Source organism: Chrysemys picta, chromosome 5 (genome assembly GCF_011386835.1).
Source record: "Chrysemys picta bellii isolate R12L10 chromosome 5, ASM1138683v2, whole genome shotgun sequence".
Classification (NCBI taxonomy): domain Eukaryota; kingdom Metazoa; phylum Chordata; order Testudines; family Emydidae; genus Chrysemys; species Chrysemys picta.
The window spans coordinates 45,448,823-45,593,001 of record NC_088795.1 but is presented as its reverse complement, the minus strand read 5'-3'; the positions used below and the strand labels follow the sequence as shown (position 1 = coordinate 45,593,001).

Below are 144,179 nucleotides of genomic sequence, written 5' to 3'. Positions count from 1 at the left end.
CTGAGATAGATAGATAGCTGCATGGGAATTTTCAGAGAAGATATGGGTGTGTAGTAGGGAATTTGAATGCTCAGTTCTGCATGCTCTGGATATCACAGGAACTTTCAAATATGATGGTAAGCAGAGCTGACATTTTGAGAATTCAGGCCCTGCTGTGGGTATGCAAGCTAGCCGCCTGGCAATTCTGGCTCTACCAGCTATCACATGATGATATGGTACCCAGCCACTGCAGTACCAATTCTTATCAACTGCCACATTATCCCTCCCCTGCTCTGGGCTCCAAATATTCAACAGGAAGCCATGCTGTGGAGGCTGCTGAGTAATGGAAGAACTCATGCAGACCCAGGAAACATGCATCACATCAGAAATGCAAAAAGATGAAATGGGAATAGTTCTCATAAGTAATCAATGGCAAGAGAGGGAGAATGACTGGGAAGCAAAAGAGCCCTATCATTGACTGCATGCAAATCAATCAAATGTTATATGCTGTGTGTTCACGTTCTTTCACCTACCCATGTTTTCCAGTCTGGTTTAGGTCAGTGTGGTAAGGGATTTTAGATGTAGTGGGTGGATAGAACCGATGAATGGCTGGTACTTGTGTGACTTAACACAACCAAATCAGAAGCACCTGGCTGAATATGTGGGAGCTTATAAACCCTTTTGAATGTGCCAACTGAGGGCTCAGCATCTTAACTGTGCTCTGGCGCTATCCTCTTTGCAGCACTCAGCACCCAGAGCTCTCATGAGATTTGGACTTAGATGCAAACTGGTGCTAGGAATCACTGGACATCCAAATATGCACTTAGTCCCAGCACAATAGGCAACTTGAACAAGGTTTTGTAAATTCCAGAATAAGCAACTACTGCAAGGCCACATAGTGACTCCAAGATCCTCTGTGTAATAGCAATGAAAGGGTGCTGTTTGCTGAAGTGCAATTGTGCATAGATGTCAGAATGAATTTGCTTGTAAATCAGGCTGCATATCAACCTCGTCATTCTGCAGGAAAGATCCTTACACTGTGTTACTTGGCCAAAATGTGGAAACACAAACAGTCTTCTAACCTCTTGAAAACCAGTGAAACACTGCCAGTTAAAAATCCTGAGAGGCAACATCCCATCCAGTCCGTGATCAGAATGCAGTCACACAGGCTCACGGTTAAGCAGAGACAGCTGTGTGGGCTACATGATTTCAACGACTGGTTTGTTCACCATTCCAAAGGACCAATTGTTAAGTGCCAGTAATGGACCATGGTTATAGAGGTGATTGCTGTAAAAACTGCCAACAAGACAGTTTTGAAAGGCTTTTTTTTTTTTCGGTATGTGTAGTATTTAAGAGGTGTGAGTGCAGCTGGAATTGAAGCACATCTGAGTCAGAATTCTATTTTCCCCTTGGCAGCTGAATGCAGATCATCCAACCTGTGCAGTCATTGGAACGCTGACCCCCATGTTTTACTAGAGCAGATCATTGTATCTCAGGGATTGCAGTACTGCAAAATGGCTCAGTAGTAGTCTCAATGAGTCAGATACCACATTCTGTGGTACTGGAATATATATATACCACATTCTGTGGTACTGGAATATACAATAAGCTAGCATAGTTTGGTGAATGAGTGCTGCAAGAAATCTGGGCATCTCTCCATCTCAAATCTATTTGGCTCAGAGCCTCTGGATGGAAGATTTAAAAAAAAAAAAAAAAAAGTCAACAGTTTCTTTGTGGGAGACTAAATTGCACAATTTAGTTACCTCCCTGAATTCAAGGTGGCTCTTGATATGAGCCCTTGGGTATAAAACAAAAGGGAAAGCTATAAAATATGATAAATGTTTCATTTTTCTCTATCTTTAAAAATATTCATAATATGTAAACAATGTGGAGACTGTGTTGAATGGTGGCTGCAGCTCCGGTCTTGATCTTTTTGAAGACATATCTTCATCCCAGCCTAAAATACTAACAGGTTAGAGTAGACTCCTTTTTTAGTCTTTAGCACATAACAGTCTACAGCACAGAATTGCTGGGGGTGGGGGAAGATATTTTGTAATGGTAGACAGTTTTCTCTGTGGAAGGATCCAGTAATAAGAAAGTTCTAGTTTTATTTAAAAAAAACTTTTTATTGCTGGTACAGGATTGACCATTTTCCATCCTGGATGCCAAACCCTATAATTCTACCACATGTGGGTTAACACTCAGAGGACCCCAATCATCTCCCTATGCAACAAAGAACATGTGGCCAGAATGTGGATCATCTGGCATTTAGAGCAGAATTCCACTACTGCTGGTTGGGCATTCAGTGTTGCTATGCAAAAGGGAGTTTATGACCATATTCCCCTCGTGGCAAGACTTCTTTTCAGTTTGCTGTTGTAACTACTATATTAAAAAAACTCTTTAAATTTGTCATTTTGATTATGCTATATTTTCCTAAAAGGGGGAATGACACCTTAGATAGCCTTGCCTCTTGCTGTTAATTCCCACGACTTAACCTGTTATGAGAAATGCCTGTGTCTAAGCCCACATTCCTGACCTTTACTGAAAAGCGTGTGTGCTGGGAAGCATAAGAGGTGGGAGGCAGAATAAGCACCTTGTATCAGTTACACTCCTTGCAGCAGCTCATTTCCAGTAATCAGTGACACTATTAACTCTTTGTATTCAGATAGCACAGATTTTCCATGCCCCGACTTTTGGGAGCAGGCCTGTCAATTTAAATGGCACTATGTACATGAGGAAAGATTATTGATGTAAGGTTGCATCTGAAGAAGTGTGTGTTTTTTACCTACGAAAGCTTATGCATGAATAAATCTGTTTAGTCTTTAAGGTGCCACCGGACTCCTTGTTGTTTTTGTGGATACAGACTAACAATGCTACCCCTCTGATACTTGATGGGTTTTGTTCTTGTATGTTTTTTTTAACAAGCTGTAAACCGTTGAAGTTGCCCAGCACAGACTCCATTTCTTTAGAGATAAGGGATGGGACCAGATCTTGGAATCCATTATTGGCCTGAATAATCCAAGAACTAGCCAGGTGCATATTGATTAATAAGATCAGTGTTATTTTGGTAAATAGAATGGAGATCAGACCTATCTTAAAAGAAATATCAGAAGGGAAAAATTGCTCTTCGTTTTTGAGGCCTTTCTATTAAAATTAAAGTTCCAATAGATGTAAATCAAATATCTTGTCCCTTTTGGACCTGATGCTTAGCTGCACCTAGGAGAAACAGTTTATGAGCTTCAATCTCTGGGTAGGGGCCAAGGTGGTTATAAACCATGTATGCACCTTTGGGATTCGGGAACTGATGTGGGCAGTACCAGCTCCCAGCATTGGCTAGAACAACCCCAGGAGCTGCTCTACATTATGCTCAAACTGCAGTGGTCTTCAAGAGACCAGTAATCCAAAATAACCACAGTGCAGAATGCTCTGGTCATACCCCATTACCGCCCCTCTACATATCTCCCTCCTTTCCCTGGGCCTACTCTGAAAAGACTCCTCTATCAGGAACTGTGAGAAAAGGCAGCATGCAGTCATTACATAAGATTTGTGCAACCTAGGACCCCCACCCTCAATGGGAGGATTACTCACTGCGGAAATCCAGCTGCTTTCTAAAGAGTGAGAGCTTGAATGCAGCTCACGATTGGGTCCAATGTATCTGTTTAAGCATAAATGTTTGTATACAGATGAAAAGGCAAAGCTCATCCCTCCTGAAATGTGGGTGAAGTCTATATGGAAATACCCAGGGAAAGAATGCACTGAAATTGAAAATAAAAATCCTGTGTGTTTCCTTTTGAAGCTTGTTTCCTTTACAATCTTTCAAGATTTCTCAGATCACCTTATATGTGTGGGTTAATCGGAAGTGACTGTGCTTACCATTATGCCACACCCAAAGCAACTGCTCATTTAACCACTTTGTCTGGCGAATGGGTTACTCCAGTGATGAAACATCATACATTTTCCAGATGGGAAACACAGTATGTCACATTGGTAAATGATTCCACACAGTGTGATGCAACATGAAGCATATGAGAATAACAATACTGTAGTTTAAGAAATTGTGTGTGTATATATGCATCCTCACCACGGCTAGTGGTGAAGAGCATGAAAATGTGTCAGTAATGTGTGTCAGTTGCATCTAATTCCCAGGAAGCAGGCAGGGAGATTTGGGAATTATTGCTTATTAGAAAATCTGGCCACATCATAGCCTTAATTTTACTATTCTCCTGTTGAGGAAATGGCTTTACCATAGAATTGCAGCATATACATTCATTTTCTTTTGTCTGCCTTTGGTTCTATTTACCTTCTTACCTGCTTTTGTTCTTCTCAAGTCACTGCAGTATCTTACCTACAGCCAAGAGAGTAACTGGGAAACAAATCTTTGTGGAGGGTTCTTTGAACATACCTTCTGTATTATGCTATTGGGAAGGTTAAATGACAGCTTCAGCTCTCCATGTGTGAATATTATTTGCAGGAGTTGATGGGTCTCACTTGGCAGTCAATGAGACAGCAAGTGAGATCAGCACAGTAGAAGAAACCAGGGCCCAGATTTGCTTCATGCAGGAAAAACATGCATAGGGGACAGGAAATTGTGTGAGAATCACCACATGAAGTTTCCTTTGGATTGTTCCATTAGAAGAACATGTTTGATCTGCTTCTCTCCCCCAGCCCAATCCGGTGGAACTGACCAGGGTTTTGGCATGCAAAATTTGTGGATCTTAGAAGATCTGTTGGAGGCCAAAACTATTTGTTCAGAGGTCCCTGTGCAGTGCTCCTCAGAGTGCTAGGTCACATCTAACTGCATTGCCCTAGTTTAGTGCATAATGCACACTATTGATCTGTTACGTAATACTGCCCTATAAATGAGATGTTGATAGAAAACACAATACACCCTCTGCCATGTACATTGGCCAAACCAGACAGTCTCTACGCAAAAGAAGAAATGGACACAAATCAGACATCAAGAATAATAACATTCAAAAACCAGTAGGAGAACACTTCAATCTCCCTGGACACTCAATAACAACTTCAAAGTGGCAATTCTTCAACAAAAAAATCTTCAAAAACAGACTCCAATGAGAAACTGCAGAACTGGAATATAATTTCCCTCTGTTGATACTCGCACCTTCTTGTCAACTGTTTGAAATGGGCCACCTTGATTACATTGGCCTCATTAGCACTACAAAAGTGATTTTTTTTTCTCTCCCTTGGTATTCACCCTTTCTTGTCATCTGTTGAGAATAGACCACTTCCACCTTAATTGAATTGGCTTGTTAGTACTGACCTTCCCCTCCTCCCCCACTTGGTAAGGCAACTCCCATCTTTTCATGTGCTGTGTATTTATACCTGCCTACTGTATTTTCCATTCCATGCATCTGATGAAGTGGGTTTTAGCCCATGAAAGCTTATGCCCAAATAAATTCGTTAACCTCTAAGGTGCCACAAGGACTCCTCATTGTTTTTACAATACAGACAGAATCTTGTTCCACTTATAGGTGTCTGAACCATTGATTTTAGGTAGTTCAAAACACTTTAGAAGGATGAATGATTTATCTTTGATCTAATTTGGCTAAGCATTCTAATGGCTTATTGTTTGGAAAATATGTACTAAGGATTAATAGCTTATACTGTATATGGTTTCCTCAAAGTGTTTAGATATTTTAGCTAAACGCAGAATACTTTGACAAAGATACTATGACGAAGATTTTTGAAGAATGCTGGAAATGAAGTAATCCATTTGACCCTTAGTGAGGGGAATTTTTTTGGGAATAATTCTCAATAAAAATACAACCCCAAACACACTGGAACTCAATAACTTTGAAATTAGTTTAACTGGGTTGAACACGTATGTAGACCTCAGTATGAATTAGGAAACACAATATATGTAACTTTTCAAAAATCATATCTAATACTGAGAATTAAATTCTGTTCTTTGGTACTGTGTATGAAACTGGGAGTGCAGAATTTGAGCCTGTGTGTGGTGTACTTTTTCTGAAATGTGAGAAGTAGGGCTGTTAAGCGATTAAAAAAATTAATTGCGATTAATGGCAGTGTTAATAATAGAATACCATTTATTTAAATATTTTTTGATGTTTTCTACTTTTTCTAATATTGTTTTCAATTACAACACAGAATACAGTGTATAGTGCTCATTTTATATTTAGTTTTGTTTACAAGTGTTTGCACTGTAAAAAAAACCAAAAGAAATAGTATTTTTCAATTCATCTAATACAAGTCCGGTAGTGCAATCTCTTTATCATGAAAGTTGAACTTACAAATGTAAAATTCTGTACAAAAAACTGCATTCAAAACATAACCATGTAAAATTTTAGAGCCTTGCGATGCTGGCTACAAAAGTGCCATGCAAATGGCTGTTCTCACTTTCTGGTGACGTTGTAAATAAGAAGAGAGCAGCATTATCTCCTGTAAATGTGAACAAACTTGTTTGTCTTGGCAACTGGCTGAATAAGAAGTAGGACTGAGTAGACTTGTAGGCTTTGAAGTTTTACATTGTTTTATTTTTGAGTGCAGTTATGTAACAAAAAAACCTACATTTGTAAGTTGCACTTTCACCACAGAGATTGCATTAATACACTTGTGTGAGGTGAATTGAAAAATACTATTTCTTTTGTTTGTCATTTTTTACAGTGCAAATATTTATAATAAAAAATATACACTTTGATTTCAGTTACAACACAGAATACAATACCTTTGAAAATGTAGAAAAACATCCAAAATATTTAATAAAATTCAATTGGTATTCTATTGTTTAACAGTGTGATTAAAACTGTGATTAATTGCATTTAATTTTTTTAATCACGATTACATTTTTTGAGTTAATCGTGTGAGTTAACTGTGATAAATCAACAGCCCTAGTGAGAAGTAAATGAATAACTGGCATTTCCATACATTTTGGCTTTAGGCTTCTCTGTAAACAAGGTATCTCATAATCTGTGTGTGATATTCTTTTGTGTTTTAAAAGTAATAATGCTAAAATATTAAAAAGAGGCCACTACTTTTGGGTGCCTCTGCTTTTGGGTGCCTATCTTGAGACGCCTCAGGCTTGTTTCTCAGAGGTGCTGAGCTGCCATTGACTTCAGTTGGAATTGTGAGTGTTCAGCACTTCTAAAATAAGGCCCGCATTCTCTGCTGGGCACATATAAATCAAGTCACCAAAAAATCAGTGGCTACTTTGGAACATTTGGGACTCAAGTGTAATGCTTGTTGTCGTCAGGGCAGTACCCTATGTTCCCACAGGCCCCATTGGCCCAGAGCGGCGAACCGCGGCCAGTGGGAGCCGCGATCGGCCGAACCTGCCGACGTGGCAGGTAAACAAACTGGCCCAGTCCACCAGGGTGCTTACCCTGGTGAGCCACGTGCCAGAGGTTGCCGACCCCTGTGTTAACCCTTTACAGGTAAAGCAACTAGTGAACAGCTACTAACTGGGATTTGATAGATGACTGGCTGGGTGTCCATAAAAGGGAGCTACACCCCCCCTTCATTTATCACAGACCTGAACAGCAAAATTTGCATCTTGACTTCAGGCCCCCAAAAGTTCAGAGTTGGAGATTTGGCTCAATCCATTATAGAAAGAGGCAAGTGTCATCTTTGAATCTTTTGTAATTTCAAACCCTCAATCACTCTCCTGCTCAAAAAATAAAATAAAAATAAAAAATTGGGGAGATTGGTTCCAGGATTTCAGTTGGGTGCATCTCTAATCTCCTGTAATTGTTTTAATACAAATGAATAATAAAAGCTTTTCAGAATCTTTTGTTATGGACATACTCATACTGAATGGAAAATAGAGCCAAATTCCTCTCAACCCTCATCACTTCTCACATAATCTCTTCATGTAATTAGTACATTTAAGAGAAATATCAGGAGGTGGAAAGATTTACACAGCTTGTGTATAACCCCCACCTCTCCTCAGTCTAATAGTTTGTGTAGACAAGTCCTAAATCGGCGCAGCTGCAGTGACTTCAGTGGAGGCTTTTAAACAGTTTAAAGCATTTTAAACCAGCTGAGGATGTGGTCTGAAATGTCTAATTAGTCTGGACAAAAATGAGCACTGAGATTTTCTAGAAAAGATGGAATGGTGAAATACGTATTTTAATAAAAGGGTTTGTGATTGGTACGAGAACGCATCTTGATGGAAGCAAAAAATGTTTAACATCAGGAAGTTATGTTTACATAACTGGTGTGATGAGTGTCCTTCACAGGAGGATGCTATATTCTGGGACTTTTGAACAATAGTAGCTCACTGACTGTAGTTTAATTTGTATGACACACTCCTCCTCTTGGCATGCAGCTAAGGTTTGAAGCACGGTGATGGTGGGGGGGCTATCTACTTTATGATTACATCTCTTGAGACTGTTGCTCAGTTCTGTGCTTTTAAGATTCATTTAGGATATACATATGAGGAATGTGTTTGGAAGCTCTGAAGAAGCCTTTATAATCCTGCTCATCTAATGAGGTAAATAAAGAAAAAATGTGCACTTTTTTGAATGAAGTGGTTAAACAATACTTGTGAGTCATGATATGAAAGGAATTAATTCTAATTAGGTGTGATCTGCATGGCAGTATAATGGAAAGAAAGTTTCGTCATTTCATCAGCTAATAATCAAAACAATTTGACAATGCAGTCAAAGGGAGCCAAAAATATGGAAGCAATTATTTAGGAAAAAAATACATCAAAACTGAATGTTTTCTTGCATTTTGGATTTTAAGGTAAATTGAATTCTTCAGAGTTCCCAGTATGAGGTTCAATGCAAATATATTGACCCTGAAAAAGAGAAAGGTAAGGAATAGTTTTAGAGGAAAATTAGTCTGTGATACAAACAAGTGGGAGTTTTAATATCTTATTTTCTATCTTATCACATATCGAGTTTCAATGTTAGTTCCAGTGCTGACAGCTGTGTTGTGCAATTTAAGTGGTGAAGAAATACGTTTATTTGTCACTTACATGAAACAAAGCTGTTTTTAATGTAAAAATGAACATGATTGATGTGATGTAATATTTGGCAGCCATTTTGAGCTTAATGATTTTTATTGAAACAAGGTGATGTCACTGGTAACATTATGCAAATAAGAGATTGGGCATCTTTTTGAATATAAACTAACTTTATTCAAAATTGCATCAATTGCCAAGCTTCAGGTTTTAAACCAGAACATAATCACTTTTTTTTTAGTTATCTGAGCTAAAAAAAAAAGCTGCTTAAACTATTTTATATTTTGTGTTCTGGTAATTTAAAAGATGTCTGAATTATATTTTGTCATACTTGGCAAAGAAACCTCTCAGACTGAGACCAAACATGGAAAATTTCTGCCTTAAAGAATAGTTTTTGCCAAAATTATGACAGATTGGAAAAAGTTTATATATCTTTAAAAAAGCCTTATTAACCTTAACTATTAGTCTTTCTAGTGTGACAGTAAAGCATTAGCAGTAACATAGACTTCTGACTTGGTTGTTCGTGACTTGTTTGCAGAACTGTTTACTGAATGAATGCTGAGAAACCTTTAGAAATAAGCAAAAATGGCTGATATGTAACTGCTAATTTAATATGACAAACTGCAGATGTAAAGTAACATCAGCACTAAGATATTTTTCGTATGCTCCCAGAGAATCAAACACAGTCTTCAAAGTCATGTTGTCCTGTATTTTATTGTTAGTCCAGATTATATTCCCGGTGGTTGCTGAGACTACAGTTTTCACTATCTAGTTTAAGGATGATGAGAATTTTTTGTGTATATTTAAAATAACTATACCATATTACAATGCCATAAGTGCAGCACATTGTTCTTGTGGTGATACAGTAAGCCAAGAGAGTAAAGAATATGTTAGAGAATCAAAATTAAAGGGTCTCTTCTCTCTCTCTAAGAATATTACTTCCATTATAATGTGAACTGTTCTGGATCAAAGCATGGGAGACCGATGACCTTTGTTTATGCATTGTTGTTATAGTTGTGTCTGTCCCAGGATATTAGAGAGACAAGGTGTGTGAGGTAGCATCTCTTGGTGAGAAAGTTGGTCCAATAAAATATATTCCCTCACCTACCTTGTCTCTCTAACCTTTGTTTGCTGTAGGCCAGAAAGGACTACTGAGATCATCTTGTTGGACCTCCTGTATAATAAAGGCCATTGAACTTTCCCAAACTAATTCTTAAAGCATATATTATAGAAAAACATCCAATCTTGATTTCAGAATTGCCAGGGATGGAGAATCCACCATGACCCTTGGTAAAATGTTCCAGTGGTTAATTAACCCTCACTGTCAAAAATGTACACCTTAATTCCAGGTTGAATTTGTGAATTCAGTTTCCAGCCATTGGATCGTTCTGTTAGTTTCTCTGATGAGCCTCTTACTAAATATTTGTTCCCCATGTAGATACTTAAACTGTAATCAAGTCACCCCTTGCATTCTTTTTATTAAATAGATTGAGGTCCTTGAGTCCATCAATATAAGGCATGTTTTCTAATCCTTTAATCATTCTGGTGGTTCCTTTCTGAACCCTCTCCAATTTATCAACATCCTTCTTGAATTGTGGACACCAGAACTGGACACCGTATTCAAGCAGCAGTCGCACCACTGTCAGTGACACAGAACAGGTGGTGCACAGGTAGCAAAAGTACAAGTTTCCCTACACTGCTGTGCCTCAGCCATTTTCAGTAGGGACCATCTCTAGGTGAGAGGTTTGTTCAATCTCCATCATGTTGCTGATTTGACTGACTAGAAAAATGCCAATTGATGCCAAACGTGGTTGCGGTTTTGTACTCGATACTTCTCCCATTGGCACTTGTGAAGGAGTGTACTGCCCTTTAAGGACAGTCCTGTGCCTACAACCAAGACAGCTTGCATTTAATCAAGGAGGCCCTCTGTCCTGCCCAGAGGCTGGAGTATTTAAACAGGCTTCCCCCTTGTTTTGGATCCCTTAAAGTGCTGGACTAAGACTACCAGTGCATTTCACATACACAATGGCCATCATCTGTAATGACTTTCAAACACCCATTGACCTGGATTGGATTCTAAGTGATGTTGAAGAGGAGAGGTGAAAGGCTTTGTATCTATGACTAATCTTCTAAAAAAACTATGCAGTCTCCTAACATCTGATAGGAGTTTTGCAAATGTACTGTACGGAGAACCCCTCCCCCCCAAAAAAATGTTTTAAAAATTAAGTACATACAATACTTACACTGTAATGATCAATGCTACTTTATATATTTGGCAAGGTGATGCTTTGGGTATCAGTAAATGCTGTTGAATGTAATGTCTTTGACGCACAGTGCTATGAACTGAAATGTTCTGCCAAAGACTGATATAGGAAAGGTCTAGAGCTGCAATGAGGGGCATCGAACTTTGATGCCATTTGATGCACCTTAGAGTGCCTTCCACAATAGATGGCATGTTTGGAAATGGAGCTGTCTAGAATCAATCTTATCTTCCTTGTTAAAAAGATTCTGTTCTTTGTGCATTTTCAGTAAGTTTGAAATCTTGCACCCTCTCATCATAGTTCAGATTTCTTTTTATTTCTTAAACAGTCCTCTGATCCCCCTGAACCATAATACACCTCTAATAATAATAGTGACTGAATAACAAATAATACATTAATCCTTTGTGTAATACTAATGATTTCAGTGCAGTCACACCAGGAATTAATCACTGTGTCTAAGTAGCCATCCTCCGTATATGTCTTAGCATGGGTGGAGCTAAGAATCAGTTCCAATTTGTCTTTCTACTGACAGGATACAACTGGAGACCAAAATGCCAAGTTTTTTCTGTGATAATTGTATATCTTAATTTTCTCTCTAAAATATTACTAGAGCTAAAATCTATTAGTCACAAGATTTCTTAAAGATGGGCTTTCACTCTCTGACAAACTCAAAGTGCAGGGGAGAAAGCCATTCTGCAGAACTCCATTTTCGTAGTCAATTATTTTTAACCTAATCACATCTTTGTTATAGTCCTTTGCTTCTAATAGTTTTATTACATACTGACTATAGTAACATTACCAACATTAAATTGTATTTGGACAAGAGCTTGCTTGCTCACTGCCAGGGTGACTGGAAATCTTGAAGTTCGATAAATTCTGTATAATGTTTTCCTACATTCTGGAGAAACCTTTGGAAAATCTGCAGGATTTTGAAACAAAGTTTGTCCAAAACTCAGGAGAACATTACATTGTTTAGTAAACTATTTGTAGCTTTACCTGAAGTGATTTCAATAATAATAATAATAATTAATAATAAAACCCTTTTAATTCCATTCTGTTTTTTGTTTCAAACAGTCAAAAATCCTTTCCTCCTTCTCCCCAAGAACTCTAAGTGGACTCCTTCCAATTCTCCTATGTTAGTGATTCTTACACTGTTTGCTATTGGTCTGAAAAGAGATGAGCCCAAAAGGTGTTGCTGGCTCCTCCACCTTACTTTCAGCTGGACGTGGATGTCAGTAAAAGCCAAAAGGAGGTGCATAGTAGCAGTTACTAGGAGCTATTATAAGGAGCTGTTGCAACGGGGACCAGGAATTCGAACCAGCTACCAGAGGACCTTACAGCTACCTCCAAGAACTACAGCAGGCATGAAGCCAGGAACTGCCAGCCACCACCAACAGCACCAAAGCCTTCCATGAAAGACGTAATTCAGGAGGAGTGTGCCAAGCCCCACACCATGTCTCCACTTCAAGCATGTCCTGGAACTCTTCTTCCTCCAGCCAGCTCTACTCCCTACTGACTGGTTTTCTCTTTCCTCACTCATCCTTTCCCTGCTCTCAATCCCAGCCAGCTTCTCCATGTGCTCTTGCTCCCTGATACTGACCACTAGTCTCATCCCCCCGCCCTGTGATTGGGAGTTAAGGGTTTGTTGTTGGGGAGAGGAGGGAAGAACACTGGCCTGATGCTTGGAGCTCAAGCTGAGCTCTGGAACTGGTACCAACATGAGATGATGGAACTAGACAGGAGGATAGGGATGAATGAAGCCGTGGCTTGCAACAGGGGAGCATGAAGAGAGAGGCAGCTGGTGATTAAGCTGAGACAGAAAGTTGGGGGAAGCTTGAGAATGGGGCCTGGCAGTTTGGGCTGAGCTGGGGCTGGGGAATTCACTAAGCCAGCCCAGTTTAAAGCCTTAGCTCTCTTATTTCCTCAGTGCTACTTATTGTCACAACCGTCTTCTCACTGCCTTGGGAATAACTCAGCTACACTCTAAAGTGCTGAGCCTGATGGGAGTCAGCCACACCTGCTTATCTCTCAGATGGGAGCTGACCCTGAACCCCTGCAGAAAAATAACCCACCAAATTCTAGACCACTGTCTGGCTTGGCAGAACCTCCTCTTAGGAGCATCGTTGTGAACGGGGCACGGCTCACAATATATATTTACACCAAAACTACATATAACCAGCCACATTGCGGAAATAGCCAAAGGAAATAATTATCCATACAATTTAGTTGAAATGATTACTAGATAGTCTGTGGATTTGTTTGAAAATAACACTGACAGCTGGCTTTTGCTCTACAGTGGGGAGTGAACAGTGGGAAAACAATATGTAGAGTAAAATAAAAGCAACAACAATTACAGTAATTCACTTTCCCCTTTGTTTATAGAAAACAGAATCAGAAACCCTCTTGCTTAACAGTATATTTTTCCTGATATGTCAAGGATGTCATGTGCTCACAAATGCAGCCAATAAAGACATTTTTAAAGGAATTCCTGATTACCTAATTATACCCTGATAGCTTGTTATCTTGTGCAAATTACAAGAAGATGCAATTCTTAATAGCCTAAACTTTGTCCTTTTTGTCTTCTTTGAACCTGTGATCAACTTTACAGTTCAGCTGTGTATTTAATATTTGTTTCTTTTTATCAATATCAAAAACGTTCAGTTCAGTATTCAGTTCAGCTTAACTCCTTCAATAGAAATATAGAATCAGCATCAGAACAGCAAATGTAACAAAAGGAAGTTTCTCTGTGATATGTGTTTAGGTTTCATTGTCCTTTCTTAACTTGCATTATAGTGAAACATGCTTTTGATTTCTGAGACAATTACTAATAATGCATAGTAGTTATGATGCATATTAAATATTCAATGTGCTTTAAAAAGTAGAGAGAGATTAGAAAGCCTGAAGAATAGGATAGACAATAATATTGAAAAATAGTATGATGGCATTATGTAAATCAAGTGTATTCCAAGGAGAGGGAGTACTATAACCAGTTCTGGTCACCCTGTCTCATTTATATGAATGGGAACATCCACTGCTACAGTGGATATGATAAAATATATGTTTAACCCATAGAGCTCATTGCCATGAACTATCGAGTCCAAGAACTTAACAGACTTCTGAAAAAGAGGAGTCATATGGATAATCGGAACACGAACAGATACATTGAGTAGGATAAAATATAAGTAGAACATAAACCTTCATGCTTCAGAAGGCAATCACTAATTGGTAGGGTTTGGCAGAAACTTCCCCTATAAATGCATTATTTCATAATTGTCCATTATGGGGTTTGTTGCAACTTTCTCTGAAGCAGCTGGTACAGGATACTGTCAGAAACAGGATTCTGGATTAGAATGACCACTGCTTTGATTTGGTATGTCAATTTCTATAATAAGTCCCTGACATGGATTAGTTAGGGGAGTACAGAGACTGTCAATATGCCCACCCGCTGCCCAGTAGTGCAATGTTGGTAGAGGTCTTCTTGAGGTGAAGAAAGGCGTTTTGCACACTCAGACCCCAGTAGTAATGTGTAAGGAGTTGTACATTGGTCCCTTATTGTGTTGTGTTATGTAGGGTGACTGGATAGCCAGTGTGAAAATTTGAGCCCTTTTGGGGGTGGAGGGTGGGGAGTATAGTTGCCTATAGAAAATAAAGCCTCTAATATTGGGATGTCTGGTCACCCTAGTGTTACCAGAAGTCTGCCCTTTGTTTTCCTTGTCTGCCTCTGTTCGCTTTTAAAATGTTTATTTTCCAAAGTGGAATAAAATATACAAATATGGAATAATTCCAATAAATGTCTTAAAGACTGAACATAAATAACACACACACACACACACACACACACACACACACACACACACACACACATCCTTATTATACTTTGATGTAAAAATAATTACAAAATGTATTTATTGTAAAATAACAGAAGATTGGACCAGATTGCCTTAACTTTCTACCGTTTATCTTTTAAATAAAACGTTGCCATCAGAAGGAAAGCCGGATCTGCCAGACCAACATACCAGTTGCGAAATTTAGCAGTGTGAGTCCTATTTCTTATTTCCAGTTTCCATGCTAATATTTTATCAACCAACCTTTTTGCAATGAAACTTCTCCTTCAAAGCCATTTTCTGAACTGGATTTTCAGTGAAAACCTTCTGACATCTTCTGATTTTTGAGAATTAACTTCCTAACCTTAGAGCCAGATTTGCATAGCTACCAAGGCCTTTTTGTCCTGCTTTAGATCAGTCAGATTCCCAACAAAGAATTCCTCCTTTTGCAGGGCGCTTCTATGCTGGTGTAGGCCTGGTGGAGCTGGAATAGTGGAGTTGAAAGCCAGACCCAGTATTGGGAGCATGGGGAAAACGGGGGATTATAATGCAACTCCCAATCTAACTTTATCCATGGCCCCTATTCAGCAAATCATTAAGCATGTGCTTAATTTTAAACATGCCCTTAAGTCTCATTGATTTCAGTGGGAATACAGCATGTGCCTGAATGCTTTGTTAAAAGCTGGTCTGTAGCAGTGGCTACTTGCTGCCTGCTATAGTTAGTATGCATGCAGAGTTGTCATAGCTGCTTGGTCCCAGGATATTAGAGAGACAAGATAGAAGAGGTAATATCTGTTGTTGGGCCAATTTCTTCTTCTTGTTCCAATAACAGATATTACAATAAGAAGTTGGGCCAATAAAAGATATTACCTCGTCCACCTTGTGTCTCTGCTATAATCAGTGACCTTTATAAATTTTCCTGTGTGATGCAACATACTAATACTTAATAATAAAATTAAAATGTTTAATATGGCTAGATGTGTGCACATTCATTATCCAGTGTGTCTGGCTTTTCTTGAACAGGTTAGTTATTTTGTGGCGTGAGGCTGATCCTGTTTTCCCTTTTTTTCTAAGCTGTTTATTTTCTCCTCCCAGGGTTGTTGAACTGTGGGGAACTCTGTCCGGAAGGGTGTTATTTGGTAGCTTTCTAATTCCTATAGATTGTGGTTTTGTTTTTCTGTCACTGTTTTGTATTTTTTAGGGCAGTGACTCATGGTGGTAGTGGTATCGTGACATTTGTTTTGCACAGAGAGTTTCTTGTCATGCATGTCAAAAATGTTTATTTTGGACCTTTTTCTTCTTCTTTTTGCTTTTTCTGTGTTTATAAGCCCAGAATAAATAACTTTCCTAGCTGGGAACTGGCTGTTCTTTTTATAATACCTAATATGGGTTGGCTTATGTTTGATCACTCAGTCTGTTCCTACCTCTATTGAAATCAGAGACAAAACTCTCATTGACTTAAGCGGGAGCTGGTTTGAACCGTAAATGTGGGCAGCAAGGGTCTGAGTCAAGTCTACTGAAAGATTTCCATTGACTTCAGTGAACTTTGGACCAGGCCCCAGGTGAGGAGAGAGAATTGGGTTTTGTGCTACAATACTAATAATTATTAATACTAATAAAAATATCATGGAACTAACATGACATTTGCAAACCACCACTCTGTTCACATTTGAGCAGATCCTAGCTGCCATAAATTGTCATAGTAGCTCTATCAACTTAAATGAAGGTGAGGCAATTTACACCAGCTGAAGAGTCACTCTTTGTTTATCCCTCTCCCTTGCCATTTGTCTGTCTTGTCCATTTAAATTGTAAGCTCTTAGAGGCAGAGACTGCCTGTAACTCTGTTTGTACAGTGTCTTGCATAATGAGTCTAAAATCTGTTTGGTCATGGAAGCTCCTGTAATATAGATAGTTAATAATAATCTATAAAGAGCTATACAAACATGAAATAACTAATCGTCGGCCCAGCGAGGCAAGTAAATATTAACACCAGTTTATCGTTGGGGATACTTAGGCAGAAAGGAAATCCAGACTGTGGTTTTACTGGAACATCCAAATACAGAATAGATTTCAGATATTTGCTTGTTGTTTCTTACAGCATTCTCCCACTGACCATTCCAAAAACTTTTCATTTATCCCATAAATCTTAATGACTATAAGCCTAGTGCAGATGAGGATGTCCTGGGTAGGTGTCATTGGAGACTGATTTCTACAAAGCTGTAGAATCACTCTCTTATTTGTGGGATCTTATTTCCAGTGACTCAATGGGATTTGTGTGTGTGTGTGTGAAGAAATTCAGTAATTTTAAAATAAGACACATGCGTAACCAGAGAGAACCCATTTAACTTACAGAAAAATTACCACAAGTTTTATTGGCCCACCATGAGCCTGAATCCTACCTCAGCAGTACATGGGTAGTTTGATGGCTTCTCCCATTGTGCTGGTTAAAGGCATCGTTTAAAATGATTCATTCTCTCTTGATTTAGAAGTTGACTGTGGCTTCAAAATTAGTCCCATATGTTCTGAAATTTGAATCTGGAGGCTGGTTGAAAGCACACGTATGTTTTGTACTGTGTTGTTCACCTTTGGCATGGGGAGGCCACAGAGTACAGTAAATAGTGCTGAAATGTAGCTTTCTGCCGACACTAGTCACTGTGGCATAATTCTAAGTTACAAGAGTTGGTGAAAGGCAATGTTACCTTTACTGAATGTGCCTGCTTGCATATTTTGGGGATGTAATTGATTTTCACGCTTACATCACCATTATCCAATCTTAGTGTAAAGAAAATGAGGGAAAAACATGAGACATTATATATACATTGGTGCCACTGTACCAGTATTTGCATGAAAGTCTGTTAACAGGAAATATCATATGTCAGTCTAAATAATTTAGGTGTATAAAAGCAATGGAAATTCCAGTCACTGTTGGTGCATTTTTCCATTATCTAGTGTTACTGTATATGATCTATTTGGACAGATCTATATTTGCAAATTTCAGAAAAAGCTTATGTTCAACCATTACGTAGTTCTCATGTCTTTAAAACTTGGTTGTATTAGTTCTCATTCACTGTGTAGAAAAATCAATTGAAAATCTCATATTTTTTTCTTGTTTCTTTATTAATAAATAGCTATTATATACATTTTAGTTTAATGAACCTTTTATCTTTTTAGGCCCTCAGATACTTCAGTTTAGACCACAGACCAAAGTAAAGCAAAATAACTATCTTCATATGACTTTTTATGTTAATTACACAATCAGTTGTAAAAAGTTTAGCATGCATTATCTGGGAAATATGGGCTGGCTACTTGAAAACTGCATACTTAAAAAAATTGAATGACCCAATTTATTGTATAAAGTCTAGGCGACAGCAAAAATGAAACAAATTTTGAAAATACTGAAGACATTCTGTTGAGCTCTAGCTTTGTGCGAGTCATGAAGACTTGTCCTGTGATGCCTGGCCCAAGACGATAAAACACAAATTCAAATCTGAATACAAGTGAAGTACTAAAAATACAAGAACTTCTTCAGTGGAAGTCACATCACTGAAGGTTTGCAGTGTCTGTTCCTGGTTTGAGAGTCCATTTCCTGTTCTTGATTTTTCTCAGAAGATTTCATATCACACATGCAGGCATATAAGAAATGTGCACTTTTTCTTTTACACATTTTAGTACTTTTGACCATCTTTATTTCCAGACAAAATCAATAATGTCTGATGTCACAAGAAAGAAAAAGATTACAATATACCTTAGGCTTTTGAGAACTTGGTAGATGAATAGAGACTTTGCTATATGCTAAATTTGGCACAGCAATAACACATTTGGTACACAGTATTTTAAATACAGTTTCAAAGATGGAATTCTTTTCTCAAGTGCAGCAAGAGGAAAGATGCTGCTTGAATCACATTAGCGTTATTGCAAGGCTTTTTCTGTTTGAAATCAAATTCCATTTTTGTCATTTATTTAATGGGGCTTTGTTTTTTAGTTTGGAAAAAGTGGTTTAATCTGGAAGAGTGAAAATACCAATTCTGATTAAAAATGAATTCTGGAGTTGGTTATTAATGTTCTGTTCATAAATCCACATTTAAATTTTGTAGGAGAAGAATTTAACAGTGAGGAGTTTACTGCAGAAACTAAATGCCTTTTAGAGACAACTCAAGCCGTGCTTGGAAAAAAATTGTAAAGTGTAAAAATATATTGCAATTTCTAAGTCATTATCAAAAATAGTCCATGGCATACTGAAAGGAAATTAGCACAACAGTAAATGAATTACTGTTACACTGTTGTGCTAAATATGTCATTTTTCATCTAGAGATCTCCAAGGCCACAAACACTGAGCCATGAAATGATTTGCAATGCTGCTTCCTCTGCAGTGGAACACAGCTGCCATTTTGCACAAACACACTTATTATGAATGAATATAGATCTCAGGAGCCAGTAGAGCAGAGAGAGCTTTTAGTAATAAAACTTTGCATGTACATGGCACCTTCCATCTGAGAATCTCAAAGAACTTTACAAACATGAACAAATTAAGCCTCTCCAAAACCCTCAGATAGGCATTTATTTATTTTACAGAAGAAGAAAGTGAGGAGCAAAGAGGTTGCAACTTACTGTAGATCACACAGGATGTCTGAGCTAGAGGTGGGAAGAGAACTTTTCTGACTCCCAGCCCTGTTCCTTAACTCTAAGAGTATTTTGAATTGTGACACTGTGGCCAAGAAGGCATATGTGATCCTTGGTTGTATAAATGGGTATAGTGGGTAGGAGTAGGGAGGTTATATTACTTCTGTATTGGCATTGGTGTGATTGCTACTGGAATACTTTGTCCACAGTTTCAGAAAGATGCTGAGAAATTGGAGAGGGTTCAGAGAATGATTAAAGGATTGGAAAACATGCCTTACAGTGAAAGACTCCAAAAGTTCAATTTACTTAACTTATCAAAGAGAAAATTAAGGGGTGAATTAATCACACTCTGTAAGTACCTACATCGGGAATAAAAGCATGATTAATAGAGGGCTTTGCAGAATATCAGACAAAGGTACACCAAGATCCAATGGCTGGAAGTTGAAGCTAGACCAATTCAGATTCAAAATAAGGCGCAATTTTTTAACAGTGAGGGAAATTAAATACTGGAACAAGGGCTGTGGTGGGAATTTTAAAATTAAGATTGGATGTTTTTCTAAAATATCGATTTCAAACAGAAATTACTTCAGGGAAGTCCTACGACTTCTGTTAGATAGGAGGTCAGACTAGATGATCACAGTGGGCCCATCTGGTCTTGGAATGCATGAATTCCAGTGTTACCACATATATTCTGTCTGCCAACTGCTAGAATTCCCTCACAACTTCTCAATTCCTGTAACTCAAAAATAGGCAGCACATAATGCCTTTTCTATATGCTTATTGGAAAAAAAATCAACTGCTCAAACTACAGAACTACACAGCAAGGTTCAGTGGTTGAGCCGTGCTCAAGCTGTGGAAAGAATGCATAAACCTAACCTTTGGGTTTAAATTGAGTAACCAGGCTGAAGAAGGCACAGAACAATGAACTTAACTGTACTGTGTAGCCACTTACTTTCACTGAGTTATCTAGCCAAAAATCTCTGATTTCTCCACACTTAATTTTCAAGGACCCCAGAGTTCCATGTTTAATTTAGTAGGCTTACAGATTTTGAATAATATCTCATATCAAGTATCTCCGGGGGGGCTTGGCCATGAGTTACAGAAGTATGTTTAAAAACAGAAGTTTTTATTTGTACTTAACAAATAACACAGGATAATCTGTTTCATTAACCTAGTAGCGAAAATGGGAATCACTAGGACTTTTTTTTTTATTGATTTGATCTAATGAGTGAATTCGCACCCCAAACAACTGCAATAAGTAGATATGGAAAAGCAAATCAGGGACCTTATCCAAAGCACATTAAATTTAATAGAAACTCCTACTGAGTTCAGTAGGCTTTGGATCAAGTCCAAATGTAACACCTCTTAAACCATTGCTGCTTTGTATTGATTTATAAATTTTACATCAAATGTTTACGTAATTTTGTGCACCAAGCACGCCATTGCCTCATGTGTTTTGTTTAAATTGTTTTTTTGTGGCCTCTACATGTCAGAGGCTATACAGAATGACCTGATTCTGATCCTGTTCAAGTCACTGTGAGTTTTGCCATTGATTCAGTGGGAGTAGGTTGGGCCCAATCTTTATACTGACTCAGGTCTTCAGTGTTAAATCATTACTAAGCACTGAGGACACAATTCAGATAGGGATCTGCCTGGTTTATATCTCTGGTTCCAGTCAAAACCAGGAGAGGTATCTTATTTTGTCTGAACCTTTCACCCATCCCTGCTTTATGTATGTAACTTCAATGCAAAAAAAATCATAAAATGTGCTTCATTATTGTGTCTAAAATACTGTATTTGAGCCCAGCTTATTTAAAACCACCTGGAAACAACTCTAGGAATGATTGCACACCAACTTTGCCAATAATAAAGTTAAGTACTCCCATTACAAAAACACAGGGTCAATATCATCCCAGTTTTAACTTCATGACCCACACTAGAGTTACATCAGGGATGAATTTACCTTGCTATTTTTGAAATGATTCCAGAGTTAATTTATATTTTTAAAATGCACTAAATCAGTATACATTTATTAAAATGATCTTTTTTTTAGCTCTAACACTTAATTGGCTAAATGAGACTCTGCTGTCACTCTTTCAAAAGTGCAATGAAGTTACAGCAGTGATGAATTTGGGCTATTGCTATACTTTATTTTCTCCTTTTTCATGCTGGATGTATTTTTGATAATATTTATTTTGAAAGAATTGGTGGGACTTAATATACATGACTGTTTGTTCAACAGAAATTGGTCCAATAAAAGATGTAATCTCACCCACCTTGTTTCTCTGTTAAATTGTTTAACTATTTTATTGATTGTCAGAAGAATAAAGTAAAGTATGTGAAGAACAAAGAAAGTCTGGAAAAATAAACCAAGTGGAATATGCTACGTACAAATAATGAGAATGTATATGTAAAATATAAATAGACTTTGATTATTAAATATAGGGAACCAGAAAAGCAGACCATATATCATGAGTCATCCGTTATCAATTAGTTTCAATGCCAGTCTATCCATTAGAGCAAAATCATTCACACAGGTATGCCTATCACTGACTCATGGAGTAAAGCGGGGTTTCAACTTTTGCATTAATGTTTTTGGCCATAAGGGAGGCATGAAGCAACCATTCCTGTTAATATTTATTAATCCCATAAACAACTGGCAAACCTTCTTAAACTAAAAATGGAAGGATGTCTGGCGATATCTATCAATGAGGTAATTTCTCAAGCACTGGAATTGCAAACAGCCCTGGAGCATGGGGAATGAGTTTACTCTAATGAGGCAGCATATCCAGCACCATGTTTAGAAAGTCCATCCAGTATATATACACACGTGTCATAGTCCAGTAGTTGCTATTGTGTGCTGTAACATCTGGATTTAAGAACAAATGAAGATCTTGTTATAGTAGGTATTGCAAATAGTGCTCCAGTTGATTATGAATTTTTGGCCCATTTATCTGTAGTCCCAGTCCATCTGACAGTATTTGGGGCAAGTACCTGCACCAAATGGGTTATCAAATAATCAGAGGTGGTAATAGAGCTAAACTACCTGAGAGTCTAACTACAGCCACACATTTTTTAATGTAAGGGTTAGGTACCCCTTTTATTTGTGAAGCACATCTTGTCTGATGAGATGGCCTAACTCCAGTTTGTCAGATATGAACTGTGTATGTGAAATTTGTCCCTTTAGGATTCTCAAGATAGTTGACTGTGTTTGAATTGGAGCTAGGCAAAATCCAATGATATATTTTTTTCTTTCTTCAAAGTGATTAATCAATATCTTCAACAAATTGGTGAGTAGGCAAAACTGAACATTCAAGACAAAAGTCTCCTGTCAGAGAAATCCATTGCTCGTGGATCGCTACAAGTAATTAGGGCACGTCCTCTCAGGTTGAATTCCCACTCTGCTTGTTCCTTGCACATACATGTTGCAGATCTTACTGTGATAACTCTGAACTTTTTTGCTGACGTGTGAGAATTTGTGACGTCTTACTTTCTCTGGTTTTCCCATCTGTATGTCCTGGGCTCTTTAGCTAAGGCAATTGGCCAGTTTCAAGTATGACCAATTGAGGTCCCTGGAGGGATATTTAGAGGGGGAGATTTTCAAAGGTGATGTCTATCATAGCTGTGCAACAATCCATTCATTTGGCATAAGTTAGACGAGCCTAAAGGCTGCTCTGACTTGGGCTAGCTGCTAACAGCTCCAAGGCGATAATATGGGGCTAATAAGTGGGAATCAGTGGAGGGGAGAGAAGTCCTAGCTATTTTCCCTTTCCTCTGGCCTTTTTTGCAAAGGCAGCAGGGAGAATGGGCGGTATAGGAGTTACCATGCTGCTCTAAGCTACTATAGTTGCTAGATGACCCACGTATACTAGGATGATCCCAGAACCACTTCATGCCAGCAGGCAGGCAGGCTGATGTGAGGGCTGCAGAACCACTTCTTGCCAGCAGTACAGTGCAAATTAGTAACAATGCAGCCCCAAATCTGAATGATAGCCTTTATTTTCCTCTCAGATTGTTGCGGTTTCAAGATTACAGTCACAGGTTCAACTTCTGTGCTGACTTGCAGTACATCTGTTTGACTGTGCTGAAGTCAATAGGGTTATATAAGGCTTCAATTGGTTCAGAATTTGGTGTCCATAGTGTTTGGGAAAGAGATAAATATTTGCATATAAACTGCTGTCCCTCTGTTCCATGATTACATAAACTAAAATGTATTGAAATATTTTTTTCCTATAAGTATTTTTATAATGTATATTGGAAATTTTTGATAGCTTAGTGTTTGGCCATTTTGTGCTGGAGAGGACTGTGATTGACAGTGGAAAAGGCCACACTTAGTCAACTATCATGAGGTTTTTCAAAAATAGATGATGCATCTGCTTTGGACCAGTACATGATTAAAAGTTGTTTGGGGAAACTTGCTGTTGTTTTTAAAGTTGCCAGTTCTGTGGGTTTCCTGTGGAATTGGACTAGTTTTCAGCAACAGCTGTGGTTGATTTTCAGGGGCCATGGATAGTCATTTGGGGAGCTTTTTTTAATGCTACATGAGGTTTTTGGCTGTCTGGTTGGTGCAATGGTTTCAATTGTAAATTTTAATGGCTTCTCTGAGAGTTGATTGGAGGTTTTGGGCCAGGACTATACATCAGCCGTGTATGGCTTGACTCCTTTTCATTGTCTCTATAGGTATGTCTACACTGCAGTTAGGCACCCATAGCTGGCCTGTGCCAGCTGACTTGGGCTCATGGGTGTCGGGCTAAGGGGCTGTTTAATTGCTGTGTAGACGTTCAGGCTCGGACTGGAGCCTGAGCTCATGGATCCTCCCACCTCGTATGGTCCTAGAGCTTGGGCTCCAGCCTGAGCCCAAATGTCGATACCACAATTAAACAGCCCCTTACCCCGAGCCCGGCGGCATGGGCCAGCCATGGGTTTTTAATTGCCGTGTCGACATACCCTAATGGTAAGTCTACACAGCAGCTGGTAATGTGCTTGCCATCTTGGGTGGACAGATGTATGCCAGCTGTGCTCGAGCTAGCATGCTGAAAGTAGCTGTTGGCTGCAGCAGCACTGGCACTGTATTGGGCTAGCCACCCATGTGTGTGGTCAGTTTGTACTTGGGTGCCTAGCCAGAGTTGCCAACTGTGCTGCTGCAGCCATACTGTTATTTTCAGTGTGCTGGCTGGAACAGAGCTAGTGCATGTCTGTCTACCTGCGCTGGGAAGCATGCTCACCGCTGCTATGGAGACATATCCTAAGTATCTCTGGGGAGTCTGAGGTAGGAGACAGTGAGGTCTTGCAATGAAAAGATCAGTGAAAAGGGTAGGTACACTGATGTTAGAAGCACAAGCCATACGGAAATTCAGTGAGACATTTGTTCCTAACTCAGGTATAGCACTGTGCCACTGAATGGTTTGTTGGAAGTGGGGGTTGAATTTGGGCCCTTTGATTCTAAAAGCATGAGACTCTACTGCTTGGGCTAGAAGACCCAGCCACCACTACAGAGGGACAGAGTACTCTACTAAGTAGGTATGGTGCATTAAGCACTTAAGAAAATCCTATCCAATCGAGTTGAGAATTTCCTGTCACTTTCAGCTCTTGGTGTGACTATCAGAATTTCCATGATACAACTATTCACTTACTGGATGAGGATTTTTTTCTGACAAGTTTTTCATGATGGTCTACATGCTGATCTGTGGTGGTCTTATTCCACATTGAATATAGAAAAGCAATGTTCAGATAAAACCAAACTGTACCCTACCTTGTGCAATATTCCATTCACTGACTAGGAGAAAGAATGTCAAAAATCTGTCTGTGGGCAGGTGAGAAATGGGGGTCAGTCCACACTGCACGAATTGCAGAGGAATCCAGTTATGACAATATGTCAGGGTTTAGATACTAATTCCCACATAAAAGGAGGGGAAGTAGAGTATAACGAGAGAAAGCTTGGGAGTAACTTGTTCTTATTGAACTGATACACTGGTCTACAATTTTTGAGAAGTCGTCTGCTTCAGAGATAAAATGTGCTATTTATTATGTATTTTGATGTGCTGAATTCAAATATGACAATTAAAACAATGGATTGGCTACTGTTTCTAAGATATTTAAGTTTTTACATTTTATGTCTATGTATATTGTGTAGATAGTAGAGTTTTAATCATAAATTGTAAACCTAGATCTTTTCATGTGTTTCTGGTTGCTTTACATGATAATATTTCACCTTTCCTGTTTATGTAACACTTTAAAAATCAGCAAAAGGGTTATATAAATAAACTTTATTATGAAACAAAAGGCAAAAAACTATTATGTACATAGTTTAGTCCTATTCAGTGTCTACTCGGTGCTTCTTGGCTTGTCTCTTCTATTCATTAAATGGAGCATCTCTTGTCACTGTCCAGCAATAGTCTGCAAGCATTGATGGGCTCCATTTGCCCTGATAGCATTTCTCCATTGTTGCAATGTCCTTGTGAAATCGCTCGCCGTGCTCGTCGCTCACTGCTCCGCAGTTCGGTGGAAAGAAATCTAGATGAGAGTGCAAAAAATGTATCTTTAGTGACATGTTGCAACCAAGGCTTTTGTATGCCTTGAGGAGGTTTTCCACCAACAACCTGTAGTTGTCTGCCTTGTTGTTTCCGAGAAAATTTATTGCCACCAACTGGAAGGCTTTCCATGCCGTCTTTTCCTTGCCACGCAGTGCATGGTCAAATGCATCATCTCGAAGAAGTTCACGAATCTGAGGACCAACAAAGACACCTTCCTTTATCTTAGCTTCACTTAACCTTGGAAATTTTCCACGGAGGTACTTGAAAGCTGCTTGTGTTTTGTCAATGGCCTTGACAAAGTTCTTCATCAGGCCCAGCTTGATGTGTAAGGGTGGTAACAAAATCTTCCTTGATTCAACAAGTGGTGGATGCTGAAGACTTTTCCTCCCAGGCTCCAATGACTGTCGGAGTGGCCAATCTTTCTTGATGTAGTGGGACTCTCTTGCACGACTATCCCATTCGCAGAGAAAACAGCAGTACTTTGTGTATCCAGTCTGCAGACCAAGCAAGAGAGCAACAACCTTCAAATTGCCACAAAGCTGCCACTGATGTTGGTCATAGTTTATGCACCTCAAAAGTTGTTTCATGTTGTCATAGGTTTCCTTCATATGGACTGCATGACCAACTGGAATTGATGGCAAAACATTGCCATTATGCAGTAAAACAGCTTTAAGACTCGTCTTCGATGAATCAATGAACAGTCTCCACTCATCTGGATTGTGAACGATGTTGAGGGCTGCCATCACACCATCGATGTTGTTGCAGGCTACAAGATCACCTTCCGTGAAGAAGAATGGGACAAGATCCTTTTGACGGTCATGGAACATGCAAACCCTAACATCACCTGCCAGGAGATTCCACTGCTGTAGTCTGGAGCCCAACAGCTCTGCCTTACTCTTGGGTAGTTCCAAATCCCTGACAAGGTCATTCAGTTCATCTTGTGTTATGTGGCTCAAATAAGAGAGCACGACACTGTATGATTTCTAGAGCTGATATAGGGCAATTTGTTCAGCAGAGTCATATAAGCTTCGTTATGATTGCATGATCCATGACTTCTAGGAATAACATGATGCAATTCATATCATGTATGATGCAATACCAGCTTCAGATTGCATCATTCATTGTTTTGCCTAAAAAGCAAGTACTGTTCAAACCCAGTCATAGATTTATTCATAGATCCAGTCAAAGATGTATTTTAGTCATTTCTGGTTTAAATTGAGATCCCTTTCCCTTTATAACTCACGTATCCACCGCCATTCCCAAGTCAAGGGTCATATATACTGACCCAATAGCATATCTTGAAAACTAGAGCCAATCAACAATTTTAAGCATCATTTTCGTTCTCAGTGACCCAGAATTAGTAAAGTTTGACTACATTTATTTCAGAAGCATTTTGGCTGTAGAGCAGTGATACAGGACTCTTCCCTAGGAGTTGGAAAAAAGATTTGGTAAGATTGGCTGGAAAAAGCGATTCTTTTCTACAGAGCCACAATTTGGAGGAAAAATATCATGTTTCCTAAACTTGCAAGAGGGATAGGGAAGGTGTAGTGACACTGAGTGTTTTGTAAATGTTGCTGCCATGTACTTCTTATATATGGTAGGCTGCAGGGCTCCTACTAGCAGGTGAGGCTCCTGTACCAAATATGGACTGGCTACAGAGCTTCCTTCTCGGAGAGAGATACAACAGACATGTTCACTAAAGATCCTTTAGTGCTCTGAGAAGTATGGTTGAAGTTAGCTTAAAGAAGGTATTTTACACACACTGCCTCCTAATGGCTGAAGTGTATAATAAAGCTTAGCATTCCATTGCAGTTGCTGTCAGTAGCAGCAGCAAGAGTTGCCACCCCATTATGAGTCTGTTGGGTAGGGCACCCCAGCTGGACAAGTCAAAGGGTAGAGACTAGACAACAAGCATGGTTGAGGTGGTCCAAGAAAGATACCGCCTGAAAGCCAATGTGGCTTCTGTCCTTGGTCCAGCACTTCAGACATGATCTTTGCACTCTGGCAAGTTCAGGAGAAATGTCGTGAGCAGAATCAAGACATGTATGAAGTTTCTGTTGATCTTACTAAGGCCCTTGAGTCTGTAAATTGAGATGGCCTGTGAATAGTTCGCCACAAGTTCAGTTGCCTTTTTAAGTTTGTCAACGTTTAAGTCTTTTCATGTCTTTGACCAAGACTACTACTCCGCTCCCTTTGTTGTCACCAATGGAGGCTGTGTTCTTGCTCCCACATTATTTAGAATCATGTTTGCAGCTGTTCTAATAGAGGCATTCAGAGACATTGTGGTATTTGTATGCAGTACTGTATGCATAGAGTATGGTGACCAGACAGCAAGTGTGAAAAATCAGGACAGAGGTGGGGGGGGGTAATAGGAGCCTATATAAGAAAAAGACCCAAAAATCGGGACTGTCCCTATAAAATCGGGACATCTGATCACTCTAGCATAGAGGTATCTTGTATCTGCATCACCTGCTTGCAAAGACAAAAGTTATGAAGACATTAAGTCACGAATTACTGCTTGCTGATTGTGTTTTAGTGGCCCATAAGCTCAGGAACATTCAGTTGCTCACTGACTGCTTTGTGCATGATGTTCTGACTTAATCAGCTTAAAGAAGACAGAAGTCATAGTCCAGCCTCGACTGGGAAGTACTCCAGTTGTGTCCATCAATGATGTACCACTCAAGGTCGCTGACAAATTTTGGTACCTAGGCAGTTTTGTTTCTCGAGATGCAATGATTGATGATGACATTCTAAGCTTATTGGTACAGCCAGTGATGCCTTCAGCAGACTGAGATATGTAGACTACTTATAAGTGCCACATAAAACACTTGGACCAATTCCACCTATGATGTCTACCATGGATAATGGGAATTACATGGCAAGATTTGGTTCCAAACAGTGAGGTCTTTGAGTGCTGCAACATCAAAGGCATTGAAGCTTTTATAGTGAGAGCACAGCTGAGATTGTTTGGTCATGTTGTCCATATGTCTGACAATAGAATATTGAAGGCCATCTTTTATGCAGAATTATGAACTAGAACTTATTTTAGCAGCAGACCAAGAAAATGTTACAAAGACACTATTAAGGTCAAACTCCAATCTTGCATTATTGGCCTCACCACCTGGGAGCTCTTAGCCCATGATGAAATCCAATGGCAGCAGCTTTGCCACCTTGCACTGAAAGATTTTGAGAGCTCACAGATTGCTGCAATTAAGGAAAGACGAGTGAGGTATAAAACTAAAAGCAATGCACATTCATCTACAACTGTCTTCACCTGTGGCACTTGCAGTTGGGTTTGCAGGTATGAAATTGGTTTTTAGTCTCACGTCAGGACCCACAATAAGTGACTGTAGCTCCCCCATCAAACTTGATGGGAGACTCCATTATAATGTGTTTGTCTCCAGCGCTACCTCATCAGGTGGCTGTATTTGAGGGGAGGACAGGCAGCCGTGAGACAGGGGCAGCATTAGTTGTAGTATCTCTGGTGGTTTGTGTGGATAGGCTATCCCCTCTCCACCATGGGTGGGTAGAACAGAAAGAGAAGAAGGAGCAGCATAAATAGCTGCATGAATACTGGAGAAGACACTGCTGTGAGCATTCGCGTGAATCGAAAAATGAATTATTTTTATCTTCAGCTGTTCTCCTGCTCCTGTTGTATTAGCTCCCCAGGAACATTCAAGGTATTGTTAGCTACTTGTATAAGTGCTTGTAAAAAGGTAATATTAACATTGCACAGGCAAGCACTCACAGGCAGAGAATATTAAAGTCCAATTTGTGCTGGAAATATTTTATATGGGGTAATACATGTCAATGACTGTGGTGATGACAGAAAACTACAGACCAGTAAATGCTGTTATACTTTGTGGGATGAGATGCTGCTTGATGCAGCAGGGAGCCAGGGTTCCAAAATCCCCTTGATGATCCCACTCTTCCACCAGACCCAATTATTATTCCTATGTGCTCTAATGAGGTAAAAAGAAACTTTATTAAAAATGGATGGAAATACAAAAATGGATCCAGTACAAACTGACCTCTTAATGTACAATAAAAACAAATGTAAATGAAATTGTGATAAACTGGGCAATTTTTTTGACTATTTTCAGATACGTTTGGCTATTTAATTTAATTTCTTTTGGCAACTCTGGTACCTTCAGTAAAAACTGCTAAAAAGAAGTTCCTGTCTCAGTGTATGTTGGCATCCTAGGACTCTTGAATACTCTTTGGCTGCCTCTGACAATATTTCAGACCTGCTTTTTGTGAATTCCAGTGTTGCATAAATCTCTGGATCACACATTTTGTTTATTCATAACAAAGGTTGTGAAGAGTCCCAAGAAAACTGCAGTCAGTGAACATTTGCTGTCATCTCTTTCTGTGACATCTCTGGCCTAATAATCAGCAAAAAAGACGCTCCCATCTGACTTTTTGCCGTATTTCAAAAATAGGTTTATTCACACATGCTAGGAAATAAAAGGAAAACGTTTTGATATATTTTCATAGTCTATCTGCTGCTTTTCAAGACATGGCCTAGGAACTAAATTATCATTATATATATTCTTGGTCTTAGGGATTTACATAGTACCTATCACCCTAGTACTTAAGGGCTGGAGAAAATTAAGGACCATGAAAGGCCACAGAAAAATTTGTTGTTCTCTCTTTGTGTGCACAAGGTTTATATTAAGAGTGTTGATTCTGGGGGAATACTTTCTCAGAAAGGAGTGTTATTTATTGAACTCACAGGTTGCTCCAATCTGATCTCTTCTGGAAAGCTCCACTGCTGTAAATATACTGTTGAGAATGTCGAGATAACTGGAACCCGGGTCTAGCCAGGGATAGATCATAGTTATCTTGGTGGGGTTGTCCCATGGGGCATGGTACAATTCTGTCATTTGTAAGTGAACTTCAAAGTACAATCAATCTGGGTTTCTAATTGTCTATTAATTTAAGGAGATATTATAATTTATTAGCAAATGACATCTTTTTAATCCAGATGCATAAAGGCAAGGTGTGGTTTCCACGATCAGCTGAGTTACTCTCTCTATGGAACAGGATGTCAGTGTTTTTAAGGTTTCAGAGTAGCAGCCGTGTTAGTCTGTATCCGCAAAAAGAACAGGAGTACTTGTGGCACCTTAGAGACTAACAAATTTATTAGAGCATAAGCTTTCGTGGACTACAACCCACTTCTTCTGTATGCATCCGAAGAAGTGGGCTGTAGTCCACGAAAGCTTATGCTCTAAGAAATTTGTTAGTCTCTAAGGTGCCACAAGTACTCCTGTTCTTTTAGTGTTTTTAAGATGGCCCTCAAGGTCAGTGATGGCCAGCTGGCAGGCTCTGGGTTTCAAGTGGCCTGCAGGCAAGTTTGGATGGCCTGGCATGTCTTCCTTACATTGAAAGATTAAGATTAATTTGGATCCCAGCTGAATCTGTGCTGGGGTCTGAGATTACACTTTATTTAGTTGTGTGCATTTGCAAGCAATCCTAGAGTGTAGCCAATTGTATGAGACATAGATTTCGTGAGCTCTGAATGACACTGGACAACATTTCAGTGGGGATGGAACAAAATGGGGCCCAGAACAGTTGCATTTGAGCCTCAAACTAAGGAGCACCTACTGCTTCTCCAACCCTCTTCTCCCAGTGTGGAGAGGAGCAGAGTGGCTGTGGAGCTCTGTGGAGGTGAAAATGGCTAAGGAGGATGCTGTTGCATCACAAGACCACTTTCCTCCCTTTGACAAATATCAAGTAGGCTGGGGAGGAAGTGGGGAGGTGAAAGGAAGAAGCCACACGAAGCTGCATGCTTCACCTGTGTAAATCTTCAGCCAATCCATAGATAAGGGCAACAGAGAATGAATTCTACCCGAGGCAGGATTAACTCCTGCTCAACGGTCCTGTGAAGTTCCACTGTGAAGCTAGTGCAGTAAGCCAATGCTGTCAGTGCTGCGGGGAGGTGGGCTGCAGAGTAATGAGGAGGATACTCCCTCCATGCAGATAGGTGTGTGCCATGGGGTTGGAGCCATGGCTCTGCAGTACCTATCCTGACCCCTATCCTGTCCCATAACCCTCCTCAGTGTTGCAGACGGGGGGCCGGAGAGCAGGGGTGAGTGTGCTGATTTAGTAGCTTCAGTTGAGCTACTGATTTTTTCCATTTATTTGTTGCTTTTGCACAGAAGGGGAATATATGGACCTAAATGTTCAGGGAAGAGTGGTAGATCTCAGGGGTCGGGATAGATGGAGATATATTATTCAGAGGGAGGCTGCCAAATCTCTCCCACACATCACCAAGTCACCAAGCACCTCATCCCTCTTCTGACTGCCAATTACCCTCCCTCATCCACCCTTTCTCCCCCACACCCGTATTTTGTTTCTGTCTGCTGACATAATTAGCAAAGAGTCATTTAGTCCCTATACTGGTCTACGTTGGTCGTAGTCCACATTAAATATATAAAAGTAACATTCAGTTAAACCTAAGCAATACCGTGCCTTGTGAAAATGAATTAAATGAGTCATCCTCTGAAAGAACTGAAGACATAGTCAGGAATCCTTTTACATAATTATTTAAACATATGTGCAAAAGGGAGGAAAAAATAACATTACGCTTGAATCCCATTCAAGGAATTTCTATTAAATCAGTAAAATGTTGACATTTAAATATCTTGCAAAAATAGCCAAATTTACTAAAGGCTTTAAAAGTGCAAATGAATAGAGCTGTTAATTAGACAGTGTGGTTGAGGGGGAAAAATGGATTTTTCTAAGGTGGGATTTCTTCCATTTTACAGCATTGTTTTACAGCTGTTAGTTTGTAGGTAGGTTACGTCTATTCTCTTTACAGCCTGTTTTGCTCATTTTAAAAAAAAGATTATGCAAGATGCAACATCTTCATGGTTATGGCTTTTTTCTCCTCTAAATTGATGATTTGTTGATTTTGCTGCCTTGCGTAATGTGATAACAGGACCCAGAGATTACTGTTCATTTATAGGGTTGACAGTTTTGGTTGAACATATTCCTGGAGGTTTCCTCACATGACATAATCTTTAATTAAAGGTTCATCTTTAATCCTGGAGTCTCCAGGCCAATCCTGGAGTGTTGGCAACCCTATGTTCATAACCAATATTAATGTTACTGTGTAAACTATTTTTAGTGAAATTCAAAACTACTCAATATTCAAAGTTTTTTTTTTTAAGTTGTTGCACATATGAAAATGTTCCCATTTTTGTTCAAAGTTGTGCAGCTGAATTGATCTAGCAAACGGGGACATTTCTGAACCAAAATGTACTCATCTTTTCCATAAATATTGTGGTCATGTCAAAAACATGAACATTCATATTTTTATGCCAAAATTAGCTACTTTGTCAAAACTTTAAATAAATATAAATTATGGGTGTATGAAAGTTAATGAAACTAAATATCAAATATTTTTATGATTCCATGAAACAAAATTTATGAATTTCACATAGATCTAATGGTATATTCTCATTTTACAAATGGGAAATCAAGATAGAGAAGTTAGGGCCAAAATTATCGAACGTGTCTTAAAGTTAGGTTCCTTAATCCAAATTTAAGTGCAGAAATCTGATTTTTCAAAGATGTATCAACAAATCCTATTGAAATAATTGAAGTTCCATAGTTTCTCTGGATTGTTTTATTTTATTTTATCCAATTGTGGTTCCAGTTCTTGTTTTTAATTATATCAACCCAGATTTCCACAGAGACTCTGACATTGCTTTCATCAGCCTGTAATATGTCAGCTTATTTTTGTTTCTTTTTGTGCATCTGTAAACACCCTCATTGAATAAAGCGCATGCGTGCAGTGTAGATTTCAATGTATTGCAGTAGGTGGACACAAATGTACAGATATAATGTATTGTTCTGTGCCCATTCAAAGTGAATGCACAGTAAGTGGAAAGGGCTCCACCAAGCATCTCTGGGAAGCTGGGGAATCAATATTAACCAAGCTTGAGACAGATCATGGTTGTGGAAGAATTTTTCAGCTTCTACCATGTACTTTAGGACGATGGCAGCTGCGATTTCTTCCTCAACATCGTTTAAATAGTGTGTTTAACACCCATATTACAGATGTATAGGGTTATTGTACCTGAAAAGTTCCCTCATCTTTTTCATTTTATTTGGGGTGTTTGAACAAATGACAAAGGCCTCCTTCTCAGACTTCTTGTCATTCCTCTCTTCGATCTTGGTTGGCTTCCTTAGCAATTTGGACAAAACGCTGTAGTTCTATTTTCAGATATAGGATCAATAGTATTAAGTAGGAATAGATTTTTTTGTCTACACATTTGTTGACATTATCAGTTAATTTCTCTTGTCTGAGCAATTATCTTGCTCAGCTATATTTGGTGAAGAGAATGGAATCAAAAATGTTTGACATGCAGAAATATAAAATGAATTTCTGTTCTGCTCTTCCACTTTATTAGACAAAAAAAAAAATTCAATAACAAAATTGATTTTGAAGAGTTTGAAGAAACTGACTTTCTACACTTTTTAAAGATGAGCCTGAATTAACCTGCTACTTAACTCTTAATGATGTTTACATTTTATTTTGGAAGAATTCTTCCTTTTCACTATCTTGAATTGCTTGTTTCCTACTACTTCTTTCAACTGTAGTATTTCATACACTTCTGTTTGGTAATTCATAGAAAGCAATGACTCATTTGTAACATTGATCAGCAGCTTTCAAATTTGCTGCAGTTAGAATGAGAAAATAGCTAATGAATTCAATAGTGTGATGACATGCTCATTTTCCAGTTGTTTCTAGATTTCAGCATAAACTGCCATGCACTACCTTTTACATGCAATGCCAGATGATTTCACCACTTGCCACGCTTCTCTCTCCAATCACAAGGGTCTCCGTCTATTTTTCTCCCTTTTTAGATTTTTAAATATTTCTATAACTTGTTTATTGTTTCCTAATAGACATAGGAAAAACCTTCATGTTTTCATTACTTTCCCCACCAGATAATAGTATAATGGATAACTCATTTAGAGATGAGGCCAAATCAAACTCCTGATCCAAACACCCTCCCCCAAAGCTTTTGGGAAAGTTTGGCTCTGAATCTGAACTTTGCAACTCAGGTCTGTCTTTTCACCTCATAGGTCTCTCCATCTCTGGCTGGAAAAGGAGGAGTGTTGACATCAGAAAAGGAAAATGGTTTCCCAGATGTCACTCTCAGTGACATTGATGGGGATACATGGAGCATGCAGCTTTGTACAGTAATAACTGTGCAGCTATGTATCATTGTAAGTCAATAACACTGTGCAGAGACAATGGGAGCAAAGACGGAGAGGGTGTAAATTTGGTGGGATAAAGCTAGGAGGGGAATATTGAGGGACTCCCTTGACAAGGAATGGGAAAACAGCATTGCCAATGGTACATATTCTGCTGTGCCAAAAAAGGGGGACTGAGATCATAGAATCATAGAATCATAGAATATCAGAGTTGGAAGGGACCTCAAGAGGTCGTCTAGTCCAACCCCCTGCTCAAAGCAGGACCAATTCCCAGCTAAATCATCCCAGCCAGGGCTTTGTCAAGCCGGGCCTTAAAAACCTCCAAGGAAGGAGACTCCACCACCTCCCTAGGTAATGCATTCCAGTGTTTCACCACCCTCCTAGTGAAATAGTTTTTCCTGATATCCAACCTGGACCTCCCCCACTGCAACTTGAGACCATTGCTCCTTGTTCTGTCGTCTGCCACCACTGAGAACAGCCGAGCTCCATCCTCTTTGGAACCCCCCTTCAGGTAGTTGAAGGCTGCTATCAAATCCCCCCTCATTCTTCTCTTCTGGAGACTAAACAATCCCAGTTCCCTCAGCCTCTCCTCATAAGTCATGTGCTCCAGACCCCTAATCATTTTTGTTGCCCTCCGCTGGACTCTTTCCAATTTTTCCACATCCTTCTTGTAGTGTGGGGCCCAAAACTGGACACAGTATTCCAGATGAGGCCTCACCAATGTCGAATAAAGGGGAACGATCACGTTCCTCGATCTGCTGGCAATGCCCCTACTTATACAGCCCAAAATGCCGTTAGCCTTCTTGGCAACAAGAGCACACTGTTGACTCATATCCAGCTTCTCGTCCACTGTGACCCCTAGGTCCTTTTCTGCAGAACTGCTACCTAGCCATTCGGTCCCTAATCTGTAGCAGTGCATGGAATTCTTCCGTCCTAAGTGCAGGACTCTGCACTTGTCCTTGTTGAACCTCATCAGGTTTTTTTCGGCCCAATCCTCTAATTTGTCTAGGTCCCTCTGTATCCGATCCCTGCCCTCTAGTGTATCTACCACGCCTCCTAGTTTAGTGTCATCTGCAAACTTGCTGAGAGTGCAGTCCACACCATCCTCCAGATCATTAATAAAGATATTAAACAAAACCGGCCCCAGGACCGACCCTTGGGGCACTCCGCTTGAAACCGGCTGCCAACTAGACATGGAGCCATTGATCACTACCCGTTGAGCCCGACGATCTAGCCAGCTTTCTATCCACCTTACAGTCCATTCATCCAGCCCATACTTCTTTAACTTGGCGGCAAGAATACTGTGGGAGACCGTATCAAAAGCTTTGCTAAAGTCAAGGAATAACACATCCACTGCTTTCCCCTCATCCACAGAGCCAGTTATCTCATCATAGAAGGCAATTAGGTTAGTCAGGCACGACTTCCCCTTCGTGAATCCATGCTGACTGTTCCTGATCACTTTCCTCTCCTCTAAATGTTTCATAATTGATTCCTTGAGGACCTGCTCCATGATTTTTCCAGGGACTGAGGTGAGGCTGACTGGCCTGTAGTTCCCCGGATCCTCCTCCTTCCCTTTTTTAAAGATGGGCACTACATTAGCCTTTTTCCAGTCATCTGGGACCTCCCCCGATCGCCATGAGTTTTCAAAAATAATGGCTAATGGCTCTGCAATCTCACCTGCCAACTCCTTTAGCACCCTCGGATGCAGCGCATCCGGCCCCATGGACTTGTGCACGTCCAGTTTTTCTAAATAGTCCCGAACCACTTCTTTCTCCACAGAGGGTTGGTCACCTTCTCCCCATGCTGTACTGCCCACTGCAGCAATCTGGGAGCTGACCTTGTGCGTGAAGACAGAGGCAAAAAAATCATTGAGTACATTAGCTTTTTCCACATCCTCGGTCACTAGGTTGCCTCCCTTATTCAGTAAGGGGCCCACACTTTCCTTGATTTTCTTCTTGTTGCCAACATACCTGAAGAAACCCTTCTTGTTACTCTTAACATCTCTTGCTAACTGCAACTCCAAGTGTGATTTGGCCTTCCTGATTTCCCTCCTGCAAGCCTGAGCAATATTTTTATACTCCTCCCAGTATACAGAATACAGTACAGAATACAGTAGGAGATCTTGGACAAGGCTACTTTTAAGAGTTAAATTCACCAGCAGTATTCTTTTTAATGACAGATAATATAGTAGCTGACATGCACTCCCACAATTTCGATCTCACTGCAGTGGCATCAGCCACCTCTTGAGCAGGAGCTGTATTGAATAAAACCTAAGAAACAGGAAAATAGAGACTAATATAATAAAAAAAAGGAATAATTTGTTGAAAATTGACTTAGGGTAGTATTATGTATGAAATCTTTATTATATTTATGCCAGGATGTGTTTTATTAGCTAATAAAGCAGTCCCATGAACAGATTCAAGCACTTAAACTGACTAGGCTCAGTTTATTTGTTAGCATTGTAATAGCGCAAAACTCATTTCCATCACAGGTGTTCCAAAGACCCACAGAGGTTACGTGACTGAAACATTAACATATTATTATAAAACATGATGCTGCTCCCTCTGACCCAGGAGCTTTTAACTTTAATAATTTCCAGGTTATTCAATAGCCAAAATGTGTGTTCCCTTCATATTTTCACACTGGTGCACTTTCTTTAATATAAAGTACTGATATAATGAATAAATTATATCCAGATGAAAGCCTGTCATCTGATACCTCATCCCAGAACCCTGATGGCAAATGCTAAAGCAAACATTTCCCACAATGCGCTGTCTATATGAGGGACAGAGACCTAGAAGGAGGTCTGAAAGGACATTTGATATAAGCAGGAATGAAAGGGACTTATTTGACTGGGGAATAAATTGATTCTGACAGGGGAGTCAGAGATCAATACTTGATATTTTGGGTGGGTAGTGGAGAGGGATTACCTACAGATTCTTTTTTTCGATAAGTTGTTTAAAAAAATAGAAAGTATAGATTAACTTTGTGTATTCAGATGAGTCAACCTTACCCAATAATTAAAAGCTTTGATTTAGCTGATGAGTACTTTGTATGTGAAACGTATACAGTGCCTATCCATGTTAGATGTGAACAGCAGGAATGCTTATTGTTTTGGTTGATTTATATCTTATGATTGTACCCACAACTTCCACCTCCCCAACCTTGGTCAGGAATATGTAACTAGCGCAGTGTGAGTTCTTGAAGTGATATATCCAGACTGTCCAATATATTTGATTCAGATATGTCGGAAACACTTATTGAAACTGGTGAATGATTATCCCCAGTGTCAAGCTAATTCAGGCAGGGTCATGAGGCCTAACAAAGGAGGTGTGAGTTGGGAAGTCTTACCAGTGCTGGAAATTCTGCAAAGTTCTAATGGCTGTGGAAGACTGGAGTGTCTCAGGTTTCAGAGTGGTAGCCGTGTTAGTCTGTATCAGCAAAAACAACGAGGAGTCCTTGTGGCACCTTATGGACTAACAAATTTATTTGGGCATAAGCTTTCGTGGGCTAAAACCCACGTCATCAGATGCGTGGAAAATACAGTAGGAAGAAATAAAGAGCAGTACATGAAAAGATGAGAGTTGCCTTACCAAGTGGGGGGTTGAGACAATTCAATTAAAGTGGGCTATTATCAACAGGATGAAAAATCACTTTTGTAGTGGTAATCAGAGCGGCTCATTTCAAACAGTTCACAAGAAGGTGTGAGTAACAGTAGGGGCAAATTAGCATAGGGAAATTATTTTTTATTTTTAGTTCTTGTAGTGACCCATCTGACTGTTAACATCTTTTCATGTACTGCTCTATATTTCTTCCTACTGTATTTTTCACTCCATTCATCTGATGAATTGGGTTTTAGCCCACGAAAGCTTATGCCCATATAAATTTGTTAGTCTATAAGGTGCCACAAGGATTCCTCGTTGTTTTTGGAGTGTCTCACTCCTTTCACAGGTGATGGCAGATATTTGGTTTTGAATTTGCCAGTTAGCCAGCTAGCAGTCAGATTTTTTTTGGAGGACCACCCATAGTTGCTGTAAGGAGAGAAGTGTGCTTATTATTAACAGAGTTTTGTCAGCATTACACTTTCCATATATTTTCTAAGGCCTCCCTGGCTGTTTCTTTTTGGTATTATATAATGCATTCATAGACTATTTGGGTGCTACCAAGTATTGTGAACAGCAACTGACTGATACTTTCTATTGGTCAAAGAGAATGCTGAATGCACTATATAATTCTGTAACAGGGTGCTGCTGCAGAAGCACCTAATTAGCCCCTGCCTGGTCAGCTCCAATCAAGGGAAGCAGATTGGGGCTGATGGAAAAGGCCTGATGCCGGCCTGAGGATTGGCAACACCTGCTGGCCTGACAAGCCAAGGGCTATAAAGGCTGGGAGGGAGCCAGAAGGAGGGGGGGGGGTGCGTGCGCGCGCAAGGGAGAAATTAGTCAGGAAGGGAGCTAGAGGCTTCCTAGCTGAAGTTCTGACCCTGCCTGTAAGGGACATAACCAAACCTGTAAAGCTTGTATATAGGTGGATACTGGTGGTGAGACAATAAGTAAATAAAGACATGGGTGTTGCATAACCCTGAAGCCTTTCTGAGCCTTATTGGGGAGGGCAAGAGGGCCCCAGGAAGAAAGGCAGGTCATGGAATCCTGTTACATGTGGGGGCTTGTCCAGGATCTTTTGCCAGAGACACAGTTTGGTGACCCGGAGATGGAGGGCACTCTGCAGTGGCTCACGGAGCAGCATGGGGAGATGCAGAAGACACTGCAGGCCTTTCAGCAGTCCTACCAGCTGGAGAGGCAAGCTTTACTGGCTTGGCAGGCCAAGCAACAAAAGACTTTGCAGGATTTTATTAAAGAACAGACAGCGTTGCAACAGCAGCTCCTGCAGAAACTGGTGAGTCCTGTAGGGGGAGATGGCACCCACCCCCTGGGCCTCAGCTGCTGTAAGAAGGCCACAGTGGACAACCCCAACGCCTTTTTGGGCACCTTTGAGCAGCTGGCCCTGGGCGCGGGATGGGACAGGACAATGTGGGCCCTGTGGCTAGCCCCATATTTTGATGGGGAGGCACATATATGGCCCTGACAGATGCCCAGGCTAGGGAATATGACACCGTGAAGGCAGCCATCTTGGACCGCCTGGAGCTTTCATAGGAAAAATACCGGCAAAAGTGTCGGGCAGCCCGGTGGGCAGGGGGTGTTTGGCCCTGGGCCTTTGCCCAGAAATTGATGGACTGGATGACGTGGTGGTTGAGGCCCGACGCCCAAACCGTGGGCAGATCATGGATCAGATGATCTCTGAAGAGTTTGTGCAGTGCCTCCCCAATAGCATACAGGTCTGGGTGCGGCAACATCAGCCTGCCACTGTAGAAGCCGCGGTCAAAAGGACGGAGGAATATGCAGGGGCAGATCTCCCCCAGAGTTAGAATTGGACCTTGTGAGACCCAGAGGGAGGCAAGAAACCCCATGAGCACCCTGCTGGGAAGCCAGTAGACAAGCGACAGGAGGAGCACAAGGGAACCCCTAGCTGTCCAGGACAGCTTGTATGCTGGTGCTGTGGACAGCTGGGGCATAAGAGCTGTGACTGCCCAGTGATAGACTGTGAGGCCGCTGAATTCTGTGGTTGGACCAAGGTTGGAGGGCGGAAGAAGAGGCGTGGGATAGTCACCATCCCCGTGTGGGTAGAAAGAAAGCCTCAGAGGGGTCTAGTGGATATGGCCTCAGCCCGCTCCCTCATACAGCGGCACTTGGTAAAGCCGCATTGGCTTATCCCTGGAGAAAGGATGCTGGTGGAATGCATTCATGGGGATGGGGAGTATTGTCTCGTGGCCCAGAGCTTCTAGATAGAGCCTCTTTTATTTATTTACAATCTTCAATGAAAATAATACTTTAAACACTAATAAGACTCCTAAAACTTGAGTCACAGTTTGACTAGAAAGAAGCACAGAAAAAAATACTACAAAAAGGAAACCCACACTATAAGTACATTTTCTTCCTAGAAATCAGATCTGTGCCTTTCAGTATAGCATGGTGTTTTCTACAAATCACCTGCAGCAGTGGAAATCTCACAGGTCCAGTAGTGTTGATGCCTAGAATGCCCTTGGTTCTGTATTGGTCTGTTAGAAATGTTCCACTTATTTTTGATGACATGAATCCTTAATCATGAGTCATAATTTAAACAGTGTTTCCTCTGAAGTACTAGATTGAACTAAATAAACTTTTTTTTACTGCCAATGACAAATTTTATACAACTGAAGAGTGTTTTTGCATTCACAGGATTTATTTCCAATACTTCCTTTTGGGACAGGGATACTCTCTAATTACCTAAAAAGTTCTTTCAGTTGGTTTTCAGGTTAAAAAACCCAAATAGTTATGATCAGAAAGGGGAATACTTTTTTGCAGTGAATAAGAGAAAAACATAATCTTCTCCTGTTTTCATCTAAAAAGAGAACCATTCAATCAGAAGACTATGAACGAACTATGGTTCCATGATTCTGATTTGTTAGATGGCTGTGGAAAGAGGTGGGGAGAAGGGGAGGTTCTGATCCACTGTGAAAGCAAAAGGTGCCTGGGTGCCCAGTCTAATATAAACTGTGATGGGAAAGGGATTTTTCTCAATATGTGGGAAAGGCAAGTGCTGACTACTGGAATGTGTGTCTCATTACATCTAAAAGACTGGGGGTTCTTGCATCATCATACGGATCTCTAATGGATGTTGGGTGAAACTGAAAATTTTTAGAGAAAACCTTACAATTCAAGGTTGTTTCCTAGTTTATGTTCCAGAATCTTGAATAACAAAGTACCCGGTTAGTAGTAGTTTAGAATTCCAATTGAGAGCCTCTACCGCTAGATCTTCACTGCCTGTGCAAGGGAATAAAGGGGCTTAAGGACTCCACCTTACTCCCTCTCCTAGGCTACCTAATACCTACCATAGGTTGCAGTTGCAAGAGGAGAAACAGGTTCTACCTCCCCACACCCAACATGCAGAGTTGGTAAAGAAAAGGCAGGGTGGGGACTGGTCATAAAGGAACACTACCAGATCACAGCTTGCTCAGGAATTGGATTTTGTAAAAACAAGATTTTGTAAAACCTATGAGAAACAGAATGTTTCCATGACCTTTTAACAATTGTAGCAGATTTTTTTAAATGAACATGCCCATTCAGTATTGTCAGCTCAAATACTACAGTGTTGTGCCAGTCCATGAAAACATGAAAGTAAAATTGTCTGGAATCTGAGTAAATGCAAGCCAGATTGACTATTGTCTTTATCCAAGTTGAGTGAAATGCAAAATAATAATAGGGATTTAACCTGGGGAAAACATAATTTCTCACAACTCTCCAATAAGTATGTTGTTGTTCTTCTTCTTCTTCTCATTTTATTAATGGGGAAACGGAGGCACAGAAAGGCTATGCAACTTACGCAAAGTCACTCAGTGAGTTATTGGTAGAGCCAGGACTAGAAGAAATAAATTCCTTACTCTGTCACTTGTACTCCACTAAAGCATGCTTAGCTAATTAGTAAGCAAACAGTAGTAATGTTGAACGGTAAATCAGATTTTCAAAATTATTTTAGTTTTAATAAGCAAATATTTGTTAATATCATAGGTAGGGACTTTTTCTTAAAAAAAAAAAAAAACAGATTCACCAGTACAATACCTGCTTTGCACTGCTGTGGTGATTAAAAAAAATTAACCACACACCCAGTTAAACTGGCCATTTAGGTTGTTTTTTGTTGGTAGAGTGTCACAAAGCAGCCAGAGTGAACCTGGTCCACAGTTTTTATCCTGGCAATGTCCTTTAAAACGTGTCTGAAATTCAATAGCAATGGCAATAGAAGTGTCTGGGTTTGTGCTTAATTAATTGCAAAAGAAGTATACTGCATTAAATTGGATGAGAAATGCTGCACCTTCAATGAGATTATGGATCAAAGACATAATGGGCTGTACACCCACTTAAGAAGCTATATATCAAAAGGTAAATAATGTGATAAAATCCAAAGGGAAATTTATTTCATTAATTGGATCTGATGAACGTGTGCATTATGATTAGGAATTATTAATGTAAATATAATTGTATATGATCTGATGTAATATTAATACCTAGCTCTTATCTAGGGCTATTCATCAGTAGAGCTGAGAGTGCTTTACAAAGGTCAGCATTGTTATTCTCTTTTTACAGAGGCACAAAGACTTTTGGCTAAAGTCACTCTTCAGGCCAGTGGTAAAGCTGGGAATAGAACCCAGGTCTCCTGGTCCCATACCCTATCCACTGGGCAATGCTGCCTCCCTTTCTATGTGTATGTAAATAGCAGAGTATCCTTTCTTTATGGTTAAAAACATAAATGGTGATGGGTAGGATTGCCTGAAAACTACTTCCCACCCCCCTTAAATTTAAAAAATAAATTTGGTTTGAATCTATATAGTAAAATTATTACCTCTGGTTCATCCCTGGTATTTTTCTGCCACTGAACTGATCTGTGAGTGCTATACAGAAATTGAAAGCTTATGATGGGTAGATGTCAAATATTTCTCAAATTGGTTAAGTGGCAATTGACCAAAGGCAACTGACCATCTGGCAAGACTGACAGGTGATGTGGATTTGTTACCAGGAAGGCAGTTTGTTTACTTTGATCATTGTGTCTGAACACGGGTTTTGTTGGCAGAGTCTTCTGTGGTGTGCGTAAGTGGTTTTTAGCAAGTGAATTTTTCTGTTGATTCCATTCTTCCATTTCCTTTTTTTGGCAGAAACAGATGGATTTGATTTTCTCACACTTTCTATTTGCCGAGAATAACAACTCTTAAATCAGTGCTGAGGAGGTGAAAAGACAAGGACAAAAATATGCAAACATCTGTAACCACCTGGACAATGAAATGCAGAACTATGACCTGACATGCAGAATAACTAAAACTAACAGATAATTTATTGACTAAAACTCCTCCTAAGACGGACCCTTAGCTATCATACTGTATGGGCAGCATAGTACGTATCTGATGAATTTTCTGCTACCGAGTGAAGCAAGTATGTGTGGTCAGGCTTTTTGTTTCATGACTGCCTTGGCTGGACATGGCTGACCATAAGTGCTGACTTCCAATTTTTTTAGTTAGGGCTGAAGAAGAGGAATGGATCCATCACAGAATCTTCCAGAAACTGGATTTCAAGGGAGGTTCATCTGAAAGGCTCACACCCCATTTCTGGGTGGGGAGGTTGCCAACAGTCTCTGCTAAGTGGTGCTGGCTAAAGAAATAGGATACCACCAGCCTAGCTCCAAGCGAGCTTTTACAATAAAGGGGTTAAAACATTTATTTCTTCATTGGCATTTTGCATGGGAAAAGAAATACCCACAGACTAGAACAATAAGCAAGTAGATAAATCAAAATATTTGCTTTTCACAAATGCCTGATCTGTTAAGTGGAAGAGCTGAGAGAATGTAAGCCTCCACTTCCCATTTGTCCTGCTTTAGGCAGTAGGGAAACATACTTTATGTCCATATGCTTTATGGGCCAGATTCTGGCATCTGATAGCCTAACTAGGTTTGCATGTGTCTATGTGGGTATAACTGATTAGCTGAATTTGGCCCATAATGTGTAACTTTGTATTTTAGCTGTCAACGCCTGGCCTGAGGCTTTTAGCAGATCTTTCGTGTGTAATTTTATTATTTAATGCAGTGTGTCCTACACATGCTTATGCTGCACATATGCAAAATTAATTTGCCCCCGCCCCGACAACTTTATTGTGGAGTGATTTTCATTTGGTGAAAGTAGAGGTGTTTTTATTCTCAGATACAGTATCTTCCAGTTTCACACCCACACACTTTTTTTTCTTTCAGTTTCCTTCCTTCCTTCCCTCTTCACCCCGACCCCATTTGTTGTAGGGGCCTCTCTCTTTCTCTGCCTCGAGAGCCCATCAACACTACATGGAATGTTGTCTGGAGAAGGTGCTTCTGTGATGTGAGGCCTCCCTCCCTTGTCTTCCAGGTCCTGTGTGTGCTGCTTCCACATATTCCTAGCTCCTGCTCGCTCCACTTGAATACCTTTCAATCTGCTAGCACTAGGTCAATTGGTTGAGTGATTACCTATGAGCCTCGCCTCTTAGATCAGCAAGCAATTATTCCTTTCTGAGGTATGCCCTAGCATGTGGGACTTGCTTACTTTGACATTTATCCTTATCTAACTGTCCCCATTTTTACATGTCACTAACAATTTCCCCCCAAAGATGACTTTAGCATGCCCACTGTTGATCCCATATGTACTTTTTCCACTTTTTCTATTTAGACATCTATGCCAGGATATTCAAAAAATAGAATTAGGTTTCTAAGTATTTATTTGGCCACTTAAATAATGGCTTGATTTTCAAAAGTGCTGAGTAATTAGCTTCCATGAAAGTTCTGATGCTATGATGAGGGGCATGGTATATAAGATACCAGATAGATAGAGAGCATGATGGGAATTCTGGGCTACTTAAAATGCTCTCTGCTTCAATAAATGACCCTATTTCTAGAGGCACCAGGATCTGTCAGTAAATGACTACTATTCAACTTCCCAAAGCAGTAAAGGAGTCTACCTCATGCCACTTCTGTTCCTATCAGCTACTCACCTTTAGCTTGTTACTCTGGCTGTAAAATATTAGCTCCCAGCCCATTCAGTATGTAAGCAACATGAGTGCCCAGTGAGCTGTGGCATAAGATAGTGATAACAACCATCACATTCCTGTACTTAGCGGATCCATCTTATTCAGTTTATCGGTGATATGTAATAAAACATGTCTACCAAGTTATAGTAATGCGATTTGGTCATTGGCCTTTTCCATGTTGTCTTAGTTTTTTTAAATTTTTGCAAGAAGACCTGCAAACTCTCAAAGACTTTGAAAGGGGACAAACTGAATTAGAAAATGTAAACTGAGTATACCTAGGGGAAACTCTGAGGAAACCTAATACTAAACAAATCCTACTTTCTTCACCCAGTGTGTTTGTGGGGATACTCTTTGGGTCCCATTATAATTCAAGTTTACATTCTTTCAGCTGAGGACTGATATTCTAGCAAAACAAGAGCTCCCATTTTGTTGAAGGTTCTGTATACTGATGTCTATAGAAAACACTTGACTTTGCTGTGGAGAGAACATTCTTTGGGGGTGGATAAACCTTTAAACCTATCCTTCTTTTCTGGGACTTTCACTGGAAAGATTTGATCTATATTGCAACACAAAACAGAGCCCTCATTCATTATGCTTGGGACCATCTTTTTCTGTGACCGAAGTGGCACCATGAAAATCTCAGGTGTGGTTGCAAGACGTGGCTCCATTGTGGCAGCCAGATGATGCCCCAGAGACTGGAGGGTAGGAGGAACAGGATGGCATATTTTACAGTGGAGATGGATGTAAAATCTTTAAATAGCTTTTTGGTTTTGTTTTTTTTTCTTGCAGTTTTTAATAGCCTCATTCGTTAAATTCTGATCTTGCTGGGAACTTTTTCCAAACTGGAGTTTTTGTGTCACATGGATCGGAGAAATATATTTAAAGGTTGTTTCCAGGAGCAAAAGAAACAAATGTGTCCTGAACTGATTTGTTTAATTACACATAGAAAGGTACATTAAAAGAACATTATTAAGGTTGCGAAGTCAAGCGCTCAAAAATTCGGAAATGTAAGACTGAAGGTTGCCTCTGCAATGTAAATTTGGCCCCCTTGTGTGTATGTATTCTGAATGCAGTCTTTTATTATATAATCATGTACTATTTTAGCTGGTGAACTCTAAGAAGGCTTTACTGAGCATGTGCAAATTGATTTTTTTCCCAAAGGCTTTTGGCAAATTTGGGCAGATTTTCATGGGGGTCGCAAAAGGCACATCCCTGACACAAAGGCTATACAAGTGCCAGCTCCTAAGCATGAGGGTGCTAGAGCATTTCAAAGACCTGTGGGCAAAACAACATATTGTACCTGGAAGTGGCTGAGCCATTTGGTTTGAGGAGGGGAAAAAAAGCCACCCTGAATCAGGCATGTAAAATTTCAGCCCAAATAGTTAAATTTCACAAAGTTATAAACAACTGAAAACAGGGTCTAATATTGGGAAATGACAGGAAGCACTAATAGACTAATATATTAACAATTAAAAAGCAAAATGGCTCAAGAGAAGAATAAAGCATATCCAAGATGTATGGCAGGGATCAATTTCTTTTTCCAGTAGACTGATGGATACAGCCCCCTTTTATTGTTAAATAATCCACGACAATTGTAAAATAGGGTATGCTTTATCAAAGGATGTTTAATTCTATTTACCCTTTTATCTCCGCACTACGAGGGTGCAGGAACTAAAAGCAAAAATATAGGCCATGTCATAAATCCATGAGCCTGGAACACTGAAAGCCATGAACATAAATGTTTTGATAGAGACTAAGTACTATCAAATATTGCTGTGAAATTCCATGGTGTAACATTCGTTGTCAGCTTTCCTGCAGAGAAAGGCAACATGTCAGTGGTGTAAAAGAAGAAAAGTCTCCTTGTGAACACCAGTTAAGAGGTGATGAACTCGTTTTGGTGAGTGATGGGGAATGTTGTTGTTTAATTCTTTATGGGAAAGACGGTTTCAAGTAAATCCAAATGAAAAGAGAACGACAAATGCTGGAAAGGCCTACAGGGACATCGAGCTTTCTCTTTCTTTTCCCTTTCTCCCTCCCTAAAGGTACATACACAGTGTGTATATATAAGCCTTCATGACATCAAAGAGTCTAGATCTGTTGCTTGGGTAATCTATAAGATTATATTGACCATAACATAGCAAGCGCATGCCAGACACTTGACCCCTGAAAGGGAGTCAGTCATAGGCCATGCCATATTTAAACATAGCTAGTAGTGTAGTTAGCAGGCAGCATGTAGTTGAACAAATGTGCATTGTTGTTACAATTGAAACCACATGCTGAGTAATATAACATAGGTGCAACTTGCTTGAGAATGTGTGGACAGTTGGAAACATGAATGTATTTTTTTATTTATGTTATGTCTGTGTGTCTCAGGACTCCCTTACTGTTTTCTTAGTGAAACTCAGACTGAGCAGGCACACAGGATTGATGAAGTAGGGCATTGACTGACCAGACCAGTTCCAGCTTCAGGAACTGTGGAAGAATTGGATCTGAACCCTCTTACTGGTTCACCAAGCATAAGATTTCAGCTACCGCAACAAGTCGTCAAGGAGTATTTTATATTAACCCACGTCAAACTTGAGCTTACCTGTGGGGCTAAACCACAGCTTGTGTGTCTGAATACAAACCCATTTCAGTGACTGTTTATTACTTTATGGAAAATTCAGCCATATAAGATTCACCACCAAACTAAACTTTTCATGCTTCATTTAGTTTGAAATAACACATGTTCTTTCTTCCAAGTTCAAGATTTTCTGACCCAGTGCATCAATTCCTTGTTTACTGGCAAATGAAATGAATGAATTTTAAATGTATATTGAATTTTCATCATAGAATAAGCAAAACAAGACTTAGCAAGCAAGGATCTAATGATTTATTTGAGTATTCTTTTATTCTGTAAACATTAAGGGTGCAGAAGCTCTCTCACAAATATCCTTTACAGAGCAAACACAAGCCCTTTTACTACAGACCAGTCAGGGGTTCTCTTTGGTGCCTCTGTAGACTATCAAGTCTGTGGGGCAGGGATTGTGTCTTTATAAATACCTGTGAAACAATTTGCACACTGCAGTGCAATGCAAATAAATAACAATCATAATAATTAAACAGGGCTGTCACTGATTTCAGAAGATTTTGAGCCCAGGAGCTCAACGTGTGTGTGTGTGTGTGTGGTGTTAGGGGAAATGTTTATGGATTGGACTGACAGACCGAGTGAGAATTTCCCCTCCTCTAAAAACTGTTGATGTATTTTATAAGTAGAATTCTAGCCAGGCAGACAAGACAGCAAGAGGGCAGCACCGCTTATACTAGTCCATTTGACATTTATTACACCTGCTGGAACTGTATAAAACATGGCTAAACACCAAACTGAGATACTAGCTCCTGAGATGAAGAGTTCTCTCATTGTGGGGACCACACACACTGTAGGGGTTCTGTCAACTTTACTGTTTTTTTGGCTTCACAAAATGTTTTCTTAGTTATATGTCTAAGAACAAGCTAGCACAGTCCAGTGATTGAATACTGGTCATTGATTCAGAGAGTGAGCATGCAATCTGCCTTTATACCAAATAATGCTTTGTTTAAAAAACCAAACGAATACATTAACAATACCCCTTTCTGTTCCTTTTCACAGCTGGGCTATCCCTTTCCTTCTACATCTGTCTGGCCTGCCACCTTTGCACTCACACAGTCACAAATCTAGGGGGAAGGTAACTGGAGCTTTGCTTTCTCAGAGTCCTACCCCTATTAAGGTGAGTTTGATGTGTTGATGTATCAGAATCCCAAAGTCTTGGCATGTTAAGAGTGCTACTTGAACAATAAAGGAGGCCACTTATCCCTCTTTGGGTAGAGGTTTCTGAACTTCTAGCAAAATATGGTAGTGATTATTATTAGTCATGGGCAGTGGCATTGGGAAGCCAGAATGACCTGATTTAATGGGTGAGGAGGAAAAGTTTACCAAATGAAATTGAGTGGGAAAGGAGAGGCTTTGCTTCCAAATTTTGGCTTTTGGATGCCACTGTTCCCTGAAATTGGACTGAAATGTTACAATATGAGTGTTCTTTCAGGGTCTAATAGACAACTGGGCTATTTAGCTTCCCTGTGCCCAAACCAAAACCTGACATCCCTTGAAGATTAACCATCTTGCAAGTTGGGAAGAAACTTCAGTATACACTGTTCCAAAACCAGGGAGATAAAGTAGTACTAGAGAATTACAGAACTTCTATCCTGTATGAGGATTGTTGGAGGACTAATATGTAAGTATCACACACTATATTTTCAGAAGTAATATCTACAGTAAGTGAATCTTTGGGAAGGAATTGAAGAATAGAGAATAGAACTTTGAGGACTGGGATAGTGTGGTTGTTCCGTGCACAGGGCCAGCATGAAAGGAGGCATGAAGACAGGAGTCTCAGAGAGAAACAAAGCGGTACAGAGGCAGACATCACTGGAAAGAAGGGGACAAGGTGGGAATGGCGTAGGAGACAATATGTGTGATATAGGACTTGAAGAGGAGGATGAGATGTTTAAACTAGATTTGGTGGGCAAGAAGAAGCCAGTTGAACAATTCAGAGAATGGAATGACATGATGTAATTTATGGCCAAGGAAGAGAATTTTGGTTGCAGCATTTTGAATTGATGAGAGGGCAATGATGTGACTTCGGAGAGCCCAGAGAGAAGGAGATTACAGTGGTCAGGGGTGGAGATGACAAGGCATGGATGAGTGGTTTAGCTGTTGAGATGGAGAAAAAGAGTTATATTTTTGAAAGAAGTGACAAAATATACGGACTACCTAAATGAGAGAGGAGAAAGAGAGGGAATAGTCAAAGAAGATACCAAGATTATGAGTTCTAGATAGCAGGAGAAGGGTAGTATTGTCAACAGCCATAGAGAAAATGAGGAAAAGGGGAGAGTTTAGGAGAAAAAATAACTAGCTTACTTTTAGGTAGGTTGATGTCGAGCTGTGGGTGGGTGATCCAAGATGGTATGTCACACAATTAGGGAAGGACAGGCAGGTGTGGAGAGGTATAAATGTGAATTTTCAACACAGAGATGACACGAGAAACTAAGATGGGATGAGGTGTAAAGGAAGAAGAAAAGGGGGTCCAAGGACAGAAAACTCTGTACATCTCCCACAGGCAGACAGACAAGTGGCTGACAAAAGAGACCCTGAAAAAGCGTTGGGTTGGGTTTCAGTAGTAGTCATTTCAGCTGCTGCTGTCCCATGAGAAATTATTCAGTTAAAATATAATCTAGTTAAAAAATTAGTTCTTGCTCAAAATTGACATCTGTCTTTTTTTCATTTGTTCTTTCTCTCTCCTTCCATTAGTTCAGACCAAGTGCAACAGAAATGTACGTTATGACAGGCCCAGACCAGTGGGGTACAAGAGTCTGGTAGAGGGCAAATATACTGGTCACTGGATGAGTAGTTTTCTGTTCCCTGAGTGACCAGAGCAGGGACTGCACTATAGTAATCAGGAACCTACTAGAACCAGTTCAGGCAGGCAGGCTAATTAGGACACCTGGAGCCAATTAAGAAGAAGCTGCTAGAATCAATTAAGGCAGGCTAATCAGGGCACCTGGGTTTTAAAAGGAGCTTATTTCAGTTTGTGGTGTGAGTGTGAGGAGCTGGGAGCAAGAGATGCAAGGAGCTGAGAGGGTATGCTACTGGAGGACTGAAGAGCACAAGCGTTATCAGACACCAGGAGGAAGGTCCTGTGGGGAGAATAAAGAAGGTGTTTGGAGGAGGCCATGGGGAAGTAGCCCAGTGAGTTGTAGCTGTCATGCATCTGTTACAGGAGTTATAGACAGCTGTAGTCCACAGGGCCTTAGACTGGAACCCAGAGTAGAGGGCGGGCCCGGGTTCCCCCCAAAGCTCCCAATTGACCTGGACTGTGCGTTCTTCCAGAGGGGAAGGTCTCTGGGCTGTTCCCCAACCCACATGGTGAATCTCTGAGGCAAGAAAATCCGCCAATAAGCGCAGGACCCACCAAGATAGAGGAGGGACTTTGTCACAACGTATATTTAGTAAGGCTGTCAAATGATTAAAAAAAAAATCACAATCAATCGTGAGATTTAAAAAAAAAAGTTCTCATTAACTGCAGTTTTAATCGCACTGTTAAAAATAGAATACCAATTTAAATTTATTATAAATATTTTGGGATATTTTTCTATTATCTCAGATATATTGTTTTCAATTACACAGTGAAAGTAAGCCGGTATGCCCCGGTATGGCCAGCCAGTATGCCGTACTGGGGCGGCCCGGCTTCCCCAGGCAGCAATTTAAAGGGCCTGGAGCTCCCAGCAGCGGCTGGAGCCCCAGACCCTTTAAATTGCCGCCAGAGCCCTGCTGCTGGAGCCCTGGAGTAGCGGCGGGGTTCCGGGGGTTATTTAAAGGGCCAGGGATGCCTCTACTGCCCTGGGCCCTTTAAATAGCTGCCAGAGCCCTGCCTCTGCTACCCCAGGGCTCTGGGGATTATTTCAAGGGTCGGGGCAGTAGAAGCAGGAGAGTCCTGGGCCCTTTAAATAGCCCCCAGAGCTCTGGAGTAGTGACAGGGCTCCGGGGGCTATTTAAAGGGCCCGGGGCTACCGCTGCCTCTACGGCCCCGGCCCCTTAAATAGCTGCTGAAGCCCTGCTGCTGGAGCCCTAGGGTAACAGCAGCAGCCGGGGGCTCCGGCAGTGGTTTAAAGGGCCCGGGGCGGTAGCAGCGGCCGAGCCCTGGGCCCTTTAAACCGCTGCTGGAGCCCCTGGCTGCCACTGCTACCCCGGCGGGGGAGGGGGAGGGCACTTACTGGTACAGGGCAGGTCGGGGCTGGCTCTGACCCCCCCCTTCTGCCCGAGGCCCCGCCCCTTCTGGGGACCAGAGCTGGCCCCAACCCAGCCCTGTACTGGTAAGTCCCTATTTCTACTTTCACATCTGAAATTACAACACAGAATACAAGTGTACAGAGCTCACTTTATATAATTTTTTATTACAAATATTTGCACTGTAAAAAATATAAACAAAAGAAATAGTATTTTTCAATTGACCTTACACGAGTACTGTAGTACAATTTCTTTATCGTTAAAGTGCAACTTACAAATGTAGAATTATTTTTTTTAACATAACTGCACTTAAAAACAATGTAAAACTTTAGAGCCTATAAGTCGAAGCATGAATGGGTATAAATGAATGTTTATGTATGAATGAATGTATGAATGTGTAGCATATCTAGCATGTAATTACCTTGCAATGCTGGCTATAACATTGCCATGCAAATTCCTGTTCTCACTTTCAGGTGACATGGTAAATAAGCAGGGCTGGCTCCAGGCACCAGCCTACCAAGCATGTGCTTGGGGTGGTACCTGGAGGGGGGCGGCGCTCACCCAGGGAGAACGGGGCCCCAGCCGGGCTCGCTGCCCTCCCCCCAGCGCTCCGGCCGGTCGGGGAGAGTGAGGCCCCGGCCGGGCTTGCCGCCCTCCCCTGCTGCGCTCCCTGTAAATAAGAAACAGGCAGCATTATCTCCTGTAAATGCTAACAAACTTGTTTGTCTTATTGACTGGCTGAACAAGAAGTAGGACTGAGTGGACTTGTTATCTCTACAGTTTTACATTGTTTTGTTTTTGAGTGCAGTTATGTTAAAAAAATAATTCTACGTATGTAAGTTGCACTTTCATGATAAAGAGGTTGCATTGCAGTACTTGTCTGAGGTCAATTGAAAAATGTAGAAAAATATCCAAAAATATTTATAATAAATTTAAATTGGTATTCTATTATTATTTGACAGAGCAATTAAAACAGCAACTAATCACAATTATTTTATTTGATCTAGTTAATTTGCTTTGCATTAATCACTTGATTTAAACGTAATTAATTGACAGCCCCAGTATTTAAGGCCTGATTTATAGCCTGGCCTTAAGAAGGCCTTTGTTTCTTAAATTGTGTGGGTGTGGTTATTTATGTGTACATTTTAGGTAATTTAGATGTCTAAGGACTGCACCTGATCTGGAGGTGCAGTCAGGCATTTGGGGATATAGCTACACTACATACCAATCGCCATCCTCCATCACCTATGGCAGTGAGTTTCAGAGCCCAACAGGGCGAGTTTCAGAGCCCTGGGCTGTGAGGCTCGTGCTAGGCTGTTAAAAATAGCTGTGTAGATGTTCCATCTCAGGCTGGAGCTTGGACTCTGAAGCCTAACCCTCTCCCCAAGCTTTAGACAGCTAAGGGACTAAAGTGCACTTATAATTAGTCAAGGATACAAAATGTTGTCCACAATGATTGCACTCCCAAACTATGGTAACAAAAAATGGAAGCCATTGCTTTTAAAATTGACCAATATATAATGTGCCAGTTGCAGGTAAAGCTTGGATAGGCACTTTTGAAAGCCTATTTTAATATCTATGTAGTTACATATATAAAACAAATGCATATAAAAAAAGAGAGCATGGTGTTCCCTTGTTTTGTGTTTAGCTTTGGATTTCAGAATTCCTAACTATTCTTTAATCATGTGAGATTAAGGGTTAGGTTCCGTTAAGGGCATGAAAACTGCTCTAAATGGCCTCAGTGGAACTGTGCTGTAGGTACAATATGTAGTTAATTGCTCTGTAAAGCACTTTGAGATATAGAGCACCAAAAAGGACTTGATGAATGCCAATAGCGTACAATAAATCCCTGAATTCTTGCTGCACCACAGCGAGGTCGCTCAGTTACAAACTCGACCACCCCCTGAATGCTAAGTATTGGGCAGTGGGGGCATTTGGATTTAGAACTCAACTGTTGGCTTAGTCCTAGGTATGAATCTCTTTGAATGTAAAAGCCTGATTTTGTTTATGTAACTGCAGAACATAAGAGGAGCTGTCTTGCCTCCAACTTTTTTTCAGAATACATGAAAGGGGGACAGAAGTGGCTGTGATTGTAGAAAGAAAATAGACAGAAAAGAGCTAATGTTTACTGTGGTGAAGCTGCCTCTGTGCCAGCTGTATCTCTCAGCTGTCCCTTTTTACAAGGGCTGTCACACTTGATCCAAATTTAACTCTATTTTACACAAAATGGTCACAAATACAGGTCCTACGGTGATGCAGTATAAATCCATATGCTGTGAGAGCCAATTCCAGTTTGTATTATAGCTTTTGGCAAATTATTAATAAATATTTTAGGACATATGCTCAAGGTGGCAACCATGTAGGCTGAGTATTTACTATTGAAATTCCTTAATTTCTGATTTCTTAACCAGAACATTACAGAGGATTTTCAAAAGCACTCAGCAATGGCCTAACTCCCATTGATCCCATTGAACTCAATAGGAGCAGAGTTAGGTCAAAACTCAGTGATTTTTCAAAATCCCAGCCTCGATTAATGCAGTCTCTCCTTCTCCCTACATTGGGGTTCTGCAGAGCTCCAAAGGAGGGGATGGAGGAGTAGTTGCTAGAGCACTGTTGGACTTCACAGCAGAATGGGCTGGAGCTCTGTCCGCTCCACAGTAGGTATACCTAGTGGAGACCTGATCTAAGCTCCCATTCCACACTGCCTCTTTGACCCTCACCTAGCTCTGGTACATTTAAAGAACACACATGTTTTCACATTCAGTTACCTGCCCCCCCCCTTTTTTTTTACTTTCATCTGCTTTTCAGTGAAGGATCTTTCAGCTCATTTTATTACCAGCTTCTAATATTTAAGTTTAACCATTGCAGTATCTGTAAGCCACCTTCAGGCTTTTTATATTACTCTTTGGTGCAGACTCAATAGAGTCTGAGGGAGTGTAGGCAAATAATATAAAATGTCCAGCTTTGAAGCAGGAGTGAGAGAGCAAAAAATCAGTGAGGGAGAGTCACATACTAATAGCTTTATTACTATTAAAATTCAAAAGTGCTTTCAAAAATGTTATAAAAGATAAAAAAGTTAAAATCAGGAAGGGCATTATTCCTCCTCTTTATATTTAATGTTGTTTGCAGTTAATTCTCTCAGTGCTCACAGCAGAAGGAAGGCATTATGAATGACAGAGCAGAATCTCTGGATTAAGATTAAAGCCCTTGTTTGTGTCTCACAAGATCTGGGTTCTATTTCTGACTCTGCCAGAAGACTTCCTATGGGACCTTGAGTAAGTCACTTGAGCTCTCTGTGCCTCAGTTCCTCATCTGTAAAATGGGGGCAGCAAATTTCCTTTCTCCTACCATTTGTTGGTCTTGTCTAGATTGTAAAATCTTCAGGGCAGGGACTCTCTTACTTTGTACACCTTTAGCACTAGCATCTTGGGGCCTCAATCTCAGTTGGGCTCTCTAGATGTTATTTTAATATAATACATAATAATAAAATAAGCTGCCATTTGCTCTTGGAAATCCAATTGTACAAGTAGCAAACCATTTCCTACAGAGAGAGTGTGTTTTGTAGGCTACAGTTGCTGAGTCTCATTCTCTTCTCATAGCAACATAAAATCAGGAGTAACTCTATTGTTGTTGTCAATTGGGTTACATCAGTATAAAAACTTGTGTGAGAATTGAATCAGACCGTCTATCTTCCATTAAAGCAGGAGTGATTGTGAGAGAAACTAAAAGATTTAGGAAACTGAAAAGAAATTTAGATCTTTGCACTGTTTTCCATCAAGATGGATTTGATCCAATCAAATATCCTCTGACGGCCCATTGGTTACCTATGGTAAAATTAGTTTGGTTTTCTCAGTCCAGTTGCTGGAGGACACATGTCCACATCTCAAAAAATGCCGCCACACTTGGCACTAACTGGTAATATTGGATACATCTACTTTGCAACAAAACACCGGTAAATGGCCGTGACAGCTGACTTGGGCTGTGGGGCTACAAAATTGCAGTTTAGAAGTTTAGGTTTGGGCTGGAGCCTGGGCTCTGGAACCCCACCCCTAAACAGGGTCCAGCCCGAGCCCTAATGTCTACGGTGCAATTTTATAGACCCCAAGCCTGAGTCAGCTGACAGGGCCATTTGCAGGTGTTTTGTTGCAATGTAGACATATCCATTGCTGGAAGACTCCACAGGGAGGCCAAGAATTGAACAGGGATTAATTCAGTCTCAAGGTCCCAGTTAAGACACATTGGTGGGGCAGAATGAAGAAGCTTGCTCTCTCTTCTTGTACAGAGAGGACTTCACTTTCTAGGGCTGCCCATCCAGCACCTTGCAGAACTAATGATTAGTTAAGCAGAGAGACACATGCTAATGATAATAATATTTTATGCTGATTCCCACTCTTCCAATATGTTGCAGTCTTGTGAATTAGAGATTTCAAAAGAGAATACTGAATTGAGAAAAAAAGAATAGCTAATCTGGCATTTTGTATAGTTTATTTTAAGACTGAAAGATGACATGAATGAAATCAGAAAAACTGTTTTTATTTGGTTTGTTTTTTAAAAGGGGAGAAGTATTTTCTGAGGGTACCCAAGAAGGGTACTATTGTTTTGATCCTTTTATTATTTGATTTTTTTTATAATATCTGAGAGAAAAAAGAAAAGGAAAAAATGAAAGGATTTTGATAATTTTTAACTCAGTTGAATGGTTTTTTTTGAATGCTCCTTGCTCTTGCCCCAAAAGGTACAGATAGTGTGTGTGTGTGTGTGAATCTACTGAGATTAATCAAGAAAAGTGTAATTCTTGTGTGAATTAAAACCATGATAAACAAAACCAAAAGTAAATAGCATGTCCAAGTTAACTTTATGCTTTATAATATGTGAAAGCAGCTGAATGAATGCTCTTTAGAGTCTGATTCCAGGCGGTGTTCAGTGTAGTTAATAGAATTAAAACAAAAACCCTTCTTACTGTCTTTACACAGTCATTGTTTCTGGTTCTTTGACAGAAAAATGAGACAATTCAGCCCCCTCTGTTATTTAGTCAGACACATCTGGGGATTCAATTTTCTAAGGAGGAAGAAAAAGAAAGTGCCCAGAATAAAATGCACATGACAGAGTTTTGGGCAGCTACACTTTTAATTTGTTTTTCACAAAGTAGCAAGTAGTAGGAAGGAATGTAACCTTTATAGCTTTTCGTAGTTTCCCGATATGAAGACTAAAGTAGTAAAAAAGTCCAAATAGGTCTATAGCTTTTTGAGCTCACATGATATGCCCCCTCCATATGGAACCTAGCATGTATTTTTTTTCTGGGGGTTCAAAAATAGGAGGGGATTTATAGGCTGCTAGCTTGTAATGCAATAATATTTGTGTTGGGTTACCAGCTTTGCCCTTAATTGTTACTTAAAAGTTCCCTCTGGAGCTGCACCCAAGGTCAACCAAGGACAGCTCCAGTCACACACTTCGGCAGTAATTTAGCATCTTAGTCTTTGAGAATACTCCCATCTGTATAGTTCAGCACTACATTTTAGCACAGGAATAAGTCAGGTTTACAAAGGGTCAAAGAACTCCAATGAACTCCCCTGTTGTACATTTACTTTTAATCTACTTTTTTTTTTAAATGTGAACTTTAAACTAGGTTCCCTGGAGTGGCAGAGGTGAATGGGCTACATTCCACTAGTTCTGTAACCCTAAGGAAACAGCAGGGTGGGATGGGATTGGTTGAAGCCCTTGGCTGTCTGAAAGCATATGGCATATAATTTAGGGGCAGGTGGTTTGGGTGTGTTTATGTAAGGCTATTCTGCTTGTTAAATCTGCTATAGCATTTGATTTAATGTTCAAAGAATCAGTACCCATTGTCAGTAAGATAAAATATTTAGTGCCATTACAGTTTGGAAACGACTAATTTTGATAAATTGATCTGCTCTATTTGCCAAGAAAGTTATTAGGATCTGGTCAATGAGCCAAGATCAAATCAATTCCTTTCCTGGCACAATGTCAAATGTGTTGAATATTCCTACTAGCGTACTAATGGGTGTGTCATGTCGTCTATTACAGGAAATGATGTTTTCAGCATCAGGTTTTTAAATGATGACTCCATTTCTTAACTAAGAAAATGATCTCTGATAAAGAACATATGACAGTTTTTTTTAAAGAATAATCACAAGTAAGAGTCTGAACAGTAACAGCTGAAACTTAAAATAATACAAGCAAAATTATAATTGTTTAAAGGAAAAGTTTGTACAAGATACATGTAGTAAATCAAATATTTTGTTAAAGAAATAAAAAAGCCACAGTCACAGCTTCAGCGTCATACAGATTTCTATACATTAGTTACATAAAAGGAGCTGGTGGATGTGTGTGCATGCGCTAATTATTGCAATACAGAGATCAAAGTTTCTGTTTAAAAACCACACCTTTTGTGCTGGTATATATATATATTTTTTTTAAATTTTGAGAATTTAAACATTTTAGGCCCTATGCCACAACACGTACACATGTAATTTGTGCATAGTTCCATTGACTTTACCAGGACTCCTAACGTGCTCAAGGGAAAGCATGTGTATAAGTGTTTGCAGGATCAGGGCCTTAGTCTCAGTATTGTTATAAAGTTTCAGAAGATACACAAGGCCTAATTATGATCTCACTTGTGCTGATTTTACACTTATGTAACCTCATCGACTTCAGTGGAATACCTTCTGATTCACAATGATGTGAGAACACAGTCAGGCCCATGATGTGTGGCCCTAAATGCAGTTGCAGTGAGTTTATTGTAGTAATTTTATACAGCATTAACATTGTGGTATGAAAAATAATATGATTGTTTTTTTTTATTAAGCATTTACTCTGTTCATTGTTGTACAAACAGGGGGCCAACTTTAGTGATGACGAAAATTGTGGTGAAAGTTACACATTGACTCCAAAGCAGTGTAAAATCAGCAAAGGTTTCCTCCTCTCCCATGCTTTTTCTTCAGAAACATTCCAAGTCTCTCCATCCCTCCCCTTATAAAAACCAGCCAAATAGCCTCCTCCCCATGACTCCCAAGAAACTGCTTTTCATGGGCATGTCTATACTTGCCATTTAAAGCAAAAAAGTCCCTTTTTGTGCAAAAACCATGGGAGCATCTACACTTGCCAATGACTTTTTGCAGTGAAACTCAGATGTTTCACCACAAAAAGAAAACCACCTCCATGAGAGGCGTACAGCTCTTGCTGGTGATGCTTTTGAAGTTATGTGCAAGTGAAGTTATGTTACGTTTTTCCTGTTTACACAGCTTTTAGCCTCCTGACGATATCCCACAGTGCCTAGGTAACTAGCCAGCAGCTCTGCTGCTCTGTTGCCAGGTAAACAGACATCCATCCCTCCCACTGTAAAGCCCCGGGAACTTTGAAACTCCCCTTCCTGTTTTATTTGCAAGTGCTCCCTTATCTGGCCAGGTGACAATGCCTGCTCCACAGAGCAAACAATCCCCTGCTTGGAGCAATGCTGAGCTACTGGAGCTGATCAGTGTTTGGGGAGAGGAGGTTGTGCAGGGACCCAGAATGCCCTTCGACCACTCCCCTTCCCACAAGACCCATCCCCATCGTCAAACTGGAGAGAGGAGCACTGTGGGATAGCTGCCCTAGAGTGCTGCTTTCATCAGGGATGGAAGTGCTGCTAATGTAAACACTCTCTGACGCCTGAGGAATTAAGTGAGTACACAAACCAGCGCTTTTCTTTCACCAGTTCCCTATCACCGGTGAAACTGACAGCGCAAAAACTCTGCACGTGTAGACATGCCCTTTGTTTCTTAGATGTTTACAGCGGTCATCCTGGGTGGGGATTCCATGAAGAACAATCCCAGATTATCTCATTCCCCTGCCTTAAATAGGTTTTACATATGGCGGGAATCCTTTGTCTTCCAGTATGATTTCCCCCCCCCCCGCATCCCGTCAGTGAAAAAAAATACTAGCATTATTATGGTGTCCAGTATCCGGTGACTTGATCACATGACCCTGCAGCCATAACTCAAAGGCTTCTCTGTGGGTGATAAATATCTTCTGAAACCTAGTGGTCTCTCTAACGGCTCTTCCTTGCAGTGAGCCATCTTGACTGATTGCATTCTGTCCAGTGGGCGTTCTCCAGGCATGTAAACACTTGTAATTGATACATATTCTATATTCCTAACTTCAGATACAGAAATGATACATGCATATAAGTAGGATAACCATATTCAATAAATCATAACCTTTCCAATGATATCTCACATACCTTATCTTGCACAAAGTACATCATCATTATGCCATACTCACTTCATAATAATAGCTCTATGAAGAATATGGGGGCATAGTGTCACAGTTGTAACTTAAGAAAATTACCAGTAAAGCCAATACTGTCCCGATTTATTTCCCATGCATGCCAAACAGACTTGATTGGGGAGGAAATAAGAGCAGAGTCTGACACATAAGAATTTTAAACAATAACCCTATTTCTTGTGCTAAGTCTTAGATTGTCCTGGCTCTCACGCTACTGAGCTGCATCTTCTTGTGTCTGGAAGTTACTCTGGCTGCTCAGCAGAAAATGTGGCTTAGCACACGCACAGCATTTGGTATAACTGGCATCCTGACTGGTAGTTTCAAGAATTAACTAGACAAAGATATTGAATCACCTTTGCACTGCTAGCGGTGATCTTTTCAAGGTCCATGTTTTTGCACAATGGTGGGTAGTGTGGGGAAGCATCTGCTACTGCCTGTGATGTGGATTAATAATACAAGTTGAATCTTTCCAGTGGCTTCTCCCTTTCATTGCATCAGGTTCAAATTTGTCCTCATTAATAGCTGATCTTGCTCTTGTCTCTCTTCACATTGGTCAGTGACTGACTCTAGCCTTGACTGTCTATATTTCCACTTTTACCACATATATGTCTTGTTTCTTCTCTTCTGCTTCCCATGCATGGCATGCCCTCCCCAAAGGGATGCACAAAGCTATTACTCTATTTACTTTCATATTCCTCCTCAAGACCTAACTCTTCTATACACCTTTCAGAAAGGTTAGGAGGAAGAGCAATCAGGAATAAATTTATTTTAAAATGACATATAATCAAAATGTGTGTAATCATTACATATCCCACTACCCAACCCTTCACATGATGCTTGTCTTCTGGTATTGTAAACTCTTCCGAGAATGAATCTTGTCTTCCCTTGTATTTGTCCAGTGCCCAATCCTGATTTAGGCTTCAGCCACAACCAAAATTAACAATTATTAATAAAACAGGATTTCAGTCCCCAAGATTGCATATTTGGCACTGTTCACAAGCAGAAGAGGAAAAAGCCTTCCGTACAGTAGATGGGAAAGTAGGAAGTAGAAACTGAGGAAAAAATGCTAATGTGGATTTATTAAAATTGGGGTGTATGGTAGTATGGGTACTACTATAGGAAAAGTCCAGTGGAAATGTTCCAGGATAAGGCAAAGGACTTTAAGTTCTTGTTGATCAGCTATATGAATTCCCCATGATCTGAATGCTACATAACATCCATGAAAGAATAAATGAATCTGCCATTAGGAAACATAGGACACTGACTGGGTTGTCCATGAGTAATGATTATGATTGAAATATAGAGAGTTCTATTACAATGTCTACATTTGCCAATAGGCAAATATCTCTTATCAGGAAAAAAAAAGTGCTGTCTAAGATAACACTACATAGTAGTTGAACATGTATGTGGCCATTCAAACTCGGTCTCTGTGCTTTATATAGTTTTGTAGATTTTACACTGTATTCTGAATGTAAACCACACAGATTGTGCAGCTATCTGGCTGAGCAGATCCATTGATTGAAAATTAAATAGAATAAGGTTGAGATTAGCTGGTGCAAATGGTAGCTAGTTTTCCATTCTGGAGTATGCCTGGTTTAGAGCATGAATTAAATAACTGGGGGTGATTTTAATTTAGAGTCTAGTGCATAATTTACATGCCATAAATACACTCATTTAAGTATCATAAAGATTATATGTGTTTCCTGTATGAGGTTGGTAGGAGAGGTAGGTAAATTTTGTACTATGAGTGTGTGGGAGAAATATGCCTACGGAAAGAAGACATAAAATATATAATGCAAGCATGCCTCACATTATGAAATCAGTAACCCTGGATAGATTGTAAATTCAAGAAACCTTTTGTCCATCAGGCAGTCCCAAATCAAGCCCAGCATCCAGTAGGCTGTGACCAACAAAGTTTGATTTAATTTTCCTTGTAACAAAAAAACAAAACAAACCTTTTTTCTTCTTATAAACAGATCTGGTCTTCATTATACATAGTGTGTAAATAAGTTCAGTATTAGAACTTATTTCCCAGGCCCAATGCATAAAGATATTCATTCATCCCTCTGAAATGGGAAACATTTGTATGCCGTATGTTTCTAATAGGAGAAGTAAGAGCTAGTGGCTGGTAGTCCCTCCGCCATTTTTTGGCCTATCAGTTTATTTCATTAAAGAGAAACTTTGTGTAGCATGCAAACAGCTGAAAGTTTTCTCAGTTAGGCATCAGCTTCTGATTGGGAATACCTTTCATCTCTGTGACATGCTTCAGATTTGCATCTCTAGAGAAAAGTCATACCTCTCCGTATGGTGTCCCTGAATTTTTCCACTGAACCCCTCTCAGCCAAAGGATAAATGAGGAATATTAAAAATATAAATCCCTAAAGTAAATGGACCTGATTTACACTTGCTCACACTAGTCTTACAACAGTGCCTTCACTGTAATTACTCCTCATTTACACCAGTATAAGTGAGAGTTAAATTAAGCCCAAGATATCAGAAACTGTGTTATGTACTTCTTATCATACAGCTGTATGGCTGCTTCTGCATGGTGTGGAGGAGTGTTAAGCAGTCCTATTGGGTTCCAGGGGAGGAGTGTGAAACAGTGCCTGGCAGGCATTCTCTCGCCACACAAATAATGCAGCAGGACATTAGTTCCACCCTTTCAGCAGTGCTTGTCTCTGAGTCAAGCTGAGGGGAAAATCCTTGGTTTGCCTGTTTGTAAATTGGCTCCTATGCCAAGGAATGGACATGTTAAAGAGACAGTGTTTTATTTTTGCTTTTGTGGTGTTTTCCCTTGACTTTCTGGTGCCAATGTTACAGCTGTCAGTCTCCTTTATATAGACCCCATGAATCGATCAGCCAAAATCATGCTCAACATATTATATTCTTCTTGGAGTGGAACAAAAATGCCCAGAATAGTTATTTAAAAAACTAATATGAAGTTTCAAAGGTCATGGCAAAAAGACCTAATGTATAATAAGATTTCAGATTTTGCCACTTTAAGGCAGTGCAGAGAGGATACTGCATCAGTCACCATATTAAGCGGGTGTTGGTTTTCTGTGGAAAACCTCCAGGCTGACCCCACATTTGCTCTAATATAGTCTGCCATCTTTGTCCTCACTGAGCTCTTGCTTTCTTGGCATACTATGTCTCATTCCTGCTTCTTCCACTGCAAGCATTTGTTATCTGCACTTGTGTGCCATCTACTCCCCAAACTACCCTATATCCATAATCTGCAACTTTAGCAGCTGGCTTTTAAACTGCGTTTATTTCCCCTTATGTCTACAAGGCAATGATGAAAGGGCTGCTTCCCTGAGCTATTGGGGTTTCTGGTGATGCTTGTTTCTAGAGGTCCCTCCACTTTTGGTTAATTTTCTCCACCTTTTCGGGATGGGAGTCCTTGCCATTGAACCTGGCTCAGACGTTATCCTGGATCCAGGATCCACCTTTGTGTGAGCAGAGGATGGTCTGTCGTGGGGAAGGTGTTCAGTAGTTTCATGAAGCAGAAAGACTGTGGTCAGCATCTGAATATGTTTGCTCTGGAACCAGGTCAGCTTCCTAATCTTAGCTTTATTGTAGGAAGAGATGCTGATAGATAGTATGTGAGCCAGGCTCACTGTTCATGCAAGCCCTTCAGCCCTATTTACAGTGGACATCAGATTATTCACAGCAGGCCTGAAGTGAACAGTGCAGGACAGCACAGGAGTTTGTGCGTGTTTATGACGATGTAGAAAATATTTTCAGATTGCAGCTTTTGCTTGTGCACAAACCTTCAGCTACCTACTGCAAGTGCACATTTTGGCTGAATTTTCATATGAAATATCAGTGGACTTTGAACCTCTGAAAACACCACCCTAACATGGAAATGCAAATAGATGCTTAGTAGCTAGAGGAATGCACACGCTAATTAGGCTTTGAAAATCTGGACCTCATTCCGTTTTGTTAAGCTGTATGAATTTTAAAAGCAGCCCTGCTTGAAGACCTGGGCGTCATACTTGGGCCCAATATCTGAGTGGGCAGTGAAAAGTCTCAGAATTCTAAGACATAGTCCAGGTTTTGTATTAGAGGGAAATAAGCTAGCTTCTGTTTAATTAATAGACTTGACAATTGCTTTTAACTGTTCTCTCCTGGAATGCTCCTTATGCTCATGCTTTTCAGCATTATACTAGTATGTACCAGATGCACAGCGTTTAGTGACATCACTAGTAAGCAATGTGAGCTATTAATCATGTGTTTAAGAACTCTATAACAATTATGCTAATGAGCATAGCATTTCTAATGTAAATGCAATATGTTTTTACTATATTTTTTGAAAGCTAACAAAGCTAAAATACTTCCTAGGGGGTTAAGTTTCATGCGCTTCAACTATCTTTGGAACTTTGAATGTTTGTTTTTTTTCCCCGGTGGAAAATACAGTGCCTAATCCATGAAAAGTCCACCCAGCATGAAGGCATTAAAGACTTGATCCTGCAAGATTCTGAGCACATTGGCTTGATCCATCAAAGCACTTAAGCACAGGTACAACTTTAAGCATCCAAGTAGTTCCCCCGATTTCAGCGTAGCTGCTCGCAAATGTGAAAATAGGCAGATGCGTACATCTTTGCAACCAGGGCCGGCTCTGGACTTTTTGCCTTGCCGGAGTGCTGGGGGGAGGGCGGCGAGCCCGCTGCGGCTCCGCTGGCGGCCAGAGCCCCGGGAGGAGGGCGGCGAGCCCAGCCGGGGCTCCGCTCTCCCCGGCGGCCGGAGCCGGAGCACCGCACCGCCCCCTTCCAGGTGCCGCCCCAAGCACAAGCTTGGTGGGCTGGTGCCTGGAGCCGGCCCTGTTTGCAACAGATAGGTGGCTCTTCGAACTTGTGGCAGTTATCTTTTCCTTTCTAAATGTTAGGTGCCAATGTGTGAAGCTCGCCCTGCCACAAGAATGAACTATCAACACCAGTGTGGGCCAGATTGTATTTTTGTTTGCCACTTTGCAACTGCCTGGATCTCAGTGGAATTGCATTAGTGTGCAGATTTTGCCTGTTAGGTTTTTGAATAGTATTTACTGTACTACAGATTTTTGGTCATGGAGTCTGGGCCTTTGAAGATTTAATCGGAAAATGTCGACTCTGCCTATTGCCAATTCTGTCCATCCTGCCAGTTGAGAAAAATTGCACATTTTCAGCCCAACAGTTTTAGGTAGAAATTAGTGAGTTCCAAAATGGATAGTTTTTCCTTTTGATGCACATTTGCATTTCTTAAGTCTAGCTGGGACCACAGGTGAAAGATCAAAATACCATGGAAGGCTGTTTTATAAACTTTGTACTTTATATAATATAGGTGTTTTGTGTCTAATTATTGAAACTTTAATGAAAATATATTTTATAAAATAACCAATTGGAAATAGGAAAGGGTGTTCCAGTTAGAGTATTCTTATTACACATAAGGGCCCATCATCTAAAGGGCCTATCATCATAGTCTCTAGCTAGGATTCTCGTGGATATAGAGCAAAAGGACTGACTCAAAGGGAGCACAGGATTTCCACCTCTTCTGTTCCTTTTTAGCCCTTTACTATAAATGTCATATTTCTAGTGGAGTTGGGGCCATTCACATCTGTTAGAAAAATGCCTCTGTGAAGAGACATCTTGTAATGTGCTCTGACAAATACAGCCTAATCCTAGGTGAAAGCAGTTACAACTGAGAAAGCTCTTCCCCTGCTCCTGGGATGTGTGCGCATGTCACCAAAATACCGAGGCTGAGTGTAAATGTTGCCCAGAACAAAGGGCAGTCAGTAAAGGCATGATCCATCTTTGGTTGACGTCAATGACTTTCTTTGACTGTAGTAGGAGTTGAAATGATCCGAGTCCATTTTGTCGTCTCGTTCTCATCCCAAGGCATCTTTACAGTCAGTGAGCTGTGCAGCATCACCATTCATTCCTGTCGATGGCATCTTCCTCCATTAAGCCCAGATTGGTGTTATCCCTGCCATCTAGTCATGGTTGCCCTCTAGGTCTGACTGACTTTGGTTGTATTTGCATTATTTTCTTTGGCATCCTGTCCTTGTTTGTTTTCTACAGTGTCTTCCATCGTAATCTTTTTGATTGCAGCCAGTCCTATACCCTGACTTCACATCCTACTTTCCTTCTACCTTCTTTATTTATCTTAAAATCATTCTACTTTACTTCTATCATCCAAAGAACTCTCACTTTTACTGCCTCCAGCCTTTTGAATGTTTCATTTAATGCAGCTGCTTCATGACCATGGAGTGATATTGTTAGCACACTAGTTTGATACCTTTTCACTTTGGTGCTAAAGGTAACGTTTTATCAGACCATAATTTAATCAAGTTTTGTGCAGCACTTGTAGCTAAAGCACATCTCCTTTTAACCTCATCCTTGATGGAACCATTGGCACTGATCAAGTTTCCTAGGTAAACATATGATTTTACTTGTTCTATAACTTGCTGCTGTATTTTAACATTTCATTTATTCTCCCTTTTCCAAGTTGCAACCACTTTCTTTTTGACATTTATGTAAGTCAATTTAAGGAGTGCTAAAGGGTTACCCACTCTCCCCCCCCACCCCCAAATCCCTTCATCCCTAACTCTAACAAAACTCTTTTGAGATACAGATACATTAATATAACACTTTCATATGGTTTTTCATTTTCTCTGCCCTTCCTTGAGTTTCCACTTCAAATACTGGACAAAGCCTGCCATTACTGAAATAACATGAGAGGCAATTCTATCCGAAGCTGGAAGTACCACAAATCTCCTTTGAGTGCTTGTTCTCATGGATTGCCAGCCCAGTTTTGCAGGGTAATGCAGTCAAGTAGTTCAGATAAGAATTCAGACATTTGCAGCCAGTGTTTTGAGTCTCATTTCTATAACCTCTGCAAGTTCTTTTGTTCCATCAACCAACCCTGACTTCCACGTTCATCCTCCTACCACTTTTGCTGCGATCTTTACTTCTCTATCCTGTGTTACTACTTGCTGACCAAAAAAAAGGCCATAACCTGGAGAATAGTATCCTATCACCATTGCCGGAACAACTTAAGAGACCAAGAAGGGCTGTTGTAGAAATAAGTGCTAAAACTCTACATCAGGTGTTAGACTTGTGTGATTTCTAATTGGACTTTTCCCCCTTTCTCTAAATCCTGACAAAAGAACTGAGGTATGCAGCGCATTCACATTCCCCGCTCTGTTACCAGGAGAAATATCAATTTAGATTCATTCTCTCAAACTGACCTTGATACCCTTGGTTTAGTTCATAGCTTTACAAATGACACGCAAGACTCTTTGCTAAGTTTTTTGCCTACTTTGCTTTTCATGTGAGGGCTGTCTTATTGGTTTGGAGCTACTGTGAAGTGAAGAGTCATAGAATGTCAACTTTTATGACCTTACATTCCAAACTCTTTATGTTGCTCTACTCTTTGCTATGCAGAAACCTGCAATTTTGTTTGTAGTGTATATGAAATCCTATACACAGTTTGTTCTATATCTATCCATACATCCCAGTGAGACATTTCTGTAAAGTCCTTTGTATGGTGTCAATTTTCAAATCAATAGTTATACAACTCTGTCAGGTACTCTTGATGTTTTTTTTATAGTTTTTTCCAGAAAAAGTTTGTGTTGGTATAAATAGAATGCATGTTTTGGGATTGGCCTTTGGGCCATGCTTCTCTAATGGTGTAATTTTCATACTCTATGGTGTATGGTCATGTTATCCTCTCTTTATTTTGAAGACTCTAACTGAAAACATATGTCTGAACTGGATACCTTCATAGTCCTCATCCATTTCTGTAGTGCCAAGAGATGTGCACTGCAGTGTAACATTAACACCATTGAAATGCTAGTGCATTGTTGGAGAGGTCTGTCTGTATTGGGCCAATGTTTAGTTTCTGCTAGATATATGACTAAATTTGAGACTACAACTGACTCTGGTGTGGAATACTGATTAGTCCAAAACTGATAAAGCATAGCGAGCCTATTGCATTCATTTACATAGTGAAACAAAATTCACTTCACCAACCAGATTGTGGATCAGTATGAGAGTTTTCTGTCCCTTACCTGGGCATTAATGCACAGGAGCATTATCTGGCTCTGTAGAAGTCAATATTGTATGTATAAAATACTTATCAGTAAAATATCCATACTCTCAATGAATGAACATTGCAGTCATGAGAAATCAGTGGTACTGAAAGGCAATGCATCACATGTACATTGGTGAGTGTTGTTAGGTTTTATGCTGTTAAGGGGTAACGTGGAAGCATTCTACAGCTAATTTAACATTCTTGGTAATTGCAATTTAATATGGCCCAGCATGTGGTGCTAGAATCCAGTTTAGCAAAAATTGTAGGATTACTCATGCCATTAAATAAATACAATAAGCAGTATGCCATTCAATAAATATTAACTCACAAATCAAGTACAATGGAAAAAATATAAAGTCTTAACCACCTCAGGGACATTTCAGAAAGAAAGATGCTAACTGTTTCTTAAATAAAACTGTTTATGTACTATTATTATATTTTTATAAATATTAGAAAATAATAAAAATTACCAAGTATGACTTGACTTATTGATGATAATTCAGAAATACTGAGAGGCAGGTTTCCAGTGTAGTGCAGAGGGAATTAGACACACAGCAGTTGACATTATTTCTAACGTAAGCTATGTATCCATTTCACAGGCTTTCTTTGAAAACAGCACTAGATACAGTATTAGTATAAACCTCCCAATTCAGCTTTTTAAAGTAAACACTGTATTAATAAAAGGAACCTGGTTGCTCCCCTATGCCACGAAGTGCCACAGCTAGGCTGAGTGAGGAAGAAGTGGCCTTTTGATGTAACACCATTACCTTTCCTCTTTGACTGGGGCTCCAGAAAAAAGTCTGTTCCTTTCCCAGCTCAGCTGCAGTGCAAAGCCATTACAGAGAAGCATTCTGTTTACATTTCAGTTCAAAATATTCCTTTAGAAAGCTGGGAACTGGTTGAAGGTCTCCCAGTTCAGCTTCCCAAAATGAAAAGTTAAGTGAAGATGGGAGAGGGAAGGAAAAGTGATGAAGGGTTGATGGATGAGATACTATTATTGTCTTTAATATTCTGTTAGAGAAATATCTCTATCCCGAGCTGCACCTCAAACCTGTTCTCCATTATATTAAGTCAAGTTCAAGGTCTCAGTCAGTGTCTTCAAGGAGCTCTGTGTCCTGGGAGCAGGGTATCTAAAAGACCACCTCAAGCTCCAATAAGAGGCTTACAGTTGCTGAGTCAGTTGCCAGCTCCACTCCTCAGCCACATTCTATCCCCAGGGTAAAACTTGTCTGTGCAAGAGAGAGAGTTTTCTTGTGGGGCTAAAAGCCATTGCAAATCTCACCATCTTCTCCTCCAAATGCAAGGTGCAGTTCTTTGACCTTGCCTTCTTTTAAGTAAACACAGAGCAAAACAAAACAAAATGCTACACTGCAGGTGTGATTCTTCCTCTGGGGAGAGGGTGAGAGAGAGAACAAACCACAATGACGGAGGTTAGTTACATCCCTAGGTCACCTGGGTCGCAGAGTCCTAGAGCCCAGGCTCCAACCCGAGTCTGGAAGTCTACACTGTTAAGAGTGCTAGTGCCAATGTAGAATCCAGGCCTGTATTTTTGCCTGAGATATTTTGGGTTTTGCTTGCTTGTTTATTCTTCTTCATATACATACATATTCTTATTCTTATACATATACTTATTAATATGTGTGAACAAAGGGATTCTTACACAGTATCTTTGTCACATATTATTAGTATGTTGCTTTTCCCTAAGCCAGATGCCCTTGTTAGTGTAATGAGAACAGATAAGAGTAGTTAGTGTTACTGGGCATGGTGGGGATATAATATACGAGTGCACACTTGAAGACTGCCTCAACTCCTTAACTCAAGGCAAGGTCAAGCAACCAGCTGGGAGGGGCAAGAGGGAATGGGGGTGAGGGGAGGTAAAACACTTAAAGACCAGAGAAATACCTGACCCTTACCATAGCACAAGCTGACTCCTTATCCCTCCCATGGGGTACAAAAGGGGTGGGATGAAAACCCCAGACTCATGACTCCTCCCTCCCCCAAATTGAACATGACCATAAGTTGTAAGGGTGGGACTGTGGGAATTCATTTCAGGTATAATTATGCCTATGGAGGAGACAGAACACTGGGAAACAAGGCTTTACGGTGTCAGAGTTGTAAGACACATACTTGCTGGAAACTAACTCCAATAAACATCACATTGCCTGCACTTCGGACTTCTGGTTTCCCTGGTTCTTGTCACGGAGACAGAAAATAGAAGAGGGTGAAGGGAAAGCTCTCTAACATACACAGCAGAGGAACAGCCCAGCAGCCCAAGCCCCAGGAGCCCAAGTCGGCTGGCACAGGCTAGCCACTGGTGTCTAGTTGCTGTGGAGACATACCCTAAGAGACCAGAAAGATGAGAGAGGTGCAGCTTGCCCTGTAACAGTGACAGAGAGTTAAAAAAAAATTCCCTGACCATCCCCATTTCCTGTAATTTTTGATTAAAATATTTATTGTATTTATTAATGTAATCTATAATAGTAAAACAGAAAAGATTACATGACATTTCATTCTAATTTTAATGGACAAATATGCAGAAGATTTTGAATGTGGCAAGTTTTTGAAAATAAACACCCAATAGAAAAGAATATTTCTAATATAGTTCTTGTGCCCTTAATATCTCCTTTGAACAAAACAATTATTTAACAGGCATAGGTTTTATTTACAAAAGTTAAACAGAAAAAGAAGTTAAAGTAAGCAAGAATGTAAATAAGAAATAAGATTGGAAAAGAAGAAATTGTAAGAGTAAATGATAGTACTCAAGAAAAGATCCCTTGCAAAAGATCCCAAGGGAAATGAAATTGATCCAAGTTGTCATTTCTGGCAGCTGTTGTTTTTCCAAAATAATGTCTGCAGCAATTTCTGTATGGAAGAAGGATCAGGATTTTTCTAGCAACAAAGGAAAAATATTGGGTTTATAGAAATCTTGATTCTAAAAAAAATGCTTTAGATGCTTCCCTTTATTAAATGAGGTTTAAAAACTCATTTATCACAAAGTTCATAGGGATTTTCTTATTTTTTAGCTTCTTAATTAGATCCAGACATAAAACCTTGGGAATTGGTACGTGGCCCTGACATCATTGGAAAGACCGAATTGTCCAATCAGAACATGACTTTGGATACTCAGTGTTCAAAACTGTATTTTGATTAGCCATACATTGATCATAGTGGATTTTATTTTAATAATAATAATAATATTGATCACAGACCATGTTTTCCCCAAAACGTTTATAGTTCCAATACTTTGCACTTATATTGCATTATGTAGTGACCCTCAGATTTATTCTACAAACATGAAGAAAGCCCCACAATGACCCTGTCAGGTAGGTAGGTATTGACCAAATTTTTTTCAAAGCTAGACACCTAAAGCTGGACTTCTTAACTCATATTTAGGCACCTGACAACCCAGAACAAGCTTCCAATGAAGTTGAAACCTGTAATCTATCTGATATCTAGTAGAACTGAAATCAGTGGGAGCTATTAGGGACTCAGCCCTTTTACAAACTAGGCCACTTATTTAGGTGCCTAAATATGGATTTGTGAAGCCAATGTCTGACATCCAGTTATGAAAAGTATCATTCTTTCAATAACTGACAGATATTACCCATTATTTTTATTTTACAGATGAGGAAACTGAGGCAGAGAGCGGACAGGTGGTTTGCCTAATCTCCTATCTCCTGTCATGGATTATCAAGACAAGATGTGAGGTTCACACTCAAAAACAATAGTTTTAATCCCCAGGAAGCAATGGGTTTCATCTACCAGTAGTAAACTGCTCATTTATAGGACAGTAAAATGTTTGATGCTAGGAAAGATACATTGTTATATTTACGTGTTGATGAATTTCTGTAGATCTCCTATGGTTTGGAATCTTTCCTCCATGGACATCCAACTGAGGAAATTTCACCAGCCATTGTAATTCTGAACCCATCACCTTTCCACTCAGTAGTTTACCTCCAAAACAGAGGGATGCTATTTCTCTGGCCAGTGATACTAGTGGTTAAATATGGTCATCCTCACCTTTATCCAGAACAAACTGGAATAAGAAACTTGAAATTTCTCTGTAGGATGAACTTGGAAATGAATCTGGCACTTCACCTTTTCCCAAACTACGTGTAACCCAAAATAAAATATTGAATAGACACCAGTCAAACTGCACATTCTATTAGACTTTTAGCCTGTAATCTTCTGAAGACACTACCACCATCCTTTGAGCCTACCAGATAGTGTCCCTCACATGGACAAGTGGCACCACAATATTTCATTAACCTCTGTTAAACCATATCCTGGGCCTTGATGAGGATGAACCAATGGCATCCTATCTTTAAAATTTGCCTTCACAGCTCTTACTTTACACAACAGAGTTTTGCAAAGACAGTGGAAAAAATCACCTCCCTTCAATCTCAGAGTGGAAATCATTTTTATTATCTGTGACCCTAAAAGCTTTTTAATGCCAACTGGCAGAGGGCCCACTGTTCTAACTCCCAACACATTGCTGTCATAGTATTTATCTATAAAGAGTGTCATGTGAAGTATCAAATGAAAGCTGGTGATACACTGGTCATTAATATCATTGGTTGACATGTATGGATGGTATGTAAAGAGTTATGTATGTGTGCTGGAAATAGGTTCCTTAAATATATTTTGGAGGCAGAGTTGATAAACAAGTTTGTCCTAAACAAAAGAATATTGATGTACCTGTCTGCCTAAAGCCCGAAACTATGGATGTTACCTTTCCATCTGAATTAACAGGAAGGCAAATTGAGAGAAGGGTGAGGAAGACAGCATGGTGTCAGCTCTCTGGGGCACAAACAGCAGGGGCAGAGAACTTTATCTGGGGATACACTTCAAAATAAAATGCATTTCAAAGGTTTACTGGACTAGAAGAAGAAGGGGAGAGAACCCCTTTGTTTTTCATCACTTAGGGGACAAAGGTCAGTGCTTTCTGTGTCTTTGAGGGGTGGATCCCCTACCACATGGCAGGGTGATGCTGAAAGGCTGTTTTAGGTAAGAGAACTATCTTAGTTAGGGTAGCAGCCTGTTGAGTTAAGTTTTAGTCACTAGGGGTACGTCTATACTTACCTCCAGGTCCGGCGGTAAGCAATCGATCTTCTGGGATCGATTTTATCGCGTCTTGTCTAGACGCGATAAATCGATCCCTGATCGATCCCAGAAGTGCTCACCATCGACGCCGGTACTCCTGCTCGGCGAGAGGAGTACGCGGAGTCGACGGGGGAGCCTGCCTGCCGCGTGTGGACCCGTGGTAAGTTCGAACTAAGATAGTTCAACTTCAGCTACGTGAATAACGTAGGAAGCTTGATTATATTTTCGTATCCATTTTCTGTTTCTAGTATCTCTGTTTAGTATCACTTAAATCTCTATTCTTTATTAAAAAACTTTCCTTGTTTTATTATAAATTCATATCAGTGCTGTTATATTGAAGTGAGGTGTACATCCTCAGCTAAGCCAGCAGGTGAGTGTATACTCTCTCCCTTTGGAGACAGTGGACTTGGTAATTTCTGTAAGTGTCCAGTGACAGGCAGGGTACTACAGAGGGATGTTCTTCCAGGGTGGTTGGGAACTGGGGGCATCCAGACTTACCTGACAGTCAAGGAAAGGTCTGGCAGAGTCCTGAGGAGTTGTTGGGCTGAATAACATTGGTGTGTCAGGGAGCTGGCACACAGTTTAGCAATAACAAACCTCTTTCTTGTTGAGGCAGAAGAGTAACAATATGATTTACAGCTCTGGAAGCCCTGAAAAAGCATTACATTATCACATAATAAAATTAAAATAAAATAATGCCGTGCTTGCTAGGGACCTGACTCAGCTTCCATTGATTTTAGTGGGAGTTGGATCCAGTCCAGGGAGAGGCAATCTGGACTTGTTCTCCTGGTTCCAGAAGATGGTGCAAGGCAGCCTCATGCTGTACAAGCTTTTTTTGGTGATCAGATTTTATTGTGCACGATCCTCATTTGTGCATGATCCAAAGCCCATTAAAGATTCCCATTGACTTCAATGGGCATTTGACTGCTGACCCTCTCGTTGTGTCTATTTCTCCTCTCTCACTTCCTTTGCTTTCTGCGACTCACTACCTCTTTAATTTCTTTCTTATTCTTTCTCATTTCATACTACTTGATAAAGTCGCAAATGACTAATTTATTCCAAAAAGATTAGAATTAGCTTCTACATTTGAGTTTTTAAAATTACTATTTCATTTTGTTTTGTCCAAAGTGGGGAGGGAGAAAGAGCTAGATTTTTTTTTTTTTTTTGCTTAAAGCGACAGATTAAATATGCAAAGGTTTTACACATTATTTAAATTATATTCATAGGAGCATCTGGGGATGCTGGATCGTGTATAGAATCTTAATAACGAGTAAACTGGACCAAGAAATCATTTGACACAGTATTTTTTAAAACAGAAATAATTAGGAAGAGTACGAGTTTCCTTGCTAAGCTGATTCTGCCAAAATTCTGTTCTGCCTGCTTTCTTGTGGTCTGTAATATAGCTTTTATGGATTTTCTTTTCCATGATGTACTGGTAGTTTGTTTGGAAGACCTGAAGCATTTCTTCAGGGGAAAGGAAATTAACATTTGAGTTGAATGGTGCATTGCTTTGCACATTAGTTCCAATATGTTTGTAGTCTCTCATCTTAAAGAATTATGCTTTGTTACTCAAGAAAATATAAATCAACTTGCTGAATACAAATAAGGAAGAAAATGAGAAAAAGCTAATCTATTAAAACAATCCAGAACTGATTAAAAGATATTTGAATAATGCTAGACACTAATAGACCCAACCTCATTTTGAGTTTAGAATCTGATTTTATCCCACTGAAGGCAATCAGAGTTTTGCTATTTTAGGTCGGAAGGTATATTGGATCAGACTTACTTGAGGAACTGGCTTAGGTAGGAAATTTTAACAATAGGAACCTTCCTGTCCTATGAAAATAGTATACTTTGCTCTCAATACAAAGGAATTGAGAGAGGACACTCCTGCCTCTACCAACAGGCATGTAGTTGGATGAGTTCAAAAGCCCATTTTTCAGCTTTCTGTAGATAAGGTATTATTATTTGTACTGTGGTAATGCCAAGAGACCTCAGCCTCTGTGTGGTTCTAGGCCCTGTACAGATCTATAACAAGAGCCCTGAAGAGCTTGCATTATAAGTATAAGGTGAGAGACTCCATTGCCTTCAGTAGCAGGCATAGCCTCACTCCATTGAATTACTCCTCCTAGTTTGCATCTTGGCGAATAAAATCAGAATTAGTTCCTAGGAATCAGGGTAAGATTTACAGATTTCTCCTGCTTTCTCAGTGTAGTTTAGAAAGCCTGGCTTCTTTGTTTACTGGTATCAGTTTAGTCAGTGTACATACATAGTAAGGGAGAAGTTTTCCTCCATTTTCTATGATAGCAGTGGTTCCTGCCCCACTGATATGCCCACTAGTTCATGCACTTTGGATTCTAAATGAGCTTCCATTTTGTGCATTCTAAACTGCAGTGGAGTCTGGGCTAATTGTAAGACTGGGATTTGGAGAAGTCTGCTTGATTGCAGATGATAGTATAGACTATTGAATTGGAGGCAGTAGCGTCTGATTGTGAACTTATAAATTAGGTTTAGGTCTGATAAACTGTTTCAATTGCCTGAAAAAGTTGGTTATCATCTATCGATCTACCTATACTGTTGAGATGGGCAATGTGGACCAATATACACGATTAGTAAATTTCACCAGAAAGTGAGCCATCTTCCCCACTGTCTACAAAAGATATCTCTGTAGTATCTGTGAGCAGTTCAGAATAATAAGGATGAGGAGTTTCTGCTCCATCTTCAGTTTAAAGAGTCATAAAACAATACTTCCTCAAATGGGTTTGTTTTTCAAATGTTTTGTATGGATTTATGTCTTAAGCTATTTAACAGATTGACTTGCTTAAGAAGCACAACTAGTTTCTAGCTGACATGCAGGATTTTATGAGTGATTGATCACAGCTGCCAATTGTCAAGGTCAGAGGGATGTTCCAAATTGGCAGTCCCCAAAGTACTTGAATAGATTAGTCTGAAAAGAGGGAAGAGATGAGGGAATGGGGAAAAATAGTTCTCAATTCAGTTAATGCAATTTTAAAAATATCTTAAACACAAAAATGTCCAAAAACTAAGTCCAAGAAAGGCTTTGTGGGCTGATCATACTTCCATTATATCTTATTTTTTTTGTATTTTCTTTTATTGAGTTTTCCAAGGGCAAATCACAAGTCAGGTCCATGAATGGAAAAAAAATACACAGTGACATTTGTGTACATTTTTTCAATGTTACTTCTAAAGCAGAAAAATAGATATTAAACTTGTGTGATTATTGTCCTTCTATTGGGGAAGGGAAGGAAACCAGGGATTTGGTTCTGTCCCACTGAAGACAAAGGAAGTTTGCCATTGACTTCAGTGGGAACAGGATCACACCCCAAGGCAGTCACTAAAACAAATAATCAGTAGTAGTTTGGCTTACTATTAATTATTTTTATTATTTATCCTTCACACTGATTAAAGGTTGAGGAAGGTCACTCATACCTAGTCAATAGGGGACTGATTGGACTGAGATTCAGGAGACCTATGCTCTATTTCTGGCTCTGCCACTGTCCAGCTGAATGACCTTGGGCAAATTACTTCCTCCCTGTACCTCAGTTTCCCCATCTGTAAAATGGAGATGATATGCTTTGAAATCTAATGATGAAAAGGGCTAGATGTTATTATCAATATTATTATTAATATTATATTTATCTCCCCCTTGCTGCCCTAATACTGTGCCTTTAAGGGAAACATCTGGGAGCAGGTGGTCAAAACTTACAGAAATTCTCATTGTGGACAATACACAGAGAAAAAGTCTGGGAGCAGGAAGGTAAAATGTTGGGTAGTGCTAGATATGGCCATTTTTCTGGATTCATGTGGTGACACAAACAGATTTAGTTATGAGGTGTCTTGACAAAAATGTGCTGTCTTTTGCATGAACACATAATTGCCTTATATCCTTGATCCGGTTTATTTAGGCACAAAGTTTAATGGCTCCTCTCAGTGAAATCTGAAGAAATATTAGTATGACCAATGGAGATTCAGTATAGATTTTAGGGGTTTGGTTAATAAGCAAAATTTGAACTCCTTTTTCTGTTCAAACAAAATGTGCTGCACCCCTTATTTACAGAAGCCTGTAAAATGAGGTCGTGAACATCTCTGCATTCATTCCAAAATTAACTGGATTGAGGATTTTCTACATGGGAATTCTCCTTTAAAACATCTTTATGCCCCCTCTATGTTGTTCTAGCTCATGCAAATTGGATTAATACAGTATTTGTCTTGCACTGTTGCTATATTTTTAAAAGCTAATTTAACTCAGAGCTGGAGCACATCCCTAACCATAACCCATAAACTCAGGATAAAGAGTCACTTGGAAATGCTGTCAAAACCCATAAAGACTGCTTGAAGTTTCCAAATATATGTAATTGGGTCATACAGCATGCAGGCACTTGGTGAGAAGGCAAATTCAGGCTAGATTGTGGTATTATGGCCAAACTGAACCTGAAAGGAATGAATCTCACAGAGCGTAAGACACATGTTGTGCCCCTAGTCTTTTGAAGGAGGCAACCTGTCAGAGGGTCAGACCCCTAAATAATGAATGCTGTGAGGCCTTTTTAAGTGAGTCAAAGGCAAAGATTTGCACTTGTTGGTTCTGAATGAGAAATATTTCTATTGTGTGATCATAGTCAAAGGTGAGTATACAAAAATGAGATTTCTTCTCCTGAGAACAACCTGGGTGCAGAAGGAAATGAATATATGTTCATATGAGTTGCTGTTAGTTTCATAGTTGTATTCATAAATGCCGATGTAAAGATATTGCCTATTCACGTTCATCATGTTCTACTGATGTGGGTAGGTTGGAGAGGTTACTGTCATCAGCTTGATCCATATTTATTGGCATTCGGGCCTCATCCAGTGCGCACTGAAGACAGTGTGACTCCTTCCACAGACTTCAGCAGCTATTGAGTAGGCCTCTGGGGTAGCAATGGGGAAGGGGAAGTCGTGCATTCACGAAGGGGAAGTCGTGCCTGACTAACCTAATTGCCTTCTATGATGAGATAACTGGCTCTGTGGATGAGGGGAAAGCAGTGGATGTGTTATTCCTTGACTTTAGCAAAGCTTTTGATACGGTCTCCCACAGTATTCTTGCTGCCAAGTTAAAGAAGTATGGGCTGGATGAATGGACTGTAAGGTGGATAGAAAGCTGGCTAGATCGTCAGGCTCAACGGGTAGTGATCAATGGCTCCATGTCTAGTTGGCAGCCGGTTTCAAGCGGAGTGCCCCAAGGGTCGGTCCTGGGGCCGGTTTTGTTTAATATCTTTATTAATGATCTGGAGGATGGTGTGGACTGCACTCTCAGCAAGTTTGCAGATGACACTAAACTAGGAGGCGTGGTAGATACACTAGAGGGTAGGGATCGGATACAGAGGGACCTAGACAAATTAGAGGATTGGGCCGAAAAAAACCTGATGAGGTTCAACAAGGACAAGTGCAGAGTCCTGCACTTAGGACGGAAGAATCCCATGCACTGCTACAGATTAGGGACCGAATGGCTAGGTAGCAGTTCTGCAGAAAAGGACCTAGGGGTCACAGTGGACGAGAAGCTGGATATGAGTCAACAGTGTGCTCTTGTTGCCAAGAAGGCTAACGGCATTTTGGGCTGTATAAGTAGGGGCATTGCCAGCAGATCGAGGAACGTGATCGTTCCCCTTTATTCGACATTGGTGAGGCCTCATCTGGAATACTGTGTCCAGTTTTGGGCCCCACACTACAAGAAGGATGTGGAAAAATTGGAAAGAGTCCAGCGGAGGGCAACAAAAATGATTAGGGGTCTGGAGCACATGACTTATGAGGAGAGGCTGAGGGAACTGGGATTGTTTAGTCTCCAGAAGAGAAGAATGAGGGGGGATTTGATAGCAGCCTTCAACTACCTGAAGGGGGGTTCCAAAGAGGATGGAGCTCGGCTGTTCTCAGTGGTGGCAGACGACAGAACAAGGAGCAATGGTCTCAAGTTGCAGTGGGGGAGGTCCAGGTTGGATATCAGGAAAAACTATTTCACTAGGAGGGTGGTGAAATACTGGAATGCGTTACCTAGGGAGGTGGTGGAGTCTCCTTCCTTGGAGGTTTTTAAGGCCCGGCTTGACAAAGCCCCGGCTGGGATGATTTAGCTGGGAATTGGTCCTGCTTTGAGCAGGGGGTTGGACTAGATGACCTCTTGAGGTCCCTTCCAACTCTGATATTCTATGATTCTATGATATGGAACAAAGTAAAATAAATTAGTACTCTAACTACATAAAACCTTTTCCTGGTTTGCTTATGGTAATATACTGGACATGCTTGTCCCTTTACTACTGGATGCAGAGACACAACACACAGACTGGAATTTAGAATAGCTACAGAAACAAGAAACAAAACATTTTGGATCTTTTGCAGATATGCGGTGAGCTGGGGCATGATATACGGAAGCCCTTCATAACTGGCTATCATGACACCCAAAGTCCTAAAAGTACCTACAAGCATTGAAACACTTACTTACGTTAGAAATCAAAGCTGATGGGATTGCTTAAGCACTAGTGGTCTCCGATAGTGCCCCAGTGAACGCTAACACTGTGAGACAAATCCTCACCTGGTATGAACAGGCATAGTTGCGCTGACCGTAACAGAGCTATGATTGTTTACACCAGCTGACAATCTGTCCCACCATTTTTACAGATGACTGGGGAGGGGAAAGGGAGAGAAGTCCAACCCTAAACACAAATTCCTTTGTATATAGGGAGAAGTGGAAGTGCAGTATTTGTAACAACTGGCCCTACAAACAACTGTTATTGCTGGAAAGTATGACATGTTGCTGGAAAGCATCTCCTCCTTTTAAAGATTTGAATTACACATTTATTTGTCTCTTCCAAATGTTGGAGTTGTCTGGACCCTTTATATGGTACTTAAATGGCCTTACTGCTAACTAGCTAGCATGATACAATGACCATCGTTGACACAACTGTCTCACTCCTGGTTTGTGCCTGCAATGGGAGATTGCTGGTTTGAACAGTCCTTCATATGATATGTTCAGTGGCTCCCATTTCTGGCTGGGTCAGAAATAGTCTTTTTATGATAGATCACCACAGGCATAAAAATTAAATTAACTAACTAGTCAACCAGCCATACTTTTCAAACCTCAAAAGAGAGATTGGGTGAATGTTCAGAATGGTTCTTATTTTAACCTAATTGCTTCACCCAGCCCCAGTTTTATCCTTCATGCATGATGAACTGTGGGATGGTTATGCCACTGAGAACCAGCCCACATTATTTGTAAACAATTGAATTTTTTGTGACTTTGTTCAGCTGATTTACAATCTTGGCCCCTTAAAATTGCTATGGTCTTGGAGAGTTTCTCTGTTTTAAAGAATGTAGTGCTATTCAACAGAATTCACCCCGAAGAGCAGGAAAATCCCCTGCAGAACAGGTGGAGTTTTAAGTGCCCAGGATGATAGTATATAATTAGGGCTGTCAAATTATTTAAAAAAAAAATCAGTTAATTACAAGATTAAAAAATAGTCATGATTAATCGCAGTTCTAATTGAACTGTTAAACTGTTAAAGTGATAGAATACAAATTTAAATTTATTATGAATAGTTTGGATGTTTTTCTACATTTTCAAATATATTGATTCCAATTACAACACAGAATACAAAGTGTATAGTGTTCACTTTATTATTATTTTCTATTATAAATATTTGCACTTTAAAAAAGATAAACAAAAGAAATAGTATTTTTCAATTCTCCTCATACAAGTACTGTAGTGCAATCTCTTTATCATGAAAGTGCAACTTACAAATGTAGAATTATTATTATTTTGATACATAACTGCACTCTAAAATAAAACAATGTAAAAATTTAGAGCCTACAAGTCCACTCAGTCCTACTTCTTGTTCAGTCAGTCACTAAGGCAAACAAGTTTACATTTACGGGAGATAATGCTACCCGCTTCTTATTTACAATGTCACCTGGAAATAAGGGCAGGCAGTCACATGGCACTATTGTAATATAAAGTTGAGCACTGTACACTTTGTATTCTGTGTTGTAATTGAATTTGAAAATGTAGAAAAGCATCAAAAATGTTTATAATACATTTAAATTGGTATTCTATTATTGTTTAACAGTGCGATTAAAACTGCAATTAATCATGACTATTTTTTAAAATCTAGTTAATTTGTTTTGCATTAATCGCTTGCATTAACTGTGATTAAATGATAGCCCTATATATAATATATGTAGTACACATTCTATAGGGACTTCTTGCTCCACATGGATGCCAAAATTGAACAGGAAATGGGAGCAGAGAAGAGAAATTCTTGGCTTCTGAGTCAGACTTAAGGAGGTTTTTAAGGTCAGGCTTGACAAAGCCCTGGCTGGGATGATTTAGTTGGGAACTGGTCCTGCTTTGAGCAGGGGGTTGGACCAGATGACTTCTTGAGGTCCCTTCCAACCCTGATATTATATGATTCTATGATTAGCCATAGTTGAGCCATGGGTGCTCTTGGAGTCAGTCATGAAAATTGGACACTATGCTGAACTGAGCTCTTGGTTAGAGGAAAAAAATTACTTGCAATTGCTCTGATCTCTTCATTCTCTCTGAAGCATCTGGCACTGTCCACTGTCAGAGACAGGATACCGGCCTAGATGGACCATTAGTCTGACCCAGTATGGTGGTTGTTATGTTCTTATATTCATTCAAAAGACTTGTCCAAAATGGTGTTACTTCTCACATCATAAATCTAACTGGAGAGATTCTGTTTGTAGCATAGATTGTTTAAATCCAGAGGGAAAGCTGCTTTAGAGACCCCTTACAGGATAATGTTCTGAGAAAATTGTTCTTTTGATGCCTTGATTTGAAACCAATGCTTCTCATTAACACAAGCTGCAGGGTGCCTGAAGATCTGTCACTGAAAGGGATCTGCTTTAGAAACTGTGTGAATCCACCACATGGATGTGCAGGGTTTAAAGCAAAACAGGGAAAGAAACGAGAGGCTAAACTTCTGTATCTGTTAGTAATTTCAGAGCCACATGACTTAGGGAAAAATCTGTGATGTGCTGGTTTTCAGGAAACCAGCTATCCTTACAGATTGGCCAATGCACTGTGACACCAGAACTTTAACTCCTAATTTTTTTTCTCTTGTATTTAGAGCAATATTTTTCTTCCCGATTGTGCCCATTATATAAACATTCCCATGAAACCTATCAGTCAGAAAATAAGAAAACCTTTGCACACACTATAAGATCCCCCTCCCATTCCATAAAGAAACAGTGGAACTGCAAGGGATTTTCTCGCTGGGTCCCCTGGGCTACACAGCACAGTGTAGTTTTGTTTTAAGATTTGAATTCTCTGGGCTGGAGGCTTAGGGTCTTGCCTGTCTGTGGAAGAGTTACTAGAGGTTTGTTTGAGTTGGCACTAAACATGTTTAGTTTGACAGCCCTGATACTGAGAATCAGTTGGGAGGGAATGGTATAAGGTGCACTATCCTTGATATGAAAAAAGAGGTTGAGATTAATGACCAGGTTAGTGACTACTTCAGTTTCCAAAACTGACCCACAGTAAGTGGTGTGTTACTCATTAGATTCATGAAGTGCATGCATTTTTTTTTCTTTTTTTTTTTTTTTGATACTACATAATCCTCTCTTTTGCTTCTCCTTGGCTTGAGCGCTCAGCCAGCAAGTGGGTAACAGGATGCTTCACAGTGATCCCCTTCCCCCAAAAATATTTTAGAAGTATTGTGTTGGTGATATATTGTACTTCTACCTGCTAAGTTAAAGGAAGGAGATGGACAGGAATATTTCCTAACTACCTGATACCACTAAATTGCAATGCAATGTAATATGTGTGATGTGATGCACTGCAATTTACTGCAGCATAACCTGATACAATATATCCAGATATAATTTAGAATAGCATGCTGTCACATCATGTAATATAAATGACATAGATTTAACACATAGTAACTTGACTTTTTGAAAATGCAGCAGCCGGATGATAATCGCGACAAAATGTGGTCAATGTATCACAACATATGAAAACCAGTTAGGTCAGGCTTCGACTAAAGCGGCTCAACCCTTTTATGACATTCATTTCAGGTAGTAACTCTATGGCTTTAGCCTACCCTAATGTATTAAGTATTGGTATGTTTTTTTTAAATTGCTTTAGTAAAACATGACACACATTTCTCCTCTCAGGTTCTCCCATCAGACCATGACTCTAATATTTTTGTTGTCCCAATTGATGCATTGGTTAATGGGAGTTCCATGCATCTACAGAGAGCAGAATATCAATACTGAGTTCAGCTGTACACTTCTAAGTGGAGAATTTGGCCTATAAAATACATTACAATAATAACAACAACTGTCCTTTGGCTATCTATTTTTGTATATGGAGTAAGAAACATCTGCTTATTCAGATACAACTATCCTACTCCAGTGTTAAATAGTGGCTATACTCATCCTCTATACTCTCAGGGTCTTATCTTCACTTCAAAAGTTGTGTTCTTAACTTGTGTTAGCTAACACCAGATAACATAAAGTAAAATCCTAACGAAGACAATGCAGTTTGTCATTTTCCTATGAGTTAGCAGGTTGAAGTAAAGACTATGGATGAGCCTTGGGTTTACCTGGACTTGCTTACTCATGTTAGTGAATTCTACAAGTTAACCATGTGTCTTGTAAGAATGTATTTCCTTTTATTAGATTAACATTTCTTGTCTTTTTCATTTCATTGGTTATCCCATTCTTATTGTAGTACGAGACCAATACAAATTAATATTCAATTAACGTCCAACAATCATATGGGACTCTCACCATTATCAGTTTACAGAGTAGCAGCCGTGTTAGTCTGTATCCGCAAAAAGAACAGGAGTATTTGTGGCACCTTAGAGACTAACAAATTTATTAGCGCATAAGCAAATACTCACCAGCAACCACACATCACTGAACAAAAACACTGACCCAGGAACCTATCCTTGTAACAAAGCCCGATGCCAACTCTGTCCACATATCTATTCAAGTGACATCATCATAGGACCTAATCACATCAGCCATACCATCAGGGGCTCGTTCACCTGCACATCTACCAATGTGATATATGCCATCATGTGCCAGCAATGCCCCTCTGCCATGTACATTGGCCAAACCGGACAGTCTCTCCGCAAAAGAATTAATGGACACAAATCTGACATCAGGAATCATAATACTCAAAAACCAGTGGGAGAACACTTTAACCTGTCTGGTCATTCTATGACAGACCTGCGGGTGGCTATTTTACAACAGAAAAACTTCAAAAACAGACTCCAACGAGAGACTGCTGAGCTGGAATTGATATGCAAACTAGATACAATCAACTCAGGATTGAATAAGGACTGGGAATGGCTGAGCCATTACAAACATTGAATCTATCTCCCCTTGTAAGTATTCTCACACTTCTTATCAAACTGTCTGTACTGGGCTAGCTTGATTATCACTTCAGAAGTTTTTTTCTCTTACTTAATTGGCCTCTCAGTGTTGGTAAGACAACTCCCACCTGTTCATGCTCTCTGTATGTGTGTATATATATCTCCTCAATATATGTTTCACTCTATATGCATCCAAAGAAGTGGGCTGTAGTCCACGAAAGCTTATGCTTTAATAAATTTGTTAGTCTCTAAGGTGCCACAAGTACTCCTGTTCTATTATCAGTTTAGTAGTTCATGAAAATCCATTATAGTCTGTGAAACAAACATATCTTCCTGTAGTAATCATTGTCTGGGTATCCTGTTTATTGACTTCTCCCAAAAAGCATTTCAGAAGTGAGCAAAGAACTGAATTTCAGAATAATTGAGTATAAATTCAGAAACCTGCTCTTTTGCTAGATCTGTTTTGTGTGGTGTGTTGCCATCTGTTTCTTAGTGAGACTCAATTAACAATACTGTGCATATTTGCCTGCTGTGGTTGTTGCAGCAAAAAGTATATTCCTGAACTAATGAGGGTTTTGGTGAGTGTCTGTAGCGTGCTCCATTACAGTAGCCATTAACTGTGTTGGATTTTCATGAATTTTAATAATTAGAATAATTATAATACATTATACTGATTTGGAATCTTTTAATGTGTCTCATGATCAGAGAGCAACTTGAAAGGGACCTGACTAGTTCATTTAACATCCCTGTGATAAAAAATAGTTTTAGACTAATATATTATCAAAATAACACAATTTATGATCCACTATTCTTTGCTTACCACTCATCTTTTTCCAACAGGTGCTTTTTAATCTGTCCTGTCTTTCTTGATGACATGTCTTTAAAAGCTATGAATAGAAATCATTGCATAACACTCATCCTGAGCTTAGGCAACAGGGCTTCCTTCTTAATATTATACTTATTCTCTCACTATTTCTTACAGAGGCTTACACAGCATTGCTTCCTGTTTTCAATTATGGCAATCTTTTTATGATCAAGAGGGAGGGAAAAAATTACAACATGTGAGATGCCACATAATAGCATGATAGGTACATAAGTTCCACTTGATTCATTGGTTTTTAAAACATTCTTCACTGCATTCCACATTTTTGTGTGTTAACTATTTGGACATGCTGAAACCTGATCATAAAAATGAGTCAATCAAGATCCCGACATCACTCAAGCACATTAAGATACCTTTGCTACAAGTTAGAAGAAAATTAATTGGACCACCAACAAAATACACAGTTCTACATAGTTCATTTGGATATTTAAAAAAAAAATCTGTCAATTTGTAGCATTTTCCAAAGCATTTCTGGCTGCATTTGGTTCTTTCTTCCAAAACATTCTCATTGGCTTGATAGTAATATTCATTAGAAATTATGTGATGGTTTACATTTGCAAAGCACTCTGAAGACATTGTCACTCATCCTTATGGCTTAAAGTTTTCAGAAATATCTGCATGCAGTGACTGGTTAGATGTGCAACTAGCAGTGCAGGAGATCTGTTGCTTTTGGCATGAGATAGAATGGCTCAATCAGATTAAGTCCATTCCTATAATACTGCACTTGATTAGACATAGAATAGCAGGTTAGGGATAAATGATTGTATTATATAGATGGTAATTCTTGTGGTTCTTGTTTAGTTTAATCTTCAGCTCCCTCCTCCTGCCCTTGAGTGACCATGCCTCAGTACCTCTGCTTTTGTAATGTAGGCAAGAGGCCTGCCACTGAGGATACCTCATTTCTATACCACTCTAATGAGAATGCAAGAGCAGCAGCCCTATCTAGCAGTTGCACTCACCTTCTCTATATGAAAAGTGCTGCTGCTTCTGGACACTTATTATTATTTTATTTTTTAATAATCTGAAATATTTTGCTTTGGTTGACTGAACTTCACACCTTGTAGGAACTCCAGAAATCTCAGTACTGTCCTTCCTTCCTTTAATTAAAACATGATGCAAAATAGTAGAGAAATATCAAAAATCAACCTGGTGCACATACAAGATTTCATTTTCATTTCTCTTGCTTTGAACTCGACACAGTTAAAATTACAATTCAAATAAATCCATCTCCCATACACCAGAAAGAAATGAAATCTCCCTCGCAATCCAAAATATCTCAAATTCAGTTTTAATTAAAACTGCAGCCTCTTCTCTTAAAGTACATTTCAGTACTAGCTCTGTGTGGTCTGTAAAATTAAAATTTTAAAGTAGGGACGTAAGTCCATTTTTAGATGTCAAGGTCCTGAATTTATTTAGCTGACTATCCCCTCATCAGATCAAGTCTCCTGAATCACTTACTCCCTATCTCTTCTTCTTTGACTCTGGCTGCTACCCGAGCTACCTTGAATGGAAGCTGCTACTTCTCAAATAACTTGTATGAGGAATTAAGACTCTCAGAATACCGAGGCATTGGATTTAGGGAAATTGCACTGCATGGAAGGGGTTGGAACAAAAGTTATACAGAACAAAACTGAAAGCAGTCACAATCTCACAGCCTCATCTGTGGAGGTTCTTTTCACTACGTATTTAATTAAATGAATCTGCATCCCCTAGTGGCTTCTTTGCTACATGGAGATCTCTTGCTTTTAATGTCCATTGAATTACTGAAATGTTGGTTTCACGTATTGCTCTACAACTGAAAAACAGAAAAGGATGTTAAAAAAAGCTATATGCCCCACCTGAGTCTATTGGCCTATTTTCCTAACATGCTACACTCACTCTCTCCATCTACCTTTGTTCTGTTCTATTTCCACATTAGAGCTGATTTGGTTTGAGTCAGAGCCGCCCCTCTCCCCAAGAGATATGATCCAGCCAAGCTACTGAACATATGCACACAGTAACATTAGGGAAATCTACTCTGTTGAGACAGTAATGGCATATGAACATGCTTTCATGTGCAAATCTGAGGCAGTTGTAAGAGTGTTTGTCAGAGAGAGGGGTAATTTTAAAAATCCCATTGAGAGAGAACTTGTGCTAAGTCGATGAATAAGTACCACACCAGATGAAAGATAAACTACAAAATGCTGCAACTGCTAAAGACTGACCTAGTTATTAATTTTGATAAAAGTGTAGCTATCAACTATGGATGTCTAAAGGCCTTTAAGTATCGTAAAAATTAATAAAACAGAATTTAAAATTAAGCAAAGGAATGTCCTATAAATCCAGAATAATAAAAAAGAGAGAGACCTCAACAAAAAAGATTACCCAAACCACAAAACATCAAAATAATGAACCAAAGGCGGGGTGGGGGGTGGAGGAAGCACCAAAAATTAGAGGGGAAAAACAATCTCCAGACTTGCCTTGATGAATACCACAGGTCTGCAGTGGATGCCTAGAACTTGGTATAGCGACTTTTGATTTATAGAAATGAAAAGAAATAAATAAAATACATACAAAATCAACACTAGTTAACAGTGTAAATCTGCCATTGTGTGACCCAAGTGATCAAAATGTGAATGTGTATGAGAGTGGAAGTGCAGTACAAAAAGCCTCACTTCAGCCTCCATATGGATTCCTCTCAAATTCCTATTCTCTAGTGAGACAATATTGCTGGAATCATTGTATTAGAATTTGTGTCCACTTGCGTAATGTGGCTTATTGAATAGGGAACAACAGAATTTCATCCAATGTGCCACAAAAATAGTTTAAATGGCAACAAAATATTCTCCTACTGCTCTTGTAATGTTTGGGGGTGAAGGGGAAAGAATTAAAAACAAAACAAGAAACAAAACCAACCTGAGAATCATCCAGGGCACCCTCTCAACAGTGACATGCAGTAATAGAAATGGTGAAGTTTTAGGCAAGTTTGCCCAAGTGGAGTAGTAGGTAGCAGTCGTGGAGTTTCTATAACCTCTGTTGTTTCAGAACGGTGGTTGTTACTATTTATTATTTGCATTACACTGGTTCCTACATAGCCAAACCAAGAGTTTGTTTCCATTGTGCTAAGCACTGTAGAAACATGGAATAAGAGACAGCCCCTGCTTCAAAGAGCTTACAATCTAAATTGAGAAGAAAGGCAAAGGAGAAGTGGATAGCACATACAAGCAGAGAGAACAAAATGATGGCTAGCAAATGACATTTTTGTTTCTACATTTCTTTAACTGCTAAGTGTTGGGGTTTTGTTTGTGTGCTGTTATTTTTTAAAAATTTATTAGAGGTTGGGTTGCAGTGGGGGCAAAAGACAGGAGGGCATAAGTTAATGGGAGGAAGGGAGAGGGAAAAACAAAAGGGGGAAGGGAGATTGAAGGACGAGGAGACGGGGAGAGGAAAGAAGGGGCAGTGGAAGGGGCTTCAGCAGAAGCTGAAGAGGAACATGGGGGACAGGGAAAGTGAGGCTAGCAGTGGAAAGGCTATGAGGAAAAGGGGTGGGAGGCATAGATGGCTGGTGAAAATATTCTTTTTTGGGGGCTGAGCTTGCCCAGCACTCAACTCTCAGCCGTGGCTCCTGTTCAAGCCCATGGGCTTTTGCCAATCACAGATTCGGAGGAGCCAGCCACAGTGACACTTAACACGTGTCTGTGCACAGATGGGGCCCTCCTCCTGTGATGCCTGCCCTGCCCCATTCCTGATGTTGGTGCCACCAGACTTCAGGATCCCCCCACATCTCCTGGGACTCTCACCCTTTCCTGGAGAGCCTCATTCCTATTCCCAACATGGGGACTCTCTGCTTTACACCAATCCCAACTCCTCTTGGGAACCCCCTAGGCCTCTCCCACTCAGACAGGTCTCTCCCACTCACCCGGGGCTCCCCGGGCACCATGGCTCCCATTCCTGACATGGCTCCTGAGCTTCCCCACCCAGTACAGCTTCCCACCACTGGCACTTTTCAAACTTCCCAGGAAGCACCAAGTCAGGGCCCTCTGCTGGGTTGAGCAATCTAGCTCCACCTGCCAGTTAGTCCAGCATGCAGACGGGGCCCTCCCTCTGCAATGCCCACTCACCTCACCCACTTCCTGGCCAGGGCTTCGCTTGCTGAGCTGGGTTTTCACATGCGCAGTGGGATGGCCCAGAAAATGACAAGGCAGAGATAGATTGAGGGAGAGGGGCTGAGCCCCTTCTAGCCCTAGCCCCCTGCCGCCTATGATGGGAGGAGATCTAAACTAACAGTCAAACAATAAACAAAATGTAATGCATTGAAGCTCATCTGAAAAAGTCACAATCTAATGATAGAAAGTGCTCCATCTACTTCCTATGAGGAGTCTTCTAGTGCTCCTGAGCTGGCTCCCCACAGGAGCTGTTATTTTTTACATTCCCCAAGCTCATGTGGCTGAGGTAGGTGCCCAAAATCTAATCCAGGTCTTAGGGGTGTAGAGGAAAGTGTGTGTGTGTGTCCCAGACTGACCTTCTCCAGTGCTGTTTCTGCTCTGTCTGTTTTCCTTATCTGGGTGGTATGTGTGCTTTGCATTTTGACCACTAAGGCCCTGAGTCTCACTGACCCACATTTACCAATCTGGCTGGGTAAAAAGGAGTCTGAGTGGTATAAAGAGGCCTCATGCTAGTTCATTCTGTTCTTTATGTGTTTTTATACTGTCCTCATCGCGGTAGTATATGAGTGCCCTCCAGGTGCACATTAAATATCCTAACATCTGTCACATGTGGTTCATTCTTATTCTCTCCCCAGATTGAAAATTGGGTGTACAGTGAAGTGGGTTTTTTTGTATTTTTTTTAGTATGCAGACATTGCTCTGCGACTTGTATTAGAGAAGTCAAGTTGAAGAAATGCACTTGGAGCGGCACGTAGTGAGGTTTGTGATGGTGCTTCATTCTTGTGCCAGTCCTTCTATTGAATCTGGCTAGCCCCCAGCAAAGCTGTCTCATGAACAGACGAGATTTACCCTTGTGGTAAAAAGTTCCATTGTGCCAGAGGAGCAGAGTTGTCAACCAGGGTCTCAATTCCAGAAATTTTAGATGATGTTTTTTTTTTTTCTTGTTATCTGGGCTCAGGCCCTTGAACACCTGGAAGATATGGACCGAGACCTTGAACTTGACTTATCCAGTCAAACTAGGCCATTTACTCTGCAAACCAGGCCATTTACTTTTGCTGTGATTCGTGACTAGCAGAAATGCCAGGTTGTGTATTTGAAGCTCTGCTGGTGCTAAATTTCCTGTCCTCTGCTTTTCATTGCCAGTTAGTATGTACTGTGAGACTCCACTTATTAGCACAGCAGGGGGACAGAGTTCCACAAGCCCCTCTTTAGAGCCCTGGTACAGAGGTAATTAAATGAACCAGACAAAGATTTGACTACACCCTTCACATCTGGGACCACACACAATTATTTTGGGTGAATAACTTTAGTGGTGACAGAAAATTATAGACCAGTAAATGCAATGCACATGGTATATTTTATATGGGGGACTGATTGACACAGCAGGGGGACAAGGTTCCTAAAAACCCTCCTGAGGCATTGGCATAGAGGAAATTACTTAATACATGCAAGAAGGTGATTGCACCATTTGCAACTAGAATTCCGATGTACTAAGGCTCTGATTCTGCATTGAGAAATGCGTGGATGCACCCTTACAACTGTGTGAATCTTTGATGGGCATCTTGGGCAGGGATCCTCTCAACCCACTCCTGCTACCAGCCACAGTCCTGCATTGAGAACTGCTTGAGTGAATCCCTGTGCTCAGGTGGAATCACATTGAGGCCAATGCTCTGCTGTATTGTTTTTGCTCTACTGCTGATGTATAAGTGGAGCCTACTAGCAGTCTTTGCTAGAAGAGAAAGGAAGGTTTGGGAGATGAGTGCTCAGTCACTCCTGCAATGAGGAATCCGGTGGCACCTTAAAGACTAACTGATTTATTTGGGCATAAGCTTTCATGGGTAAAAAACCCACTTCTTCAGATGCATGGAGTGGAAATTACAGATACAGGTGTAGATATACTGGCACATGAAGAAAAGGGAGTTACCTTACAAGCGGAGAACCAGTGATAACAAGGCCAATTCAGTCAGGGTGGATGTGGTCTACTTCCAATAATTGAGGAGGAGGTGTCAATACCAAGAGAGGGAAAATTGCTTTTGTAGTGAGCCAGTCACTCCTAGTCCCTATTCAAGCCCAAATTGATCATAAGTTTGCAAATGAATTGTAGCTCTGCAGTTTCTTGTTGAAGTCTGTGAAGTTTTGAAGTTTTTGTTGTTGAAGGATGGCTACTTCTAAATCTGTTATTGAATGTCCAGGGAGATTGAAGTGTTCTCCTACTGGCTTTTGTATGTTACCATTCCTGATGTCTGATTTGTGTCCATTTATTCTTTTACGTAGAGACTGTCCGCTTTGGCCAGTGTACATGGCAGGGGGACATTGCTGGCACATGATGGCATATATCACATGAGTAGATGTGCAGGTGAATGAACCCCGATGGTGTGGCTGATGTGGTTGGGTTCTGTGATGATGTCGCTAGAGTAGATATGGGGACAGAGTAGGCAACAGGATTTGTTACTGGGTTTGGTTCCTGGGTTAGTGTTTCTGTATAGCTGGTGAGTATTTGCTTCAGGTTGGGGAGCTGTCTGTAAGCGAGGACCAACCTGCCTCCCACTGTAAGAGTGAGGGATCATTTTCCAGGATAGGTTGTAGATCGTTGATGATGTGCTGGAGAGGTTTTAGCTGGGGGCTGTACATGATGGCCAGTGGTGTTCTGTTGTTTTTCTTGTTGGGCCTGTCCTGTAGTAGGTGACTTCTGGGTACCTGTCTTGCTTTGTCAATCTGTTTCCTCACTTCCCAGGTGGGTATTGTAGTTTTAAAAATGCTTGATAAAGATCTTGTAGGTGTTTGTCTCTGTCTGAGGGATTGGAGCAAATGCGATTATATTTAGGGCTTGGCTGCAGACAATGGATCGTGTGATGTGTCCTGGATCTAAGCTGGAGGCATGGAGGTAAGAATAGTGGTCAGTAGGTTTCCAGTATAGGGTGGTGTTTATGTGACCATCACTTATTTGCACTGTAGTATCCAGGAAGTGGATCTCTTGTGTGGACTGGTCCAGGCTGGGGTTGATGGTGGGGTGGAAATTGTTGAAATCCAGGTGGAATTCTTCAAGGACCTCCTTCCCATGGGTTCATATGATGAAGACATCATCAATGTAGCGTGAGTAGAGGAGGGGCACTAGGGGATGAGAGCTGAGAAAGCGTTGTTTTAAGTCAGCCATAAAAATGTTGGCATACTGTGGGGCCATGCGGGTACCCATAGCACTCACTCTTGGCTGCTTATTTGGATGAATAGCAGCTAGTTTTCAGGGTTCAATAATCTGAAAATCAAGTTTTTAATTTATTTGGGGTGAAATTCTTGTACTAAGTTTGTTTTAAACTTTTGTGGGCTTCATTTGAAGAGATCTCTAGACAGAAGCCATCAGCAGAACATCAAAGGACCATCCGACTTTGTCACTCGCATGGTAGCTACTAGTGTGAGCTCCAGCAACATGTGGCTGGAGTCTAAGTCAAGCTCCAGTTGCACATCAAATTACACAGATGCATAATTAAAGTAACTGTATGAATTATGGCTATATGAAATTTTTGTAGCATAAAATGATATCCAGAGAATATTTATACTGTAATTGGGAAATTTAGTTTCTAAAAAAACTTGTGTAAAAATGACTTCAGAAGGATTAGAACGGAAAGTAGGTCCTCTTCTGTAAAACAATGCAAATACACAATGAACAATAGTACATAATGTTTATCTTACAGCTTGACAATATTGCTTCAACTTCTAGCATATTTATTTTAAATGGTTCAGTTAATTGTCACACAACTCCAAGTCAGACTGCTGAGCAGAGGTCAGTATAGGTTGACAAATCCCTTTGTATTCTTTTCTGGATGTAAAGCTTATCGGTAGTAGACTCTTTTTTCTAAATAGTCTTCTTTTGTTTACTGAGCAGTCACTGAGCTGTGCAATGAAAAGAGTTTCTTAAATTCTAAAAACACACACTGCAACTACAAATAAGTTATCCAGTGATTCTGTGCACAGAAATTAAGATCAGTCTTGATCGGGCATCACTTTTCATCTAAAGTGGATTCTTATTTACATGTGTACTGACAGGACTAGAATAAATGCAGAAAAAATGAGAGACTGCTTATTTTGGGAGAGAGATTTATAGGTTTAGATAGAAACACACAGCAATTCTTTGGACATATTAATACGTATTGGGTAGACATAGATCATGTACATGGCACCAACTACCTCAAAGCAGAGTTAACTTAAAACTTAAAAAAAGTTAGGGGGCTGCTTCTCTGTATATTGGAGCAGGCAGGATTTTCCTGTCAGTAAAAACAAGGATATTAGCTACTTGGCTGGCAGTTTCTGAAATCCTCACTCAAGAAATCTATTCAAGTGGTGAACTGACAAATAGAAATTCAGTGTGTCGGTTTTCTTTAGTGGGAAAATAATGATCAGGTTCACAATGGCTTTTGGAATCAAGCTCAAATCAAGCATATCAAAGCTGTTCAAAGTAAATTCTCAGATGTTTTGGTTAAAATGTGTGGCAGGTTGTGTTGTTGATTCGTGAGGGCTCTAACAGTGAGGAAAATGCATCCTTCTAAGGTACACTTTCCAAAGGCAGCAATTCAAAAATAAGTTGTTATGATAGCAAATTCAGGATGAAGTCATAAAAGGTTTTAACTTTCTACAATTGCCAATGAAAACAAGAACCATAAAATTGCTTTCTCTGACCTGCTCTGTCCCACATGCAATCTTACATTCATTTACAAAAGTTATTCCAGAATAAAGCAATTATACTTGGTGAAATACATATGGAGATACATATGAGGCCCCCTCCAGCTCCCCCAACTCTGTCCAGTCTCTCTCTTTGTCCTCTCCCCCATCTTACCCCTTCCACCTCCCCCACAACACATACACAGAGCCCATCAATAGATTCCAGCTGGCTATCTCTTTAGAAATAGTTTTGAAAAATAAAACAATAAAAATACCTCCTAGCTGTTTGTTTGATAAAGACTGTGGAATTGTAAGTCTTTCACAATGAGGCCTAAAAATCAATATGGCAGTGCCAAGTTTTCTGCTGACAGAGAGAACTTTAGCTGTCTCTTGGACCTGTGTCTAACAACAACAATACCACAATTATTAAGAGCAAGACCTATGCAGCTAAACTTTTACCTCACTGTCAACAAAGAATGTGCCAGTTGTAATGTATTAGGCTTTCCCTTGACAAGTTTAAGGCACAATAATGAAACAATTGCATGTGAAAGACAGATAAAATAATCCATCAGATAAATCAGTGTTATAGCCTGTTCACGCTTGTACTCAATACCTAGGACTAGGGGAAAAAAAAAAAAAAAGCTCGGGGAGGGGAGGACGACACAGCGCAGAGGGAAGCGATCTTCATTGTTTATTGATACTTCATGGCCTGTAGATTTCCTGTTTCTTTTTGTATGTGCACTCTTCAACATGGATTTGTAGTGTGAGTGTCTTCCTCTCAGACATTGTATCCTGTTCAGAATAATAGCAGGGAACTTTGTACTACAAGAGGGCATTCCATTTGAACCTCTGAAAATTCTTTAGGAGCACTGATAAATTAAGGCATATTTTTTTTCTCTAAATACCATGAAGTCTTATGTGTTAGTATAAATAATATTTTCACACCTTCCAACATTCCTGTCATGTAGATAAGTGTTTTGCAAACTTCTTCTAAAAAATAATCCATTGTTGAGTAAGGGACTCTTCCAGCACAAAAAGTTATTCTCTGCCCCTTTGCCCCCATGAATTATGAGTGTGTAAAGAGGGATTATAATTGAAATTATTTTGTATTTGCTACTAAACAATCAATATAATCCTTTGAAAAATACATTGCACCACAATTTTGCTCCTTGCTCTTGAGAGAGCCACCTATTACACTTGTGCAGGTCTTGATCATTTCCCACCTCAGCTATTAAAATTTCATCTTCTCTGACCGCTAATTTATTGCTTCTATTGTCCATCTCAAATGCTGCTACTAAAATGAACTTCTTTTCCCAGTATTCAGACCATGCCACTCTCTTTTGAATCTGGCTTCTTTCACTGGCTCCTATGAACCTTCCACATGAAGTTGAAGCTCTTCACCCTCATGTTCAAGGCTGTACATAACTACCCTACTGCTTATTTCTCTGTCTTAATCTTCTTGAATTCCCTTTCATGTACCACACAGAACTTGCTCTTGTCCTTTCCCTTTGTCCCTGATTTACCCTGGCCCTGTACTTTGTGTAGTCATTCACATTAGTGTAAAAGGTGTTCGGGACCCTACCATATAAGAATAATATAGTTTGTCACCCCCTTTATACTGATATTACACAGGGTCTAAATAACAGCATAAGGTGAGAGCAATGATGAGTCAGCCCTCAGTTTAATCTGTGTATCTTCCTCCATGCCACTCCTGTCGCTGGGGCAGTCTTCCACCTCTGTGTTAGTAGATCATACTCTTTATTCAAATTTCTCCTTAAATAAAATGCAGTTGTGTGAACTATTAATAATAATCCACCTTACCACCCCTTTAAAATATCATCCCTTAGTCACTGAACTGTGAACTGGTCTGCTGAGATATTCTATATATGAACAGCTTTGTTTGTCCACTTTTGATACCCACTTCTTTGAGGAATGGACCATCTTCCTTTGTGGACTGTATGGCAACAAGCAGCCTAATTAATAATAATAAATGGTGCTATTAAGAATAGTCAGGAATGTATTAAAATTTGAAGGCTGTTAAGAGAACCCCCTGTTATTTATCTATCTAGCTAGCTAGTTATGAAAGTATTAAATGAATCTGATGGTGCAAAAGGGGCTCAAGATTTCATATTTTCACTTAATCTGGTCTCTTTCATTGGTGGTGACAAGAACATTTGCAAAGACGTGTTCATTTATAAATGATTCCTTCCTTGCTTGGATTTAGCCATTAGTGATTTTTCTGGATTGTTTCACACATCATACATGATTATTCAATGGCACATTTGAATCAGTGTCCTAAGTGTCAAATATTTTTCCTCATATCTTTCACATTCCAACAGTTCATCAGATTATTTGTGAGTACCATCTATGTGAAAAGAATTTGACCTTTATCCCAGTGTGCTTCTCCATGTGATTTGGATAACTTGCTAACAGGGGCACTATATATATAATTCCCATTCACTAAGCACAATGATCCACAGATGGATAAATCCTCATGTGGTTTTCTGATTCCCACAAATACTTGATTCTGGAAAGCAGAGGGAAATAGAAAGAAATAAATGTGCATGTTAATACAAAACCTTTTACCCTCTTCCTAGTATTGTAGCGTTATCTGTTTGTACCTTTCCAAATAAGTCTCAGGTTCCAAGCAGGTTCAATATAGATGTCTTTTTTAGTGTTTTTTATAATTTGAACCTACATGTTAACTTCATGCTAATACACACAATCTCAACCTAAAACAATTTTTAAAATGTATGAAATATGAAAAAAATATAGCACACTCCTAACGAGGGAAAGAGAAAATATATGGCTATCAGTGTCCCAAAAGCAACCATCAGGGTAACTGGAGACATACTAGAAGAACTAAGTCATTTTACCTATCTAGGAGTGAGATGTGCAATGATAGTGACACCATGCTAGATGTCAAGCAGCAAATATCAAAAGCAGCAAACCACTTTCATAAACTAAAAGATTTGGAAACGTAATATGCTCGGCACTGATACAAAAATTCAAAATTTTTAACATTGGCATCATGTCCATTCTCCTTTATGGAGTAGAATCATGGAAATCTACAAAGAAATTGATGAGATTAACTCATTCCAAAGTAAATGCCTGCAGAAGACCTTCAGAATCCATTGGAAAGAGTTTCTTTCAATATTAGAAAGTCTAAGTAGGGCAAACCAACCTAAAGCATCAAACATGGTAAGAAGATGACAATGGGCATTTAGGACATGTTTTAAGGATGTCACCAACATGACTTCAATGTCAAGTGAGAATATGGATACCACCTGGGAAGAGAAAAAGAGAGTGACTTAGGCAAATGTTATGCAGAACAATTAAGAAGCTAAATACATCAACATAACACTCAGAAGCCTGAACAAACCAATGCAAGACTGATATAAATGTTGGAAACTAGTAGATGCCACACGCATCTGAGGAGGCAGGAGAATAAAGAAGAAGATGACACTCCTACCTCCAAACATAAAAGATATTTTCTTTTGATGATGCCATAACAATCAAAATAACTTTGATTCATTTATTTTAAAACTAAGTTTATTAGTCCACAATGTAGACTTAGTGCCCTTGAGGGAAAATAAAAGCTGCTGGCTGCATTTTAACATTTTTTTTCCCAAACAAAAATATTCTAGGTTTTTTTTTGCATAAATGTTTTGGGGTTACATTCTCCTTTTAACATAGGGAGTTTGTGCTAAACTTCCATTACAGTTTACAGCTGGCTTTATAGTGTTGGGACTTTCTTTGTTTTAACTATGTATGCTATACTAGTAGTAATGTGAAGAAGGGAGACCTCTTGTAAATCAGAAGCAGTTATAAGTAATGTAAGATCAGAACCTGGACTTGAAGCATATATTATGTATTCTGATGAATAAAATGACCTTGAGGCAAAACTTACTGTATATGGGTGAAATGGAAAATAATTACCATTAAATATAAAATTTTGAGTATATAAGGAAATTATACTTTGCTATTTGCCAGGGACTTTCTTTACAATTTTCATTTAGTAGCATACTCTATAATTGCTAAGTATTATTATTGATCATTTCAAACATACAAAAAAGTGGTTAGCAGAACCAAGCATGCAAAAATTACGAAATGCCAGAAATAAGGTTTTCTGTGCAACCTTATTTTGATCCTACTTGTGAATATGCATTAGGAATAAAGCTGGGTGGATAACTGTTCAGTTTTCTGGCAGATATGAAAGATTGAAAAAAAAATTATGTTTTGGGTCAAACCAAATCAAGTTTTGGTGAATCAAAAAAGTCTGTTTTGGGTCAAAACATGTTGTTTGAGCTGACCCATTTTGTTTCTGTGCATTTTAAAATGGCTAGGTTCACAAAATGTCCAGCAGAGGACATAGTGGTTCAGGTCACTCACCTAATTTAGTTCAGTGATTAGGGCACTAGCCTGGGATGAAGGAGACCCCATTTCAGGTCTCTGCTTCAATGACTAATTATTTATACCAAGTGGAACAGCTTTAACAGGAGAGATTAAGGGTGACATATCCTAGAATATCCCAGTGGCTAGGACATTCTCCTGAGAGGTGGGAGATTGGAGTTCAAATTCCTTCTCTACATCTGTTACCAAGGGGAATGGAACCTGAGTCTTTTCTATTTCCTGGGTAAGTGATGTAACAATGGGGCTAAAAATGATAAAGTTAGCACTGCTGCCTCCTCCTTTATGGATCTAGCACCACTCACCCCCAATTTTAATTTTTTTAGGCTAGAACCATGTGGGGAATTCATGACACATTTGCCACTAGTTCTGTGTTGGCTGAAACTTAATTTTTTAGCAAATAAACTTATTGAAAAATTCCACTCAGTTTTAATTATGATACAGTCTGTAATTACATGATTGCATACTACTTTTTCCATGGGATTCCTGCCTCATTTAATTATTTTTAACACACTGGTTATAGAACAGTCTTCCTATTACTTTAATTACCTCTCTTGACCTTTTCTACTTCTTGCTAATTCTTTATATACTTTTATATCTTTTTTGAGATGGGGTGACCAGAACTAAACATGGTATTTAAGGCAGATCATTGGTTCATGTAATGACATTATAATATCTTTAAGTATTATTTTTTATCCATTTTTAAATAAAACCTAATCTCTTTGGACCCTGCAAAGTGGGAGGGTCCCAGAGCTCAGGCTCCATCCTGAGCCCGGAAGCCTACACAGCAATGAAACAGCCTCACAGCCTGAGTCCAAATTGGCTGGCACAGGCCACCCACAGGTGTCTAGTTGCTGTGTAGACATACCCTCGCCATCTATGTAGCAGCAATTCAGTTTGTTCTTTTCAATTTGCATTAACTTGCACTTGTTTACACTGAATTTCCTGTGTCATCAAGTTGCCCGATCACCTAGCTTTCTTAGCTTTTTGTGAAATTCTTCAGTGTTGTCTAGTCTTGATTAGCTTCAATAATTTTGTCACATACAATAGCCCCCAGATTATTAGGAACTATATTAAACCTCCATCAGTCATCATAAATATGATTGGGGCAGATCCACTATTAACTCCCCTCTGTGCTACAATTAACTTTTATCATTACCTGTTTGTACTGTCAGTTAACTTTGGCTCTCACATTGATGAAATGGGTCCATTAAACAATCTATTGTACCCTAGAATTGTTTGCTGACAAAAACCTTGATATGGGGCTTATCAGCAAGTATTTTTCAAACGAATGAGCACTCTACCTACATTATTCTTTCTTCCAAAGCCTGTTTCTGTGTATTTAGCTTTCAAAATTTCTCCTCCTCATACATATAGTCTCATTTTGTGTTTTTAAATGAAATGTATAGTTGGCAGAAATCATGTAGGGTAAAGGAATAGCTCTGAGCTCTATTATCTCCCTCCCAGATTTCTTCATGGAAAATGTGGACAGGTGAGGCTAAACATGGGTGGTAGTGCTATTCAGAACATTTAGGTTACCGTACCTTTCCACTACACTCCATCCTTTTGCCTTCCCTTAATCCTCTGAATTCCTTTCTTGTAGAACTCCAGGAAAGGGACAGCCTCTGCACCCCTTCTTCATGAGCACTAAAGGAAAGGAAAGACCTACCAGCTCAATCCCTGTTCTCCAAACAAACATACAGGGATCATACAGCATTCTCACTGGTAAGAATACTTTCAGTATCCACATTTTTCATTTAGGTATTTTCTTTGTCATAGAGGGAAGGCAGGAGGAGGGTACTGAAATGAATCTCTGGAAGTTTAATTATAAGATATACACTCAAGACAGACATTAAATGTAGTTAAAATTGCAAAGCGATACATTTTATTTGTCATCTGCTACTGTCAGGTACTGTAGGGGATGTTTGAGCCCAAATCCTTATTATGTGTGAAAAATTCTGACTACACATGTGAGTCAGGGAGGAGATTCAAAGCAGGGATTACAAATTTGATATAAATCATACCATGGTATAGTAGTGACACCCAAAGCGCAACAGCAACATTTTCCTTTAACTGTGTGACTCCTGATGATTTCCTCCTTTCTTTTATTCTTTGTCATTATATGGTTCAGCAGCCTCAGCATGTGAGGCTATAACCACCACCTACTACAGTTTTCATATAAACAAATATCTGTATCCTCTCACCCAGTCCTTAAAAAAGGAAAGTAATGCTTTCTTAATGCTACCCTACTTTCCCAGTACTCTCACCAATCCCTCCAGACTATATTCTTTCACCTTGAGGTGTCTCAGTTCTTCAAGTTTAGGATGTATTTCATAGAAGCTTTACCTTTGTTCCCCACTGGTCTACAGTTCTTGACATTCCCTCTTTAGTTATCTCTTAACCAAACTTTTGAAGTCTGTTTACTCAGAGGGATCTTCATATTAACCTCCTCATTTTTAATTTCATTACCTGATATCCCAACATGCACTGGAATCCACACTATTACTATATGTATACCCAGTTGTACTATCTCCAGAGTTAAGAACAACAATTCATTGATTAAGTCATTCCTGCTTTCTGAGGCCCCCTTTCTAATCCCCATTATACCCAACAAAGAGTCAGATAGGATACATCAGTTACCTGGGATTATCTGACTGAACCCAAAGCTATGGTAATTAATCTCTGTTTTCCAGGCAATGTCAGGAAATAAATCAGTGGGGGACACAGCATCCCCGTCTGATAAATGATTGGTACACACAAGAGTGCTTCCACACAAAAATCCTTGTTTTTATTGAGTACAAAGCACACATCTAAAATACAATAGTCTAGAAGCCCCCCAAAAACAGTTACCCAAAGTCTGAGGTGGAATTGAGTGATTCACCAACAGGTTTCTGGTGGCCAACCTTTTGCCTAACTGGTGGGGAGTTTGATGCCAGTCTTCTAGCTTGTAAAAATTCCCCTGGGTAAGGGAAGGTGAAGATGTGTTTTTTCTCTCTGGAACTGACTGCACTCCAGGACTTGTTCAGGGGAATGAGACTTTGTTTATGGTTTAGGTTATTAGCTTTGAATAAAAATGGCTTTTCCAATACTGCTTGAAGCTATACCTTTTTTATTCCACCTGTAGCCACTTGATACTTAATTGATGTGACCTCCACACACCGTGATAGATAGTGAAATTGTCAACAAGCATCAAGAGATGGTTTCCTGTCTAATAATCAGTTCTTTAAAGGAGATTGGCATCCTGCCTTCACAAAGGCACAGTAACCATTTCTTCTAAGAACTGGCTAAATGTTTCACCATTGAGTTTAACCAGTCAAATATCACATTAGTCCAGATTGTAATCCACAGCTTCCCAAGAACCTCCAGAATATAAATTTCAGAGTGGCAGCCGTGTTAGTCTGTATCCGCAAAAAGAACATGCATCCGAAGAAGTGGGCTGTAGTCCATGAAAGCTTATGCTCTAATAAATTTGTTAGTCTCTAAGGTGCCACAAGTACTCCTGTTCTTTCTCCAGAATATAAGTGACACTGGCCAAAACTCAAGCGCAGAAAACTTTGTATTTATCTTTCCCAGGGTGGCAAAAATTCTGGTCTGAATCTGAGCTACCTCATCTGCAAAGCAGAGGGTCATTCCTAACAGAGCAAAATATTCATTTTGCAACCAAGCCTGGACTAAACAAACTGTCTGCCATCTGGAACAGTTCTATTTGGCAAGAGATTGTGGCACAGTCAAAAACCCCTTCTTTACCTCCAGCATAGCTATGGAAAAAATCTTCACATTAAATTAAGAATGAATTTAATTAGACTGATTTTGACCTAAATCAGGCCTTTTTGCTTTTAAATATAATCCACTTCATTTTTGGGGCTGTTTCGGATTGGCCCAAACTGTCTGCAAATTCAGCTGCTGGCATTTCCTCTTCAAAGGGTCATTGCTGTGGTAACTTATACATGGAGCAAGAGCCTTTGAAATTGACACAAATCCCTGCTTTGTGTTATTGCATACTTAAGAATTTCTAGTTACTGTGGTATCTATTTTGCCTTCTCTGTTTATTTACTATATCTATGGTAAGACAACTACTACATGTGGAGCTGTGATCATTTGCAGTCTGTCATCTTGGTCTGAAAATACTGGGACAGCTGATAAAGTGCATTATGGGATCTGTAGTAAATGTAATTACTAAATGCATCTACTTTAGTTATGCTTACTGTACAATACATTTTTTAAAAACAGAAAACATTGAATATGGTGGCAGGTATACTTTAGAAGCATCTTTTCCAATTAATTGTAGACATTATTATGGAAAAATTTCCCTCAGTTTCTATTAATTTTCCTATGTTTACAAGAGGATGATTTTTAAGTATTTACTTCATCCTACCCAGAAAAATGCCCTGCAACAGTTAGTGCAGAACTAACTCGTATGAGAACAAAAAAAGACTATATTCTTGACAGTGTAGTAATTGTCGTTGGTACATATTGTGTTTTTTGCCATAACCAAAGAGTAATCCTATACAGTTTGAATTACTTTTTAGTTTTAAGGAAAAGAGCAAATGAAAGCAAAAATGAAGTCTATATAAGAGAGAACTCTGTGTGTATTTCCTGTAAATGATAGGCTGCAGCAACTATTGCAACAGAATAGCTGCTGTCTTTGTACATAGGCAGAATTCCTAAATTAATGGCTCAGCACATAGAAATCAAGTACCACAGTTTCATTATTCACTGTACAACCATGGTATTCTCTTAATGGAGTAGAGCTACTGATGATCAGGATATCTGTTGTGATTTAGGAAGCATGATAAAGGAAGGTTACAATACAAACAGAAGCTAAAGTGTAGTTAGGCCCCTTTCAGTCCATTTGGCAAGGTGCTTGTAGCTACCATTTTAAGACAGGTGAAACCATATTAAATAGAGTAATTAAAGTTAGTGTATCCAGAGCACTGCAATAAATATAAAATTGAAAGAGAAAAAAGGCTGTGTGGGGTATTTGGCTTTTTAAAACTCTTATACATTTAATGAAATATACCTGTTGAGAATGTTTTTGGGGAAAGAAAGGGAAAGATTTTACATATGGATCCTGTCCTGAGGGAAGAGATGTAAGGCTAGAGACTGAAAGTCTCAGCACTGAGACAGTGTTTTCCAGACTTCTGCTAAAGGGTGTGTAGTACAGATGCCAAGACTATGTGACTGGTCTCTATTACCCACCATCACCCCTTTTAGATTCAGGATCATTCAGATTTTACAGAGGTCAATTTATGGTAAGAATGTTACATCAGTTATATAGTCCAGCATGTATTCCTATGGCACCAATTTACAAGGAAATGCACATTCCCAGACATTTGTCAATAGCATCAGCATAATTGCCTTTGCAATTACCAGTCACCTGTCATCACAGGCCTTTTTATTTTGAGAAATGGCAAACAGGGAATTGAAATCTTGTTCTTAGGTCACCTACATTAAACAATATACGTATTGCAGGCAGGCAGAGCATGGTCAGTGCAAGTGTATTAGATTTGGTTGCTTTTCACAAACACTTCCTCCAATTATCGACTGTATTTATTGCTCTGTGTATATTTTAAACATTATGAAACTGCTTTTAGTTTTGTCAGGTTACACTTTCTGCTATCCGAATTGGCATGTCTGCTGGCGTTTGCAGCAGAAAGACAAATGGACTGAAATGGTAAGAGAATTTAAACAATTTTATCCCAGAGATAGTTCCTCCAGGTCTGGGATAGAACACAGTGCCAGGGCTGCCTGCCCATTGTGGGTAAATAGAGGATTTGATTTTCTATGGCTATTAATCATTCATCTTTCACCAGCACTAAATTGAAAATGGGGGATAAAAGATGAAGTGTGGTAATTTCCTATTATAGGCCCTAATCTTGCAACATGTTTATAGGCAGGTTAGTGCGCACATGTAGAGCCCTGTTGACTTTAAAGCTCTGGAGTACTTACTAGAAAGTATAGTCACTTAATTTAAAAAAAATAGTCTTAGTCCTACATTGATATCCTGTGCTAGATGACACAACAATATATGAGGCTAGCCTTGGTTTTGCTATTATAACTTCCTGGCAGTTTCAAGGAAATTCAGTTGGCTCCCAGCAGGAACAGCATTCTACTTGCATGTTGTATGCTGTGCTGTTGTTGTCATGTTGGTCCCAGGATATTAGAGAGACAAGGTGGGTGAGGTTATATCTTTTATTGAACCAACTTCTGTTGGTAAGAGAGACAAGTGTAACAAATATTTTTTTAATTAATGAAAATAAGCCTGTAAATAAAACATGAGCTAGTCTGCATTCCTGGATAGGTTTTGTGACTTGGGAGGACTGCTTGAAAAGATTGATTTTTTTTGTTTTGTTTTGTTGTTGTCACCTTGTTATTATTGCTATTATTATGCTTGTTGTTATTGATCACTGTAAAGAAGAAGAGGATAGTTGTAAAAATCATGTAATAGGGAAAAAAAGGGTGAAGATGGAGGGGATATGGAGATATGGAGGGGATATGGAAGGCAAGACCTGGAAGATGTGTTGGGGCAGAAGATGAAAGAAGCAGGGGTTAGAGAAACAAGGGAGAGGCTGTGGAGTTGAGGAATGGAAGGAAAAAAGATGGATTATAAGGAAGGGAAGGAGAGCATAATGGAATAGAAAAGAATTCTTGAGCCTCCCTGTTGTAGCTAGGTTAAATGTAAAATTAAGACACTTATTGTTTCTGTACTGTACAGATATCTTGGTGATGAGTATGGAATGTCAACTTGCATTCAACAAAATAGACTATGTTAAACTGAGGATTATGTGACCTTAGAAATGGGTGAATAATGCGCATGAAAAAAAAAAGTGAACAGTTGAAGTTTGAAATGAAGTCACTTTAAATGTCTGAGGGAGTCTTTCTGGAGTTTTCCTCCTTTCCCATGGACTTTTGTCTGGGAACTGGAGTGATCTAGCCCTAAGAATTGGAAGTAAGTACAGTTCATACATCTTTTGTGTTTTTCTGTGAATATCCTGTCAAATGAATTTACTAACAGGAATGTTGTTTGAAGAAGCAATTTTAAAATGAATATTGCTGAATATTTACAAAAAGTAAATTTTAAATTCATATTCATTTGTGCTCACAATGGAGCTGATTCTAAAAGTTAATCTCCATCAGTTGGACCATGCAAATACCGTATGGCTTATGCACTCTCATTGCTCATATGGTAAATGAAACAAACTCGCTGGTGAAGAATTATTTTCAGAAAACATCTGGGAATAATTTTGAATAGTAAATACATCTAAGGCAATTGTGATCATTTTGTGGACAATTTGTGAATAAAGAGGAAATATTCATCGATTTTTGTTATGAATTGTTAGCCTACTTCTAGTGTGAATTATTTATATCCTGTGTAATATAATATTGTTTCACACTAAACCTAACAGTTCCATCTAATGGCTTACCTATAAGTGAGTTTTTAGAACAGGCCTGTGTTCTAAAGATACTTGGTGGGTTCTGTTTCTCCTATTAAATTCAGGCTGAAGGAATGTTTTAGAATGTGTTATGGGTGAGATTTTCAAATGTGACTAAAGAATTGATGGTGTGAATTGACTTTCATTGGGACTTGTTGTCTTAAATCTCGTAGGCAGTTTTGAAAATCCCTCTTCAAAACAATGTAATTTTCAAAGGAATAATCAGGGTTCCTGTATCTAGCTTTGGCTCCTCGTTCTCTTATTTACCTGCAAGGGACAACTGTTAATTCTCACTTTCCAGAAATACCAGTTGCAGAAGGTACTTCTGGAAATAGCATCATAGTGGTAATTGGTGACTTATCTGGTGCTATAATAACCTGCCTATGTACAATACTCCTAAACCCACCACAGTCTAATGGAGGTATGGTTTCTACTGCACGTATGGGTAGTGAGCATTTAGCACGGTATCTCTCTAGACACCACAGAAGTTGATGGGGATGCTTCCACAGGGAGGCAGCATGGTCTATGGGAGAGTGTCACATCCTGGGACCCAGGAGCTCTGGCTTTTATTCCCAGTTCTACCACTGAAATTCTGTGTGACCTTGTTCAAGTCTCTGTGGCTCTGATTCCTTTCTTGCCTTGAAGTTGATCGTTTCTGGCCATGAAATCTATGAATCTATTATGTCTAAGAGAGAACAGGAGGAAAGTCTCAGAAAGCAGCATGAGAATGTCTCCATCTCTAATTTTGTTAAACTGATGCAAGAATTGGCTTCCCCCAATTTTTGAGTCATCTGCAAATTTTATCAGTGATGATTTTATATTTTCATCCAGATTATTGAGAAAAATGTTAGCTAGTATAAGGCCAAGAACTGATCTCTGCTGGACCCTGCTGGAAACACACTTGCCTGATGATGCTTCCCCATTTACAATTACATTTTTGACACCTATCAGTCAACCAGTTCTTAATCCATCTAGTGTGTGCCATATTGAATTTGTATAATTCTAGTTTCTTAATCAAAATGTCATGTCGTACTAAGTCAAACATCTTGCAGAAGTCTAACTGTATTACCTTTATTTACTTGTAATCTTGTCCAAAAAAGAGATCCCGCATGTTTAAGAAATATCTATTTTCCATAAATCCATGTTGATTTGCATTAATTATATTACCCTCTTTTAATTCTTTATTAACCAAGTCCCTTGTCAGGTGCACTATTATCTTGTCCCAGATTGATGTCAGGCTGACAAGCCTATAATTACTTGGGTCATCCTGGTAATTACTGTTTTTAAAGCTTGCACAATATTAGCTTTCTTCCAGTCTTCTGGATTATTCCAAATGCTCCAAATCTTATTGAAAAATCTCTCTGTGCCTCAGAGTACTCAGTAATAAGATAAGCAGTATAATGCTTACCTGTTGTACATCATGGTGGTAACATGGGACTTATCAAAACACTTTACAAATGTGAATTCTCCTTGGATGAATTTCTATTATGTAGAAATGGTCAATAGTGTTGTTTTAATAACACAAAGTCATTGGCACAATATTCTGCCTTGAAAAGCAGCAGAAGGGGAAAACAGCTTTTTTTTTATCTTTAGCAGGAGAGACCTGTGAATGATATCTTCTGGTTAGAACTTCTCCATTCTCATACTTTATTTAAATACATATAGTTATGTCTCCAAAGTAATGTCTCACTTTTTTGATTTCTTACAGGTAAAAATTGAAGAATTCACATTTGGTTGAAGGGATTTTTTTAGCTGCCTCAAAGGGTTTTTTCTTTCTGTAGCATTTCTTTCTGTCGTTGTTGGAAGCTGTTCTAATCACAGAATTACATGAGCCAAAAAGGTGTTATACAGTATATTTAAAAGTTAGATATGGAGTCTGGTAGTGCTGGTGAAAAGCCCATGAAAATATACGCAGGCTGTAAAATATCTATTCCTTTTCTGAAATTTAAGGGAGTGGGAGATTAAAGTTGTGGTGAATAATTTAATAAATCAGGCACTATAACTAGGCTATTTTACTGTCAAAATCCCCATTAGACTCACATACCACTTACAGGACTGGTAAATTAATAAATAAATTTCTCACACTGGAAAAAAGGATGCAGATGAAGCCAACTTGACGTTGGCAGTGCACAGTACATCATGTAACAACAATTATTACATTGCACTCAAGCTCTGATTAAAAAGAAATCCAATATGGTTAGGCTGTCACCTTTTATTGACTATATTTTGACAGCTATTAAAAAGACTAATACAAGCATGTGAAAAGAAGCTCGTAAAAAGCAACTCAGGTTCAAAGCACTTCTTTGCTATTATCTTTATTCTAATATTTTGGGGAAAATTGTTGTCATACCTGCAGCCTTACCACATTGGGCTCTGATTTTGCTAGATTTCACATTTGTTTAAAAAATAAAACATAGGATTGTTTACAATTTGCTGAGTAGTGTCTCTAAGAAAATCCAAGAGCTGCAGAAACTGGTATTGCAGCACTTTTCCATACAAAACTGAACCAATGCCCCAGCCTGTATTGAACCAATGCCCCAGTGCTGCAGGAGGGGCTGTCTTTAAGAGGGAGTTGTGAAAATGCAGTCCTGACCATATGTGATCATTGCACATCCATGTCACTTTTTGCAAGGGTGTTAATACCGTTGTCTGGAGGTTCTATCTTAGATAATTTCATTCTGGTTACCTAAATTTCCCTCATCTCAATTGGCAGTTACTCCACTGTAACAAATAAAAAGTTTTAAACAATGAAACAAGCAAATAGTAGAAATCTCAGAAAACAGAAATTTTTACTTGAAAGCAGTAGGGATTTCTGTGCTTTTTGCACATTACTTTGAAAATAAAATCCTAACTTCTCGTTAAAAGAACAGGAGTACTTGTGGCACCTTAGAGACTAACAAATTTATTAGAGCATAAGCTTTCGTGGGCTACTGTCCACTTCTTCGGATGCATATGCATCCACTGTATATGCATCCGAAGAAGTGGGCAGTAGCCCACGAAAGCTTATGCTCTAATAAATTTGTTAGTCTCTAAGGTGTCACAAGTACTCCTGTTCTTTTTGCGGATACAGACTAACACGGCTGCTACTCTGAAACCTAACTTCTTGTTGTACTTTTCATGTACATATTAGAACTGTAGAACTCAAATCTAACACTGAATGTATAAATGAAAGTTGTTACTAACTACTTGTTTGCTGTGCCCAGTGAAGTTGGCTGGGATTTTTAATCTTTGCTGCATAGAAATGTACTGTTAGAATAATGGATATGTTCTGGACCTGTTAATGTTCACCAACACCAGTTACCACAGCTATTCCCTATTTTAAATAAGGGAATTGAGAGGTATGGGAGAAGGGCTTGGGAGGAAAGCATCTTGTCCTTATTTTGAAGGATCTTATTGATTTGGGCCCAAGATTTCTGAAAGATCCCCTCATGCTCTGGGGCCATGATCACAGTTCCAACTCCACTCCTTTAGCATGATGGAATGGTCTCCTGCAAGGTTAACGGTTTCTTATGTGAACAGATGGAGCTTTCTCATGGGCCGTTCCAAGATTGTGAAACTCTTTTCTGTTGGTGCACTTCTTGGACCATGCCCTCATGCACAAAAACACAATGCATCATAATCAAAATAAAAATAGGCTCAGTTTCACAATGGAGAAGGAATCACACATGACAGGTGTTAAACATGTCACTCAGTGTATTGCTCTTCTGGAGACTAAACAATCCCAGTTCCCTCAGCCTCTCCTCATAAGTCATGTGCTCCAGACCCCTAATCATTTTTGTTGCCTTCTGTTGGACTCTTTCCAATTTTTCCACATCCTTCTTGTAGTGTGGGGCCCAAAACTGGACACAGTATTCCAGATGAGGCCTCACCAATGTCGAATAAAGGGGAACGATCACGTTCCTTGATCTGCTGGCAATGCCCCTACTTATACAGCCCAAAATGCCGTTAGCCTTCTTGGCAACAAGAGCACACTGTTGACTCATATCCAGCTTCTCGTCCACTGTGACCCCTCTCTCCTGGGCCAGGACTCAGGAGCTTCTCTGAGATTTGATGTGAGCTGTTATATTTGGGGTATTTGTGTTATTTCTTCTGTCAGCCCTACTAGAAGAACTCTGATATACACTGGAAAGATATGTATTCAGTTGGAAACCCACCAAAAGCAAGAATCTGTAGTCAGTTATTAGTATTGCAGTAGTGCCTTGGGGCTCTAATTGAGATTGGGAGCCCCATCGTGTTAGGGGATCCCAATGTACAAATGTAATGAGAAACGATCCCTGCTCTGAAGAGCTTCTAGTCTCAACAGACTAGAGAGGTGAGAGGGGAAACAGACAATGAGAGGTGAACTGGCTTGTCCAAGCCCATACAGAAAGTGAGAGGCAGAGCTAGAAATAGAACTCAGATCTTGTCCCAACTCCCACTTCTATCCACGAGGCCACATTGCCTCTCCTAGTATCTGAGGCCAGTACAGCACTTGTCTCTGAGCTAGTAGTGTGCAGATCAGAGCACACAGACTGATACCTAGAAGGGGCTGATGTACCACAGCACTCAGGGTATGTCCACGCTGCAGTGTAAACCTGGGCTCAGACTCAGGTTTGAGCCCAAACCTCCTTTTACCTACACACAAATCTCTCCAACTTGGACTTGGACCTAGGGTCCTAGAACCCTGAGGGACTGTGCCTACGTCAAGCCTTGATCCAGGGTTCGAGCCCTGTTTCTTTGCAGTGCAGATGCAGCCCCATTTGATTAGTGTCCTGGGAGTCCACTAAAAATATCCCACAATCCCACGGACCAACTTTGTCCTCTCTATCCTAATAGTCTCCGATAGATTCAGTTGAAAACAGAAACAACTCCTCTTGGCGTACAGCAGAAGCTCAGTGAGTCAGCGTTAACCCTTCCATTGTCTTCTGACCACTGAGCTGCAAACACCATCAAACAGCATTCTGTGTTTGCAATGGAAACCAAATAAAACAAGACTTTTGCAAAGTGTGTGGCTTCATGGTCATGACAGCACAGCCAGATTTTGCTGAGTGTCTGGTACAAGGCCAGCAAAACAGTGGACTTTAGCAAAATCACGTGTACCAGTGGATAGCTAAAAAGCTGGCAGCTTTGCAAATTTTTCAGATTGTTGAGTAGTGCAGGGAGCAGATTAAGAGGCTGGAGAGTGAATACCAGAAGACCAGGGACCAGAACTGCACCTCGGTCAACTTGCCAACCTGACACCCATTTTATGAGGAGTTTGACTGGGTGGTGGGCACTGTGCCCAGCACCAAAACAACAGTGGTGCATGATGACCTGGTCAGCTGAGAGATCCCCTGCTGGCCCCTGAATCCAACATGGGGACCACAAAGTGACTCTATTGCTGAAACTGGTCCCAGAGCAGGCTGCGGAACAGGATCAGCAGCAAATTCTGGGTCGATACTTGGAGGAGCCGTTTGATTGCCCCGTTTCCCTTAGCAAACTCGGAGGAGACAATGCGCGGTAAGTTTCTGACCCCAATTTAAAATGTATTGCTACAGTAATACAGCTCTGAGAACCAATGCAAAATTTATGAGAAGCCCTGGCTATCTGCAATCTGCTATTAGCAGATACATGTTTATCTCAGCACCTTGGCATCTCCTTCCTCACAACCCCCACCATGTGAAGTTCAAAATGGTGACCGGGGAATGCAAAACAGTAAAGAACAGCTTTAAAGAGTATTTTTATTGGAAAGGCCCAGGTTTTTGTTAGCATCATTATTGTTTTATTTAAAGTAATAATGGCTTTAAGTTTGCTGCACTGTAAACATTCAACTGTCTATGGAGCCACCTGAAAACAATGAACTCTGTGTGTTTGTGTGTGGGGGAGGAATATGTGTTCAATTTCCAAATCTAGCCCATTTCAGTTAGAGGTAGTCCATGGGTGACAAAATCATTTCTCCCAAAACAACCAGGGTACCAATTTTTGTTCAGAAATGTGCCGGGAGTGGGGAGGAGGAAGGCTGTGGATTTCTGTATGTTTGCATGCTGTCATAACAGGCTAAGCCATGTGGAAGCTAACACATCATCCTGTTAAATCCCTCATGAATTCTGACCCAATCCGGATGCTGGTAGCTGCAAACTTTTCCTGAAGCAGGAACTCCAGATAGGTAATCACATTGCAGGGAAGAGCATATTTTCTAGGGCCACCTGGATAGCTGATTAGCCCAGTCCACTCATAGATGTGCTCTTCAGCTACTATATGTTTGAATACTTCAGCTACACACACTGCAGGTTTCCCACTAGCAGCTGAAATAATATCTCCCTTTGCCAATAGGGCACCACAAGAACAATTATGGCCTCCAAAAGTGAAAGCCTGAAATGATAGAAAAAACTTTGTTAAAAGCTATTTGCCATCTACCCACAACCCAAGTACTTATGGAATTTTTATAAAACAAAAACAGCTTGTAATTTGAAACTTACCATTGTCTCTTCACTTCTATAACTGCGATTAACCAGATTGTGTCCAGGGAGATTCTCTGGACAGAAGCATCCCTTTCACAATATATTTCAGTTGAGTTTTGACATGTAACATTTTATGTCCTTGAAATGCCACAAGAATTAATTCTGTGCTCTTCCATTGCGGTATTTTAGACAAGAATCCTCTGTTTCTTGTCCTGTTTCAGGCCCTTCGATTTCTACTGGCTGCTGTACATCGTCAACTTGATCCCTGGCCTAACTGTACCAAGAGGAAGCACTCATTGACTGTACCAAGAGGAAGCACTTCCATGATGAAGTTATGGTTGAAGTTCTTGAGCGGGCTGAGAAGCACGTCCAGTACCAGAAGGATTCAAGACTGAAGAAACAGCATGCTGATAGGCAGGAGGAAAGGCTGAGGCTCTGTGTGCAGCTGGAGGAGAGGGTTTCCGCAAGGGAGTAGGCACTTGCAACACAGTTCCCGGAAAAGGAACAATGACTAAGGGAGCTCAACGGAGAAAACAGTTTGAGCGACTCATCTCCATCCTGGCTGGAAGAGAACAGGGTCCTACTGCCTCTCCCACACCATGGCCTGATCCCCCAGCAACATACCCTAGGTACAGAAGTAGCTTGGACAACTCCATGTTGGGGTAGGCCATGCCATCAAGCCTCATGAACAGCTGGGCAGGGCAACTAAATACCATGCAGTTCTTCCTTTTTGAACCCCTCTCCTGTGGATAATTTCCCCCTCCCATCCTCTCCAGTGCCACGTGCGTGGAAAACGGGGAAAGGAGAATGTGTGGCCAGGGGACATGCAGTGGTAGGGGGTTTGTATCGTGTTTGCACTGTTTGCTGTATTCTTTTTGTTTGTTTGTTTTGGAAATATTCTTCTGTTAGTTGTTTTTGGGTGTGATAATGACAGCTGGCCTGCCTAGCAATGGTGGGAGACAGTTGTACTGTTTTAACTCATGTTTACAAATAAACCCTTTTATGTCATCAAGGAAGTTTATTGTTTTCACTGCATTCCATCATACAATCATAATTTGAGATAATAAAGCTGAAAAGATGATCAGGAGCAATTATGTATTACTAAGCAAACACTATTCCTATATACAGTTGGGTACAACAATTCACACTTCAAGAACTTTCTTATTCATCACATAATTCATAAATACATTGTATAGCAAACAAGTCCTGCTCCTCCCAAGCATCGAACACCCTCAAATTAATTAGCTTCTTTGCCCCCTACAAGCACATTCTTACTTATGCTATTCCCCCCTCTTCTATTGCAGGCAAGTCCATAATGTGGGAATACAAAGCAGCCCTGACTTCTGTTACCCTGGTGCATCCAATCCTAGGTGTGGTAGGTGCACTTGCTGGCTGAATGTACCAATTCAGTGGCCCCTTGCTGTCATAGGTCCATTCAGGGGGAAATGGCTCATCTCTTGCTTCACAAAGATTTTGAGGAGCACATCAATCCACAGTAATGCAAACTGCATTGATGATACTGGTGTCGAAATGGGTCTGTAGATATATCTCCAATGGGATTTCAGTTTGCCAAAAACACATTCAACAACCATTCTACACCTGTTGAGAATATAATTAAACCTTCTTTTTTGGGGGCCTCTGAAATCAGGGTATGGTTTCATAAGCCCAGGGAAAAGGGGGTATGCAGGGCCCAGAATAATGGTGGGGACAGTAACTCCATTTATGACAATGTCATTTGGTGGCTCCTAATGTAGATTCCCAATCAATGAAAAACTCTGGCATCATGAACTTTTCAAGTGCAGCCCACAATGACATTCATAAATTGGCCTCTGTGGTCCATAGGAGCTTGCATAACAATGGAGTAATACCCTTTGCAGTTATTGTACTCATGTGCTCCTTAAGGAGGGCAAACTGTGGGTATGAGAGTCCCATCAATGGCCCCAGCACAGTTAGGAAACTCCCTTCTCTCAAAGCCAGCAATTATCTCAAGAATATCTTTAATTTCCCCCCACCTTGGGGTAAACCTCACGGATTGCCTCAGAAACCTCTGCCACCACTTTACCCACAGTCAACTTTCCAACACCAAACTGGTTGGTAACAGACCTGTATCAGTCTGGGGTAACCAGCTTCCAGAGGGTTATAGCAACCTGCTTCTGGGCTGGCAAGGGTCACCTCATGTGAGTGTCTTTATGCAGGCGGGTTGGGACAATCTGGTCACAAAGCTCCAGAAATGTAGCTTTCTTCATGCAAAAGTTCTTGCTCCACTGCTGGTCATCCCTGGTCTGCATGACAATGTGGTACCACCAGTCCGTGCTTATGGCCCTGCGCCAAAAGTGCCAGTCTACATAGGGGGCATCAGCAATGATGCTGAGTGTACTGAGCAGCATCAGCCAGTGCGAGTCTGCCGTGCCAAGATACTCCTACTTCTCGGTCTTCTCCTCCTGCTCCATCATAATGTCTGTCAGGTGACTTTGGTGGATCAGAAAATGCTGCCGAAATGTCCACCAGCATCTCATCATGGAAGCTCTGCGTGTTTCTTGACGGTGGAGTGAATGTGCAACCAAGAGAAGTTCTTCAAAAAAACCCTCCTCCTCCATGTTGCTGGCTCTGGTAGCTGGGAGCTCACAGACCAAAATGGCTCCTTGGCAGGCTGTGTTGGCAGGCTCTTCAGACTATGTGTAATGCACAGGGTGGACAGTCAAGTTTTCCCCTGATGCATCACAATCAAAGGGCTCCAGCAGCCACATTTCAGGAGGGCACTGGGGAGTCTGGTATTTGTTTGGTTTGACTCAGCTCTGTGTGGACACTGGAGCTCCGTGTTTAATCCCGGGTTAGAAAATTGTTAATGCAGGGTTAAGGATTAGTGTAGTTGCTCAAGACCCAGCTTCTCTAACACAGGTCAACTGACTCAAGTCCCAGTAACTCTGGGCTTTCGCTGCAGTGTAAACATACCCCCAGTGACACCCTGCAGTTAGAGTCAGTTATAGTATCTAGCAATCTAAAAGATCTGTGGAAATAGAATGCACACCTTTAACAAAGGTTTTGGATTGTGACACAGAGTGGGATGTGATCTCTGTGGATGCGGACACAGGTGTATCTATTGTACATGAAAATACACTTCATCATGAAATAGTTCTGAATTCAGATAATTAAAGATCTGAATCTCCAAATTTGAAGATATTGATTACATTATGGCTAACCAGCTACTAGGAACTGCCATATATGCTAGATATGGCAAATCCACAAATTCCCCTGCAGCAGATTAGAATGGCAACTCATTCCAAGTGACCATAATCCTTCTCAGGCACCTGGTGATAGCTAGTTTGAAAAGTTTCAGTCCAGGGAGTTACTGCATGTACACTATACTGTGTAGGTTCATTGTAATTCTCCACTCCGGGTGGACTTTGATTTGAAGCTAAATGAAGCTGCAGTGAAGACTGACTAAGATTTCTAAGGTTTGATGCTTATTCTGTTTTGTCCATAATTTGGAGTTTCAGTGTTGTATGAAATCATAATGCAAAATTCATTTGACTTTATTTTTGATATAGTGATATTTGTTTGTTTTAAGCAGAAGAATTGGGCTTAGAATGTATGATAGGTTCATTGAGAAGTATAAATAAATAAAATAACTTGGCCGTTCTGCATTGGGGGTGTGTGTGTGTGTGTCTGTGTGCATGTTTTCCTCTGTGCTGCTTTTTAGGCTTCTCAGTACCACTAAAGTAAAACAATATCACAGGGGAAAAAAGTAGAATTGTGCAAAAGGGTGAGAGTGAATACAGATAATTTTAAACACTTCTAGAGACACGAGAAGGCTTATGCCCAACAATGTACTGTGTGACAATAATTTTTTTCACACTATTAGTAACTTTTAAACCTGTGGGACAGTAGTTTTTTACGACAACTTTCAATTTTAGTTAATATATAGTGTTTGTGTGTATGATATATATTACCTATAGTGATACATATACTATCTATGCCTTAATGCAGTCCTGATTGATTTGCCCTGTCTGTCTGTGTGTGTTTCTCTCTCTCTCTCTCTCTCTCTCTCTCTCTCTCAGTCACACACAGAGCAAATCAGTCAGGCCTGAATTAAAGTATAGACACAATAGGCGGTAATACCAATCAATTTGAGGACACTGTGATTTGGGTATGGTGAGCATTAGTTTGGGTCTTTGTGTGCCCAGTAGTTATTTTTAGGCATTTTTTTCCCTTTAAGAGTGAGAATGCAAAGATTTCTCTCTGCAATGGAATGATATGAAGAGCCTGATCTGGCTTTCCTTAAATTGGGTATTACATCCATTGAAGTCAATAAGAGTTTTGTCTGGGCAGTGCACAAAGATATCAAGCTCATGGTTTGCAAAGTCATCAGTCACCACATAGTGTAATCTAAGGATTCATAGAGTGCTACTTTGTATCAGACTGGAAGTAAATGGATTAACACTTACTTGGTTTAAAGTCTTGGCCCTAAATCCTTTAATCTCATATTAAAATATGCACAGTTCTGCCTCTTATAAATTCACAAAGCCTTGTTCTGGTTTACACTCAACCACTTTATCTATGTTGTAGTCATTCAAGTAATACCTTTTTCTGCCCCATAGGGTACATCTACACTGCAAAGATCTTTGACCTGGCCACAGCTGGCCCGGGTCAGCTGACTCAGGCTCAAAGGGCTAAAAATTGCAGTGTAGATTTTCTGGCTTGGGCTGGAGCCCTAGCTTTGAGACCCTGCAAGGGGGATGGGTTTCAGGCCCCCAGCTCCAGACTGAGCCTGAAAGTCTATATTGCAATTTTTGTCCTGTGAGACCAAGCCCTGTGAGCCTGAGTCAATTGATCCAGGCTCTGAGACTTGGTGCCAGGGTTTTTTTTTATTGCAGTATGGAAATACCTTTAGAGACAACCAGCATTTTCTCTTTGCAAGAAAGAGAAAAGGGTTTATAACTGCACTACAGCAAAGTACTTCCTGTTGTTGTTTGGGAGAATTGCAGCTAACTTAACCAAACATCAAGGCTAATTTATCGTGGCAAAACAGTCCCCCTTAAAAAAAAAATCTCAGAAATATATACAGAATGAATCACTTTGGAGAACCTGCCTCTAGGGGTCAAATTCTTCCCTCAGGTGAATGTGTGGCACTTTCTGTGAATACATGCAAGAGAAAAATGTAGCCCCAAGTTTTAAACCATTAACCCAAACTCTGTTTATAAAGATCTTGTGTGGCTGAGTTTCTAAGAGAAGATGGAATAGTAAGGAAAACAAACTAAGTTTATTTTTGCAACATAAAATGAGAACTGTTGTCTGCAGCTTTACCAAAGCCTCTCATGTATCTGTTTATGTGAGATTCTCCAAACTTGTGTGGGTTTTTAGTTGAATAAAAAAGGAACCAAATGTTTTAGGTTTCATTCGGTCAAAGAATACGTTGGACATCCATAAGGCCAGGGGAGTAAGCCATGAAAAATAAGCCTCTGTGAAGCTTGGAAGCCTAATGTAACTTTTCTGGGTCAAAACCTTTGGGTCAGATTCTGCATTGACTTGCACCCAGTGGAATCCCATGATCTGCAGTCACGTTGCACACCGTCAGTGTAAACTAGTCCAGAATTTGGCCATTTATTTTTATCCGGTGATAAGTTTAAAAATAATCAATATAGAAGAAACCAGAGGCGGCATGATTTTATATGTGCATGTGTTACTGATACTTCAGGAGCTGTTAGATTTCATGATATCTCATTACAGAATAAGAAAATGAACTCCATTATTTTTAGAAAAGTGCCAGATGTCATAACATGTCACACACTGCTGTCAGCAAAAGTTTTATTTAACATTAATACTAAAGTGTGGTCTTTTGTCAATGTTGTACAAATAATTAGATGTCAGTCATTGTATTCCTACCCAACCTATTTTATATCTGTAGGTCTGGTTAGTGATTGCAGTTTAAGATTGTTTTTAAAATCTTCAATCAGACTGTGATGGGGTGTCCACCCCACTCAGGATTGGAAGGGGTTAAAGTGGCCAGATAGGCCTATTAACTGCCCTGGCTGCACCTTGAGGAGATGCAAGGGAGGGTTGGGACCTCATTGCTGATGGCACCCATATGAGGAAGAACAGGATTTGGAGCTGGTACACCCAGAGAAAGGAGGAGAACCAAGAGTTGTAAGAAGTAGGGAAGGAACTGTGAGAGGAAAGTCCAGAACTGCTGGGTTGAGGGTTCCTAGAGTAGAACCTGAGTAACGGGCAGGCCCAGGTTCCCCTACTGGCCACTGGGAAAGTGGCACCAATAGGGCAGTGCTGGAGAGGATTGCCTGAGATTGCTTGTGCAGAAGGACTTTGGGAAACCCCCGGAAAGGGAAACTCATAGTGACCTGCCAGAGGGCTGAGTCACAAAAAGTAGGCCGTGGTTTCTGGAGCAAGAGGGGCCACAGAGGGAGGAAATTATGATGGGAAGGGCACTGCCAAAGAGGGCACAACATCTTGCCTGAGTTAATCCCCAGGACGGCTGGGAGGAGGCCACCTGCAGTGAGTGCACCCTGTGGCACAGATAAACATCTTCTACAAAGTAAGTGCTAAAAAAGAATGGAGTCAGTCATCAAATCTAGAGTGAAATGTTTTCTAGAGCCTTTATTTTTTAATCAAATTAGTTGTGACAAGCAAAGAAAATTAGCTGGCACAAACTGCTATTGGGATGAACTGTGTTAAGAAAACTTGTAACTGTACAGTAGTCACTGAAAAACATTGCAGTTTTGAGAATGGGAGAATCGCTTACTAAAACTGAAAATATGGAGGTGTAATGTGTAGCTGTCTAAAATAACTGAGAACTTTAATGGTGAACACTGTAGGTGCACAAAAGTGGAACCTTTTAATAATGAAATAACTTTACAGCTATCCTAGAACTCAAAAAGGGGTTCACTGTAACTACTGCAACTTTCTTATGGCTGTCTAAATTTTAACCATTTGTGTCATCTTACCCATCTGTGAAGTGTTCAGTATGCTGCTGGCATTATACTGCCATGAACAATGTATTGAAACAACTTCTCTTTCATTTTTAAATGAGGTATCAGTATATCTGAGTTCACTGTAAGTGAGTTCCACCATATTTGGCTTGCTGCTATATTAAAAGTGGGTGTTCCTTTATGCACTGCTACTTTCATATTTCTTTCACACCTGCTGCACTGTATGATGAAGAATAATGCAAGTTTAATTGTTATTATTTTATTTATTTGTATTAACATAATGTCTAGAAGCCCCAATATAGGGTAATCACTAGGGCTGTCGATTGATCGCAATTAACTCACGCGATTAACTCAAAAAAATTAAACTGCGATTAATTGCAGACTTAATCACACTGTTAAACAATAGAATACCAATTGAAATTTATTAAATATTTTGGATGTTTTCCTACATTTTCATATATATTGTATTCTGTGTTGTAATTGAAATCATGTTGTTCGTTTTAAGAACACTTTCACTGCAGATTTCACAAAATGCAAAGAAGGTACCAATGTGAGATTTCTAAACATAGCTACAGCACTTGACCCACGGTTTAAGAATCTGAAGTGCCTTCTAAAATCTGAGAGGGATGAGGTGTGGAGCATGCTTTCAGAAGCTTTAAAAGAGCAACACTCCGATGTGGAAACTACAGAACCTGTACCACCAAAAACGAAAAATCAACCTTCTGCTGGTGGCATCAGCAGAACTCGTCATCAGCATGGATGCATGTCCCCTGGAATGGTGGTTGAAGCATGAAGGGACATATGAATATTTAGCGCATCTGGCATGTAAACAGGGCCGGCTCTAACTTTTTTTTCCGCCCCAAGAAGGGAAGAAAAAAAAAAGGCAGTGCCGCTTCACCGAAACTCCCCCCACCGAGTGCCGCCCTGCCCCACCGAAACCCCCCACCGAGTACCGCCCTGCCCCGCCGAAACAACCCCCCCCAGTGCTGCGCTACCAAAACAACCCCCCCGAGCACCGTCCTGCCTCGCTGAAACAAACAAACAAAAAACCCCGAGCGCCCCCACCACCCGAAGATTGGCCGCCCCTTACAAGGAGCCACCCCAAGCACGTACTTGGTCGGCTGGTGCCTGGAGCCGGCCCTGCATGTAAATATCTTGCAACGCCAGCTACAACAATGCCATGAGAACACCTGTTCTCACTTTCAGGTGACATTGTAAACATGAAGCGGGCAGCATTATCTCCTGCAAATATAAACAAACTTGTTTGTTTGAGCGATTGGCTGAACAAGAAGTAGGACTGAGTGGACTTGCAGGCTCTACAATTTTACATTGTTTTATTTTTGAATGCAGTTTTTTGTACATAATTCTACATTTGTAAGTTCAACTTTCATGATAAAGAGATTGCACTACAGTACTTGTATAAAGTGAATTGAAAAATACTATTTCTTTTGTTTTCTTACAGTGCAAATATTTGTAATAAAAATAAAGTGAGCATTGTACACTTCATATTCTGTGTTGTAATTGAAATCAATACATTTGAAAATGTAGAAAACATCCACAAATATTTAAATGGTATTCTATTATTGTTTAACAGGGCAATTAATCGGGCAATATTTTTTTAAGTCACTTGACAGCCCTAGTAATCACTCCATTATAGTAGGCACTGTACAACAAAAGACACGTTATACACAGAGCAACAAAACAGTCCCTACCAAAAAAGTTGGTTTTCAATTTCTTCCTCACAGCCACCTACTTTTCATTTGATGGAACAATGTTCATTTTCATTCTTTTGTTTGTTTACAATGGATTTTCTTTTTGTATTTAACAAAATGTGCCTCAAGGGAGCAGCTAAATGTCACAGTTAGTTAATTAAATGATTAGCCTTTCACCTTTGAGACCTGAGTTGGAATTTTGTTAGTCACAACTGAGAATGCATTTTGTGGCTTCATCTTGCAGACATTTACTCATATAATAAAACCACCTACCAATTTGTTACAGCTGGTAGTCTGCATTCAGGGATAGCAGATCAGGAGTATGCTGCACAAGCTAGGTAAAGTTCATTTAAACTGTATCTAATGCTGTTATTTTTCCATGTAGGCAAGATACTCCATACAGTGTCTATCGAGAAAAACTAAACAAACCTATTAAACAGCTATTGCTTTATAAAACTTTTGCTGAGATTGTGTAACTAATACTTACATAGAGATTTTTGATTGATTGACAATTAGGGTTGCCAATTTTAGTTGGAAATTTCCTGGAGGTTTCATCACATGACATAAACTTTAATTAAAGATTAATCTTTAATTCTTGGAGACTCCAGGACAATCCTGGAGAGTTGGTAACCCTATTAACAATATTGATCAAGTAAAATCTCTTTTGACAGATGAAATGTGACAGTTATTGATATTTAAAATCTAAATAGGTCCCATCTGGCCATGGAAACACTGTAAAATGAGCATGTAAAACACTTCATTTTTCTGTGAGGTGCAGATTACACTGTAACTTTGCAAATGGAAAATATAGTGCTTGGAGTCACATATGTTGTAATACCAGCACATGAAATTTGCTGAAAGAATATCAGGCACAGAATTATTGTATTTTTTGTTCCAGCATAAGATATTCCATCTTGCCACTTATACTTGCTACTGTAGTACTCACTGAGGGCTGCACTTGTTACTTGGTTCTGTTCTTTTGAGAACTGTGTGTTTGCATAAGGCAAGTGAAGTTAATGGTGCTACTTATTTGGCTTTGCAGAGTGAAGATTTTTACAGTGCACATTTTTGGAAAGTAGCAGTTTCTTGAATTGGGAAGAATTTTGGGCAGGGAAATTCCCAGGATGTCTAGTACAAAAGAGAAATGATTGTTTTTGTTGAAGGGTATAGCTAAATCAAGGGGTCAGGAAGACTAGCATAACTCACATGGCAGCATGTTTGAAGGCATGATGTTTGTGGAAGTGAGAAATAGCCACAATGCCTCCAGGTTGAGAGCTTACTTAGTAACAGTGACTCTTATAGAATAGATGTTCTCACTGGACATAATCCTGCAGCAGTTTACTATGAATGGTGAGAGAGAGATAGTAGCGCCACCTTCCTTAGATATGTTCTTCAATGTTAGAAAGGAACAATAGTGGTACTACCCAGCCATCTGATAGCCACTAACCATGCCGGAGAGTTTTGTGACATCAGGACGGAAAGGGTCAGTTTATCACTTAGTAAGTTGATGGTTCATGAGGTTGAGGCATGGTGCAGATTTTTTCATATGGATAAAAGTATACAGCAGAATATATGTAAATATGGTACAAATGGCATGTTTTACATATTGGACTTAGAGTAGACCATATGCTGATTAGAACTGATCAACTTATTCATTGCGAATTTAGGTCCTGATCCTGCATATTTTTTCTGCTGTTCTAACCCAAAGAGGAGCCCCATTGAAATCAGTGGTGATCCATGCTTTTGCAGGGGCCTGTCCACATGGAACAACTTTCAGGATCAGGGTTCTAGCCCTGTTTTCTATTCTCTAAGCATTCATGACTAAACTTGAGTTTTTAAAAAAATTTACTTGTTAATTGTAGCTATTCGATCTGCAATTTATACAAACAAACTTTAGTCTGTGGGCTATTTAACTGGTCACTTTGACTATTTGCTGTTCACAGGATGTGGTTGGCCACCTAAGGCCCACATGAATAAGATCTGAAAAGGAAGTGTCACTCAGAATCAAAGAAATGAATGTCGTATTTTATATCATTTGCAAGACTGCCCATTGGTAAACCTCATTATGTGTAGAAAATTCCACAGTTTGGTATGGATTTATGTTTGGTAAGATTTATAAGAACATAAGAACGGCCTTACTGGGTGAGATCAAAGGTCCATCTAGCCCAGTATCCTGTCTTCCAAGAGCGGCCAGTGCCAGGTGCCCCAGAGGGAATGAACAGAACAGGTAATCATCAAGTGATCCATCCCTGTTGCTCATTCCCAGCTTTTGGCAAACAGAGGCTAGGGACACCATTCCTGCCCATCTTGGCTAATAGCCATTGATGGACCTATCCTCCATGAATTTATCTAGTTCTTTTTTGAACCCTGTTATGGTCTTGGCCTTAATCATAGAATATCAGAGTTGGAAGGGACCTCAAGAGGTCATCTAGTCCAACCCCCTGCTCAAAGCAGGACCAATTCCCAGCTAAATCATCCCAGCCAGGGCTTTGTCAAGCCGGGCCTTAAAAACCTCCAAGGAAGGAGACTCCACCACCTCCCTAGGTAATGCATTCCAGTGTTTCACCACCCTCCTAGTGAAATAGTTTTTCTTGATATCCAACCTGGACCTCCCCCACTGCAACTTGAGACCATTGCTCCTTGTTCTGTCATCTGCCACCACTGAGAACAGCCGAGCTCCATCCTCTTTGGAACCCCCCCTTCAGGTAGTTGAAGGCTGCTATCAAATCCCCCCTCATTCTTCTCTTCTGGAGACTAAACAATCCCAGTTCCCTCAGCCTCTCCTCATAAGTCATGTGCTCCAGACCCCTAATTATTTTTGTTGCCCTCCGCTGGACTCTTTCCAATTTTTCCACATCCTTCTTGTAGTGTGGGGCCCAAAACTGGACACAGTATTCCAGATGAGGCCTCACCAATGTCGAATAAAGGGGAACGATCACGTTCCTCGATCTGCTGGCAATGCCCCTACTTATACAGCCCAAAATGCTGTTAGCCTTCTTGGCAACAAGAGCACACTGTTGACTCATATCCAGCTTCTCGTCCACTGTAACCCCTAGGTCCTTTTCTGCAGAACTGCTACCTAGCCATTCGGTCCCTAGTCTGTAGCAGTGCATGGGATTCTTCCGTCCTAAGTGCAGGACTCTGCACTTGTCCTTGTTGAACCTCATCAGGTTTTTTTCGGCCCAATCCTCTAATTTGTCTAGGTCCCTCTGTATCCGATCCCTACCCTCTAGTGTATCTACCACGCCTCCTAGTTTAGTGTCATCTGCAAACTTGCTGAGAGTGCAGTCCACACCATCCTCCAGATCATTAATAAAGATATTAAACAAAACTGGCCCCAGGACCGACCCTTGGGGCACTCCGCTTGAAACCGGCTGCCAACTAGACATGGAGCCATTGATCACTACCCGTTGAGCCTGACGATCTAGCCAGCTTTCTATCCACCTTACAGTCCATTCATCCAGCCCATACTTCTTTAACTTGGCGGCAAGAATACTGTGGGAGACCGTATCAAAAGCTTTGCTAAAGTCAAGGAATAACACATCCACTGCTTTCCCCTCATCCACAGAGCCAGTTATCTCATCATAGAAGGCAATTAGGTTAGTCAGGCACGACTTCCCCTTCGTGAATCCATGCTGACTGTTCCTGATCACTTTCCTCTCCTCTAAATGTTTCATAATTGATTCCTTGAGGACCTGCTCCATGATTTTTCCAGGGACTGAGGTGAGGCTGACGGGCCTGTAGTTCCCTGGATCCTCCTCCTTCCCTTTTTTAAAGATGGGCACTACATTAGCCTTTTTCCAGTCATCTGGGACCTCCCCCGATCGCCATGAGTTTTCAAAAATAATGGCTAATGGCTCTGCAATCTCACCCGTCAACTCCTTTAGCACCCTCGGATGCAGCGCATCCGGCCCCATGGACTTGTGCATGTCCAGTTTTTCTAAATAGTCCCGAACCACTTCTTTCTTCACAGAGGGCTGGTCACCTTCTCCCCATGCTGTACTGCCCAGTGCAGCAATCTGGGAGCTGACCTTGTGCGTGAAGACAGAGGCAAAAAAATCATTGAGTACATTAGCTTTTTCCACATCCTCGGTCACTAGGTTGCCTCCCTCATTCAGTAAGGGGCCCACACTTTCCTTGATTTTCTTCTTGTTGCTAACATACCTGAAGAAGCCCTTCTTGTTACTCTTAACATCTCTTGCTAACTGCAACTCCAAGTGTGATTTGGCCTTCCTGATTTCACTCCTGCACGCCTGAGCAATATTTTTATACTCCTCCCTGGTCATTTGTCCAATCTTCCACTTCTTGTAAGCTTCTTTTTTGCGTTTAAGATCAGCAAGGATTTCACTGTTTAGCCAAGCTGGTCGCCTGCCATATTTACTATTCTTTCTACACATCGGGATGGTTTGTTCCTGCAACCTCAATAAGGATTCTTTAAAATACAGCCAGCTCTCCTGGACCCCTTTGCCCTTCATGTTATTCTCCCAGGGGATCCTGCCCATCTGTTCCCTGAGGGAGTCAAAGTCTGCTTTTCTGTGAAAATTTGAATGCAAACATACAGTGTGAGTTAGCTTTTAGTACAAATTTGTCATTTGTTTCTTATCGCTGATTGGTTGATTGTCAATATTAGGGCCCGATTCTGCAAATCCCATAAAAGTAGCCTTTATTTAAGTGAATATTAATAATTCACTCCAGTGGGACAACTCACATGAGTTATAACTCCCCATATGAAAAATTGTTTTCAGGGCTTACATGATAAATAATTGCTGGACAGCTTCCCAAAACAAAACTCAGACAATCATCTTTCAGATAGACTAATACTAACAAGGCTTTGGAAAAATTTGACAAAGGCTTGTGATGTGTCTGGTCATCATATTACTTATAGGGGAAATAAACCTTGGAAGCAGAACTTGAGGTAAAGTCAAACCTGGATCAGATTACTCATTGCCTTTGGTTTCAAAAATTCTAATTTAAAATAAAAAGCCTTGAAGCTTGTCTAGATAAATGAATTAATGGAAAATCTCAGCAAATAGAAAGTGAGAATTTGAGTTAACTGGACACATGTGTTGAGAAGACCCCACACTGCTCCACACTTCTCTCAGTTGAGATGATCGTTGATCTTTTTCCATTGGATTCCCCACTGAACTACATAGAAATAAACAGCATCAAATGAATCAGGTACCGTTAGCATTGTGTAGCTGTCTGCCTGGTTTAGATATTTACTACAAAGTGTAAATTGCACAGATGTTCTGATGATCTTCTCCTTATGGGGAAAGCAGCGTTCCTGAAAAATAGAAAGGGAGGATGCAGTTATGGATTCTTTCTTTCTTGTTCATTTTTAGCTTCCCAGAATGCATTTTTAATCCCTTTGGTATCATTTCAGAAAGCTACTAAAAACATTTCAAACTGAGCCTTTCTTTTGATTTACCAGTCCCTGTTTAAAAAATAATGTGGTGCGCACACCAGCCTCACTGATATCTGGTCAGTCCACTCTGTTTATGCCTGACTCTGACTTTGGTTATTTTCTTGTGATATTTTTTAGGGAAAAATTATACAGAAATAATTTACTCTCATGTTGTTCAAAGTTGGGTACTTTAAAAATTGTGTTAGTATTTTTTTTCTACTGTAAAGTCTTCTAGCAATATTTAGTCAAAACCATAGTGCGGTAAAGAGGGTTGGTTTTTTTACACAGCAAATATATATGTCTACCATGTATAGTGGAATGTGGAATTTAAAAAAAGTAAATAGATGGTGTATAATGAAATATTAACTGTTCAGTAAGGGTTTAATCTGTTGATTATTATATTGTATAATATTTCCATTGATTTTGATGGATTTTGGACCAAACTCTAATTGAGCACACAGAAACACTGGTATAAGATAATTGTTGTAAAGTGCAAAATTAGGTATGGTGGGTTGTGTTTAAAAAGGTAACATTCATCTCCTCTTCATGATACTGGTAATTGTAACCAGGCACACCAGATTCCATGAAAGGCAGGGAAGGGTTAATTAGAACAAATTAAGACACCTGGAGCAGGAAACAGGCTTCCAAGGAGGAGCTAAAAAGAAGAGTCCTGCTCAATTTGGAGGAAAAGGAAGGAATGAGCAGCTGCAGGCAGAGGGAGAGCAGATGTGAGTCTCTTGAGGAAAGCTGGCTAGGCCAGGGATCGGGGAAGACTGGTACCAGGCAGATCTCCTAGAGGAAAGGAAAGAGGCCAATGCACCTATGACTTGTCAGCTGATCCCAATTAGGCTTAAAAGAGGGAACCTGGACCTAAAGGAGAGAGTCAGAGCTGCCTTAGAATGCAGATGGAATCAGTCTGGAAAAGGGTAGGTGAGAGCTGCCTGGGAGTGAGAGTTGTGGCAGGTGGGAGTTGCCTGAGTACAGGGGAGAGAGAGAAGGAACTGCAGAGCGTTGCCTGAGGGAAAGCTGCAGAGGGTCAGAAAGTGTTGAGGAGTGGTGAGAGATGCTAGAGCAATACCCGGGAGATGAGCATGATGAGAGGTGTAGAGCTGCCAGGAGCTGTGTCGTGAGAGATGCCAGAGTTGTATGTTGATAGTCTGCTGAGGACTTAAGTTGTTATGACTTATTTGCACATGGCTTTCTTTTGTAATCAATTAGCCCCACAAGGGCTATGCATATGCAAAAATAATGTTTAGACTAGTTCTGGAAAGAACTGAAGCAGAAACGGAGGTAGGTGCACTGGTTATGCCTCAACCTGATGCTGAAGGTGCCCAGGCAGGGGCTGTGCTATGCCAGTGATGACGCAATATTTTCTGAATCCTAGAATATAATATTCCAGGGAGATAAAAATTGCTTCCTTTTAAATAGAAATCATTCCACATAGTAGGAATCTTGCATGTACCACTTTGTTTGAAAGAAAGAAAATGAGAACATGAAACGAATGCAGAATGCATGAGACAGAGTGAATACTTTTATATTGTAATTAGGGCAAAGCAACCACAATGCACAACCTAAGCCTATTTTATTCCAGGAATATTACCAAGAACAAATCTGTGCTGGACATGAGGAGCCTTCATAACAAAAGTTTTGTCAAAACTGTTGTTTCTACAGAAAGTTTCAACTCTGACAAATCAGCATTTTCTGACAAAAACATTTTTGTAAATTTCCTGACCAGCTTTAGTGATGATATATGGGCAGGAGAGTTAAGATGAGCTTTAAAAGCAAGGGCTAGGCGTATGAATTTCATGTGGAAGAAGATATGGAGGCAGCATAGAGACCAATACAAGGCTAGATCAAAGACACTGTAAATCACCAAAGATCAGTAGACTATTTGTTCTCCTTACGGCAGAGTGACCTGATGTCACCCCAAGCAAAAAAAAAAAACAACCTGCGGCGCGGCCAGAGCACAGGTGCAGGGGGACTGGCTAGTGGGGGGGAGGGAGCGGGCGGGAGAGAGAGAGAAGGGGGCGGCCAGGGCTACAGCAGGGGCGCTGCCACGCGGCCCCTCCCCCCGCACCGCCTCCTGCCGCCTGCCGGGAGGGCTCCACTCCAGTCGGCGGGGAGGGAAGGACGAGGACTGCCCTGCCGGGCTTGCTGCAGGGCGCTCCGGTCCTCCACGCCGCCGCCCCCTACAGGGCGGCCGGAGTGGAACAAAAAAAAAAAAAGCGGCCGTGCCGCCCTAGGATTGGGCGGAATGCTGCCTCGAACAATCTGCCGCCCCAAGCACCAGCTTGCTCAGCTGGTGCTTGGAGCCGGCCCTGCCTGATGTACAGTTTTTGTAGCTTTTTTTGATTGATCTCATACCACTATCTTGCATTAATAAAATTGCTACTTTACGTTTCTTGCCTGTGAATGTAGTACAACCTTTCAGCAAAACATTTCAACACTGCAAGAAATGTTGATGGCAAGAGTATGTTTTCCAAATGAGCTACAAGTGGATTGTAAAATGAACAGGCAGGTAGCTGAACTAATTGCTTGAAAGTTAGACCAAGTGTGATTTTTGCAATTTTCACTAGGGAAAACATCTTTTCACAGTGGGCAAAGTAGTATGGAGAAGGGGTTGGTTTCTGGAAAACTGGAATGGCAGTTTTCCACTTGTAGGAACTCTCATTCTCACAAAAAAATTAAGGTGAGAACAAACAATATTCGAGTTTAACAGTTTAGTCAACGATCATTTCTCCCTCTCTCACACTAAACAGTTGAGAGTTGCTTTCTGCCTCCTCCTCCCATCCTTATATAGGAGCTTCAATTATAAACAGCTATCACATTGCTCTGCTGTTACAGCACCATAGAGCATAGGGAGAGAGTCTCTGAAGATCTGCACAGCTCATCTGTCCCAACAGCATTCATACATCTTAGTACAGATTCAATCCACACTTATTTTCATCTCCTTAAAGGCCTTTGATGTATTTGAGTACTTGCTGGGTTAATGAGATCGACCCCCACTTTGTGCTGAAACTTCAGAAACACTGGTCCAGAATCATTTGGGACTCATTCCTGGTCCCTGTGCTGAGCCCAAATAGTCAGGCACCAGGCAAGAGGGTTTTTGCAGTATTCATGGGGGAAGCGATTGTGTTCTCCCCGCTCCTCACCCATCTCACACTTGCAGTCTCTGATTTGCCTGTGTTCCAGCTCTGTGTTGGAAGTCAGCCAGTGGATCCACTGGCCTTGAACTCACCCCTTCTCCATACACCTCCACATGCTGGGATAGGTGATTTTTCATAGAGCACAGCTCTTCAGTGCACAAAGGGTGCAGACAACTTCATGAGTTTGCTGCATGCTGTTCCATTCCAACAGATTCCATTTAGTGTTGAAGAATAGATGTCCACAGAGTCTGGATGGGGATTTGTTCCTTAAAGACCTAGTATCTTTACTGGTTTTCTTAAAATTAACAGCCTGTTCAGAGCAATGCAAAGGAAGATTGGTCTGGCCCTGTATACCCATCTTATAGTTGCTGCATGCTTGCTTAATATTAGTCAATGCAAAAGTAGTGTACACACAGGCCTGACACCTGTAAGCAATTATGGAATGTTACTGTTTCTGCTAAATATTGCAGATGGGGAAATGTGTTGGCACGGTAATTATCTTGGGTGTTCGCTCAATAGCAATAGAGCATACTTGTGTTGCTAAACTATTGTGACTGGAGTAGTGAAGTAGCAATTTTTCTAATGGAAGACAGTGGGGTGAGGTCAGCCAAAAGAGCTACAATACTGATTTGTCCTTCTATAAATGTATTTACTATCAAGTCACTTTGCTGAAAGATGAATGAATAGTCATGAAATATAGCCACTTCTACAGTTCTTTGCTGATTTATAGTAACTTTGATCTCATCTTGTATTAGTCTCTGTGCTGCCTCCACTTCTCCTTCCACATGAAATTCATACTCCTTGCTTTTAAAGCTCGGCATAGCTCTCCTGCCTACATAGCATCACTAGGACTGGTCAAGAATTTTTTTGTGCAACTTTTTTTTGGTCAGAAAATGCTGATTCCTCAAAGATGAAACTTTTTGTGGAAACTTGACAGTTTTTTTTTTTTACAACTTTTGTCAGGAAGGCTCCTGTGGTTTGGCTTGGAACGGAGAGAGAGACACACACACCAGAATAGCCAATAGCCCTGTGATTAGGGCACTCACCTTCTGATGCCTGATTAAGATGAGGTACTTGAATCTGGGTCTCCTATCTCAGGTGTGTGCCATAATCACTCTGCCTGATTCAGACTAGGGTCCTGAACCTGGCTGGCCCACAGCCTAGGTGGTAGTGCCCCAATCATCAGGCTATTAGCTAATCTGGGGTCTCTTGTTCTGTCTTCCCTACTCCCTGTTTTATGTGTGGGGAAAAAAATTAAAAGGTCTCATTTTTGTTCTGATGTTGAATAGGAATTTTTTTTGAAATCTCAGAGATTTAGGGGCTGAGAAATATTACCACCATCCCTCCCAGCTCTTATCATCGCCATATCTAATGTAAGCAGCCTAGTGTTAGCCCCAAAGGGCCTTGTCCCCTTTCATGTTTCTGTGAAACATCCAGTATAATTTTGGATGCTGTAACAATAACAGTTGCTAATCACTTGCACTCTCCTCTTCAGGCTCTGTGCTCTGGCAGTTCTACTTTGCTTCACGCAGCTTTGGTTCCCTTCCTCTAAATATGCTTCTGTTCCTTCTCCCGTGCTAACCCCTATGCTGGATTGTCGTCCCTGATCTTATATGCCATGTTTACTTCCCTCTTTGCCTTCATATCACTCCTGAAAACTCTTTTTTCCACATAATTCATACAATAGAAACTCACTCTCCTGTGCTAACACTGTAAATTATATATGGCATAAAAGGGACTAACATGATGTAAAATGCCAGCTGAATAAGCACATCCCTGTGTCCGGTCTTGTATGCAACTTGTATTCTACAATTCTGTCCTTAAGACACAGACTGCAGCTAAATGCCGAGCTCTCTCTGGAACAACTGAAAATAATTTGCTTTAATTTTTGCAGAGATACACTAGAGCCTTGCTCGAATGAGGGGCCACATTGTGAATAACAGTTGAGCTGCGCACATCCACACTGGCATGGCGTCACACTAAGATATATGGGGCGCATATGTTGCTTTGAACTGCAGTAAACTGAGCCACTCTGCATCCCCCCACGGGCCAGCTGACTTGAGATAAAAGAAGCACCACCACACTCATACATCCAATGAAGTGGGTATTCGCCCACGAAAGCTCATGCTCCAATACGTCTGTTAGTCTATAAGGTGCCACAGGACCCTTTGCTGCTTTTACAGATCCAGACTAACATGGCTACCCCTTTGATACTCATGTTAAGGATTTTTGTGTGGGTGAGACTGGAGTCAGGAGTCACACTGAGTTCTCTTTGCAATGAAGAGAAGCCTTAACACACATGTGCTTTTGCTTGATTATTAGAGGTGCTAAAACTCTTGCAGCTTGCACTGAAGTGATTAGTATGTGAGTACTTAGTCCCCTTAGTAACTTTTTGTAATTCTCGGACTTTGAAAATCTCAACCTCAGGCTGCAGCATGAGTCATCCCATCCAAGCTGAAAGATCAAATTGTGTTTTAACGGTCAGAAGACAACAACATTGTATACATGGGTCCCCCAATATGATAGTTGCTACAATATACTCAAAAATCAGAGTTGCGGATATATATGCAACATAGGCCCTCTTTATTCTGGTCAGCAAAAGCAGCTATCTAGCCATCTGGGCTTAAAGTCAGTTTTTTGTACTGTACTGTAGACACGGTCTCACCATGCTGTAAACAAATCTACAAATCGTTGCTATAGACAAGTTCTCCAGCATTAGCCCTTACCAAATCAATAGAATGGTTTGTAAATTAGTGACTAGCACGGTTAGGCTCTGTTCATAATAGTTATGGAAAATATGCTAGCTTTTTCCTAGCAAGAGCAGAATTGAAGCATAGTTGGCTAAGTGAGGTGCAATCGCCGTTTCTGTGGGCCCCATAGACAAGGCTAAGTGTCTATCTGGAGAATGAAGTATCCTAGGGCCTTGTCTACTTGAAAATGTTTGCCAATTTTTTAGGGCTAGCCAGACAGCAAGAATTCTATTTTTTGAACAATTTTGGGGTTTTGACATTTGTTTTCATTCCACTTTGGGACAAAAAAGAGATCTTTTGAAAATGCTGAGAGCCTTTGCAATTCTGCCAATAGCCTTGTGGTTGTGCCACTCATGTGGGAGACCCAGGTTCAAATTTCTGCTCAAATCACAGTCTTTCTCAATCTCCCCTGTTGTAGAGCTGTTCCATCTTGAATAAATAATTAAATATTCACTGGGCTAGAGAAAGATTGACTCCATAGACTGGTGCTTAAAGCACTTACATTCAGATATTTTGGTACCCAGACACTCTGCTTCAAAGCATGGACTAGAATCTGGGTCTCCCACATGCCAGGTGAGTGGCCTAACCACTCGACTATTGGTTATTCTGGGCAGTGGTGTCTCTTGGTTTTGATCAGAAATTTCATCCTGGACTTGAGAAATCCTCTTGATGAAAATTTCATTGAAATCATACATCTCCTTAAAAAACCAATCTGTTTCAATTTCTTGAAGGCAAAAGTTATCAAAAAATTCCTGATTGTCTTTCAAAATTTCCCATGATTGCTACCAGCATTTCAGATTCACTATTTGGTAGCAAAGTTGGGAGAGCTAGTATAGGAAAGCTTCAAATGGTTGATGTCTTCTCTCTCAGCAGGGTTTAGTGGACATGGTGCTTAAATATCAATGGCTGACTAGAGTTTCCACTGTTGCTTGTACTGGTGGAAATGAAATGGTGCTAGGAACCATAGGAAATTTTAGCAAAAATATCCTAGTATACCTCTACCCCGATATAACATGACTCGATATAACACGAATTCGAATATAACGTGATAAAGCTGTGCTCCGGGGGGGCGGGGCTGCGCACTCCGATGGATCAAAGGAAGTTTGATATAATGCGGTAAGTTTTCTTTGGCTCCTGAGGGCAGCGTTATATCGGGGTAGAGGTGTATAGACAAGGCTTTGATAGGTTTGAGAGAGACTGCAGTATTATTTCAATATGCCAACCCCAAGAACTCAAAAATCCTGACCATGACTGGTTCTCCCTGGGGGCCACCTGGAACTGAGGCAACACTGAGCCTCTGACCCACCAGCCTGGGCTCCCTCTCACACTGTGCTGCTGTGACAAGCTGCAGACCCACTCCCTCTCCTACACTTCCTCCAGCATTCAAACAGGTAGGGACACACCCAGCTGGAGTTACATGCAGGCTCTTGGACCAGTCACTGCATAAACCAACAATAGAGAGGCTACAGTCAAAATAATCACCAGCTTCCTAGCCTAGGACCCCAGAGCTATACCATCCTGCCGTGGTCCAAACCCCAATCAGTATGAATTTATTATCCAGTTCGCCTACCCCTCAATGTGGAGAGGAAATGCAACAAGCCTGTGCTAATCCAAGCTGAGATTTCCCCCCAGACACTTCACTTAAAGGCACACTTGGTTTAAATTAAAACATAAAACAAGTTTATTAACTACAAAAGATAGATTTTAAGTGATTATAAGGGATAACGAACATATCAAAGCAGATTACCTAGCAAGTAAACAAAAATGCAAACTAAGCTTACATACTAGATAGATTGGATCTAAATTCTCACACTGAGTGATGGTACAAGCAGGCTTTCAGATTCTTAAGGCACAAGCTGCAATTCATACACTGTCAAGGATAGTGTGGGCCCTTACTGAATGAGGGAGGCAACCTAGTGACCGAGGATGTAGAAAAAGCTAATGTACTCAATAATTCTTTTGCCTCGGTCTTCATGAACAAGGTCAGCTCCCAGACTGCTGCACTGGGCAGCACAGTATGGGGAGAAGGTGACCAGCCCCCTGTGGAGAAAGAAGTGGTTCGGGACTATTTAGAAAAACTGGATGAGAACAAGTCCATGGGGCCAGATGCGCTGCATCCGAGGGTGCTAAAGAAGTTGGCAGATGTGATTGCAGAGCCATTTGCCATTATCTTTGAAAACTCATGGCGATCGGGGGAGGTCCCGGATGACTGGAAAAAGGCTAATGTAGTGCCCATCTTTAAAAAAGAGAAGGAGGAGGATCCGGGGAACTACAGGCCAGTCAGCCTCACCTCAGTCCCTGGAAAAATCATAGAGCAGGTCCTCAAGGAATCAATTATGAAACACTTAGAGGAGAGGAAAGTGATCAGGAACAGTCAGCATGGATTCACCAAGGGGAAGTCGTGCCTGACTAACCTAGTAGCCTTCTATGATGAGATAACTGGCTCTGTAGATGAGGGGAAAGCAGTGGATGTGTTATTCCTTGACTTTAGCAAAGCTTTTGATACGGTCTCCCACAGTATTCTTGCTGCCGAGTTAAAGAAGTATGGGCTGGATGAATGGACTGTAGGGTGGCCTGGTTACATGCCCTGGCATATCTTGCTGAGTCATAGTAGCCATTACCTACAGGCTGTCTGGAATGTTTACAGGAAGGCTAAGTTCTTCCGGGGTCTATTGTCTTTGCTGATGAGCCATCGGCACTGTCTGGCTTCTTCATTGTTGTATCTGAAAGCCTGGCTTTGGGTGTTTTCCAAAGTAAGCCCATTTGAAATACAGATCCCTAGTCAATATTTATAACTTCAGATACAAAAATGATACATGCATACAAATATGATTGGCTGAATATGATTATCCTAACTTTTCCAATGACCTCCTACATGGCCCGTCTTGCACAAAATGCATCATAATTCTGCTATAATCATATCATAATAATATCACTGTGAAGAATATGGGGTGCAGTGTCATACTGATCTCCCCTCAATCCCCAAAATAATGAAAATAATTATGTGAAATAAATAAGTGTTGGGTTCTTTTTATTTGCCTCCTGTTTTCTGACTTTTTAGGGTATATTTGAACAATGTTTTCAGGGTTTTTTTTCCTACAGCCATGAGGGCTAAACTTATTTTTTTAAAGTGAAAGATGAGATTCTTATGTAATTATATGCTTGCAGTAGCAGGGGTTTTAAGAAAAACATCAGATATGAGACTTGCGCTTGAGCTGGACAGCAATTTTCTATTAATGTCTTTTTGATTTTGCCAAATGGTTTTGATTTTCTTTTGGGAAAATCAAAAATGAAATATTTTATTTTGGGTCAGATCAACCTGAATGGAAACCTTTTGGTTTGTTGAACTGAAATGTTTTGATTTGGCTTGGTTTGACATTTAATCTGTGTCTGCCTGGGAGCTGTCACAGTGCCTCATGGGAATTATATTTCGGATGCTTCATGCTCCCATTCTCCTCTATGGGCCAGGCTCCCTACCCAGACTACTATTGTCTGAATTACAACTCCCTTCATGCAATGCAGCAGGTCAAGTGCAGACAGATTAATGTTGAATTGAGCTGAAAGAAAATGTGAACAAACTGCAACAAAACATTTTGATTCAAGAATGTCACTATTTTGATCAGACATTTGAGAATGTCAAATTTCTGAATCTAAATGTTTTGGAACTTTCTATTCTGAAAAAAGAAAATTGATCTTTCAAATTTTCATCCTGATCTGGAACAATATCAAACTTCCCATGGGATAGAAATCCTGCTTTTCAACATGCTGTGTTCATAATAAAATCACGAGAGCTTGTCAACATTGTACACCTCTACCCTGATATAATACGAATTCGAATATAACGCGGTAAAACAGCGCTCCGGGGGGGGTGGGGAGGCTGCATGGTCCGGCGGATCAAAGCAAGTTCGATATAACGCGGTTTCACCTATGACGCGGTAAGATTTTTTTGGCTCCCGAGGACAGCGTTATATGGGGGTAGAGGTGTGTCTGTGATCTTCTTCCCAAGTGGGTAGCTTTATTCTTCTACCTTCGACAATTCACCACTGGCTTGTGAACTTGAAGCATTTCTTAAATTTTAGACAAAAAAGACTTCTTGGTAGGTGGCTCTCCACACTCTTACAGCTCTTGATAAAACTTGCTGCTTCTTTGTCACTATGAAGGCGGGTAACTTTCTGGTACACTTGAACAATACTGAGCCTTGCAGTGAGAGTATCTGTATGTACCAGCAGTCTAGCATGTCAAAACAGCTGGGGGTTTATTTTTTGGGTCACTACTTGTGTCAGGAATTACGACGACAAAATTAACAGCCAGTATCCACATATTGGTATGTCAAGTAACCTGCAGCTTGATGGAAAGAAGGGTTCCCCAACGATGCACCATGGGAACATCACGTGGTTTTAGCTAAAGGGCTGGTAGGCTGTATCCACAGGACAGTAGGGTTAGTTCTGGGGAATGAGGTACACAGTAGGTGCTGCAGCCACGGCTATTAGTGTCTATTTTGACAAGATGAGGTACCCAAGCCCACAATACAAGTTGGGCAAAAATGTGGAAAGATAAATATGGGAAGATAGTTGTGTGTTGAGTCCTCACTGTATCTCTGCCTTTTCCTAAACAGATGTGTAGGCTGGGCTCTGAATTCTACTTGCATTGTGCTGCACAGGACTCTGATGAGACTTCTTGGTTTTATAATGCAGTGTCTCAATATGTGTCTACCAGAGTTTCCTATTTAAAGTGTAAACCCTTCCCTTTATGTTGTTTGGTCAGTAAAGTACTGTTCATTTTCAACTCTTTCATTATTTTGACTCCCCTCTGAGAAATCTTTTTTTTTTTTTTTTTTTTTAATTTATTTGTTTGTTTGTTTGCCCATCCTTGACTGTACAGGAAGGCTGAATGGTCAGATGAATCCTTAACAGTGTTAAATTCTCAGTAACAGCTTGAAAACACTAGATGGCACAGGAGAGGTAAGAATGAACTAATAGGCTGCTTATAGAAGTCTGTCCGTATGTCTTTAAGCTGTTTAATAATACAAATAGCCAAATTTAGAAGGTTGTCTAGCCTCTAGAGTGACTACTTTCCTCTTTAATTTGATCTTTATCCTAGATTAAATGAAGTCTTTGCATTGAAAGTGTAATACCTTTTCATGGTGGGGCATCCAGAGAACTGAATTACTCTTTCCTTGAGATTCATACACATCCATGTCTCTTCTGGTAAAGGAAAATGAAGACTATATATTACTGTAATAAATATATGTAGTATAATACATTAGTACAGTATCCAGCTGTCACAATTATCCCAGCGAATAGATGCTGAGCTCTTGGAACAGTTGTGTCAGGAAATGGCTCGCATAAGAGTAAACTTCATGCTCTGTTACGTTGTGTAGTTCCCAAGATAATGATCAAAAGCTTTTCTCAGTTCATGTACTGTATATTGTGTGTCCCAGGAAGTTATTAGGTATTTGCCAAACTCTAAAATACTATTTTATTGTTTCCTCTGACTGAAGAGGGAAAAGCTACAGTATAAACAGGCCTGTGGGGATCAGACTAATGATCATAAAAAAGTTTCATCTCCTTCCTACAGAAGGCTGCTTAATTTTTTTTCTTTCAGAAGTGCTGTGGAAAAGTTCCAGATTAAAGGTTCTGGGGACTGCAGCCCTTGAGGGAGCATATTCTTTTGCTTAGCAGAGCACCAGGAGTAGGGAACTCATCTCTGTTCTGTCACTGACTTGCTGCGTAACCTTGGGCAAGCCACATATGCTCTGGGGGCCTTGTTCCTTAATTCCTTGCACTTTGCGTAGTCATTAAAGTAGGAGTAAAATGCTGCCATTCTGATCTGGTAGCATTTTACACCCACTGTGTACAGCTGTACATGATTGCACAAGGAGTAGAGCAGAGGAGAATCAGGTCTTCTGTGCTTCATTTTCTCCATACCATGGGAAGATTATTTTAGCTAACATCTGTACAGTTCTTTAAGTTGTAAAAGCTGCCCTTCATGCTTTGGAAGAGCTCCCTGTAAACATCCGCAAAACTACTTTGTTATTCTCTTTCAAATCCCCCTTTAAAACTCTCCTTTGCTGTGATGCCTACAAAAAACTTAAGTTAGGATGCTGGTGTGCTTATCATGCTGCTCAATATTGTCTCGCTGTTTCCTTAGACTCCCCCGTCTGTCGGTATCTATCTGTTGTCTCTTGTTTTATAGTTAAATTGTGAGCTCATTGGGGCAGGGACTGTTTGTCGGTTCTGTGTTTTGTACAACAGCCAGCACAATGGGCTCCTAGTTATTGACCAGGGCTCCTAGGCACTATGGTAATACAAATAACATATAAAATCCTGATTTTGATATTATTTATACCAGTTTTACACCGATGTAACTACATTGGCTTCAGAGGAGTTACACTAGCATGACAGAAGGCAGAACTGGTCCTGAAGGGTTATCTCTTTGTCTACAAAACAGGGACACAACATGTAAATTTGTGTGTGTGCACTCTTGCTGCTGCTCCGGCCACAAAACATGCTATATGCCTGCTGCTTTACTTAGGGAGGCGGTAGGAAGGGAATTTTTTCAGCCCATGGCATGGTTAAATGTTTTCTCATCTTCTTTCCTTTTCTATAGTGACAGTTGCACACATGAACAGGATTAAACCCCCTGCTTTGGCAATGTAGTGCTAAGAAACTTTGTCTAGGTGTTAATTCTTTGGCAACTAAAGAGACATCATCAAGATAAAAATCACATTTAATGAATGTCATTGTCTGCTGCTTTTTACAACCTAAAACTCAGTGTTATTGACATGTTGACATTTGATCCCATGGCACAATAAGATTTCCTCTAGATTCTGGCATAAAAAAAAATAATGGAGATATCCTATCTCCTACAACTGGAAGGGACCTTGAAAGGTCATCAAGTCCAGTCCCCTGCCTTCACTAGCAGGACCAAGTACTGATTTGCCCCAAATGCCTAAGTGGCCCCCTTAAAGCTCAAACCACTGAGCTCTCCCTCCCCATAGGAGAGGAGATATGATCAAAACGTGTGGGACCCTGCATATGTGAGCTTTCAGGGAGCAGGAACTGTTGCTCATCGTGAGCTTTTGGAATCTGCCTGAAAAGAATGAACAAAGCCAGTTTAACTTGTCTTTAAATTCTCTACCTCTTTGCACACGTCAGACAGCAGCATCTTTGTGGGGAACTATATCAAGAACTGTTGATAGGTCTAGTACTGTCAGCAAAGATGTTTGACCTTTGTCTCTGCCTAGGATAAGATTGATTACCTGTGCTGTATGCAAGTCTGAAGGCTCACTGGACAGGGTCTTAAAAATAAAAGGTGTGTTTTTAACACAAGTTAACTAAGTAAAGTTAAAATTTTAGGGAAGATGAGGAGGTTTGTAGTTTTTGCACAAGTTAGCATGTCAAGGTAAAGACAGTGGGGAGCTATGGCATGGCTAACTTGAATTAACCTTTTATTTTTTGGTGGTTTATTTTGGAAATGAGAACAAGGCCTAGATGCTGGTGGAGCCCAGGTGCTGCTGAGACAGATTTTCTACTACTTTCTGTAACACTTTACACAGTGTGGGGAGTTAGTGAGGTACAGTACTTGGCATTCAGTGATGATTTTTTGATTATTTGACAATGAACTCCCCCTCCCCCCCTTCTACTGTTGTGGTTCAAGGTCACAGGTAGATTCCTTTCTCTAAGGGAGTCACAGATAGTCTCTAAACAAATGATCCAGATGTTCCTTATTCCTCATTTGCATGACCAAATACCATGTTCAGTGCCTTCAGAGCCTTTGGTTAAGTAATTGGAGCATATTCTGACTGGGATAATTGTGTTTTTTCATTCTGTTCCTATTCTGCATCATCAGATACTTCTGATCTCATCTGCAGTGCTTTTAACTGATCTATGGGTATTATGACTTTCCTACCTTTATACTCTTACTTTCCTTTTAAATTTTATCTTTAATAAGGCTTAGGTTGCCTACCTCACTAGTTTTCCTCCACTTCTCTAGTCTCCATTCAGAAGATGCTGCTGTAACATGAATCCAGAGCATGCTGATGACCCTTTAAATGCAATCTTTTTTTCTTTCAATCTATTATAGATTGTGAGCGCATAACTGAAAATTATGGTACATTTTTTAAAATGTACCTTACTCTTTAAATGTTATAGACACAAGTATTTCTTTGGCTTCATTTAATCTAAAGTAGGAAGAAGATTGAAGATTTCACATACACATGAAGTACTTTGCATCAAGGGGAAGTACAATAGCTTTTCTTCTCTAGACGCACAATTACCCTAAGTATTTTTTCCAAGCTAAATGAATACTGACCCTTTTATGCGCCCTCCCACCCCCAAAGTGAACAAAGGACCTAAATCTGCATTGCACACAAAATCATGGATGTTTTGGGAGCATAAGGAATGCAGCAGCAGGGCATAATTTTTCCATAATGCAGTGTAGTAATACGAAAAGTAGTAAAAGAAACATGGAGGAGAAGGTGCTTACATTTTACAGAGATTTAAAAAGTTCTCTATTTTCTTCTGTCAGTGGCATACTCAGACTAATCTGTAAATAATATCCTATATATTATTAATTGCTGAGGCTGTGTGATTGCCTGCCTCCCACTAGGACTTCTGTGAAAAATAAGATGCTTTTGGACACACACAATTCCATGGGAAAACAAAGTAAACAGTTAGGAACAGGGTAGGGCTCAAGTATTTAGAAAAATGTAAACAGTAATGGAAAAGAATGTCCTGAAATAATGTATGACAGCAAACTTTTTGTTGAACCAGAAACAAGTTAAAAACTGTGTAGTAGTCTTCATATCCTAGCCAATGCTCTAGGAACCATCTAAACTGGTGCTATTTGTGCAAGTAGTGTGAAATTCCTCTTAGTGGCAGATGAAAACTGCTGTGCTGTCTGTAAGTACCCAGATGACTTACACTGACAAGTACATTTAAAAAAACCAAACCTTTGTTTGACCAAGATGTGGCCAAGATGGCGCTTGGATGCCCTACTTTTGTTGTATTGCTTCCCACTAATCTCTGTATGTCTGTTTTTAGTTGTGAGCTCCTATGCTGATACCTTCTGTGTTTGAAAAGTGCTTGAGGGCACTATGAAAATCTAACAATAAAATAATGGTTATGCTGTCATGGTATCTGTGATCAAGATACCAGAAGAATGAAGCCATTCTAAATGAACCAATGTTGTTGGTTAAGGCTTTGTCAATTTCTTTTTGTGATTTAGAACTCTTGAAAAGATAAACTGGAGTCAAAAATAACCCCCAGGCTTTTAATGGTTTTTTTTTATGGAGGATGGGGATGGGAGAAGACATATAGTGCCAAATTCCTCCATAGACTCAATTCATTGACTTAAATTGGGTTATACTCGGATTGAATGTAATCACTGAAGGGCTATGCTGAGTATAGGAGAGCTGAAGATTTTGCACCATGCTTTAATACCTTCCAGTTCAGAGTAGTGTGATTACATTTATTCTGGGTGTCTGTTATAAAAATATAACTTCAGATTCTCCCCTGTGTTGGGGTTGCTATGCATTGTGCTGGTAATACAAAGGTAATCTATATCTAGTGCTGCAGTTAAGGGTGGAGTATCCCTAAGGCCTTGGCTACACTTACCGGCAAGTTCGACGGCTGGAAATCGAACTTCTGGGTTCGACTTATCGCGTCTAGTCTGGACGCGATAAGTCGAACCCGGAAGTGCTCGCCGTCGACTGCGGTACTCCAGCTCGCCGAGAGGAGTACCGCGGAGTCGACGGGGGAGCCTGCCTGCCGAGTGTGGACCAAGGTAAGTTTGAACTAATTCGAAATAAGGTACTTCGAACTTCAGCTACGTTATTCACGTAGCTGAAGTTGCGTACCTTAGTTCGAATTAGGGGGGGTAGTGTAGACCAAGCCTTAGATAGGGGGATCCTCTGGTGTTGTGGAGATGACATAATGGCCACCCCAGTTCCTGTGCCTGGCATGGAAGCTTGGCTGGTCCTTCCTGTGCCCATCCATCCCCAGCTTCTATGACAGCTCCTTGGGGTAATTGGTAGCTGGGTTTATTAGGGAAACCTAAAGGTCAAAATCTGATACACTGGAGAATTCAGCACCACTCAGGCTTTTAATTATGAAGGGGCATGTGGGGGTGCGTGGCATAAGTAAAGATGCTTTGTACTATGTTCACATTTATTTTAATTTTATTTTTGTGCTTCTATAGCACCTTTCATCTAAAGATCTCTAAGCACATTGCCCCAGTGAGGTGTGTAAATGTGATGGTTCCATTTTGCGGATGGCAGTGCTTAGAGGCTGAGGCTAAGTGACTTACCCAAAATCACACGAAGTATGCAAAGCTGGAAAGAGAACCCAGGTTTCCTGATTTAGTCACATGACATTCTGAATTTGGTAGACTATCTAGGGCCCACTTGCTCCTGAGAAGTATTGGTTTGACTATCCTGAGGCTGATGTCTTTTACTTATCCAGAGAGCTTGCACAACTTAGGCATCAACAGTCCGAGCTTTCTCCCCTCTGCTCTATCAAAATGCCTCAGTCCTGCTGTAGGCAGAAAGGCAGAGACTACGGCCAAGGTTGAGGGGGCATTGCAATGTCCATCTATGCTCAGTCAATCCTATTTTGACTACTTAATATGG

At 40.2% G+C, this 144,179-nt stretch overlaps 1 long non-coding RNA gene across 1 annotated transcript; it reads left to right on the top strand.

The window, feature by feature from the left end:
- The first annotated feature begins 39,807 nt into the window (after positions 1–39,807).
- Positions 39,808–114,668, top strand: LOC135983619 (uncharacterized). The gene is made up of 5 exons (XR_010601342.1): positions 39,808–40,288; positions 44,136–47,917; positions 49,649–49,766; positions 101,348–101,469; positions 113,818–114,668. It is a non-coding gene; the product is annotated as an uncharacterized LOC135983619 (long non-coding RNA).
- The last annotated feature ends 29,511 nt before the right edge of the window (positions 114,669–144,179 follow it).